The 144,179-nt window shown below is 38.0% G+C and overlaps 1 protein-coding gene across 1 annotated transcript; it reads left to right on the top strand.

Annotated features, from left to right (window-relative positions):
* The first annotated feature begins 43,281 nt into the window (after positions 1-43,281).
* Mroh2b (maestro heat like repeat family member 2B) lies at positions 43,282-116,959 on the top strand. The gene is made up of 42 exons (XM_047554729.1): positions 43,282-43,297; positions 44,482-44,543; positions 46,879-46,989; positions 47,943-48,102; positions 48,762-48,860; positions 52,285-52,439; positions 61,138-61,278; positions 61,659-61,751; positions 61,840-61,909; positions 63,536-63,649; positions 64,528-64,601; positions 69,225-69,347; positions 70,642-70,755; positions 71,497-71,653; positions 71,800-71,840; positions 72,628-72,769; positions 73,336-73,379; positions 75,959-76,066; positions 79,303-79,419; positions 85,792-85,899; positions 86,457-86,609; positions 89,582-89,608; positions 90,429-90,548; positions 90,740-90,819; positions 96,521-96,656; positions 96,753-96,848; positions 97,116-97,205; positions 97,572-97,692; positions 99,845-99,942; positions 102,372-102,524; positions 105,088-105,245; positions 106,039-106,165; positions 106,651-106,838; positions 108,603-108,743; positions 109,154-109,268; positions 109,876-110,022; positions 110,265-110,447; positions 114,169-114,324; positions 114,660-114,791; positions 115,193-115,295; positions 116,221-116,286; positions 116,830-116,959. Exons 1-42 carry the CDS (start codon positions 43,282-43,284, stop codon positions 116,934-116,936), a joined length of 4,746 nt encoding a protein of 1,581 aa, XP_047410685.1. The 3' UTR covers positions 116,937-116,959.
* Positions 116,960-144,179: the final 27,220 nt, after the last annotated feature.

Genomic DNA, 144,179 nt, shown 5'->3' with positions numbered 1-144,179 from the left:
TGCACATTATCAGAGAAAAACAATTGCTTGGACCCTAGAAGAATATAGACTTACAACCCAAAATAATAAGTGATTTAAAAAGTATAAATATTTCCAAAAAAATGGACAACATATACCACTGGAAATAAAATCATTAGAATTAACAGTCCAACAATATTTTTTGGGAGGGTGGTACCGGGAATTGAACCCAGGGCACTCAACTGAGCCACATCCCCAGCCCTATTTTGTATTTCATTTAGAGAAAGGGTCTCACTGAGTTGCTTAGAGCCTACCTTTTGCCAAGCCTGACCTTGAACTCAAGATCCTCCTGCCTTGGCCTCGCAAGCCACTGGGATTATAAGTGTGCACCACCGTATCCAGCAGCCCAACAATTTTAAATAATTAGGGTAAATATGCCAAAGGAAATAAAGGAAGAAATTAGGATCATAAGACAAAAATAGTTTAAAACTAATATTTATGAATATTAAAATATTACATTTAAAATTATATTTAAATTTTTTAAAATCACAAAAGATAGGATAAATATTTAAACAAAAACAAAGACCTAGTGAGTTCTTCTAGGAATTCTAGAAACTGCCCTAGATCAAATAGGGAAAGAGAATTTTTAAAAAAGAAACAAATGAAAAATATAAGTGCTGAGATCTACATAGTAGAAGTTGATAGAAATTCCAGATGCAGAAGAAAAGGAAAATAAAGACAAGGAGATATTTAGCAAATTTAGAAAATAACTGCTGTAGTTTCTCCAGTTAGAAGATGAATATCTTCCTATTGCAAGAACATATAGAGTACCTATGGGCAAAAATAAGGAATAAAGTCATCTTTAGCATTTTTCATAGTATAAAAAACAGTTTAATGGAATAGTCCTACACATATGGCTTTGGATCCTGTCATTTTTTAACTGACTTGCAAGCTAATGTTGAGCTAGAAGACACAGTGCAACCATTTGAGTTGCTAAAATTTTTAAATGTTTCCACAGTGTTGGGGAAGCGTTGCTGTGCTGAGTCCCCCACTTGCCCCTAGCAAACATGCATCGGTTTCAAGCCCTAGACTTTCTTGTATTTTGTCAGCTGGAGGAATATGCGTGATGCTGTCAGAGTTCCAGAACCCTACTCCAGCATAAGGGCTGGTAAGTGCTCACCTGTGCTACAGGCTATTAAATATTTCCACTATGCTCATGTCATTCCTTAAAAAAAAAAATCATCACAAAGTTCATATTGTGGCTGTAATGTGACTATTCAGGTATCCCCTTGTTGTGGAACAATTTAGGTTTAAAAGATATTTGTACTTCATAAATATCACTGTATCATGCTTATTCGGGAACTTACTATTAGTTTGCAAAGAGCGAATGCTGTTAAGGACTTAGGATTTGTTGCCTAATTCTATTTTTTTTTTATTGTAAACAAATGGGATACATGTTGTTTCTCTGTACATGGAGCCCAGGCATACCATTTGTGTAATCACAAATTTACACAGGGTAATGTTGTTTGATTCATTCTGTTATTTTTTTTCCTTCCCCCAACCCCTCCCACCACTCTTTTCCCTCTACACAGTCCTTCCTCCCTCCATTCTTGCCCCCCTCCTTAACCCTAACCCTAAACCTAACCCTAACCCTAAAGCTAACCTCTCCCACCCCCCATTATATGTCATCATCCACTTATCAGCGAGATCATTCTTCCTTTGGTTTTTGAGATTGGCTTATCTAACTTAGCATGATATTCTTCAATTTCATCCATTTGCCTGCAAATGCCATAATTTTATCATTCTTTATGGTGGAGTAATATTCCATTGTATATATATGCCACAGTTTCTTTATCCATTCATCAATTGAAGGATATCTAGGTTGGTTCCACAATCTGGCTATGGTGAATTCAGCAGCAATGAACATTGATGTGGCTGTATCTCTGTAGTATCCTGATTTTAAGACCTTTGGGTATAGGCCAAGGAGTGGGATAGCTGGGTCAAATGGTAGTTCCATTCCAAGCTTTCTGAGGAATCTCCATACTGCTTTCCAGAGTGGCTGCACTAATTTGCAGCCCCACCAGCAATGTATGAGTATACCTTTCTCCCCACATCCTCTCCAACACCTATTGTTGCTTGTCTTCTTGATAATCGCCATTCTAATTGAGGTGAGATGGAATCTTAGGGTAATTTTGATTTGCATTTCTCTTATTACTAGAGATGTTGAACATTTTTTCGTATATCTGTTTATTGCTTGTACATCTTCTGTGAAGTGTCTGTTCACTTCCTTAGTCCATTTGTTGATTTGTATTATTTTTAGTCTTCATGTTGAGTTTTTTGAGTTCTTCATATATTCTGGAAATTAGTGCTCTATCTGAAGTATGATTGGCAAAGATTTTCTCCCACTCTGTAGGCTGTCTCTTCACATTACTGATACTTTCCTTTGCTGAGAGAAAGCTTTTTAGTTTGAATCTATCCCAGTTGTTGATTCTTGCTTTTATTTCTTGTGCTATGGGAGTCCTGTTAAGGAAGTCTGATCCTAAGCCAACAAGTTGAAGATTTGGACCTACTCTTTCTTCTACAAGATGCAGGGTCTCTGGTCTGATTCCGAGGTCCTTGATCCATTGTGAGTTGAGTTTTGTGCAGGGTGAGAGATAGGGGTTTAATTTCATTCTGTTGCATATGGTTTTCCAGTTTTCCCAGCACCATTTGTTGAAGAGGCTATCTTTTCTCCATTGCATATTTTTGGCCCCTTTGTCTAGTATGAGAAAATTGTATTTATTTGGGATTGTGTCCATGTCCTCTATTCTGTACCATTGATCTACCTGTCTATTTTGGTACCAATACCATGCCGTTTTTGTTACTATTGCTTTGTAGTAGAGTTGAAGATCTGGTATTGCGATACCCCCTGCTTCACTCTTTCTACTGAGGATTGCTTTAGCTATTCTGGGTTTTTTATTCTTCCAGATGAATTTCATAATTGCTTGCTCTATTTCTGTAAGGTACATCATTGGGATTTTAATTGGAATTGCATTGAATCTGTATAGCACTTTTGGTAGTATGGCCATTTAGACAATATTAATTTTGCCTATCCAAGAACATGGGAGATCATTCCATCTTCTAAGGTTTTCTTTAATTTCTTTCTTTAGTGTTCTGTAGTTCTCATTGTAGAGGTCTTTCACCTCTTTTGTGAGATTGATTCCCAAGTATTTTAATCTTTTCGAGGCTATTGTGAATGGGGTAGTTTTCCTAACTTCTCTTTCTGAAGATTCATCACTTATGTATAAAAATGCATTGGATTTATGAGCATTGATCTTGTAACCTGCTACTTTACTGAATTCACTTATGAGATCTAAAAGTTTTCTGGTGGAATTTCCAGGTTCCTCTAAGTATATAATCATGTCATCAGCGAACAGCGATAGTTTGAGTTCTTCTTTTCCAATTTGTACTCCTTTAATTTCTTTGGTTTCTCTAATTGCTCTGGCTAGAGTTTCAAGGATGATGTTGAATAGAAGTGGTGAAAGAGGGCATCCCTGCCTTGTTCCAGTTTTTAGGGGGAATGCTTTGTTTTCACCATTTAGAATGGTATTGGCCGTGGGCTTAGTGTAGATGGCCTTTACAATGTTAAGGAATGTTCCCACTATCCCTATTTTTTCTAGTGTTTTCAGCATGAAGGGATGCTGTATTTTATCAAATGCTTTTTCTGCATCTATTGAAATAATCATGTGATTCTTAACTTTAAGTCTGTTGATATGGTGAATGATAATTATTGATTTCTGGATGTTGAACCTTGCATCCCTGGGATAAAACCCACTTGATTGTAGTGCATTATCTTTTTAATATATTTTTGTATGCAATTTGCTAAAATTTTGTTGAGAGTTTTTGCGTCGATGTTCATTAAGGATATTGGTCTGAAATTTTCTTTCCTCGATGTGTCTCTGTCTGGTTTAGGTATCAGGGTGATATTGGCTTCATAGAATGAGTTTGGGAGGGTTCCCTCCTCTTCTATTTCATGGAATACTTTGAGGAGTATTGGAATGAGCTCTTCTTTAAAGGTTTTGTAGAACTCGGCTGAGAACCCATCTGGTCCCGGACTTTTCTTTGTTGGTAGGCTTTTGATGACCTCTTCTATTTCATTGCTTGAAATTAATTTTTTTAAGTTGTGTATGTCCTCCTTGTAGAGTTGAGGTAATTCCTATGTCTCTAGAAACTTGTTGATGTCTTCGAGGTTTTCTGTTTTGTTGGAGTATAGATTTTCAAAATAGCTTCTAATTATGTTTTGTATTTCAATCATGTCTGTTGTGATATTTCCTTGTTCATTCCGAATTTTAGTAATTTGAGTTTTCTCCCTCTTTCTCTTTGTTAGTGTGGCTAAGGGTTTATCAATTTTGTTTATATTTTCAAGGAACCAACTCTTTATTTTGTTAATTTTTCCGATTCTTTTGTTTCAATTTCGTTGATTTCGGCTCTGATTTTAACTATTTCCTGTCTTCTACTACTTTTGGTGTTGGTCTGTTCTTCTTTTTCTAGGGCTTTGAGCTGTAGTGTAGTGGTTTATTTGTTGATTTCTACTTCTTTTTTTGAATGCGCCCCATGAAATAAATCTTCCTCTAAGTACTGCTTTCATAGTGTCCCAGAGATTTTGATATGATGTGTCTTTGTTCTCGTTTACTTCCAAGAATGTTTTTTATTTCCCTCTTGATGTCTTCTGTTATCCATTCATCATATAATACTGTATTGTTTAATCTCCAGGTATTGCAAAAGTTTCTGTTTTTTATTCTTTCATTTATTTCTAATTTCAATCCATTATGATCTGATAGAGTACAAGGTAGTATCTCTATCTTCTTGTATTTGCTGACAGTAGCTTTGTGTCATAAAATATGGTCTATTTTAGAGGAGGATCCATGTGCTGCTGAGAAGAAAGTGTATTCGTTCTTTGTTGGATGGTATATTCTATATATGTCGGTTAAGTCTAAATTGTTGATTGTGTTATTGAGATCTATGGTTTCTTTATTCAATTCTTGTTTGGAAGATCTATCCAGTGGTGAGAGAGGTGTGTTAAAATTGCCTAGTGTTATTGTGTTGTGGTCTATTTGATTTCTGGGATTGAGAAGGATTTGTTTGACGTACATGGATGAGCCACTGTTCGGAATCATAGATATTTATGATTGTTATGTCTTGCTGATTTATGCTTCCCTTAAGCAGTATGTAGTGTCCTTTATCCCTTCTGATTAGCTTTGGCTTGAAGTCCACATTATCTGAAATGAGGATGGATACTCCAGTTTTTTTGCTGTGTCCGTGTGCATGGTATGTTTTTTTCCCATCCTTTCACCTTTAGTCTATGGGTATCTCTTTCTATGAGATGAGTCTCTTGTAGGCAGCATATTATTGGATCTTTCTTTTTAATCCAATCTGCCAGTCTATGTCTTCTGATTGATGAGTTCAGGCCATTAACATTCAGGGTTATTATTGTGATATGATTTGTATTCTCAGTCATTTGACTCATTTTTGTTTTTTGACATGATTCGGTTCCTCCTTTTATTTGGCTATTCCTTTAGGCTAGTTCCTCCCTTTGCTGATTTGCATCGTTGTTTTTCATCTGTTCCTCATGGAAAATTTTGCTGAGAATGTTCTGTAATGCTGGCTTTCTTTTTGTAAATTCTTTTAGCTTTTGTTTATCATGGAAGGATTTTATTTCATCATCAAATCTGAAAGTAAGTTTTGCTGGGTATAAGATTCTTGGTTGGCATCCGTTTTCTTTCAGGGCTTGAAAAATGTTGTTCCAGGCCCTTCTAACTTTTAGGGTCTGGATTGAAAAATCTGCTGACATTCTTATTGGTTTCCCCCTGAATGTAATTTGATTCTTTTCTCTCGCGGCCTTTAAAATTCTGTCTTTATTTTGTATGTTAGGTATTTTCATAATAATGTGCCTTGGTGTGGGTCTGTTGTAATTTTGTGTATTTGGACTCCTAGAAGCCTCTTGTACTTGGTTTTCCATTTCATTCTTCAGATTTGGGAAATTTTCTGATATTATTTCATTGAATAGATTGTTCATTCCTTTGGTTTGTTTCTCTAAGCCTTCCTCAATCCCAATAATTCTCAAATTTGGTCTTTTCATAATATCCCGTAATTCTTGTAGATTCTGTTCATGATTTCTTACCATCTTCTCTGGTCAACTTTGTTTTCAAGATTAGACATTTTGTTTCAATGTCTGAGGTTCTGTCTTCCAGGTGTTCTATCCTATTTGTTATGCTTTCTATGGAGTTTTTAATTTGGTTTATTGTTTCCTTCATTTCAAGGATTTGTTTGGTTTTTTTTCAATATCTCTAACTCTTTATTGAAATGATCTCTTGTTTCCTGTATTTGCTCTTTTAACTGTTGATTGGTGCAATCATTTAATGCCTGCATTTGCTCTTTCATCTCCTCCTTCAATGCCTGCATTTGCTCTTTCATCTCCTCATTTGCTTCTCTGATTGTTTTAATTATGTACATTCTGAACTCCCTTTCTAACATTTCTTCTGCTGTGCTGTCATTGGGTTTTATTGATATAGTATCTAGGTTTGTTTGGGACATTTTTTTCCGTTGTTTTCTCATATTGGTCAGATGTCAGTGGAACTCTGATATATTGCAGATTTCCTCTATTGGCTTATAGTGTCCCTGTAGATTTCCAGTGTATCACTTCTCAGTCTTCAGTAGCCTGAATTCTTGGAGGAACTTGATAATGCAGTGCTTCTGAAGAAAGCTGCCCCTAGCCCACTACTGGTTCCAGGGCTTGGAGCTGGCTCTGTGCGGAAAGGCTCTCACTGGGCTGTGTGCTCCGAGAAGCTGGCCGTGGAAGGTGCCTGCCGCCGGAGATAGCAGGGCTGCTTGGGGAAGTCCCTGGCTGCCCTGCCCTGGTCCCAGAGGCTGCCTGCAGGCCGGAGCTCACTGCTGGGTCCGGGACTTGGAGCTGGTTCTGTGCAGAAAGCCTCTCACTGGGCTGCCTGCTCCTAGAAGCTGGCTGTGGAAGGAGCCCGCCGCCTGAGGGAGCAGGGCTGCCTGGGGAAGACTCCAGCTGCCCTATCCTGCTCTGAGAAGCCGCCCCTGTCCGGACCCGCCGCCTGGGCCGAGCTTCACCTGGTGGGCGAGACTCACCCCGTGGCTCTATGTTAGTCCGAGTCTCTCAATGCCTCACCCTCTTGAATCCTGGGTTCTGGAGCGATAGGAGATGTAGTCACCCTCTAGTCAGCCATCCTGGATCGCCCCATGGAAGGAGCCTGCCGCTGGAGGGAGCAGGGCTGCTTGGAGAAGTCTCTGGCTACTCTGCCCTGGTCCCAGTGGTTGCCTGCAGGCCAGAGCTCGCTGCTGGCTCTGGGACTTGGAGCTGGGTCTGTGCAGAAAGGCTCTCACTGGGCAGCCTGCTCCAAGAAACTGGTCCTGAAAGGAGCCCACCACCGGAGCAGAGCTGCTTGGGTAAGTCCCCTATTACTTTTTAAATATGGTATTTGGTTGACTTAAAATCTATACAGCAAAGAAACTTTCAAGACCAAAAGGATCCTAAAAGTGAAAGGGTAATTCAGAATAAGGGGTTTTTGTGGCAGTTAAAAAAATATGTACAGCACTTAAATATTTTATTGTACTCTGTGTGTGTGTGTGTCTGTGTGTGAAACCCAGGACCTCAAGCATGCCAGACAATTGCCCTTCTACTTAGCTATACCTTCACACTTGAACATTTAAAAAAAAAAAACACTTTCTCATTATATATCGTCTCATTTGATATGCAAAACAATTCTGTAGAAGTGGTAGGACAGATATCACCACCAATACCTTGTTCAAAACAAATTAAGAATTTATATAACTAAACTAAAATGAGTCTTCTGAGTCCATTCTGTTCCAGAGCTTTCACTTTGGTATAATATTACATAAGGACATTGGTTAATACTGAGCCTTTTCAGATAAATTCTGCTGAAGACTTATTCTCATCCTTGTTCTTAACTTCGACGTTACAAAAATGGCCACTTAGGAGCTAATGCTGACTGTAATCAGATAATGGCCGCACTGCCCTCAAAAACAGGTGACCTCTTCCATTCACATAAATGCACTCCAGTTTCTGATGAGTTTCAACAAAATGTCATGAATTATTTTCATTTCTAATATAACAAGGTTATTAAAACATTTCTATTCAGCTTGTAGAAAATAAACACTGACGTGCTCTTTGAAATATGTGATAAACTGTCCTAATGACCCTAATAGATGACATGGCATGTATTTCAGGAATTTTATTTCACTTTTGATGGAACTTTCATTTGACCTCAACCTTCTGTGCTGACTCACCTACACAAATTTGCATCTTTTCATGACCAAAACCCATATTCCTCAGCATTGAAAGTATTTCTCCTAAAAACTGACGGTTTTAAATTGACAATTCTACCATGACAAAACATTTGTTTCCATCCAGATCTGTAATGTCAATTTGGCTTCAAACACATCACATCATGCATTGCCAGTATGTGGCACCCTTGTTAGTTTAGAATTCAATCTGCTGAAAGCTCAGAAATCACTGTAGTGTGTCTGGAATTCATATTTATTTTTAGCTTTATGACTTTCATTAGAAATCACAAATATCTTAACCCAGCTTAGACTTGTGTGCATGCCCAGAGAGTTTCAGTGAACATGTTTTGAAAACTATTCCTGAGGAGGTATGGCAGCAGTAAAGTGTGTTCATCTGTATCTCTCCTGCACAATGAAAAGAGTCCTTGTGGGTATTTGATTCAAGTCACCAAACAATAGCAGATGAGGCTTTCTCTAAAGATAGGTATTATAAAATGACTGTGTTAAAGACACTATATCCCCTAAAACAAGATGGACAGAAATTTAGAAGAAAAAACAAATAATTGCAGAGGAAGAGATCTAGCCATTGTTAAATCCTGACTTGATTCTAAGTGCAATCATACAAATCAGGTATTGTACATCAAAAGCAGGTAGTGATACTATCCCCATTTTTGACATGATAAAACTGAGCAAATAGGTAGAGAAAAAGTTGTGATTCCAGGTTTCCCAAACCATTGATCCTTCCAGCCTTGTGTGTGATGGTGCACATGTTGAATGAGAGTTGATTTTCTCCCAGTGGTGTACTGTATTAACGCTCCCAATTCTTCACTGTTTCCTGTACATACACCCTTTACAGTGTAATTTTATAAAGGCTTCTGTGGGGAGAGAGTAAACCCCCGTCGAACTCTCGTCTGAGCCACGTGACTTGCTTTGGCCAATGGGATACTAATAAACATGATGCAAACAGGGCTTGGAAAACATAAGCATGGTTGAATTTGGCCTCTTCCAGATCCCTCAGCACCATTAGACAAGCTAATCCACAGGGAAGAATGAGCAGAACAAATCCACCCAGCCTGGATCTGGCTAGCGCAGCAAGTTTAGACACAAGAAAAGGTGGCCAAGAACACCAGCACCACCCAGCCACACCCATCTGGTTCAGTCGCCCTCTGTCAGCCCCCAGATCTGTGAAAATAAGTGTCATTGTTTCAATCCCCTGAGTTCCCAGATGAATTGTTATACAGTCGTTTAACAGTTTTGTGGCAACAGCTAGACTAATACACATATTCAACATGCCAGAAGGATTTAGGTTGTAGTACGTGGATTTTTTGATTCTTCAGGTTTAAAACCCTGCAAAAGTTTGAGAATAGCTTTTATGCACAATGAAAGAAAAACTTTCACACAAAGTATTCCCTAAGAGTTCTTGAAATATCCAAATGTCAGCCATAATAAAAGGGGATGTGTAAAAATTTCAACTTCTGAAAAATCACTCTTGAAAACAACTGATATAAAAAGTTCAACTCGTTGTTACATTTTATTGCTACAGTTTTATGTGGAGTTTCTTCCCCAAGGAATTTACTTAGTTCTTATTTACATAAGATAAAAAATGACAATGTGAGTCTAAGCAGCTGGGTTGTAAGTACATCTTCCTGGGTCATTGTTGTCACTGTCCTGGCAATTGGGACATTGCTTCTATTTCACACATTCTATGGTGTCCAGGGTCCACTTCTTATGATATTCCTTCTGGCTATACATCAAACTTTTACCTGTGCTTTGGGACTAAAAAACTCAACTCCAATTTTATCTCTTTAATAAAGTTTACTACAAACTTTTTTCTTTTTTTTTTTTCTTTTCTTTTTTCTTTTTTTTTTTTTTTGTCCACATTCAGGTTTATTTTTCTCCCAATTCTTTTTTTTTAACATTTTATTTTATTTTATTTTTATTGTAAACAAATGGGATACATGTTCTTTCTGTTTGTACATGGCGTAAGGCATACCATTTGTGTAATCATAAATTTACATAGGGTAATGTTGTTTGATTCATTCTGTTATTTTTTTCCCTTCCCCCCCATCCCTCCCACCACTCTTTTCCCTCTATACAGTCCTTCCTTCCTCCATTCTTGCCCCCCTCCTTAACCCTAACTCTAACCCTAATACTAACCCTTCCTCCCCCATTATGTGTCATCATCCACTTATTAGCGATATCATTTGTCCTTTGGTTTTTTGAGATTGGCTTATCTCACTTAGCATGATATTCTCCAATTTCATCCATTTGCCTGCAAATGCCATAATTTAATCATTCTTTATGGCGGAGTAATATTCCATTGTATAAATATACCACAGTTTCTTTATCCATTCATCAATTGAAGGACATCTAGGTTGGTTACACAATCTGGCTATTGTGAACTGAGCAGCAATGAACATTGATGTGGCTGTATCTCTGTAATATGCTGATTTTAAGTCCTTTGGGTATAGACCAAGGAGTGGGATAGCTGGGTCAAATGGTGTTTCCATTCCAAGTTTTCTAAGAAGTCTCCACACTGCTTTCCAGAGTGGCTGCACTAATTTGCAATCCCACCAGCAATGTATGAGTGTACCTTTCTCCCCACATCCTCACCAACACCTGTTGTTGCTTGTATTCTTGATAATTGCCAGTCTAATTGGGGTGAGATGGAATCTTAGGGTGGTTTTGATTTGCATTTCTCTTATTACTAGAGATGTTGAACATTTTTCCATATGTTTGTTGATTGCTTGTATATCTTCTTCTGTGAAGTATCTATTCATTCCCTTAGCCCATTTGTCGACTGGATTATTTGCATTCTTGGTGTAGAGTTTTTTGAGTTCTTTATAGATTCTGGAGATTAGTGCTCTATCTGAAGTATGAGTGGCAAAGATTTTCTCCCACTCTGTAGGCTCTTTCTTCACACTGCTGATAGTTTCCTTTGCTGAGAGAAAGCTTTTAAGTTTGAATCTATCCCAATTATTGATTCTTGCTTTCATTTCTTGTGCTATGGGAGTCCTGTTGAGGAAGTCTGGTCCTAAGCCGAAATGTTGAAGCTCTGGACCTACTTTTTCTTCTATAAGATGCAAGGTCTCTGGTCTGATTCCGAGGTCCTTAATCCATTTTGAGTTTAGTTTCGTGCATGGTGAGAGATATGGGTTTAATTTCATTCTGTTGCATATGGATTTCCAATTCTCCCAGCACCATTTGTTGAAGAGGCTATCTTTTCTCCATTGCATATTTTTGGCCCCTTTGTCTAGTATGAGAAAATTGTATTTATTTGGGATTGTGTCCGTGTCCTCTATTCTGTACCATTGATCCACCTTTCTATCATGGTACCAATACCATGCCGTTTTTGTTACTATTGCTTTATAGTAGAGTTGAAGATCTGGTATTGCGATACTCCCTGCTTCACTCTTTCTGCCAAGGATTGCTTTAGCTATTCTGGATTTTTTATTCTTCCAGATGAATTACATAATTGCTTGCTCTATTTCTGTAAGGTACATCATTGGGATTTTAATTGGAATTGCATTGAATCTGTATAGCACTTTTGGTAGTATGGCCATTTAGACAATATTAATTTTGCCTATCCAAGAACATGGGAGATCTTTCCATCTTCTAAGGTTTTCTTTAATTTCTTTCTTTAGTGTTCTGTAGCTCTCATTGTAGAGGTCTTTCACCTCTTTTGTGAGATTGATTCCCAAGTATTTTATTTTTTTCGATGCTGTTGTGAATGGGGTAGTTTTCCTAACTTCTCTTTCTGAAGATTCATCACTTATGTATAAAAATGCATTAGATTTATATGCATTGATCTTGTAACCTGCTACTTTACTGAATTCACTTATGAGATCTAAAAGTTTTCTGGTGCAATTTCCTGGTTCCTCTAAGTATATAATCATATCATCAGCAAATAGGGATAGTTTGAGTTCTTCTTTTCCTATTCATATCCCTTTAATTTCCTTGGTCTGTCTAATTGCTCTGGCTAGACTTTCAAGGACGATATTGAAAAGAAGTGGTGAAAGAGGGCATCCCTGCCTTGTTCCAGTTTTTAGGGGGAATGCTTTCAGTTTTTCACCATTTAGAATGATATTAGCCATGGGCTTAGCATCGATGGCCTTTACAATGTTAAGGAATGTTCCCACTATCCCTATTTTTTCTAGTGTTTTGAGCATGAAAGGGTGCTGTATTTTATCAAATGCTTTTTCTGCATCTATTGAAATAATCATGTGGTTCTTGACTTTAAGTCTATTGATTTCTGGATGTTGAACCAACCTTGCATCCCTGGGATGAAACCCACTTGATCATGGTGCACTATCTTTTTAATATATTTTTGTATGCAATTTGCTAAAATTTTGTTGAGAATTTTTGCGTCGATGTTCATTAAGGATATTGGTCTGAAATTTTCATTCCTGGATGTGTCTCTGTCTGGTTTAGGTATCAGGGTAATATTGGCTTCATAGAATGAGTTTGGGAGGGTTCCCTCCTCTTCTATTTTATGGAATACTTTGAGAAGTATTGGAATGAGCTCTTCTTTAAAAGTTTTGTAGAACTCGGCTGAAAACCCATCTGGTCCTGGACTTTTCTTTGTTGGTAGGCTTTTGATGACTTCTTCTATTTCATTACTTGAAATTGGTCTATTTGAATTGTGTATGTCCTCCTCGTTCAGTTTAGGCAATTCATATGTCTCTAGAAACCTGTTGATGTCTTCAAAATTTTCTGTTTTGTTGGAGTATAAATTTTCAAAATACCTTCTAATTATGTTTTGTATTTCAATCATGTCTGTTGTGATATTTCCTTGTTCATTCCAAATTTTAGTGATTTGAGTTTTCTCTCGTCTTCTCTTCGTTAGTGTGGCTAAAGGTTTATCAATTTTGTTTATTTTTTCGAAGAACCAACTATTTTGTCAATTTTTTGTATTGTTTCTTTTGTTTCAATTTTGTTGATTTCAGCTCTGAGTTTAACTATTTCCTGTCTTCTACTACTTTTGGTGTTGGTCTGTTCTTCTTTTTCTAGGGCTTTGAGCTGTAGTGTTAGGTCGTTTATTTGTTGAGTTTTACTTCTTTTATTAAATGCGCTCCATGAAATAAATTTTCCTCTAAGTACTGCTTTCATAGTGTCCCAGAGATTTTGATAGGATGTTTCTTTGTGCTCATTTACCTCTAAGAATTTTTTAATTTCCTTCCTAATATCTTCTGTTATCCATTCATCATATAATAGCATATTGTTTAATCTCCAGGTGTTGGAGTAGTTTCTGTTTTTTACTCTTTCATTTATTTCTAACTTCAATCCATTATGATCTGATAGAATACAAGGTAGTGTCTCTATCTTCTTGTATTTGCTAACATTAACTTTGTGGCATAATATATGGTCTATTTTAGAGAAGGATCCATGTGCTGCTGAGAAGAAAGTGTATTCGCTCTTGGTTGGATGGTATATTCTATAAATGTTTGTTAAGTCTAAATTATTGATTGTGTTATTGAGATCTATGGTTTCTTTGTTCAATTTTTATTTGGAAGATCTGTTCAGTGGTGAGAGAGGCATGTTAAAATCACCTACTATTATTGTGTTATTGTCTATTTGGTTTCTGAAATTGAGAAGGATTTGTTTGACATACATGGATGAGCCACTGTTTCGGGCATTTATGTTTATGATTGTTATATCTTGCTGATTTATGCTTCCCTTAAGTAGTATGAAATGTCCTTCTTTATCCCTTCTGACTAGTTTTGGCTTGAAGTCCACTTTATCTGAAATGAGGGTGGATACTCCAGCTTTTTTGCTGTGTCCATCTGCATGGTATGTTTTCCCCCATCCTTTTACCTTTAGTCTATGGGTATCTCTTTCTATGAGGTGAGTCTTTGCAGGCAACATATTGTTGGATCTTTCTTTTTAATCCAATCTGCCAGTCTATGTCTTTTGATTGATGAATTCAGGCCACTAACATTCAGGTTATTATTGAGATTTGATTTGTATTCCCGGTCATTTGGTTCATTTTTTAAGTTTTATTTATTTATTTATTTATTTTGACACAACTTGGTTCCTCCTTTATTTGACAGTTCCTTTAGGATAATTCCTCCCTTTGCTGATTTGCTTCTTTGTTTTTTATCTCTTCCTCATGGAATATTTTGCTGAGCATGTTCTGTAATGCTGGCTTTCTTTTTGTAAATTCTTTTAGCTTTTGTTTATCATGAATGATTTTATTTCATCGTCAAATTTGAAGGTAAGTTTTGCTGAGTATAAGATTCTTGGTTGGCATCCATTTTCTTTCAGAGCTTGAAAAATGTTGTTCCAGGCCCTTCTAGCTTTTAGGGTCTGGATTGAAAAAATCTGCTGATATCCATATTGGTTTCCCCCTGAATGTAATTTGGTTCTTTTCTCTCACAGCCTTTAAAATTCTGTCTTTATTTTGTATGTTAGGTATTTTCATTATAATGTGCCTTGGTGTGGGTCTGTTGTAATTTTGTGTATTTGGAGTCCTATAAGCCTCTTGAACTTGATTTTCCATTTCATTCTTCAGATTTGGGAAATTTTCTGATATTATTTCATTGAATAGATTGTTCATTCCTTTGGTTTGTTTCTCTAAGCCTTCCTCAATCCCAATAATTCTCAAATTTGGCCTTTTCATGATATTCCATAGCTCTTGGAGATTCTGGTCATGATTTCTTACCATCTTCTCTGTTTGTTCAACTTTGTTTTCAAGGTTAAATATTTTGTCTTCAATATCTGAGGTTCTGTCTTCCAGGTGTTCTATCCTATTGGTTATGCTTTCTATGGAGTTCTTAATTTGGTTTATTGTTTCCTTCATTTCAAGGATTTCTGTTTGGTTTTTTTTCAATATCTCTAACTCTTTATTGAAATGATCTTTTGCTTCCTGTATTTGCTCTTTTAACTGTCGATTGGTGCGATCATTCAATGCCTGCATTTGCTCTTTCATCTCATCGTTTGCTTCCCTGATCATTTTAATTATGTACATTCTGAACTCCCTTTCTGTCATTTCTTCTGCCATGCTGTCGTTGGATTTTATTGATGTAACATCTAGATTTGTTTGGGGCATTTTCTTCCCTTGTTTTCTCATATTGTTCAGGAATCAGTGGGTCATTAAGATATTGCAGATTTCCTCTATTGACTAATAATGTCCCTGAAGATTGCTAGTATATCCCCTCTTATCCTTCAGTAGCCTGAAGTCTTGGAGGAAGTTGATATGTGGTGCTCCACCAGGAAGCTGCCTCTCTAGGGGTCGTGACCCTCAGGTGGGGTATGTTCCCTGATAGTGGGCAGAGGTGCCTCCACTTGTTGACCAATGGTCATCCAAAGGGGAACTAGGCTGCAGGCTGAGGCAAGGCCTGTTTGTGCCTGTGTCTCTGGTTTTACCGTCCTTGTGGGAAAACCTCACCCAGCAGGTAAGACTCACCCAGTGGGGAGGTCTCGCTGGTCAGTTCCCCTCCTATAGGTTCCCTTCAATCTATAACTACCACCTGGGCTGGTCTGCCTTCCTCTGCAACGTTCCCAGGGGCCCAGCCCTAACTCCTGGACCTGGGAGCCTCACCCTTCGCAGACGAGTCTCCTTAGGCTGCCTCTCCTCAGAGAATCTGCCCGCAGTCCTGGAAACTTCTCTCCACCCCCTAGGCGTGTCTTTGTGCGGCCCTTCCACCAAGAAGCCACCTAGGTCCTGGGACCCTCCTCTGCACCTAATCGCCTGGCTATGCGGCCCCTCCTCTGAGCCGCCACCTGGAGCCCCGTACAATAGCTCCGAGACCCAGAGACCTGCCACACACCTCTTCCTCCGGGCAGCCACCCGGTGTTCCGACGCAGTCACTAGGAGTCCAAGCAACTCACTTCGCATCTCCTCCTCCCGCCAACCACCCGTAGCCCTAGGCAGTCACTCCGAGTCCAAGTGACCCGCCCTGTTCTTCCTCCTCCTCAGGGTAGTCCCCCGGGTGTTCAGGAGCAGTTGCTCGGAGACCAAGCAACCCACAGCGCTCCTCCTCCAGGCAGGCCACCGGTGTTCAGGAGCGGTCGCTCTGAGTCCGAGCAACTCACCATTCGCCTCCTCCTCTGGCAACCGCCTGTAGCTCTGATGCAGTCACTCCTAGACCAAGCCACCCGCCACGTTCCTCCTGTTCCTCCGGGCAACCCCCCAGTGTTCAGAAGCGATTGCTCTGAGTCCAAACAGCTCGCCACGCAGCTCCTCCTCAGGCAGCCGCCCGGAGCCCCAGTGGTTGCTCTGAGTCCAAGCGCTGTGCTGAGCAGCCTCCTCTACAATGATCCCAGTTGTCCTTGTTTACTGCTCCAGTGGGGGAGGGGTGTCTCGCCGAGCAACTCTACTTCACAAAGTTCCCTGCGTTCCGGGGCTACCGCCCCATCCAGGACACCTCTCCAACGGAAGACACTCACCCTGCGGCTTTGAGTTGGTCCCAAGTCTCTCACTATCACTTTTGAATCCTGCGTCCTGGAGCAACATGAAATGCAGCTGCCCTCTAGTCCGCCATCTTGAATCCCCCAAACTTTTTTCTTAATGACTTGCCACTAGCCTAAGATAATCTGCCCCATGGTTCTCCCATGGCAATTTGTGCCATTTTTTTATAGCATCTTAATACTTTTCAGTTGAAATCTGAGACGTGTTTGTGCTTTCTGACATACCTGCTGCACTACAGGTCACACACCAAGTGGCTTTCAGAAACCAGTATGTATGAGGAGGGAAGAAAGCTGATCAATGGCAATCTTGCATGGTAAATGTTCTAGCAAACTGAAACAGCTCTCACGTCTGAAGGGAGAAATCTAAATTTAAGTCCACCTGATCTTTGCCCACAGGATCAGAATTGACAAGTGATGTAATTTTTAAAGAGATTTGAGGATCCACACTTTTAATGTAAATTTTACCAATTTTATCCAAAAATTCCATTTTAAAATATTGCTGTGGTACACTTCATTATCGTTCTGAATTCTTGTCTCTGTCCCTGTAGTAGAATTACACACCCGGGTCAGAGTACAGTTTCCTAGTCTACTAAAAAGGGCTTGTCTATGTGTTGCACTCATGTCTTATCAGGGCTTTAAATGCTAACTTTCTTATGTGCATATGTGAATATACCGCAGTGAATCTCACCATCATGTGTATCCACAAGACACCAATTCTCAAAAAATCTTTAAGAAAACAGCAGAAAAAAATCATCAGAGTAGAAGGAAGGGAACAGGGGAAGGGAGATAGGGAGGGGAAGGGGAAGTACTAGGAACTAAATCAGAGCAAATTATATTCCTTGCTTTTATAATTATGTCAAAATGAATCCTATCATCATTTATAACTAAAAAGAGTCAATTTTTAAAAATGAAAAATGGAAACATAGGAAGAAAAAAAAAAAAAACAATCCTCCTTGCCCCTTCCCCCAAAACAGTGCCTCTTGTAGCTTCTGATCCCAAAATGAGAGACACGTAGACGAGTCCTGAACCCACATTTGTGAGCAAAGTCACCCCAGCTGGCCTGCAAACACATGAGCATGAAAACTAACTGTTTGTTACAAGTCACTGAGAGTTCTGGGGGTTTATATCCCAGGACCACATGCTGGACCAAAGTACCAAAGGACATCCTTTTTGCAAGAGGGAACCGGAACCGTGTGGGCTGTGCCAGCATTCCTCATCTCAGGATGCACATTACCAACACATCCTTCACTTTTCCTTGGGAACTACAGGCAAAAAGTGGGAAGAACTGGGTTGGTCAAAGGACACTGGAGAACAGTCCTGCATGAAGGGCATTCACAGTGAGTGCATTCCTATGTAATTTCCTGTCCCCATCACTGCAATACTGAACAATTCATCCATCTCAGTTAAAAAAAAAAAAACAAACAAACTGGTTTTTGACTTAATAATAACTGCATTTTATGTCAAATATCTCTTTAAAAAAAAAAGTAGGTATCTCTTGCCCAGAGTTATTATAGGCAGGTCATTCTAAAAAGGATGATGAATTATCACTAGAATAGCTTCAGTTTCTGGACACTGTTCCATATATAATCCCTACAAAATGATCACCTTTAGGGACTTTGAAAATGCTCCTCTCCACCACCGGTTAACTGTGTTGAGTATTCTGAGACAAACAGGAGCAATCTCATTTAGCAACAAGTTGACAATTTAAAGCTGTCAAGTTATGGAACTAGCCTAGGTGTCCATCAACAGATGAGTGGATAAAGGAAGTGGGTATATATATATGCAATGGAGTGTCATTTGCAAGAAAATGGGTAGAATTTAAGAGCTTGATGTTAAGTGAAATATGCCAAACTCAGAAAGTCATGGGTCATATGTTTCTCTTATATGTGGAAGATAGAGAAAAAAAAAGGGGGTGAGGACTATCTCATCAAATTAGAAGGAAGTTCAGTAGAGTAAAGGAGGAGAACCAGGGCAGGGGAAGAGAAAATGGAAAGGGGAGTTCCTCGGGAACGGAACTGATAAATTACATTACGTTCATGTAGGAATATGTCACAATGGATCTGAATGATGTATAATTATAGGGCAGCAATAAAAATTAATTAAGAAAAACAAAGTTGGCTGCAATCCTGAACCCAGACAATTAAAAATGTTATGCATAAAGTAGTTTATTTCTCTCTCTAGAGATGTCCTGGTTGGTGCATCGATTAGACAATGTTAGGGGCAGAATCTTTTATCATATTTTCAACCAGTCCTCAGAGATGGTCAGGAATAACTCACTACAATTTCCACGTTCCCGTCCACAGGATTGTGCCAGAAAGCAGAGGTCAGCTTCCTTTCTTTCTAAAGATACAACCCGGAATCTGTACACAGCAGAGCTACTCACTCCGACTGGCCAGAGTGTGACTCCTTGGTGTTAAAGACTGGAAAATGTAGCTTTTACGAAAACTTTGCTACCCTGCTAAACCTTCAGTTTCTATAAACAGAGAGACGATGTAATTAACATGAAGGCAATTCACAGCCTCTGCGACATGCTCATAGAGAGGAAACATTTTGACAAGTTTTTAAACATTGATTCTGCTATGGTCAGAGCATGTCCATTCATAAGTAAATCTGTCCCTGTGTCTTCTTTGATAAAAAAATAAACTCCCTATTCCCTCCTTACTTCCACCAAATAGATATTAAAGAAGGAAAAAGATAAATTTAAAACAGTAGACCATAATTGTAGTCTAATTGAAATGGCCAGAAGATTGAATCTAATCGTCTTTTCCTTCCTTACCAAAAGATTGCCACTGGGAAAACTTAACTTGAAGTGGAAAATTATAGTTGGCCAGGTGAACTGTACTTTATTCGTGAAGTGGTTTGGGGTCATCTGTTTACTGAAGGACAGCCACGGTCAAAGCATTTTGTAAGCACAGGGAATTCAAATCCATAGCAAAATGTGCCTGGCCCTTGTTGTCATGACACTACTCACACAATCACAAAACAGCAACATGGTCACAAGTGCAAGCAAGTGCACCCACGTTGTGCCCAGTGCCTGGGAGCCACAGGGTGATGGGCACAGGAAGACAAGCAGCTCTGAGGGAACGCAGGCCTCTCCTTTGTACTCGAGCACACAACGCAGCTCTATTTTTGTGTGTCTCTTATGCTGAGAGGAGACTGAAGGGACTCACAAAGATCACGCCACCCAGAAAGGAAACACACTAGCTTCCGGGATCCCCTCAGTTAGGCCTCTTAGGAGTGACTTATCAATATAGCAATTAATTTTTAATTCTAATTTTCTACCAAGATAATGAGTATTGTGTATGAAACCTTGTGTTTGTCCCAGATCACGCACTCTCTGCTTGCCTCATAAAAGTCTGGTTGAGCTGTCAAAATGAGACTCATCTTCCTTCAAAGCATCCCAACAGTCAGTGCAGTGGAAATTGAGGAGGATGCTGGAAAGTACCACTGCGAGGCCCGGGTGCCGGCTCTGAATAAAAGGAGCGGTTTCCTGTGATAGCAGTGTGAGGCACGAAGTAGAGTAGCACCTCTGTGTCGTAGATTAGCCAGGATTTTTTTCCAGATAACTGTGGTTTCTAGTTTGAGCATCTCTGGTTGCATACACTAACATTTTCATGCGTTATTGTTATTTTGTGACTCTCACTATTACAACGTCCTGCTCAGTGGCCCCTGCCTCCTGCACTGGTTGTCCCCCTCTGCTCTGATGCCTCTTCCAAGACACCCACATTTACCAGGGTGACATTAGGTCACCTTTCATCTTGGCCATTAAGCCCACAGATGCACCCTGTGACAGCTGTCCTCCTCAGTGTGCACCAAGATACCAAAACTTTTAAACACCCAATAGTTCCATCTTCTAATACACGCTGAGTACCTGCTGACTTCAATAAGAAAAGAGGGAAAAGAGGGAAGTTTCCCGAAGTCAGGAAACTTTGGACAAGCTGTCAGGCCTGTGGGAGGCTTTGGTCTGCTCAACAGTAAATGTAGTTTAAAATGACTGAGTTTATCACGTGGGTTTTGATGAAAGAAAGTACAGAAAATGTTTCAAAGAGGAGAACGTACACTAAACAAGCTAAAACGTGAGGATCAGCGTTTGCCTGAACACAATGGATGGGGATGTGTGAAAGGCCCTGAAGATCTTGTTCCTGAGTGAAAGTCCTCGTGACTTCACTCTTCCCCAAATCTCAACATAATTCAGCATTTGTGCTTACAATTTTTCCTTTAGATTGGGGCTTAGGTCTCCAAAATCTCCATAAAAACCAGATCTAGGGCTGGGGTGCAGCTCAGTGGTAGAGCGCTTGCCTAGAATGTGTGAGGCACTGGGTTCAATCCTCAGCACCACATAAAAATAAATAAACAAAAATAACGATATTAAAAAACAGATCTAGTGTTAGTAACAACTAAGCCTTGAGGGCTGATGCAGAAGGAAGTTTGCTTGATTATTGTTGGGATGGGATACAACATGGGCAAATTTGGAACAAGCTGAGAAAAATCAAGTTTGACTGAACTGCTGTGTGTCTGGATAAGGCATACGGAGGACAGAAATCAGGATTAGTCCCAAAAGAGAATGTCACTTCAAGTACTCTAAAGAAATTCTGCTTAACCACTTGACTCAAATCTAGACCCCAAGGACCTAGCCTGGTGGTGAAGATCAATCAGCTCACTTTCAAAGTCCCTTTGATCACACCCTCTGACTTTTGTTTTCCTCCTTGGTGAAATGTGAACAGTAACCCATTACAGATGGGTAGGAGGATTAGACATCCAAATAATGAAATGAACTAAGACAGTGTCTGAAATACAGTGTGCACCCAATAAGTGGGTTCCATGGAAGTTTATTGTATAAAGTTTTTATTAGGGATGCAAAATGAAGGGAAGTCACAGACAGGGATTACATCATTTAATTCTGCCCCTGGTCCAATCATTCCACCCTTCTTTCTTCTGCCTAGAAATTTCATGTAGTTTCTATAATCAAAGAAAGAAATACAAAACAGAGGCAAGGGACCCTAAGAATTTGTCAGGGTTGGGGGGTTAAAATTCAGAAGGCAATGAATCCTGCAAGCATGGAAGAACACAGGACCTTCAGGGCTGTGCTTGATGGAAGGACTCAGACAAAGAAGAGTGAATGCTGCAGAAGATTCATGGACAACAAATAAAAGAGATAAAAACAGGATGACTCAACCATGAACTGCTCCCAACCTCTCCATGAATGAGAAGTACTTAAGAAGGAAAAGTTAAAAGAAGCAAGGTTAGCAAGATAGATGAGGATAGAAAGCAAGCACCTAGCCCTGCTGATGGAGATCAAAGCTTCCACCGGAGTTCATTTGCATTCCAGTGTACTGAGAGAAATTGAAGCTGTAGTCCTAAAACGATCCTTAATACTTAATCAATTCTTGGGAGACACACAAAACAAATACTAGAGAGGAAAGAAAATGTTCTGATTTTTCAAAAGCGAGGAGGAAAGTTAATGCTGAAAACTGTAATTTGATACTACCGAGAATTGTGAAGGAGAATTGGTAAATATAAGTTTAATAAACACTTGGAAAGGAAAGAGAATCTAAACGTCCCTCAGAAGCCCTCTGAGCATCCTTATTGACACAATCCTTACACTCATTAGGAGTACCATAAACAGCTTGATTTTACTTCAGTGAGCCTTTGAGGAAATCTCCCACAACGCTATAGTCAAGAGAGAATTATAAGATGGATATGCACAGGAAGGAAAAGTTATAGACTGATTGTATATCAATCCTCAAATAGGTAGTTCATCAATGTCACCAGGAAGGAATACTAGATCTAGGGCTCATCTTTAGATTTCAATTCCTGCTTGATTTTCCTTGCTTCTATCTGCCCCATCTCAAGAGCTGATTCCCCAAATTCTCCCTATAAGTAGCCTCAAACCAACCACCTTTCCCAAGATAATCTTGATGAAATGGACTATACACCAAAAAAACCCTATAAATTGCTAGCGTTTGATCCTCGAGCCACAATTCCTTGGCAGGGTGGGGAGGGGGAATTGTTTTATGGACACTCCAGTCCCTCAAAGTCTTCAAAACCAATTAGAACCAGGATCAAATGAGCCAGAGTGGATTACGTTGACCCAGGCGTGAGCCTACGTGACCCTGTATTGACCCATTAGCTGTCATCCGGCCCTTTTCTTTCTAGTAGCTGAGTTTTGCCCTCCAGGCGGGTGCTGCAGGAGGCAGCCAAATTCCCCCTGTGTTCCTCTGAGACAGGTTTTGCTCCTTACACACTTGCTCCTCCTCCCTGCTGACAAGGATCTCCCACGTCCTCCATAGATAGGACTTTTCCCTTATCTGTCTGTCATTTTGAAATCCAGGATCTTCCTTTCTTACTTTCTTGGTTCCCCTAAAAACATTTATTCTCCCATTCAATAAACACAGCTATGGATTCCTGATATTCTCTCCCTACTGGTTGACCTAGTCTACCAGTTCCTAAATATTCCTGTGACAGGGAACACTCCCTAAGTTATAAACTTTTTTAATTGTTCAAGAATGCTTATTTTTCATCTATTCATTTGACAAACACTAATTGAGCACCTACTGTATGCTTAAAATTTATGTAGAAGGTAGAGATAAACAAAAAAATGTAAATTTATTTTCTTCAATGAAGATATGTGTGTATGTGTGTATCAGTTGAGCTTTTTATAAAATTAGGAGGTATAATCAATAAGAAGATAAATGTCAAAATGCAATAGAATGATAAGCCAAATCAACAAGACTAAATATAACAGAGCAATATATTTTTTCTATTTTTTGGATATTTTTATGGGATAGTATGGAATTTTTCATCAACCAATTAAGGTATAAAATTATACACACACACACACATATTTCTGTGCAATATGTCTGTCTTCATATTTCTGTCTTCATATGCATCCATGGTGAAATAAGTAATTTATCTATCACCTTACATCCTTGTCATTTTTTGTAGTGAAAACTTAAAATCCACTATATGAGCAATTTTCAATTATGTAATTCATCACTACTAACTCTATTCAGCATGTTGTGCATTAGGTCTCCAAAATTTATTCACTTAACAAAAACTTAGTGCCCTTTAATTACATCTCCTCATCCCCCCAACACCAACCCTTGCAACCACCATTTTTAAATAAAATTTTCATCTTAATTAACAAGCAATAATTACACATATTTATGATGTACTGTGTGATATTTCGATACATACATGCAATGTGTAATGTTCAAATCAGGGTAATTAATATTTTGATATTTTTCATTTCTTTGTTTGCAGCTTTCAAACTTCAATCTTCTAGTTCTTCACCAAATATATAATAGATTGCCCAAAACTATAGTTACTCTACTTCATAGACTTGTAACTAGTAATGTGATTGAATCAGAAATCAAAAACCTTCTAACAAAGAAAATCTGACAGGCTGGTTTGGTACCTCCACCCACAGGGGACTGCATAATGCCTGGGTGTGTAAGGTCCATTCTGGAGCCTGGGTCTGCTGGAACAGGCCTGTATCCTCGCCTATGGAACCTGGGTCCATAGGATCCTCCTGGCAGTGGGGTGGGCCTGGAATGTGCAGTCCCTGGGGCTGACCTGGCATTGGAGCAGGCCTAGAAACTTGGTCCACAAATACTGGCCTAGACCTCGGTGGACTGAATGCCAGTCTAGCACTGAGTTTCACTGGGATAGACCTGGTGCTTTGGTCCACAGCAGTCATGAGGAGTCAGTTTACTCTCCTTTCCCTCAGCAGAGGGTATCTCTCTCTGCACTGTGCTGTCAGGGCTTGAGGAAAGGATTATATAGGTGAAGTGTAACTTTCCTTCCTGCACTCTTTAATGAGTTTTTCATAGTTCTAAACTACACCTACATGCTGTTATCTCTCACCTGGATTTCTTAGCTCTTTTAAAGGTATTTATTTACATGGATAGTTTTTCTTTTTATTTTTAAAATGTTTTTATTAGTGCATTATACTTATGCATAATATTGGGGTTCCTTTCAACAATCATACATAGGTATAAATTACTCCACTTCAGACCCCAGTGTTTCCTCTTTCCACTTCTCTCCCTCTCCTTATTCCCCATCCTCTACTCTACTGATCTTCCTTCTCCTCTGACAGGGGATTAATATCCAGAATACACAAAGAACTCGGAAAACTTAATACCAAAATATAAAAAGAAAAATAATCCAATCAACAAATGGGCAAAAGAACTAAACAGATACTTCTCAAAATAAGAAATACAATTGGAGAATATATTTAAAAATGTTCAACATCCCTAGCAATTAAGTCAATGCAAATCAAAACTAAATTGAAATTTTGTCTCACTCCAGTGAGAATGGCAAGCATCATGAATATATATAATAACAAATGCAGGCAAGGATGTGGATGAAAAGGTATACTCATATGTTGTTGGTGGGACTACAAATGTAGTGCAACCACTTTGGAAAGCAATTTGGGGATTCCTCAAAAAAACTAGGCTTCATGAGCCACCATATGACCCAGCTATGCCATTCCTTGGTATTTATCCAAGATAAGTAAAATCAGCATACCATAGTGATATATACACATCAATGTTTATAGCAACACAATTCACAATAACCAAATTATGGAACCAGCCCACATGCCCATCAACAGATGAATGGATAATGTGGTATATATTCACAATAAGGTTTTACTCAGTCATAAAGAAGAATGACATTATGGTGTTTGCTACTAAATGAATGGAACTGGAGAACATGCTAAGTGAAATAAGCCAGACTCAGTAAGTCAAGGGTCAAGTTTTTTCTTTGTTATGCTGAAGTTAGAGCAAAATAAGGAAAAAAGGAAAGGGAGTGCTCTTGAAAATAGAAGGGAGATCAATGGAGCAAAGGAAGGGGATTGATGGGGAATGAGAAGGGTTAGAAAAAGGGAACTATGGAATGAAACCGACCATATCAGTCTGCGTACATATGTGAATGTCCTACAGTGGATTTCTCCTTTATGTGTGTCTATAAAGCATCAATTAAAAAAAAGAAAACTATAGGTAGTTTTTCAATTAATGTTTCTGTAAGGGGATGAGTACTGGATAGTCTGTTCTACGATACTGCTGACCTCCCATGGCTACATGTTTTTAAAAATCTAACTTGACCTCTCCTTCACTTAATATACATTGAGGAAGATCTGGCATGCTGGCAGTTCATATTTACAAAGGTCTGTTAGTTGACTTCAGTGTTGAAATCTGGAAGCCACATCACTAAAGGAATTATTAAGAGATCATTGGGAGACTTTTTGCCCAAAAAATATAAAATGTCTGAATGGCAGAACGATTCTGGAAAATCTTTTCAAATATTTTAAGGACTGCCAAATGGAAGAGAAAATGGAAAGTTCCTAATACAAAGAACAGAACTGTGACCAAAGACAGGATTTCTAAAACCAAAGAAATTGGCTCCTGAGGTTGGATTTTTCAGTTCTTTTAGTTTTGTCAGAATGGACGAGTTTGCCTGTGTAAAAGTGGCAATGTCCTTGTCCTAGAAGCTTGTCATCAGAGGTTAAGTCATCACCTGCTAAGGAACAGGAGACTTCAGGGGAAGAAAAGGGAGTCTACAGTAGACTCCCTAATCTAATACCACAATCTAATACCCTTCCAAATTTTAAGGTTTAGCCTTCTCTTTTTTTTTAATTTTTTAAATTTTTTGTTTGTTCTAATTAGTTGTATATGACAGTAGAATGCATTTATACATTTTGATAGATCATACATAAATGGAGTATAATTTCTCCTTTTCCCGATTGTACATATTGTAGGATCACATCGGTCATGCAGCCATATATGTACATGAGGTAATTGTACCTTAGTTTTCATGTCAAGGGAATAAAAGATATTCGCCAATCATTAGAAAGATATTCAGAAAAGCCTGATGGCCTCCCCGCAGTGGAGACAGCTGTACCCAGCAGCAGAGTCAGCACAAATTGGGACAAAACAGCCCTTGTGAGAACTGCTAACTCAGTAGATGAAATAAAGCTGTCTAAATCTGAGTGTACATATGGTATTCATTTAATAAATTGTGAAAGTGACATTTCTTCACAGGCAAGGAAAATATTTAAGTGCCAACTTCAAACCACAAATCTGTCTAAACACTATTACTTATGATACTTTGCCAATTTATAATGCAAGTGTGGTGCATACACACTTTTTAAAGGAATTTCCCCTTAGATTGATAACTAAGGAAGTTTCATAGCTAAATTGTGCAGTGTTGATGTCAACCCTTTTTTCTATTCTTTCCTGTTTTTGCTCTATTATGCTTATTTTATTCCACCAAAATGTACAAATATAGTCCAAATAGCACAAGGAAATTATTTCAATTTTATTGACAATTTAGTTAAGAGATAGATCTACTTCACTTTTTAGATATAAATCAAATTAATAAAATCCCAATTTATATGCATATGTTAAAAGATCTTTAAGAGACATATTAACTAATTCTAATGAATAGCTAAATTGGATCTTATTCAAACTCTAAAAATCATAATGATGCTAGAAAATTGAGCTGACTGGGTATTTGATGATATTAAGAAAGTCCTGTTAATTATTGAAGTGTAATAATGATATGTTTGCTTATTCTTTAGTCTTTTGACTGTACAGAAATTTTAGGAAAAAAATCTAAAATATTTGTGAATAAAATTAATTATGTCTTGGATTGTTTTAAAATGACCCATTAAAGAGGGACACAAAAGGAAGTATAGATAAAAGACGATAAGCAATGATTTGATAATTATTAAAATTAGCAATGGAAACATCCATGCATATTCATAACATATTTATCTTTACTTTTGTATATGTTTGGTATTTTTCATATTTTAAAAAATTAAATATCAATCATACATTTTTCTCCCAAAATCTCTCTTCAACCACCAGCAATCAAATTTTCACATTTCACTTCATTTTCTCTCAAACTTCCATGTCTTCTCAAGCAATTCGGCTCTTACCTCACACTTAAAATCCTCAACAGAAAAACAAGCCTCACAGCAACTGATCCCAGTCTTGAAGAACACCCTGAAGATGATCAATTATGCTTAAAGTCTATCCCTAGATATCTTGTTTCTCATGCTAAGACACGTCTTTAATCAGTTAATCTAAAGGGGGTTATTCTTGTATATCACTACACTAGAATTTACTAAACAAAGAAAATGTGTTACCATAAATTTTATCAAAACAACATCAAAATTCACATGTGTGTGTATATGTAGATCTCTGACTACATGTGTGAACAAAAGGGACAAAAGCCTAAAGGAAGACTGAGATCGAAATTGGATAATTCTTCAAAATGAAGTAAACTTAAAACATAGGATAATGATATGAAGCATGGTTTCTCTCTGACTTTATCTTTTATACCCTAAAACTAAATAATATATCATCTTGCCATTGCTCTAATTCACTAATCATAATCTATATCAAACCAATGCCAAACAAACAGAAGTCATCACTCATAGGAAACAAGTGGCTTCATCTGGCTCCCATAGAAATCTCGTTATGGCTCCAGATTTAGGCTTCTGACAATCTTGCATATCCTTAGTGTTGGGAACATGAAAGGATGATTACTCTGACAGACACTCTGGACCACCTATTCAATCTATTTACAACCCCCTTTCTTCCTTGCTCTCTCAATTGAGAAGCATTGAAGATTAAATACATGACTTCCCTGCCTACATTGCAATGATCAGCAGCTATGAACCCAAGTCCCTACCAGTGAAGATGTGAATGGAAAAGGGTATGGGTGTCCTTTCTACAAGCCGAAAATGTAAATTCTCACATGGAAAAAGTTCTGTATGCTTCTATCGCCTTCCTGTGTGAAATGCAAACATAAGGTCTGGATGCATAGTGACCACCTTTCAACTAAGAGTTGAAATTGTGCTAATGATAGAAAAGCATAAGAGAAAGAAACTAGACTCATAACACACTTCACCTCAGCCTAACTGTCTCCAAGTGGGCTTTACATAAGGAAAAGGAAATTTTGTATGTTTAAGTCACTGTCAAGTGTTTTCCTGAGTTTGTTTTTGTTTGTTGATTTGATTTGGGTTTATTGGTTGCTTTTTTCCCCCTTTATTCTCTTGTCTTAAGGGAAAGATATTCTTAGTTTATACACTAATATTCCTGATTTAAGAAGAGGTAGTAGCAGATCACAAGGCATGAACAAGATAAAACATGTAAGAATCTTGTCAGACTTCTGACTCTGATAAAGATGAAATGACAGGGGCTAGGTCTCCCTTTCCACCTCAAACAAATAAAGAAAAAGCAGGCACCATATAATGTTAGAAAGACAGTTTTCAGGCATTGAATATCAAGTGGTAAAAAAACCAAACTAGACATGTGTAGATGACAGATTTAATAGATAAGAAAATTAATATTAATATTAATATGTGTAATGTGTAAAGCTGCTCTCCGCCCATCAGGTACAGTCATTTTCCCCGCCTCCCAACCACTTGTCAATCTGTGAACATCCTAGCTAGCTATTGGTTCATCAGTCAGCTTGCAAGTATCCTTCTCCGATATTGGTCCCCTGTTAGCCTGGTGTAGCTTCCCCGCCATCTTTTCCATTCTTCTTCTGTCTGTCCTACTCACTTTTCTCTATCATCCTGGCTTTCCACTCTCTCTAGCACATGCCCTTTCTTTTCCTTTCTCTTTTCCTCTCATTTTCTCTCTTACCCTGCAGGAAGACACTCTGTTTGCTTAATAAACTCCCTTATGTGATTTCCTGTGTCCGGCGTGGTTCTGTGGAAATTTCCTTACAATATGAGTAATAATAACAGAAGATTAAAACTGCTAGAGGAAAAAATGAAGCAACTGAATAGAGACAGGATAGATAGATGGATGGACAGATAGACAGAGAGATAGATAGATAGATGCCTAATCTAAAAATGAAAACTAGTGTCTAATTTTAAAACACGAGCTGTACATTAGTTTAGGAAATGCAGAAGAAAATATTAGTGAACTTGAAGACAGAGCAATAGAAATTATCCAAAATAAAACACACAAAAAATTCTTTAAAGGGAGAGAGGGGAAAAAAATGACAACACATCAGAGAACTGAAAATCAGCATCAGGGGGCCTAATAAATGTGTGACTGGAATCCTGGAGGAAGGGGTGGAAGCAAGAGAGTGGAGGGGGCAGAAAAGAATATTTGAAGAAATATTGAGCAAACCTTGTTAAAGTTTTCAGAAAATTAAAAATCAATATAGTGGAGCAACTCAATGAGCTCAAAACACAAGAAGCACAAAGAAATTTATACCAAGTCCCAATGTAATTAAATCACTTAAAATAAGTGGTAAGAATAGACCCTTACAAAGGAGTTAGAGGAAAAACTCCATGTGACATACAGAAAAACAAAGATAAGAAAAGCAACAGAATTCTCATTGGAAATATTGTCTTCCAGAGGACAACAGGGCAATATATTTTAAACACACAGAGAAAAAAAAATACCAACCTCCAGCAAAAGCATCTTTCAAAGTACACGAAATTAATAACATTTTAGGTACAAAAGCTGAAATTTCATGACTAGCACAACTGTATTACAAAAAAAAATGTTGTTTCTGACAAAAAAAACTGATTCCAAATGGAAATGCAAATCTACAAAGGAATGAAGATCACCAGGAGTGATAAAGATATCAGTAAATATAAAACCTTTTCATTTCCTTATTCTAGTCAACAGATAATTGATTAAAGCAAAAACAAAAATATATTTGGAGGTTAGTATGCATAGAAATACAACGTATTACAATAACACAATGACCAAAAATGGAAAATAAAAATGTAACATTGTAACATTTTATACTATATCTAAAGTGATATCATATTATTTGAAGGTAGACTGTGACCAAGGCTCACGTGTTGAGTAGGCTTGCTGCACTGAACCCTAATCCTAATCCCAGACTGGGAGAGGCTCTGGTCTGATGTTGGCAAAGGAAGGTACAGTGAGCTTCAAGGCTCTGGTCTGATGTTGGCAAAGGAAGGTACAGTGAGCTTCAAATGACTGCTCTCCCACTATGAAGAGAAAGATAGTGCACTTATGCTCTAAAGACTAAAGAAACGTACTACAAACATCTTTAGCTAATAATTCAACAAAGGAGATGTAAAGGGGATAATAAAACAATTTTTTAAAGGTTGAAAAGAAAAAAGAAAATGAGACAAATACAAAAAAAAAATAGTACAAAAGATTTAAGGTTGATTGCAACCCAAACATATAATAATCATCACATTAAATGTAAATGACTTCAACATCTCAACCAAATGGCCAAGAGCATTGGATTGGAAATGTTCTATCTATAAGAGAGACACTGTAATGCAAAGATGTAAGTAGGAAATAAATAGAAGAAAAGAGTTACACCTTGCTAACATAATCAAAACAGAGTTGAGGTGTCACGTTAGTACCAGACAAAGTAGAATTGAGAGCAAATAGTGTTACTAACCATGCATGGTAATTTCATAACAAGAGGTCAATTTATCCAAAGGATATGATAATTTTAAGTGTTTGTGTACCTATAACAAAATTTCAAAACATATGAAGTAAAAAATAATAGAAATACAAGGAGACATATACAAATCCATAACTACAAAAATTTAAACCCTCTCTTTCAATAATTGCTAGAAAAGTATACATAAAATCATTAAAGATGTAGAAGATGTGGAAACATCAAACAATTTGACTAAAATGATACTTTCAGAAATACAACACTCAGCAACAGCAGCATATACAATCTTTGATTAAGATAGACTTACACTCTGGACTGTAAAATAAGCACTGATACATTAAAATAATTATGAATAGAGAAAGAATGTTTTCTGATCACAATGGAATTAAATTAGAAATAACCAATGAAAGATATCCAGGAGATTCCCATATATTTGAAAATTTAGTAACATACTTCAACCAGCCCATAAGTCAAAGAAGAAATCAAAAGAAGAAAATTAGGTAGTATTTGAAACTAAGTGAAAATAAAATATAATTTATCCAGTTTGGTAGAATGTAGCTAAAGCACTGTGCAGATGGAAATTTATATATAAGAAAAAAAAAAGGTCTAAAATTGGTGACTTTAACTCCCACTTTAAGAAACCAGGAAAAAAGAACAAATTCAACCCAAAATATTCAGAAGAAAGGAAAGTTAAAAATAAAGATCAGAGCAAAAAATCAGTGAAAGAGAAAACATAAAAATAAATCAATGAAATTAAACTGTTTCTTTTAGATTAATTAAAATGATAAACTATACAGATTCAATGCAATTCCAATTAAAATCCCAATGATGTACCTTACAGAAATAGAGCAAGCAATTATGAAATTCATCTGGAAGAATAAAAAACCCAGAATAGCTAAAGCAATCCTTGGCAGAAAGAGTGAAGTAGGGGGTATCACAATACCAGATCTTCAACTCTACTACAAAGCAATAGTAACAAAAACGGCATGGTATTGGTACCAAAATAGAAAGGTGGATCAATGGTACAAAATAGAGGACACGGACACAAACCCAAATAAATACAATTTTCTCATACTAGACAAAGGGGCCAAAAATATGCAATGGAGAAAAGATAGCCTCTTCAACAAATGGTGCTGGGAGAATTGGAAATCCATAAGCAACAGAATGAAACTAAACCCATATCTCTCACCATGCACGAAACTAAACTCAAAATGGATTAAGGATCTCGGAATCAGACCAGAGACCTTGCATCTTATAGAAGAAAAAGTAGGTCCAGAACTTCAACATGTCGGCTTAGGACCAGACTTCCTCAACAGGACTCCCATAGCACAAGAAATAAAAGCAAGAATTAATAACTGGGATAGACTCAAACTAAAAAGCTTTCTCTCAGCAAAGGAAACTATCAGCAATGCAAAGAAAGAGCCTACAGAGTGGGAGAAAATCTTTGCCAATCATACTTCAGATAGAGCGCTAATCTCCAGAATCTATAAAGAACTCAAAAAACTCTACACCAAGAATGTAAATAATCCAACTGACAAATGGGCTAAGGAAATGAATAGACACTTCACAGAAGAAGATATACAAGCAATCAACAAACATATGGAAAAATGTTCAACATCTCTAGTAATAAGAGAAATGCAAATCAAAACCACCCTAAGATTCCATCTCACCCCAATTAGAATGGCAATTATCAAGAATACAAGCAACAACAGGTGTTGGCGAGGATGTGGGGAGAAAGGTACACTCTTACATTGCTGGTGGGGCTGCAAATTAGTGCAGCCACTCTGGAAAGCAGTGTGGAGACTCCTTAGAAAACTTGGAATGGAAACACCATTTGACCCAGCTATCCCACTCCTTGGCCTATACCCAAAGGACTTAAAATCAGCACATTACAGAGATACAGCTACATCAATGTTCATAGCTGCTCAGTTCACAATAGCCAGATTGTGGAACCAACCTAGATGTCCTTCAATTGATGAATGGATAAAGAAAATGTGGTATATATATACAATGGAATATTACTCAGCCATAAAGAACGATAAAATTATGGCATTTGCAGGCAAATGGATGAAACTGGAGAATATCATGCTAAGTGAGATAAGCCAATCTCAAAAAACCAAAGGAAGAATGATATCGCTAATAAGTGGATGATGACACATAATGGGGGGTGGGAAGGGTTAGTGTTGGGGTTGGAGTTGGGTTTAGGGAGGGGGGCAGGAATGGAGGAAGGAAGGACTGTATAGATGGAGGGGAAGGGTGGGAGGGGAGGGGGGGAAGGGAAAAAATGGCAGAATGAATCAAATAACATTACCCTATGTAAATTTATGATTACACAAATGGTATGCCTTTACGCCATGTACAGACAGAGAAACAACATGTATCCCATTTGTTTACAATAAAAAAAAAGAAAAAAAATGATAAACTAACCAAATGATCTAGAATAAAAGGCAGCAAAAGTTATTGATATTATGAGGTAAAATCACTACAGACTCAACAAACATTTTAAAATAATAACATTATAAACACCTTTATGCCAAAAAAGTCAACAACTCTGATGGGATGAATCACTTCCTTGAAAGAAACAAAACAAAGTCTCTTGCAAATGGGATACTATGAATAAATAGCACTTTATGTATTAAGTAATTGAATTTCTTCTTTAAAAATCTGTCTCTCTCTCTCACTCACACACACACTGTCTCTCTCTCTCTCACACACACTCTCTCTCTCTCTCTCTCTCTCTCTCTCTGTCTCTCTCTCACACACACACACACACACACACGCCCTCACATGCACATGTTCAGGCACATTTAAGGCAGAATTTATACCAAATGGAAATAAACTCTTCCAGAAAATTGAGGGGTTTAGTCTAGAAATGCAAGATTGGTTTAATGTTCAAAAGTCAGTCGATATAATTCACAATGTTACAAACTGAAAAGAGAAACAACATAATCTCCTCAATAGTTGCTCAAAAAAAAAAAAAAATTGAGAAATCCAATATCCAAACCCTCAAAAAACTAGGAACATAAAGAGAACTTTCTTACCCAGATTAAAAAAAAAAATACCCATGAAAACAGTACAACTGATATCCTACCCAAAGACAAAAGATGGAATGCTTTCCCCACCAGATCTGAAATAAGTAATATGGATGGCTTTTACAAGGGTCCCCAAAGGCCAGTGAGTTAGTCTTGATCCCCAGTGTGTGCTGCTACTCAGAGGTGTGGGAAACTTGAAGAGGTGGGGTGAGTGGGAAGCAGTTAGGTCATAGGGGTGTGCCCTTGAAGGGGTCTGGGATCCTGGATCCTTTTCTCTCTCTGCTTCACAGAAGCCAGGGTGAACAGGCATCCTCCACTACCCTTCTCCTGCTCTGATGTACTGTGCTGCCACAAGCCCAACACAACAGAACAAGCAAACGTGTGCTGAACCTCTGTAACCATGGGCCAAAATAAACCTTTTCCTTTATTATTTCAGGCTTTTTGTCACAGTTACAGAAAGCTAACTAACACAGAATACAAGTTTTTCCTCTTGGTATTTCTATTTAACTTTGTACTCAAATTCTGATTAATGCAATAAAAGAGGACAAAGAAAAACAAGGGATCCCTCTTGGAAAGAAAAAAGGTGAAAAAATGTTCATTCATGAAATTATCAACTACATGAATTTGTCAAGGCTACAGAATATAACATCAATATTTTAAAATCAGTTTATGGTATATCCATAGACTTGCAATAACAATTGCAATTGAAATTTTTAAAAGTATTTTTGTAAAAACATAAAAATTCTAAACTATTTCAGGATAAACTTAACAAAACCTATGTAAAGTCTGTATATTAAAATCTACAGAACACTGCTGAGAAAAATTATAGGAAAACTAGATAAATATAGTACTCTACATTCAGGACAACATGCTTGTAGATTGGAAGATTCAATATTATTAGTATGTTAATTCTTTCCAAACTGATCTATAGATATAATGCAATCCCAATCAAAAGCTCAGTATGCTTTTCTTTTCTTTGTTTCCCACCCCCTGTGGTACAAAATGGCCAATTGATTCTAAAATTAATGTGGAAATGCAAAGACCATAGAGAAGACAGAACAACTTTGAAAAAGAATAAAGTTTCAGGAGTTACACTAAGTTCATTTCAAGATTTATAAAGCTACAGTTATTGAGGCAGTGAGCTGTTGGTTTAAAGATAGAAATAGATCAATGAAAAAGAAAAATCCAGAAATAGGTCCAAGATATATATAATTGATTTTTTTACAGAACTGTATAAACAATTCAATGAAGAACAGAACATCTTTTCAGCAAATAGTTCTGAAACAACCAGATACTTACATGAGAAAGAAAAAAAAAAAAAAAACTCTCCTAATTAGAATAAGATGTACTCTGTTTGTTCAAATATGTCAAAATATATTCTACTATCCTGTATAATTGAAAAGAACAAATAAAAATAATCTCAATCCATACCTTGTTTGTATTAAAATAAATAAACAAACATAGCATGTACCTAAATGTAAAACCTAAAATTATAAAGCCTGTAAAAGAAAACAGGAAAAAATCTTTGGGGAATCAAGGATTTCTTAGAAGAAAGAATAAATCAGAATTCATGAAAGTTAGAAAGAAAAGACAAGCCATAAACCAAAAGCATTTGTAAAACCATATCTGTTAAGAAATTTTGTATCCAGAATACATAAGAAACTCTTAAAATACAAGACAATGAGCCCAATAAAAATGGGCAATGATTCAAACAAATATTTCACACAAAAAGATATGCAAAAAAAAAATAATAAATAAACAGGTGAAAAAGTACTGATACTATTAGCCATTAGGGAAGGGCAAATTAAAGTCACCATGAGATATCACTTCAGAGGCACATAAATGACTGAAATTAACCCTCCTGAAAGTATCAAGTATTGACAAAAATCTGGAAAAATGGAAATTCTCATGCGTTTTTTAGTAGGAATCTAAAATGAAACCACCACTTTTGGAAATACTTTGTTAGTTTCTGAAAAATTAAACATATGTTTGCAATAAGATCTAGCCAATCCATTAATTGATAATAATTCAAAGAGAAAAGAAAATATATGAACCCAGAAAGACTTGTACCCAAATGTTCACAGCAGCTTCATTTGTAATAGCCCAAAGTTGGAAACAACCTTCATGTTCACCAACAGGTCAACAGACAAAAGAATCCATAGCATATTCATATAATAGAAAATCCAGTGATAAAAGGAATGAACTATGATGCCTTTACTCTATGTACAAACAGAGAAACAACATGTATCCCATTTGTTTACAATAAAAATAAATAAATAAATAAATAAAGGAATGAACTATGAATACACATGAATAAAACTCAAAATAATTGTGCTAAACATACAAAACCAAAAAGGGACATCTCTTGTTGACAAATTTACCTACAATTCTAGAAATTATGGTTTCCTGGGGACCAGTGTATAGAGAGGAACAGGAGGTTTGGATTACAAATGAGCACAGGGTTAACTTTGGAGTGATGAATATGTTTATGATCTTAATTATGGTGGTAGTTTCATGGGTGTGGGGCTTTCCATAAGGAAAATGTGGTATGTATACACAATGGAGCATTACTTAGCCATAGAGAAGAATGACTTTATGGTATTTGCCAGCAAATGGATGGAACTAGAGACTTTTAAGCTAAGTTGAAATAAATCAGTCCCAAAAAGTTAAAAGTCAAATATTTTCTCTTTAGAAAGCTAATCCAAAAGAAGGGGGCTGGATTAAAAAAAAGAATAGAAGAACAATCAGTGCAATGTATGAAGAGGAATGAAGGGAAGGGAGAAGACATGGGATAGGAAAAGACAGTAGAATGAATCTGACTTAACATTCCTACGTACATATATGAATAACCACAGAGAATCTCACCATCGTGCATAACTACACAACACTAATTTTTTAAAAATCTATAATTAAATAGTAGAAAGATCAGTAGATGAGAGGGGAAAGTGAAAGTACTGGGGAGTAAAGTAGAACAAATTTTATTCCATGCTTTAATAATGTCAAAATGAATCCTATTGTCATGTGTAAAAAGAACCAATGAAGGGCTGGCGATATAGTTCAGTTGGTAGAGTATTTACCTCGAAAGCACAAGGCCGTGAATTCAATCCCCAGCATCATGGAAAAAAAAAAAAAAGAACCAATAAGAAATTTTTCAAATTTCAAACCTGTAATTTATTGCCTGCTTATTAGAATAAACACACACAACTCTTAAAATTTGTTCTGGTGTACAACCATAGAAATGAAATTATGTACCCCATTTGTGTACAATGAATCAAAATGCAGTCTGTAAAAAATAAATAAATAATAATTTTTTAAAAAATTTGTTCTGATTAGTTATACAGCAGAATGAACTTCCACTCCATTGTACACACCCCTTTTTTACAAAGAATATTTGCAGTGTACGTGTAGTTTGAGCAGAATACTACCAAAAGAAGGCCCATAAACTTTTCATATCATGTGTCATTTTACTAATTTGTGATAATTCTCCCCTCTAAAGTGATCCTTTTGGTCTGCTTTCTATGATTACAAATGCTGGTGACAGCAAAGGACTCTCACAAGTTATTTGCCCTTGTACCTGACAACTGCTAGAGAATTGAGTGAGGTTTGTGAAGACAATGGTTCTCTTTTTTAAGATATTTCAGGAAGCTCCCTTGAGTTAATTTGGTTTTTGATTACATGCTTTTAGTTGCAAACAACAAAGGAAACAATCAGAATATTTGCTTTTGTAAACTAATATGATGTTGAGAAGCAATGAGGAATTAAAGACCATTATTTCACAAAATACAATACAAAAGAGAAATGCCTATGAAGTAATTAATAATTGAGTAATTTGCAATCACTTAGGTTGATTAAATCATGAATATGATTATTTCACAGTCAAAAGAACACTTTTTCTTAACATCAGAAACAATAAGCTTAAGACTTCAATAAGCAGAATGCTGTTGGATTGATATGGTCTCAGTCTGTTTTTCAGTTGTTATAAGTATGAAAGCAAGAGCGGCTTCAGCAAAATAGCAGATAACAATAACAATGCTGACTTGATGCAATTGCATCTTTTCTTTGCATTATTAATTTAATCTACACACTAATCCATTTTATCAATGATTCAACTGAGGCTCAGGTAGATTAAGTAACTTCCTTGTAAATGTCTTTAATATTTATTAATGGATGTATCTACTTTCCTGCTTTAGTAAGCACAACATGCTGAATTGGACCCCTACTTTATCTTCTTGAGCTTCTGTCCTCATCTTTGTGCATCAGAGAAGTAGATGAAGAGTTCTATACACCAACACAACTTTCAGCCAGTAAAGTTACATTGCATTTCACAATCCTGCATCCACATTATGGTTTTGAGTTTTGCCTCTTTTCCAACAAAAATCCCTATCCATATTTGAATGTTATTGGTAACTAGGAAATATATTATTTAAAATTTTATCTGACTGTTCACTATCTCCTTCTTGATTAAAATGTTTTGAACACTTTCACTTAATAAATAATTTTTATAAAACTCACTGAACATTTCTAGGAATCTCAAAGTCTTCAAGGGCAAAATGAGTATACCCATACTTTTTATGTCTTATCTACAAGCCATTGAAACAACCAAAATCCTGAATTAGTGTTTGTCATCCTACAAAAGTAATCAAAAGCAACAGAGACAGTTTTGTTTCTTTTCAAATAAATGACTTTTTTTTTTTCCTAAATAAAAGAAAATCACTGAAAGGCAATGAAACTCTTTTTAATTCTTAAAAATATGTTACTGGTGACTTCTAAAATTTTTCTTCTAAAATTTATTTACTTGGGAAGTTACAAAACCCAAGTCATTCATTATGGAAAGTTGAGATAATGAAAGTATTCAAATAATTTAGTTGTCATTTAAGATGAGCTCCTCAGTCAAAAGATGGTGTTTCATTTCTCACCAACATAACCCTGGAGGGGGACTTGGCAAGAGGTGACTGACAGTAAAATATAATCCTAAAAGCTCTCACCAAGGTCAAATGAGCCCCACAGAGCAGAAATCCAATATCCAGAAGGCCAAGTCACTAGACAAGGTCTTCTGAAGTAAAGGTCCCCATATTACAAAGATGGACGGGTTTCTTCTCCCTCAGCCTATAGGTCATGAAGTTAGATATACCTACTATGAGAGGCTCTGAGAAATAATCTGCCTCTAATATGCTTCTTCATCTGCAGGAACTTGAATTATCTATCACTTGAGAGTGATAACATCAAATTAATAATCCACGAGTTGCAGAGAGAATAAATTCTTAAGGTCTTTCTGAATACATAAGATAGAGGATACCTTTAAAGTCATGTTCTTGATTTTTAAATGCAGCATACTTAAATGACATACATAAAAGTAACTGTTACTTGCATGTTTCAGATTATTAATTTATGGTTAATATCTCTTGAGGCTTTTAAATCAAGAAACTAATGGAAGCTCGGTCACTGATATGGACTCTGAGCTGTATTTACCTCTCTTACCTCACTGTCCACAGAAATGATCACCTTGCCTCAGTACCTAGGGAGTTCTGCAGTCTCCTCTCCCTGTGTGGTTGGCTTCTGCTGCTATTGGTGCAGGAAGAAGGAGATTTTAGGCTGACTCTCTACCAGCAAGACTATAACTTCCTTTTCCACTAAAGGTTCTAATACAAAACTTCATTTATAATGTCATTGCTTTGGAATTAGAAACAACATTATTAATGGTTTGAAATTAAAAGAAAGTGAAAATAAAGTTGCTTGACACAGGAAGTGGTCCTTAGGCCAGCTAACCTGATATCCTCATTTCTCACAATTGAAACATGGTTGATTTTCCCAGAATAATAAATACAACTAAGACTGAGGCGGGAGGATCGTGATTTCAAAACCAGTCTCAGCAAGAGTGAGGCACTAAGCAACTCAGTGAGACCCTGTTTCTGAATAAAATACAAAATAGGGCTGGGGATGTGGCTCAGTGGTTGAGTGCCCCTGAGGTCAATCCCCAGTACCAAAATAAGGAAATAAAAACAATTAGTATGAAACAGAATCAAGATAGGATTCAAGTCTCTGAAATCCAAGTCTCCTGCTGCTTCTTTTCCTTCTATTTCTTACATTAATTCTGCTCTGAATGGAGGAAAATTATTTTGAATATATATTTTATCACAAGAGCTGAATACTATATATTTGCAATAAAAACAATCAAACAAGTCTAAATATTGGAAAATTTGAATAGAAAAAAATCAAGAAAATGATGTTATTTAGTCATGCTGAAGAAGAAAAAATTAACTAGAGACTCCTAAGTCTTCTACTTAGGAAAGGAGGCAGATAAGTTTCTCTGAGTGCTGTGAAGAGGACTCATTTCTGTTTCCAAGGACCAATTCCAGTTTCACCCTATGCTTGGTGGACAATTCCTTCATGTTCGGTTTGCTCTTCTATGGTAACACTCTCAACCCTGGCTCACTGTTCAGTTTGTTGTGTTGATGGACTGGCTTCTCCCCTCAGACTGTGGGCTCTCTGACTGAGGTATTCAAGAGTCTCTACTGTGGGCTTCTTACCTAACAAGGAGTCAAGTAATGGTTGAATCCAACTAAACTGAAACATACTGAAAATTATTCTTATATTGTTTGTTGTTGTTTACTGTAAGTTTAAAAGTAAAGAAGGAGAAAAGCAAAAACCAAAAACAACAGGACAGAAAAGACAGACCTGGTGACAGGAAAGCAGAAGAGACAGGAGAGAGAGCAGAGGGAAGAAGTAGGAAAGGATGAAAAGAAAAAAAAAAAAAAGAGGAAAATGGGAGGTCACTAACATCGAAGGCATATTTGCCTCTATATCACACTGTTATGTAATATTTCTTGTCCTTTTGTATACCAAGATACAAGTTATTGGGTTTAACCTCCTGAAACTGATGAAAAAGTAAAGCACAAGTTAATTTCACTTAATTTAATTTTTATAATATCTTAAACCTCATTGAAAGAACAAAAGGATTGATGTCAAAGTTTAAATTAATTGTGCACTACAGTTAAAAGTTTTTACCTTAAAACCACAAAATATAAATTTCTATGGTTTCCATGATTGTATAGGTATATTCACCCCTAGCTTTATATTTTACCTTAACTAGTTTTTTCACATTCTTGTCTGGTAATGCTTCATTTGGGAACACAGTACTCCTTGGATTAAGGGGAAACATTTGACAAATTGTATTGAAAGGAAGGAGTTATCACATGTCCAAGGAGATGCCCTGGTTCCTCAGTAGGCTGAATTTAGGCTCCTTCAAAATAAAAAATCTGGAAACAGTTCTGAATTAGTTAGCAGGTGCCATCCAAATAGATTTGAGAATCACTGCTTAGCAAGTTCCCATAGCCTCAAAGAAATCAAATCTACTTTGTGTAAGTCTGGAATAAAGAAGAAATGATGGGAAGACACAAAAAAGAGACCCCCAAAAATGAAATAAAATGAAAGCAAATTAGCTGTTTTGAGGATTTGTTTTTTAATCTATCTGAATTTGCTTTATCTTTAAAGATTTTAGTGAAAGGATGTGTTTTGGTTGTCCTGATGAATAAATTACAAAGTTAATATAAATCAGTCATCACCTGGTTTTGCCAATTTCTAAAGAAATCAAAAAATATTTATGTAAGGGATGCATAAAATCATTGCATTCACAAAAATATAAAAAAAAGAAGAAAACAATTATAACAGTAACCTAAATAGTTAATTTCTTAATTTGGGTGCATATTGTCCTTTATGATTTTAAAAGCACATAATTTCTAATGTCATTTTTCCTTATGAGGCATTATAAGCTTCAGGCTGCCACTAGTCACCCCACTACCTCTGACTCACCAGTTCTCAGCCCCTTCTTCAACGGTGAGTGAGTCAAGAGGAACAGCTGCTCTTCTTGTTAATCACAAAGAACACCGTCAGTTAACTGCTCAGTTTTCACTCATCCACTCATGGGTGACTGGGCCAGGATCTTGGCCAGGGCTTCTCAGACTTCAGTGAACCTAAGACTCACCAAGGGTACTCATTAAAAATACAGAACCCTGACCCCTCATTCTAACTTACCAGGTCTGAGGTGGGGCATGAGAATTGACATTTTAAGTAAAGATACCAGATGAATCCTATAACAAGGCAGTTGTTGACCACAGCTTGAGAAAAAGTGATACTGACTTTGGAAGCAGAGAAAGTTTTTAACCGCTGGCCTGCTGACCTACTGACCTAAATATTTGCCTATGAGTGGTGATTGGGAGCCAAAACTTGATCTTTGAAATAAGGTGTGTTAATGAAGGGAAGATAGAGAAGAAGCCACGAAGAATCATCATGTGCCCCTCTCCTTGTCCCTTTCACCTTGGCCTATGGATTGTTAGTACCTCTTTCCCGTTCTCTCATATGCCATTTTTTCACACAGGCTGCACATATACCAGAGATTGTGATCCTATAGAGTTAGAGTTAAGGGGCATTAGGACCAGATTTAAGTCAGTGCTAGTAAAGTTGAAAGCATTATGACCAAAAAGTCTGGATTAAAAATTATTTAAAGTCAAATAGAGATAATGGAGTCAAAGAAAAACCTTGATCAAGACAGGAGAAAGCAGTGGGAAGGGAAACAGAGAAGGCTTGGCTATGCCACTGTGTCAGTTGGACATTCCATTCAACTGCCCCTGACAGTCCACTGGGCATGCCCAGTTTGTGTGACTGACTTTCACCAAATAGAATAATCAGCAAGCTCACCTCAAGGCTTTACCAACATCAGGCCAGTAAAGTGACCACTGAAAACCATTCCCAAATTTGATCAATGGACCCAAGTTTAGGGAGAGGAACTCCTTTGATCTCTAACAATGGTTTGAATCCTAGCCTCTAATTTCTTCCTTCTCAAATACTCTGGTCTCCACCAAAGGGACAATATTCGGTGAGATGCAGCCATTTTGTTGGTCAGCAGGAGCTCAAAAGCAAGAAAATGCCATAGTGGTAGAGTACAGCATCAACCTCCTCAACAGCAAACCCATCGCTGGAAGTTCCCAGATCACTGTGCCAATCAAGTGAAGGGACTTTCATTTAGGGAACCTTATGTGAACTTTATGTGAGAAACTTGCCAACCTGCTTCTTTGATTTTTTTCAGCCTTACTATTTCTGATACTTAGGTGCTGTCTCTTAGAAAGCCTAAAATAGCCAAGACATAACTCACGGCATGGAGGAATCCACAGGTAAGCACCATCAGGTCCTGGGGAGTTGGGACTCTGCTGTGTACTGTATATGTCTTGTGCACACTTTGGGTCTGGCAGAAAGTGTGTCATTGTGGGAGGTATGTATGCCTCAAAGATTTTATGAAATGTTTTGCCAAAGTAAGTTTATTTCCTGTTACTCTCCCTTTATATCAAAATAATAAAAACCATGCTAATTGTGTAGGACCAAAGATAGACTGGAAGCCTGGGACATAACTGTTTTACTTGTTGTAAAAATTTTGAGCCTACTTGAGAAGAATGTGGCTACAAATCAAAGAAAGGCAGTTTCATGTTTAATTTTAAATATTAGAGGAATACTGTAGAACTGTCTTCCTCCTATTTGCAATTATGGCTGTCTTTCTGCTTTGCCAAAGATGCTGTATTGTTTGATTTGAAGATTCATAAGAAATCTCCAACCCCAAAATCATCCCTCCTACCAACCTTCCATGTTGAACCTAAAATTGCTCAATTCTTTTGATTCCAAATTTGTATTTGAGTACTCTAGAGTGCTTTGTAAAATATATATATGTGTGTATATAAACATATACATGTATAGAAATATATACAATATATATTATAATAAATAATATATTTATTTATTTATTTATTCCTGGAAGGTGCAAATCAAAACATGTAGATCTTTATCAGAAAAGATAAAGGTCTCAGCAGCATGGGACCAGAAAAAGGACCTGGCAGGCACAGTGGGGTAGATAGAAGGGAAGAGGGTGTTATGGAGGTAAAATGGACAGAAGAGGTGTTGAGAGAGAAAGAAGGGAAATGAAGACCTGTATTTGACCACTGCCTTCTAAGGCTCAAGTCAAGAGAAGTGGATTCAGCTCACTGAATCTTACAGCTGAGCTTGGTTACAGAGTAGACATAGGGTGATGGCCACTTGACTAAAGGGATAAATAGGAATCCAGCATCTTTTATGTCCCTCTCCACATGGAACTCAGGTTTCAAAACTATTATGGAACATCTGATAACTTCAAAAATCTGATAATTTCAAATGCATCAGGGTGTGAACTATGAATAACATACAACTTCTGTCAAGGAAGAGAGAAAGGATGACATGAGGACAGAGAACAAACTAACTTTCTGTGACTACTGTAAAGTAACGAACAGCATTTCAATACACATTTTAATTCTTCTTTTTCTGTGCATTTTAGAGATTTTTGGTGATATTAATCTCACTCTTGGGATGCTGAACAAAGAGGATAATATTAGTAAGGTAGGACAATTAGGGAACAATATCTTTCACCATGTTTAATACTGTTGTTGCAACATTTCATATTTATTCTTCTTTACCTCAACTTCCTCATTTTATCTACCTGGCTTCTGACATGGTCTTCCAAAAATGTAGCTGTAAACTGGGCATGGTAGTGCATGCCTATGATCCCAGTAGCTCCGGAGGCTGAGGCAGGAGAATCCTGAGTTCAAAGCCAGCCTCAGCAAAAGTGAGGTGCTTAAGCAACTCAGTGAGACCCTGTCTCTAAATAAAATACAAAACAGAGCTGGGGATGTGGCTCACTGGTTGAGTGCCCCTAAGTTCAATCCCTAGTACCAAAAAAATAAAAATAAAATAAAATAAAGCAGTTTTAATGTAAGTCATTAAAAAGCTGAAACAATTATATTTACCATTTCAAGAATCATGGCACTTAGCAATCATTTAACATTTCAAGAATCCATTCACTTCTAGAAACTAGCAAATGACGCCCTTGTTCATAACCTTATACAGGTAGATATGGAAAAAGGGGAATATCAAATTTGCAACCATGTGGGTTAAAGTCTCCTCTTTCATAATTTTAGGGCTCCTAAAATAATCCACAAAGAGCTCCCATACTCTAATGATTTCCAAACTGGAAATTTTTCCTAAGAATTGAAGGCTATTCAGACTTCAACAACTAAAACAGCAGTTCTACCCTTCAAAGGACACTTATGTAGGAAGTGAAGGGCTAGTTATTTTCAACACAATGGTGCATGTTATATAATAATTACTCCTCACAACAACTTTATAAATATTGCTATTTCCATATGACAACCAAGAAAAATAAGACAGAAAAGTTACATCACTTGCCCAGGGAAGACCAAAACACAAGCCCATGTCACACCACCAAAATGCTCCTAATGACTCTCAGTATTGCTCCCTGTGGAGGGCAATACCTGCACCTTTATCTCTTAATTCAGCAGTTCTCAACCCTGACTGTTTATTAGAATCCATTAGAGAATTTTAGGAAAATACCAAGAGCCAGACCTCACCACCAGGGATTTTGATTTGATCAATCTGTGATGAGTCTAGACACTTAAAGCTCACAGAGCTTATGCTGACATTTAGGTATGGCTGAAAATCATTATATTAATCTCTTGATAGGAATTAATTTTCCCATAGACCACTGTTTCTCAAACATTTGGGAGCATTTGGGAAATGGTCTCTGAACCCCATATTGAAGACGAAGTTCTAGAAAAGGCATCAGAGAATAGCAAATGCTTGCAATTTATTTTAATGTTGTGTCAAGTTAAGGAATTGAAATAGCCAGCACAACCAATAGGTTAAGGTGCCAGCTAAGAATTAATTAGGTTCCAAGTGTAGCATTACCTCTAACACTAACCACAGTTAAGCTCTCCGTGACTCAATTTCCTCATTCATAAAAGGGTATATTAATGGCATCTAACACAAAGGCTCAGTGTGATCAGTCAGGAGAGGTTCCAGATAAAGGATCAGGTCCAGTTCCAGGAACACAGTGAAAGTCGCACAAGTGTAGACCTTGCCAAGAGAACAAGGCCTGCAGAAAACAGAAAACATGTGGAGCAAGGTGGTAAGACAATCTCTGAAAGCACTTACAGGGAAGAAAGCCAAGACAAAGTAAGGCCGGTTCTCAAGTCTTCCAAGGTTCAGCCCTTGGGAGTCGTGCAAAGGAAGCTGTTTCATACCTCAGACATGGGTGCAGCCCTGGAGGTGTGTGACTGATAACTGTTGGAGATCTCAGCACACCAGCCTCTCCTTCATCTTCCAGAGGACATGTAAGCCACCTGAGAGATTTAGAGGACACAAGCATCTGGTTAAGCCACATAATTCCTGAAGCTGCAGCTCCATCCAAAAAGGATTTAACCTTCTCTCAGCAAAGGCATGAATAAAACACAGACCTACAACTCTCCCTTTCGGTCCAGTTTCACAGCATAGCAGCCTTTCTGGGAAATGCAGTGTGCTTCCTAGTACACTCCCTGAAATTGAGAGCAGCAATTAGGGTGACAGGCATTTCCATCCCTCTGAGACCTCTACAACAATGACTTTCAAAAGACTTGGATATATCAGGCAACCTATCCCTGCCTTCAGTTAGATCTTACTATAGGAATGCAACAAGTTCAAATCGATTTTAGAATTAGTTTTGTTCTACATATAAACTTTTGACTCATAAAGATGCATATTATGTTTGGGAAGCCTGAATTAAGATATTTAAGATCCACTGTGTAGTAAAAATATATTGCCTACTTGAATGGTGTTATTTATTTGAATTTCATACAATTCCTTTATTTTTACAATCTGAATACCTCTTACATGTTCACAGGAAGACATTTACAGTCATCTCACATCTGTTATTCAGAATACTGACATCTTGGATGATGCGATTGTCCAACGGTTGATTTATTACACTTCTAAGGACATGAGAGATGAAAATGTAAGTTTGGTTCCTAGTGGAATCAGCAAAGGGCTAGCAACAGGGTCTTCAAGTCTCCCAAGTGCATCTGTGTGGATGTGCAGAATCTTTTTCTACATCTCTGCCAGAACTGCAGATGACTTTTACTTCTTTATCATGGACACTTGAATATACTTCCAGAGCCCATTATTCATCCTTTCACAGTTGAAGAAACTGAGGGAAATCTGAGAAAGATGTTAGAGGTAACATCATCCAGTCTCCATTTAGATGAGGAATTTTATGCTAACATATTTTTTCAAAGTAGCACAACTATTTGTTGACTGAACAAGTAACTAGAAACCAGTTTTCTTGGTCCCCTTATGACTTTTTATCTCTTTATCTGCCTCCTTATCTTGGACTGTCTGATCTTTTCTTGATTTCAACCCATTAATTCATTACACTCTACATCGTGAGCTCCCTAATGCTTTTATGAATACATATTTTAGTATCTTGTCCTGATCTTTTTATTTTCCTCAGCAGGAGGGTTGATCAAATTTACCTAGCTCACCATCAACAGAAGCAGAATATTTCCAATATCAAAGACAATTAGGTCAGAAGATAATTAAAGCAACACTCTCAACTCCTAACCCATTTCCTTTCACCGTTATTTTTGGTCTTTCAACCACAGTAATTCTTATTATTTAAGCATAAAACATAAATCCTGTGTTCACAGTACATGACCAATTAGCAAGAAAACATCCACTGACTCCCCATCTACAAGGACCCTATTAAAACCATTTTTTAAATACATTAAGATGACATCTACTTTCCCAACAAGTGACATCTATCTGAGAGTATTTTACCATAGATTTGTAATTAATAGCCTGTTCTCCCTCTATCCCAGATTTATGGGAAATCACAATGTTATGTAGACTGTTTTCCTCTGCAGACTTTGATCTTCCTCTAGTTGTTATTATTTTTCTTTTCCTTCTCAGATTCCCAGAGAAATCAGAATGTTAGCTGGTGAGGTGCTGGTGTCTCTGGCTGCACATGATTTCAATTCTGTGATGTACGAAGTCCAGAGTAACTTCAGGATTCTAGAGCTCCCAAATGAATTTGTCGTGCTCTCCCTAGCTGAACTGGCAACCAGATACGGTATAATCACACTTTGCCTAGGAGTCGACTACCTCTAACCAATTATCTAAAACCCAAATGAGAGAAAACGGCAGAAAGGAGAGCATCTCTACCTACTGTAGAGAATGACAGGAACATACGGGTGGCTATTTATGAATGTAGGTGAGCCTGCCCACCCGCCATTAGTCCAGAATTCAGTGAATTTGACCTGACTCCCATCCTCAACGTCCCCTTCATCTGGCTCTGCTTTTGCAGAAACACATTTTCCAAAAGGCATATTCTGCAAACCAATGAACATTTGTATGAAGTAAAAGTTTCCCTTTCTATATGACTTTATTTAACAGACATTACTGAGTACCTGCTACATTTGCTTGGCCTTGGGAGTACAGGCAAGGTTGGGTGGGAGATACTGGTATTAATAAAACAACTATCCAAATAAGCAATAGCTACTGAACAACATTTACAAGTAGTTGTAAAACCAGTACCTTCTTTCAAGGTTCTAACTACAGTGTGGCATTCAGGTGGGGAAGGAGGGATGGAGGAGAACATCTCCCTCCTGAACCCCACCTACCTCCTCCTTGCAGTTTTGGCATGCTTGCTGCTGATTGCAAGGAGAAGTCACAGAGCCCCCACGAGAGAAAACGAGTAATACCTTTCTCCTCTCACCCGCTTCCCTGCAGTGTCCCAAAGTATTCCCTTCATGATGATGACCTTGCTCACCATGCAGACTATGCTCAGGTTGGCCGAGGATGAAAATATGAAGCAAACTTTCTGTATTGGTGGGTACACCTGTGATTTCCTCTTTGCTTAAGACAAATTACAACCTGCCTTACGAACTGAACAAAAGTCTTCTCTTTCCTTTTACTCTATTGTCTTATACTAAGGGGTGCCTTTTATTGAGTGCCTCCCACGGAGAAGGCCCTCTGCAGGCAGTTCCCTCACTCAGTCCTCACAACAATCCTGCAAAGTAAGCCCATCATCCCATCGTGTAGATGAGAACCTTAAGATCATGAAAATCAATCAGCTTTCCCGAGGCAGCGACACGGTTGCACAGGGGGCATTCAACCTGGGTCCACATGACCACCCAGACTCATCTGTATACTGTTCTGCACAACCTCCTCTTCTCCTAGCATCCTTCTTCAATAGGACCACACTTTCTCCACAATAATTATGAGAGTTTATCAGATCTCGGCAGTAAGTTAATTTGTGAATGATTAAAATCTAATAACAATAAGTAAACAAAGTAACCAAAATACAAGCAATCACATAATTGAAGAAAAATGAACAGGCAAACTCTGGTCATAAAGCCCCCTCTACCTAAAACTGAAATACATCTATAGTAATCAAGAGCCTACAAAAAAAGAACATATGCTCGAATTCCTGGGAGAAAATATCTGTAGTGCAGAGGGAGGCTTCTTGAATGAGTCTGGAAACCTAGATTCTTGTTTCTGTGCTGTCACTGAGCCACAGCAGCTGACACCTCCCTTCTCTCAGCCCCAGTTCTGCTTCTGAAAACATCAGAAAAAGTGATTGTTAGGATCCCTTCCACTTCTCACATACTGTAACATTACTATTTTATAATACCTAGCAGCCTGTGCTCTCAGAAATGTCTTTACCTGTCAACCAAGCCCCTTCTATCCCACTGTACTACTCTCCTCTTGATCTGTCCTCAATTAAGGTGATATTTTTATCTGATATATATTGAGTATTTATTGCCCTGGGTATAATTTTATTATTATTGTTTCATTTAACCTTCACAGCAAATCCATTAGGTAGGTGACACTTTTTTCTCCATTTTACAGATGATAAAATTGAGACTTAAGATAAATAACTGTACTGTCATATAAATAGCACGTGGCAGAGCTGAGCAAATCAACCATAAGAGCCTGATTCAAGAATTTAAGCAACTCTCCTAGATTTCTTTATACTAGATTCCACTTTCTATTACTTTTATTATCCCTACTATAGTCACAGCTAACACTATGTTCCTGCAAATAAACTTTGGAGCCTCTACCTCCAGTATTAACAACAAATAATGTAAGAGGAAAATCATTATGGCAATTAAGAGAATTCTGTCTTTGCACTATAAATGTACCTAAGTGCTCTTTGATGTTACAGCAACTCTGCCTGAATACCACTAAAGAAATGGCATAAAATTTAATAACCATTCATCCATTTATCCATCCATTTGTCCACATTGAGGCATTCGCTCAGTCAGCAATTAAGCAGATATTTCACTGCCTGCTTCAAATACCGTGACCCAACAGGATGCCATGTTTTCTGTCTTGTTTCTCACAGGCCAGTGGTCTCTCCCTCCCTCCCTCTCTCTCTCTCACACCCCCTACACACACGCATGCGCACACACACACACATTGATGATAAAATGTAGCCAGAAATTCTTGAAAGGAGTTTCAAAGGAATATGAATGAATTCATAACTGGTCAGCTCTCAAGCATAGGGCTTTGTCCAAAGTATTCTTTGCACGTAAGAGTATCCTCAAGGAAGTAAACTATGAATTTTTTGTGTGTTCTGATGAAATGGGTAGCATGAGGGCTCAAGGAAAAATATAAGTTGATGTATTGATGCAAATGGAATAGTGGATCAAATGATATTTTTGTAAGTCCAAGGTGACATTTTTATTTCATTGAAGAAAACACAGAAAATCATACAAACCAGCTATGTACAGGTTATCCATGTGACCACCATTCATGTCAAGAAGTGGGACACACTCATGTTTCCTCCTACATCCTAACTTCTAGCACAAGTAGTTTTATCTGCTTATGAGACTCATATTATACTGATAACTATAATCCATTTTCTATATTCTCTTACATGTCTATAATATAATTTGCTCTTCCATTCTACCTATTGGCAGAAATTTTGACCATACATGCTTTTACAAGATTTTTTTGGTATATATATTTTATTTTATATGTATAAAATGACTGTATCTGCAGACTAGAATTGATGGGTCACATTCACCTTTGATAGATAGTGCCAAAGAGTTTTCCAAAGTGTTTACACCAGTTCCACTCTTACCAGCAGTATGCAAGAATACCAGCTACATTTTAGTCCTATCAGGACTTGGCTTTATATTAAATATTATCCACTCTGGATGGTGTGTTGTCAAGTCTCATAGTAGTTTTAATTTGTATTTTACTAACTTGACTGAACTCTTTTTATATGTTCATTTATTGTTGTTGTAAGATTGAATATTAAACTATTACATATTTACTAATCATCAGTACTCTCTTCACAAGTTATAGTGCTTCCCTTTCTTATATTCTTCGCAGTCAGTGGTTATATTTTTATATTATTTTATTTGCATTTGTACTTTCTTTTTAATTTTTTATTTGTTTTAATTAGTTATACATGACAGTAGAATACATTTTGATACATCATACATAATGGAGTAAAATTTCTCCTTCTGTCTATACATTATATAGAATACCACCAGTTGTATAGCTATGTATGTATATTGGGTAATAATGTTTGATCCATTCTACTATCCTTCCTACCTCCAAAGCCCCTCCCTCCCTTCACTCCCCTCTACCTAACCCAAAGTAACTCTATTCTTCCCTAACCCTGCCCCCCATTGTGAATTAGCATCCACATATCAGAAAAATAAATAGTTTTTTGCGGGGAGGATTAGCTTATTTCGCTTAGCATGATATTCTCCAACTCCATCCATTTACTGGCCATAATTTCATTTTCCACATCAATGTTTATAGCAGTTCAATTCACAATAGCTAAACTATGGAACCAACCTAGGTGCCCTTCAATAGATGAATGGATCAAAAAATGTGGTATATATATATATATATATGTATATATATATATATATATGATGTGTATATATATATATGATGTGTATATATATATATATATGATGTGTATATATATATATATATATATATGATGTGTATATATAGGATGGATTATACTCAGTTTTAAAGAAGAATGAAATTATTGTATTTGTACTGTCTTAAGTTGGTTGCAAAAAGTTCCCTTAGGTTGAAGTGGATTCCCTTTTTTTTCTATCTGTTGTCTTGAGTTCTGGGCTCTGTATTACACATCCCCATTTGGCATACAAAAGCTCTTTGACTTATGATGGGGTTATGTCCTGATAAACTAAAGTGGAAAATACAGGTCGGAAATGCATTGAATATGCCTAATCTATGTGGATGCACTTTTTTAATGCAGCCCTTGAGAAATTCAGCAAGGCCATTTACAAGTATGTCAACCATTGGAAAGATTTCCCCTATCCCAGATTGGACGCCAACCGACTATCTGACAAAATCTTCATGCTGTTCCGGTACATAATGGAGAAATGGGCCCCCATGGCCTCCCACATGCAAGTGAGTGGCGCCTCTGCAGGCCTCTGCCAGACCTCCCTCTGTGCTGGTCACAACCAGGTCTAGGTTTAAATCCTACCCTATTCAGGTTTCTCTGTGGTGATATATAAAAGGTTAAATACTTGGCTACCTTCTCTAGTTCAGTTTCTTTTCTAAACTTTAACTTATTAAGACATTTATTTTTTTTAACATCCTAGGGTAATTGAATCATTATCAAGCATAGAGCTCTTTGAAACTCCTCTCTCCTTGTGACATGGTAATTGAGCCTGTTCTTTCTGACACTACTGGTTGTATTTTTTGAGGTTTATCAGATCTCTCAATGTTTCCATCTATTTCAAATCACTATTTAGTCATTCTTTCATCTAATATTTATTGGATCCCCATGGCATGCCAGATACTATTCCAGAACTGAGGACATAGCAAGGATTAAACAGACCTAAACCACACTCTTGTGAAACTGATATTTCAAAGTATAAAAAGAACAAGTGAGTAAAATAGCGAGAATGTGAGCTAGTTCACATCTTATATATCATAACCTATATTTGAGCTGAGTTACACACTGGGAAAACAACAGGCTGCAGAAATTTCCAGCACCTATGAACATCACGATTAAATAAAATAACATTTAAAGAATGTACTAGGCTGTGTCAAAATACCACAATGTCCTATTAGAGAATAGATTATGAAGTGCGTTCACATATATAATCCCATCCTTATCTTGCTTAATTGCTGTGACTTTTAAGTAACATAAATTAGATTGAATTTAGTTTCCTTTATTGGCATATTATAAAAGGTTTGATACTGAGCTATATTCTCAAGCTCAGTTTCTTTCCTACACTTTAAGTTATGAGAGCATTTTTTAATTACTTTTTTTACAGACTGAATTTTGATTTGTTGTACACAAGTGGGGTACATCTTCCCGTTTCTAAGGTTGTGCACAATGTAGATTCATACCACTCATGTAATCATACATGTACATAGGGTAATGATATCTGTCTCATTTCATTTCTCATATACTCCTCCCTCTCATTTCCCTCTACATAATCTAAAGTTTCTCCATTCTTCTCTCACCCCCATCCCCCCACCCCCATAATCTATCATCATCCACTTATCAGGGAATACATTCAGCCTTTGGTTTTTTGGGATTGGCTTATTTCACGTACCATGATATTCTCCAATTCCATCCATTTATCTGCAAATGCCATAATATTATTATTCTTTATGACTGAATAATATTCTATTGTGTATATATACCACAGTTTCTTTATCCATTCGTCTGTTGAAGGGCATCTAGGTTTGTTCCACAATTCAGCTATTGTGAATTGAACTGCTATAAACATTGATGTGGTTGCGTTACTGTAGTATGCTAATTTTAAGTCCTTTGGGTATAAACCGAGGAGTGGGATAACTGGGTCAAAAGGGGGTAAATTCCTAGTTTTCTGAGGATTCTCCACACTGCTTCCAGAGTGGCTGCTCCAGTTTGCAACTCCACCGGTAATGTATTGGTGTACCTTTTTCCCCACATCCATGCAACATCTATTACTGTTTGTGTTCTTGATAGTAGCCATTCTAATTGGAGTAAGATGAAATCTTAGAGTTGTTTTAATTTGCATTTCTCTAATTACTAGAGATGTTGAACATTTTTTCATAAATTTATTAACCATCTGTATATCTTCTTCTGTAAAGTGTCTGTCCAGTTCCTTGGTCCATTTATTGATGGGGTTCTTTGTATTTTTGGTGTAAAGTTTTGTAAATTCTTTCCAAATATTGGAGATTAGTGCTCTTATCTGAAGAGTGTGTGCAAAAGATTTTCTCCCACTCTTTTCGCATTATTGATTGTATCCTTTGCTGAGTAAAAGCTGCATTGGTTAAATCATTAGCAAGCATGGAACTTTAAAAATATTCTTAAAATTAAAATTTTCTTAAAGGCATCTAGAATGGCTACCCTTTGCTTTTCCTAGGAAGAGCCAGGCAAATGAAGAAGAGGGTACACAAAGTGGTACAGAAGCACAGAGGGAAGACACTTCCCTCCGCTGGTGAAGCGTAGCATTGGAACTGAGCCTGGCAGCCTGTGAGGTTGCCCACCACAGGGAAGGTGCATTCCCTGAAGAAGGAACCAAACCCACCAACGTAAAGTCTACAGATGGGAAAACATGCCCGCTTCAGTGAGGGCAGTGTAGAAAGGGAGCTGGAGGGAGGACAGGAGATAGAAAAAGCAGAAAAAAATGAAACCAGAAAGGCAGTTCAATCACACTATGAAAAGATTGGCATGTGACATAGGACTGGGGACTCTTTTCAAGAAATGGGAAACATTTAAGCTTTTAAATCAAGTATTTGGAATGCTAGAAAATAAATCATTGTAATGTCAGTGTAAAAGGTGGATCCAGAATAGAGAAGGCTTAAGGCAAGGTCATAAATGATAAGAGGATCAATTAATGTAGTGTCCATGGTCTTGATCAATGAAGTCAGATGCTGAAGAAGAGACTCAACAAGAATCAGCATGAATTGAATGCTTCTTGTGGAGAAAATGGAGAACACCTAGTGCGTTTCCTAGATTTCTGATTTAAGTGATCTGGTGGCCATGACTTTAGATAAGGAAATGGGAGGAGGAACAAATTTTGGACAGTACAACATGGATTACTGTAGACATTTTGACTCAAATGTCTGTGGTTCATTCAAGTGGAGATATTAGTAAGTACAGGGATATTCAGGATTGGAGTTCAGAAGAAAAACAAAAACTGGTTGCGGAGATATTAGTATCATTGTTATAGATAGAACCATTCAGGGAGAGCATGTAGAGTAGAAAGTGCCAAGAAATAGACTTCTGGGGGAAAGCAAAGGAAGGACTCATGACAGGAAATTGAGAATTATACTAGGAGTAGGAGAACAAAGTAGGTCAACATTTTAAAAACTAAGAAGAAATTTTTAAGAAGAATAAAGATCTATAGAGTCCATTGTTATGGTGCTCAATCAAGAAAAGGCTTGAAAAGTATCTGTTGCTTAGAAATGTTTGGTGAAAGAACCACCACCTAACAATAAAATTTTTTTGTATTGGGGATTGAACCCAGGAGCACTTAACCACTGAATCTCATCCCTAGCCCATTTTATTTTTTTATTTTTTTTATTTTATTTTTGAGACAGGATCTCACTAAGTTACTTAGGGCCTCACTAAGTTGCTGAAGTTGACTTTAAACTTGTGATTCTCCTGCCTCATCTCCTAATCGCAGGAATTACAGGCATATACCACCACACCTAGCTTGATACTCTCTTGAATAGAATAAATGGTTGTTGTTATTAGCTAAGTCTTGAAATGGTCTGCTTTAAAATAAAATTTATCCAATGCAAAAAAAAAATCATCATGTAATATTAGCTAGAAAAAGTAGACTATAGAACTATATAGTTAAGAATTGTGTTTCACAATGAAACTTCTGAGAAAGAAATCAGGAAGTCAATATCACTCAGAGTAGCTTAAAAATAATAATAATAAAGTACCTAGGAGTAAACCTAACCAAGGAAGTGAAAACTTCTACAGTGAAAAATGACAAAACACTGAAGAAAGAAATAAAAACAGGCATTAGAAGATGGAAAGACTTCCCATGTTCATGGATTAAGAGAAATAACATTGCTACAGTGGCCATACTACCAAAACAATCTACAGATTCAATGCAATTCCCATTAAAATATCAATATCATTTTTCACAAAACTAGAAAAAAATAATTCTAAAGTTTATTTGGAACCACAACAGATCCCAAATAGCCAAAGCAATCCTTAGCAAAAAGAGCAATGCTGAAAGCATCACAATTCCTGGATTTCAAAATATACTGCAGAGTTATAGTAACAAAAACGGCATGGATTGACATAAAAATCAGCACAGCCAATGGAATAAAATAGACTCACACAAATACAGCAATATGATTCTTGACAAAGATGTCCAAAACTTGTGTTGGAGAAAAGATAGCCTCTTCAACAAAAGGTGCTCAGGAAAGTGAATTTTCATCCATAGAAAATTGAAGCTAGATCCCCATCTCTTACCGAGCACAAAAATGAATGAAAATGGGTCAAAGACAATGTAAGATCTGAAACTGCAAGGCCACTAGAGGAAAGCTTAGGGAAAGATACACTCACAGGCAACAATTTCCTGACTCAAACTCAAGAAATAGTTAAGGAAATAAAGGCAAGAATTGAAAAAAGCAATTACATCACATTTAAAAGGTTCTGCACAGCAAAGGAAACAATCAACAGAGTAAAGAGACAATCTACAGAGTAGGAGAGAACCTTTACTCATTATATATCTGATAGTTAATATCCACAATATACAAAGGACACAAAAAATTAACATTAAAAGAATGACTAGTCCAATTAAAAGCAGGCAAATTTCTGAACAGACACTTCTCAAAAGAAGTACAAATAGACAATAAATATATGGAAAAACTGCTTAACATCTTTAGCCATCACATCAGTGAAATGCAAATCAAAACTACGTTGAGGGGGCTGGGGAGATAGCTCAGTTGTTAGAGTGCTTGCCTTGCAAGCACAAGGCCCTGGGTTCGATCTCCGGTTCCGCCAAAAAAAAAAAAAAACACTACATTGAGAGTCCACCTCACCCCAGTCAGAATAGCTATCATTCAAAAAAAAAAAAAAACTGGAAAGGACATGGAGAAAAGGAATCCTTAGTCACTTTTGATGCAAATTCGCATAACCGCTATAGATAAAATGTATGGCAATTTCTCAAAATACTAAAACTAGAACTACCATACAATTCAGCTATACCACTCTTGGGTATATACCCCAAAAATGAAACCAGCATACAAAAGAGATACCTGCATACCTATCTTGTTTTATGTAGTTTAATTAAAAATTCCTTACACCATTTTTTGAAATAATTTTTATTATAAATATGAATTCCTGTTACTTGTACATGACACTGTTTACAATAATAAAGTTTCATACTCGGCCTACGTGCTCACTAAAGATGAATGGATTTTTTAAAATGTGGTATACATATATGATGGAATGTTGCTCAGTCCTAAAGAATGAAATCATTTCATTTGCAGGAAATGGATGGAACTGGAGGTCATCCTGATCATGTTAAATGAAATAAACCAGATACAGAAAGACAAGTAGCATGTTTTCTCTATATGTGGAAAATTTTTTTAAAAAAAGAAGAAAGAAAGAAAAGATGACCTGAAAGTAGAAGAGGAACTATCAAGGAAGGGAGATGAGAAGATTGGAGAGAGTGGGGAGGGAAGAGGGAGTTGTAGGGAAGCTAGACATGATTAAAATGCCATATGTGTATGTATGGAAGTGTCCCAGTGAAAACCATTGGTATGTACAAGTAATAGGAATTCATATTTATAATAAAAATTGTTTTAAAAAATGGTGTAAGTTATTTTTAATTAAAATATATAAAAAAGGAAAGAATAGGTAAAATAAACAAAAAGTCTATTAAACCAGACAAAGACACATCAAGGAATGAAAACTTCAGACCAATATCCCTGATGAACATAGATGCAAAGATTCCTAATGAAATACTAGCAGATCACATACAAAACCGCATTAAAATGATAGTGCGCCATGATCTAGTGGTATCATCCCAGGGATGCAAGATTGGTTCAACACATGGAAATAAAAATGTAATTCATCACATAAATAAGTTTAAAGAATCACATGATATCTCAATAGATGCAAAAAAAGCATTTGACAAAGTACAGCATCCATTCATGTTTAAAACACTAGAAAAAAATAGAGATACAAGAAATATACCTAAATACTGTATAAGCTACATAAGAAATCCAGGGCCAACATTATTCTAAACAAAGAAAAACTGAAAGCATTCCCTCTAAACACAGGAAGAAGACAAGGATGTCCACTTTCACCACTTCTATTCAACATAGACTTTGAAACCCTAGACAGAGCAATTAGTTAAAAGAAAAAAAAAAATTGGGCTGGGGAGATAGCTCAGTCAGTAGAGTACTTGCCTTGCAAGCACAAGGCCCTGGGTTCGATCCCCAGCACCGCAAAAAAAAAAAAAAAAAAAAAAAAAAAAAATTAAAGGGATAAAAACAAGAACTCAAATTCTCTCTATTTGCTGATGACATGATTCTGTATTTAGAAGACACCCCCCCCCAGAAAAAACACCAGAAAACTTCAAAAACTCAAATGAATTCAGCAAAGTAGTAGTATAAAAAATGACACTCAGAAATCAACTGTGTTCCTATACTCCAACAACAAATCATCTGAAACAGAAATTAGGAAAACCATCCCATTCACAATAGCCTCAAAAAAACAAGATACTTAACCAATCAATCAATCTATCAAAAGAGGTGAAGGACCTCTATAATGAAAACTACAGAAAACTAAAGAAAGAGATTTAGGAAGACCTTAGAAGATGGAAAGACAAATCCATGTTCTTGGATAGGCAGAATTAGTATTGTCAAAATGACTATATACCAAAAGCACTATACAGATTCAATGCAATCCCATCAAAATTCCAGTGACACTCTTCACTGGAAATAGAAAAAGTGATCATGAAATTCATCTGGAAAAATAAGAGGCCCAGAATAGACAAAGCAATCCTTAGGGAGAAAAGTGGAGCAGAAGATATCAGAATACCAGACCTCAAATTGTTCTACAGAATTATAATAACAAAAACAGCTTAGTACAGGCACCAAACAAGCAAGAAGACCAATGGAACAGAATAGAAGGCACAAAGAAAAACCCACAAAAATAGTTACTTCATACTAGACAAAGGTGTCGAAAAACATCAGTTGGAGAAAAGATAGCCTCCTCAACAAATGGTGCTGGGAAAAATGAAAATCCATATGTAGTAGAATGAAATTTAACCCCTATCTCTCACCTTGCATGAAATTCAACTCAGAGTGAATCAAAGACTTAGAAATTAGACCAGAAACTGCACATACTAGAAGAAAAAGTAGGCCCAACTCCCCACCATGTTGACTCAGGAACTGACTTCCTCAATGACTCCTAAATCTCAAGAAGTAAAATTAATAATCAATAAATGGGAATTCATCAAACTACAAAGCTTCTTCACAGCAAAAGAATCAATCAAGAACATGAAAAGAAAGCCTACAGAATGGGAGAAAATCTTTGCCATCCACACCTCAAATAGAGCATTAATCTCTAAGTTATGTAAAGATATCAAAAAACAACACCAAAAACACAAATGACCCAATCAATAAATGGGTTAAGGAACTGAGCAGACACTTCACAGAAGAAGAAATATAAGTGGTCAACAAATATATGAAAAAATGTTCAACATCTCTAACAATTAGAGAAATGCAAACTAAAACTACACTGATATTCCATATCACTCCAATCAGAATGGCAATTATCAAGAATACAAACAACAAATGCTGATGAGGATGTGGGGGGAAAGGTACACTCATACATTGCTGGTAGAAATACAAATTGGTGCAACCAGTACGGAAAGTGGTATGGAGATTCCTCATAAAACTTGGAATGGAACCACCATTTGACTCAGCTATTCTAATCCTTAGTATATATCCAAAGGACTTAAAATCAGCATACTACAGCGACACAGCCACATCAATGTTGATAGCAGTTCAATTCATAATAGCTAAACTATGGAACCAACCTAGGTGCCATTCAACAGATGAATGAATCAAGAAAATGTGGCATTTACATGCAATGGAATATTACTCAACCATTAAGAAGAATGACTTTATGACATTGGCCAGTAAACAAATGGATCTGGAGACTATCATGCTAAGTGAAATAAGTCAGTCCCACAAAGCCAAAGGTCAAATGTTTGCAATAATATGTGGAAGCTAACCCACAATAAGTGGGGAGAAGGGATGAATAGATACTCAGTAGATTACACAAAGGGAAATGAAGGGAAGGGAGGGAGAATGGAAAAGGAAAGACAGTGAAATGAATCCATAATAATTTTCCTATGTACATATATGAATTCAAAATAGTGAATTCCACCATCATGTGCATCCACAAGAATAGGGTCCTAATTATTAGAATAAGATATATTCCATGCTTATATAATTTTATCAAAATGAATTCTACTGTTATGTATGACTAAAAAGAACCAATAAAATTTTTAAAAATCTAAAAATAAAACACAGTGTCATCTATGGGTTTTTGTGGCTACTCTTTTCTTTTTCCTAATATTCATGATATCTAAATTTTTATGATCAAAATTTATTACATTTCTAGGTTGTACTCGGGAACTTGTTCATTTTCATAGTCGACTGGAGAGGAAATCATAGTGAATTGAGGAGTGAATGGGAGTTGGGAAGTGAAGATAGGACAGATACCTGACTCCTTCAAAAAGTTTTATTCCAAGAAAGGGAGAGAGAGAATTGGGTGGGGCTAAACGTACTGGGTCAAGGAGATGTGGAGTTACTAAATCTTTCTTAAAGGAGGGCAATTTTCAATTCATTAATATATAAAAGAAAATGACTATTAGAGATGAAAGAAATAGGGAAAGAAGGGCAAGTGTTATAATGAGTATCAATACAGATACAGATGTAGATATAAATACTGCCCTGCCTAAGCAATGACCTGCAACAGAGCATTTTTAAGAGATTTTTACAGAAACTCTTCTTGCCCGAAAGCACCCTGTAAAGATATGTGGGGTCCTCCCAATGCCCTGGAAACATAGAAAGCATAACCATGTGTTAGAAATGGTGTATTTTGCTGCTTCTACAGACTTTGGCCATAGTTAAGGTCCATGGCCCCACCGTGAGCCTGCTGCTTCACCGGGAAGACTTCAGTGAATTTGCCCTAAACCAGGTACACTGGCTCCTGAACCAGTATAAAGACCAAGAGATTGATTTCCACATCACCCAGGTAAGAGCCGCACCCTAAAGCAACTGAATCACAACAGATCTGAGGACCCTGCAACCCTCCTGAGGACCCTGAGTCTCAAGGGACCTATGGAACTTAAATAGCTGTTTGGCAGCTGAATTTAAATACCCCTTGGCAAATGGGAGGCAGAGGCAGGTTGTCTTAGCTAGTGATGGAAACTCCAGGAAGGGATTGGGAAACGTCATTCCGAGATGCTGAGGCACTGCACCACACGAAGGGAGCCCCAGTCATTGAAGAAAACGTGTAGCCATGGGAAGGTCATGAGTTTGCCCTGCTCACAAATTTTAACTATTTGCATCCCATGTCCTGGACCACCACATCGTTGGTGGCCTCCGCCTAACCTGCGAGCCCTTCCATTTTAGAGTCTCAAACAGATACTGACTGCAGCAGTCCTGTATGACATTGTCCTTCCCAAAACCTTGAGAAAATCCATCTTTGTCAATATGCTCCACCAGGTAAGAGGGTCATGCTGTCAACTCTGTTTGATTTTAGCTGGTTTTCTACTTTTCACTTCTGGCACCTAATTTTTTCCTCCCCATTCAGTTCTGCAGAGTTCCAGAACATTCAGCAAAGGAAAATGAAATTGAAGCTTCAAGCTGTTTCCTCATTCTAGGTAGGATCCTGCATCCTGAGGGTGTTAATAAAAAAGTCCCCAGGTGACCAAAACAACAATGGTAAGATGGTGTGCAAACTATCACTTTAGTTATCGCCACACTAACACACACAAAATGCTTCTTCAGCTCACAACATTCTGTGCCTGCCCCTCTCTCCACAAGTCTCCAGGAGGGGCAGCAAATCAGAGCAGTGTGCCCAGGACTGGGGGATTCTGGGGAAATAGAATTTTCAGCTCTCAATCCAGAAAAGTCCCAGGAAAACTAGGATGAGTGAGTCACCCCGTTTTTGGAAAATGTGTCATTTTAATAATAATTTCTAATGCCATTTGGGGGATATACAAATTCAAAGCACTATATATGGATTTTACATCCAGCATCCTTTCTAAGTTCTCTCATTAATTCTAATGATTTCACTGAACATTCTGTAGGATTTAGCATATAGACAACAATAATTGTATAATGTTAAGCAAATAATCCTTCCATTCCAATTTTTATTTATCTTTTGTTTATGCTGGGTATGAAACCAGGGACTTACACATACTACGAACATGCTCTACCACTGAGAGACACCCCCAGGCTCACCTCTTTTTAATTTTATTTTTTAAATTTTATTTATTTTTACTGTTACAAACTGCATTTTGATTCATTGTATAAAAGTGAGGTACAACTTTTTGTTTCTATGGTTGTACACGATGTAGATTCACACCATTCATGTAATCATACATGTACATAGGTGATGATGTCTGTCTCAGTCCTCTATCTTTCTAAGTCACTCCTTTTTATCCTTGGTCGTCCCTTTGTATTCAAGCCTCTTTAGCCCTCAATACCCCCGCCTTCCCTCCTCTCTTCTCTCCTCTCTCCTTTATCTTCTTGCCCTGTGGCACACCATCACAATCCCTTCATCACCTGGTTGAAATGATTGACACAGGAGACATCAAGGTCCCAGGCTCAGGATGCAAAACTGCACCAGCACAGCTCCTAGGGATGCACCCATCTGATGCCTCCCACACTTCTATTCTCCAGTCAAACTGTCACCACACCTACTTCATTGCATAATTTCTATCATGCTCTACTTCTCTTGACTAGCCCCTCTGTTTCTATACTTTCCTTATTGGCCTAATTAACTAATTCACTTTATCTCTGACAATTTCTGAAACAAACTGTCCTCCAGCCAGGCATTTCCTTAGTTTTGTCTGTGGAAAGCCTGTAACCCTCTAGCTTCACAGCTGGTAAAGCATCACTCCAGTCTCTGCCTCATCTTCATACCTCCATCTTACGAACCTGTGTCTCTTCTCCTTTACTTATAAGGACACCAGTCATGTTGAAACAGGACCCACTCCAACGACCCTCTCTTAACTTGATTATATCTGCAAAGATCCTAATTTCCAAATAAGGCTACATCCACAGGTGTGAAGAGAAGTGAGCCTACTAGATACAGAAAGTTTTCTTAATAGCCAAACTGCTTAATTAATTCTGCAATACTGATGATGACATCATAAGACCAAATTACCAATTGAAGAGTGACTTTGACAATCCTCATGATGAAATTCCCTTCTTCCCATGCAGAAGCATTTACCTGAGATGAAAATGAGTTCTTATGACCCCAGTATTTCTTAAACCTGCAGCCCATTCCAATCCAGCAGAACTGATGGAATTTTTTGATGAACAAATAAGAAGTAACAAAGAAGTTATTCGAATAGGAGTATTGACTTTGTTAAAATCAGTCATCAGTGCTGAGGGTAAGCATTAGGGACAATACAAAGTGGTTTATTTCATATCAAGAAGCAACCCGAAGCCTATGCATTCCCTAATTCGATCCTAAGTTATCTGCAAAACATCACATGCACATGATACTCTGTCTTCTCAGTCTTGTGCATTCTATTGCTTTTAAACAAGCATTTTCAGTTGCCTCTTTTATTTCATGATACTTATACATTCTGTTGAAATAGATGAGTAGAATTTTTGAGAATCAAATTTAAAATTTAGAAGATCCAGCAAGTGGGTTAAGTGAATCAATGACAAACAGCAGGTAGGCAAGAGGCAAGAGGTACTAGATATTGGTACATTTAAAATAGAGAGTAATTTAATGAATTACCACAATCCATTAATTCCAAAAATAACATTCAATATTTTCATAATATCAAATGAATCTTTCATTTAAAAAATCTTAAATTAACCACTATTTTTTCTTTTTTGGTGTAATATAAAATAATGCATCATAAAATTGATATCTTCAATTCCATAAAATGAGAATTCATTTTTGCACAACATAATGTAGGATTTTTTTAAAAATTAGTTAGTACTATACTAAAGAATTAGCATATCAGAAAACATGACGTTGTCTTACAAAATTCAGAGCTAATCCACCAGGCATGTTGTATTGAATCCTGATGGAATCAAACATTTTAAACAAGATTAAACAAATGTAACAGGAAGTAAAGACAGACACAGACTCCTTAAAGGGTTAGGAAGAAGAGGGTAAAAAATAACTGAATAACGTAAGATGGTAAAGACAAAAGACTTTACAATTATGTGCCATAACTCTAATGGGTTTTCCTGAACTCTAAAAGCACTGTACTCCTACTGACTCTGACGTCACGATCTCTTTGTCTTCCAGAGCCCAAGTTGAGGGATCACATCACTTCAGTTGAAAGAACAGTCAAAGTTGTCATGGGTGATCTCAGTACAAAAGTAAGAGAATTAATAGAGATTTTTTTTTTTTTTTCTGGTGAAGTTTTGGAAAAACTTTATCATTCATATATTGGTTGATTAAAAAATTCAACAATATAGCCATTCTTGAAAATAGTTTGGAAGTTTAAAAAGAAAATTACTAAACATGCAATAGCTGTTCTAGGCATGTATTTCAGACATATGAAGACATGTTCATACACATTGTGCCAAGAAATTTGGCAATTTAGATGAAACAGGAAATGACCTTAAAATCACAACTCACAAGGAGGCACTGTGGAATTAAATTGACCAAATTATATTAGGTGCATGTACAAATACATAACAACAAATCCCCAAATTATAAATATATAATTAAAATGCATCAATCAATAAAATGCAACTCAGAAGTTGATGCAATAACAATGAGAAAATCTAAATAGTTTTATATGTACATTTTAAAATCACATTACATTATCAAACACCTTCGCACAAATAAAAATCTGTGCCCAAAATGATTTCAAATGCTAATTCCATTAAAGATTAAAAATAATTATTGTTAATTTTACAGAAGTTTTCAAAAAGCAGAAGAAGGCATTGCTCAAATAATTTTACAAAGTAACTATAAGACTAAAAGCAAAACAAAGCAAAAGCATTACAACAAATAGTTGTGACCCAAATAGACATATTTAGCATATGTTAAACCCAGAGAGATATAAAATCATAATACAGTTTGAACAATTACATTTCATACCAGAAATGTGAGATTAATTTAAAGAATAAAAAAAAATCAATCCATGAAATTTACTACAGCAACAGAATTCAGAAAAAAAAGTGACCATTTTATTTTATTTTTTTTTTATTTTTTTTACGTTTACATAGGGTAATAATGTTTATTTTATTTTTCCCCTCCCCCACCCCTCCCACCCCTCTTTTCCCTCTACACAGTCCTTCTTTCCTTCATTCTTACCGCTCTCCTTAGCCTAACTCTAAACCTAACCCTAAACCTAATGCTAGCCCCTCCCACCCCCCATTATATGTCCTCATCCGCTTATCAGCGAGATCATTCGTCCTTTAGTTTTTTGAGATTGGCTTATCTCACTTAGCATGATATTCTCTAATTTCGACCATTTGCCTACAAATGCCATAATTTTATCATTCTTCATTGCGGAGTAATATTCCATTGTATAAATATGCCACAGTTTCTTTATCCATTCATCAACTGAAGGGCATCTAGGTTGGTTCCACAATCTGGCTATGGTGAATTGAGCAGCAATGAACATTGATGTGGCTGTATCTCTGTAGTATGCTGATTTTAAGTCCTTTGGGTATAGACCAAGGAGTGGGATAGCTGGGTCAAATGGTGTTTCCATTCCAAGCTTTCTGAGGAATTTCCACACTGCTTTCCAGAGTGGCTGCACTAATTTGCAACCCCACCAGCAATGTATGAGTGTTCCTTTTTCACCACATCCTCGCCAACACCTATTGTTGCTTGTATTCTTGATAATCGCCATTCTAATTGGGGTGAAATGAAATCTTAGGGTAGTTTTGATTTGCATTTCCCTTATTACTAGGGATGTTGAACATTTTTTCATATATCTGGTGATTACTTGTACATCTTCTTCTGTGAAGTGTCTGTTCATTTCCTTAGCCCATTTGTTTATTGGATTATTTGTATTCTTCGTGTAGAGTTTTTTGAGTTCTTTATAGATTCTGGAAATTAGCGCTCTATCTGAGGTATGGTTGGCAAAGATATTCTCCCACTCTGTAGGCTCTCTCTTCACATTTCTGATAGTTTCCTTTGCTGAGAGAAAGCTTTTAAGTTTGAATCTATCCCAGTTGTTGATTCTTGCTTTTATTTCTTGTGCTATGGGAGTCCTGTTAAGGAAGTCTGATCCTAAGCCAACAAGTTGAAGATTTGGACCTACTTTTTCTTCTATAAGATGCAGGGTCTCTGGTCTGATTCCGAGGTCCTTGATCCATTTTGAGTTGAGTTTTGTGTAGGGTGAGAGATAGGGGTTTAATTTCATTCTATTGCATATAGTTTTCCAGTTTTCCCAGCACCATTTGTTGAAGAGGCTATCTTTTCTCCATTGCATATTGTTGGAACCTTTGTCTAGTATGAGAAAATTGTATTTATTTGGGTTTGTGTCCATGTCCTCTATTCTGTACCATTGATCTACCTGTCTATTTTGGTACCAATACCATGCCATTTTTGTTACTATTGCTTTGTAGTAGAGTTGAAGATCTGGTATTGCGATACCCCCTGCTTCGCTCTTGCTACTGAGGATTGCTTTAGCTATTCTAGGCTTTTTATTCTTCCAGATGAATTTCATAATTGCTTGCTCTATTTCTGCAAGGTACATCATTGGGATTTTAATTGGAATTGCATTGAATCTGTATAGCACTTTAGGTAGTATAGCCATTTTGACAATATTAATTCTGCCTATCCAGGAACATGGGAGATCTTTCCATTTTCTAAGGTTTTCTTGAATTTCTTTCTTTAGTGTTCTGTAGTTCTCATTGTAGAGGTCTTTCACCTCTTTTGTGAGATTGATTCCCAAGTATTTTATTTTTTTCAATGCTATTGTGAATGGGGTAGTTTTCCTAATTTCTCTTTCTGAAGATTCATCACTTATGTATAAAAATGCATTGGATTTATGAGCATTGATCTTGTAACCTGCTACTTTACTGAATTCACTTATTAGTTCTAAAAGTTTTCTGGTGGAATTTCCAGGTTCCTCTAAATATATAATCATGTCATCAGCGAACAGGGATAGTTTGAGTTCTTCTTTTCCTATTCATATCCCTTTAATTTCTTTGGTTTGTCTGATTGCTCTGGCTAGAGTCTCAAGGACGATGTTGAATAGAAGCGGTGAAAGAGGGCATCCCTGCCTTGTTCCAGTTTTTAGGGGGAACGCTTTCAGTTTTTCACCATTTAGAATGATATTAGCCATGGGCTTAGCGTAGATTGCCTTTATAATGTTTAGGAATGTTCCCACTACCCCAATTTTTTCTAGTGTTTTGAGCATGAAGGGATGCTGTATTTTATCAATAATAGAGATTTTTATTTGTTAATGGCAATTGTAGGAATGAGTGAAATTACCCTGATTTTTTAAGTATCACCTGCCAGACTGCTTTATAAAGAGATCAGTGATCAATTCCATTTTTAAAATAACTCAATTCCAAAAAGATAAACTCCATGAAGGTGGAATCCTAAAATATATACAGTTTAGGGCCTTTCAATGGACTCTTGCCCAGAACAGCACTATATCAATGCTCTTCAGATAGTTTAAAAATAAATGTTAATTATAAATAAAATGTGTTTTTCCCCTCCTCCCCAAAAAAACCCTGAACCTTGTTCTTAGCTTAGATATTCTATTTTCCAACCAGAGAGCACTGAGAGCAAGTCTTACACATTGCAGATTGCTCAATATTTCTTGATTATTTGATTAAAGTAGTAAAATCAGAAAATATAGAACTTATGCTGAGAGAAATCACAGAAATTAGCAGTTATTGTAATCTTTGTAGGAAACTCTTTGCAGAAGAAGAAAAGAAGAGGAGAAAAACTTCCTAAAGCACTTTGGACTTCAGCGGCTATTTTGTTATTTAAAATAACAAAAACTTTGCAATAAATAATAATGGAGTAAAATATGAGCATGCATAAATAAATATCATTCCATTATCTATACATAGATATTAATTTATATGTTTATATACAAACGTGTGTGTGTGTGTGTGTGTGTGTGTGTGTGTGTGTGTTCCAGTTGTGGACCAAGCCAATAGAACTATGAAAATACTTTGGAATAGAAGAAAAGAGCATGGATATGTTCAAAAGCCAGCTCCCCAGGCAATAAAAGATGTACCCTTTTTTTGCCCTACTATGCAGAGTAACTCCATGTCTTTATATTTTGACCATCAAGCAGTCCTGCTTTTCTGTTAAGAATTATTTTTACTTCCCACCCTGCAGTAAATGACTCATTCACTAATGGATTGGGTCTTAGCTTTCTGTCTTCCACAGAAGCAATCAAATAAATGAATTTAAACCAAATTGCTAACAATATTATAACACAAAATTATAATCTCTCCCTCTAATTCTGAAAGCTAGATATATTTCAAATTCACAATTTTTCAGATTTTAGAAAGACATTATTGTGGTAGAATTCCCAAATCTAAATCAGTTGGTATTTCTGCAAATACAATGTATGCACATCCACACTATACTTAGGTAAATACTACAAACAACTTTAAAACAATTTAATTTTTGCCCCTAAATGATTTTAAGAAACAAAATTCCAATTTTTAGGGTTGTTTGGATTTTAGAATTGTGAATAAGCAATTGAGGACCCGTAGTTCTACCTTCAATACTCTTCACTGAGTATATTTAAAGTGAGGTATTGTTTTAGCCCAAAGTTTCTGACATTTTACAATACGGGATGTGTCTTTGGGAGCTGGGGAGAAAGCTTTAGGTTGAAGAGAACATTTCCAGTGACTCCGTAGACTGTTTCCTACTCCATTTATTTATTGTTAATTTCATATTCTCTTTTGAAAAAATTCTTGCCTTTGAATGACTCACAAAGGTTACAAGACAAGGTACATTTCCATTCTTCCAAACAAAATATTGCTATTGCCTTGTTTCTACACTAGGTGAGGAATTCCACCCTTCTTCTCATCCAAACCATGTGTGAAAAGTGCTTCATTGAAGCTCGGGAAGGATGGCCCTTGATTGATTACGTCTTCTCCCAGTTTGCAAGATCCAACAGGAAACTGGTATGAAGGGGCTGCAGTTTGGGGTGTCACACTCAAAACTGGGCTTTAAAAAAAATGACTGGGCTCAATTAAATAACTGATTTCGAAGTTATATTTCATTGTGATCACTTTCACTGGTAATTTTTCTCTACCTCTAGTTCTCAGAATAAATAAACATCACTCCATTATCTATACACATGGTATCAACAGTGGAAGGGAGTTTAAATCACGGTTTTCTCTGAGGAGACAACCAGCATCCAAAAACTTGGGATGGGGATGGTGTGGGGAGGGGCAGAGACAGTGGATTGTTTTTAAGGAAACAAGAGATACTGATACCGAATGCACTAATGTCTTAGTACATTTGGGCAGCTAACACAAAAATACCATATACTGTGTGGCTTATGAACATTTATTCTCATAGCTCTGAACACTGAGAAGTCCAAGATTCTGTGTCTGGTGAGGGCTGGCTTTCTCACAGATGGTGCCTTATTCCTGTGTCCACACATAATAGACAGCTATCTAGCCCACTGAGGTCCCTTTCGAATGACCACCAATTTCAAAAATCACCTTCCAAAGGCCACTCCTCCTAATACCATCACCATGAGAGTTAGGATTTCAGCATATGAATTTTGGGGAAATTCAAATATTGAGACCATAATAACTGGGCTCAGCTCTCTGTAGATGAAAAATATGTGAAAGTCAAGGCAAAGTGATGCACAGTTGTAATCCCAGCAGCTCAGGAAGCTGAGGCAGGAGGATGACAAGTTCAAAACCAGCCCTCAGCAACTTAAGCGAGGCTCTAAGCAACTTAACGAGACCCCACCTCAAAATAAAAATTGAAAAGGACTGGTTGGGGATGTGGCTCAGTGGTTAAGCACCCTGGGGTTCAATCTCTGGTACAAAAAAAAAAAAAAAAGTGTAAAATCTGAGCAATCTTAGGAAGAAGTTACAACTGAAATTGCAATCCACTACATTAGGAAGCACTGCTTTGAATTTTTTTTTTTTTTTTTTTTTTTTTTTTTTTTTTTTTACCTAGAGAACATGAAAAAGGCCTGAAAGACATAGAGAAACAGAATATCTTCTGCTCAAAGTTCCTCACAGTTTTTGCTTTTCTATTTTATCCAGGGGTGTATTCCCAACCCATTCCTCCAAGGGGCCCTTTCAAATAGGGATTAGATGTTGGAGACCAATATTAGCAGGTTTTAGAGCTCTTTAAGTGACAGTATCCTCCATTCCAGAGTCCGAGAACACATCCAAATAAGGTTAGAGGGACCAACATGAGAGCTTTGTGTCATCTATTTCATCTTTCTTAAAGGAAAAAACAGTGAAAGCTAATTCTCAAGAGGAAGAAAAGGGGGAGAAATGTGTTCAAGAAACAAGCCTCAAGGTCCTAAAAACCCTGGACCCACTAGCCTTTGGAATGCCGCAGGTAAGGCTGAAAATAATAATTGTAGGAAACCAAGGGACCAAGATTCAATCTGAGCAAAGAGACTATATAACAGACCAGCCACAACCCACAGAAATAGCAGCAGCGTCATGACAGTAGGAATGAAATGCAGAAGGGCATGAGCGATCTTACAATGAAAGGGACTTAACCTGGTGATAAAATACAGATGAAGAGAACAGAGTCCAAGTTGACACCACGGTCTCCATTATGGCAAGGGAGAGTTCCTGGGTGGGGACACAGGACATGAAACAGTATTTATACAAACTAGAGGAATTCCAGACCTTCAGAGCAGGAAGATAGAGCCTGAAACACAAAGAATAAGAGCAGCCCTTTCCCTATTCTCTCCCAGTTGTTCTCAATTGGAGAAGTCTAGGGAAATATGTAGGGCAATTTCAGTTGTCACTCTGACAAGTGGAATAGTAGCTCTTGGTGAAGGGGGCCTCGCAGACTTCCTGCGGTACCTGCATCCATCTCTAACAATGAGGAACAGTCCTGCCCCAAATTCCAAAAACAGCCCAGGAAGAACCCTTAACCAACATTTACTACAACTAGCACCTGAAAATGAAAGAGATTTTACCTGATTTATTTCATTTTGATCTGATATGAACTGTAAAATTATATCCAATGAAAGTTTCTGAATCAGAGGGAGACCTCAGTCAAGTTTAGGAAAAAGTCACAGAAAAGAACAAGTAATCCTTGCATCTTGCCTTGTGCGTTCCACAGGTGCTATGGCCAAGAATCCTGACTTTTGTCGTGCCTGAAGAATATACAGGAACCCTGGACTACCTGTTCAACATCATCAGAATTCTGATCATGGCAGAAGAGAGGAAGAAGCATAATGTGAAGGAGTCAACGGCGCTTGTTCTCTCTACAGGAGCTGGTTCGTACATTCAGAAACAAAGTCAGGTTTTGCTGTCAGGAAAGACTCATTTCCAGAAAGACTTCTGTGCCCTGATCTTACACCCAACCCCAGTCTGAATTTCTCTAGCCCCTAAAGTGATAATGAAAATTGCTTTCTCTTTCTAGTGAATCTTCCTTCACCACAACAGCTACTGGCCAGACTTCTGGTGAGTGAGTTATGTAAAGACCCAATGTAGGATGGATTTAAGCTGATATGGATAATTCAGTTCAAAATATAATGCTAATAAAAGTTGCATAAAAGTTGGGCATGGTGGCGTGTACCTATGATTCCCGCTACTCAGGAGGTTGAGGAAGGAGGATCACAAGCTCAAGGCCAGACATGGCAACATAGTGAGGCCCTTTCCCAAAAAGCAAAGCAACAACAAAAAAAATTACATAGATATTCCAAAAGAAGCACTAAAATGGTCTCGATAATGAATTTTCTGCTATACTAATGACATGAATATTTACTACTGACAAGATTGTCTCCTCACTTGGAAATGTTTTTCAAACTTTATGACTTTATAATATACATAAACTGAATCTCATCCAGAGGTACCATCAAACAAATTCCATACCTGTTGTATGGACTTCCCTTCTCTTTTTGGCCATATGTGTATTATTTACTCAAGTACAATTCCATATGCATTTATTTAATAAATAGATATATCTGAGTATGGATCCTTTCCATTTATCTATTTTATTTTATTTTATTTTTTGGTGGTGGTTTCCGTGTATCTTTTCACCTTTATCATCAAGGGGGAAAAAGACTGGGAGAAGGATTGTCTAAATATTATCTTTGCTCTAGAACAAGTAAGGACTATGATGATTTGTTAAGTGATTATCCAATTTAGGAATCAAGGGAATCTAGAACAATTAACAAAAAAGGAAAAGGTAGGTGAACCTTTAAAATACCTCTAAAATTCATGAGTACTTCTCTCTTCCATCCTTCAGGTAATATCTGTGCTTGCAAGTCTGGGTTCATTACGTGGGGCTGGTGCAGTAGGACTTTTGAAGATACTGCCTGAGATAATTCACCCAAAATTGATAGACCTGTGGAAAACACGCTTACCTGAGCTCCTGAAGCCTCTGGAAGGTACATGGATAGAGTCAGGTCTTTACCAAGGAGGTGAGAACACAAAGAAATGGTGTATCACTTCCCTGTGTAAAGTCATTGTTGCTCATTTTAGGCAATTACAACTATGAGCTTGGCATGCAAGTTAGACAGCGATCTATTTTTCTTGACTCCTTGTGTTTTGTTTCTCTACCAATGCTCACACTGTGAGAAGACTTGGTGGGGTACCTGCTTTGCAGGAAGGTTTACTTTTGCTTTGATCTTTTTCTTGTATCTACACGCTCTTTTGGTATTCTTCTAAAAAGTCTTTATTCATCCATATTCAAGTATCAAAATACAGTCATTTCAGTAATTACTGCTGAAATTAGCAAAAAAAAAAGTAAAAGAAAAAACCACCCTAGAATTTTTTAAACAAATTAAATACCCTCTCTCCACCTAACTCATACTTTAAAGTTGCCAAAATAGTAAATTTCATCTCAGAGTAGGATGAAAGCTTGAAATCCATTTCCAGCATCAACTGGGGGCCTGGTAGGGGAGAACTGGAGTCGTGTTTCGTTTGCAGTTATTGCATCAATTTTTATTTCCAGGAAATAATGCTGGTGTCGTGCTGTGGGAACTCATGCTGCTTCAGGTAAGGTTGGCTTCTAGATGAATTGTTGAAGATGGATGAGGAAGTAAACTGTAGCTACCTCTCTTTTTTATTGGTTCTGTTTAATTATGCATGACAGTAGAATCCATTTTTATATAATTTTAAAAGCATGGAATATATCTTGTTCTAATTCAGGCCCTAATAACTCCCCTTCCCCTGTCCTCCTCCGACCCCCATTCCCATCCTTCTATTGCTCTTTCTGCCATTTACCCACAGTTATTTCTTTAATTAATTTCTTGTGGATGTGCACAATGGTGAGATCCACTGTGGTATGTTCATATATGTACACAGGAAAACTATAGCTACTCCTTTTAACAATTAGATTAACAACAAAAGAAATTGATTCCAGAGGGCAGTGAACGACATTTCCTTCATGAGGGAAAGAAACTGGAATGGTAGACGAGATCTATTAAGGAAAATGCTCTTTAAGTCACCAGAACGTAAACAATGGTTTTTAGTCTTTAATTAGGTTACAAGAGACAGTTTTTTGAAATCTTCTCTTATAATACTTTTCTGTCCTTCAGTCTTGAATTTTCAAGGTTTTTCCCTCTCCTTCCAATTGACATAAATACAGATTCACCTAAATTCTATCTGTATGCTTTTAAATAAAACATTTTATTTCTTCGTCTATCTGCTTCTTGCTAACTTTTTTCCAGATTTCTAAAATCAAAGGCCCTTTTCCAGAAAAGAATCTCCTCTCTCACACTTAAACTCTTTGACATTTACAACTAAACAGTGCCACAGGAAATGTCAAACCCCAGAAATGGTGAATTACAGACAGGAGTAGACAGGAGATCTCAATTTCAGGAACCTAAAGGAGGTCAAGGGGCATATGGACAGAGAGCTTTTATTTAATTTTTTTATAATTCAAAATGCTTTATTTTTGAAAACTCTAAAAGAAAAACCATTTATTATGTAAATATGAAATTCTCTTGCTTTTAGCAGATTTTCCCCTTTGAGATGACTTTTTACTGACAAATTATAATTACACATAATAGTGGAATTCATTACATCATATCTGTACATGCACATAACATACTTTGATCAATCTCATTCCCCAATACCTTGCTTTTCCCATTCCTCTTCCCTCCCCCAATCCATTCGCTCTACTCTACTGAATCCCTTCTATCATTGTTATTATCATTATTATTTTAGTGCATTACAATACATATAAGCAGGATTCAGTGTGATAGATTTATACATGGATACTCCATGATTTGGTAGATTTCATTCCCTAGTACTTCACTGTACTCTACTCCCTCCCTCTTTCTTCTTCCTCTTTTCTGTTCTTCTCAGGGAACTTTTAGCATAGCAGGTTTTCAGTTCATAAGCCATATGCATAAGCATTTCTATGGCTTCTCCAAAATGTGGTTTTCAGTGACCTCCTCACAGCATCCCCTCTACCCCATTCCACCACCTCTTCTGGAATCAGAGTTACTGAAGTGGCACCAGAGGACCATCGTGTTTCAAAGCCTCTCACTAGCAATTCTCATTCAGTCTAAGGTCTGCAATGACTGCTCTACTCAGCTAGTCCTCTTCTGAAATCCACCTCTCCTCCTGTATTCTTCCCCTCTGTTTCCCCTCCTTCTCTCAAGTTTCCTACCCTACTTTCCCCCCGAGTGCTGTTTTAAAACAACTGTTTTCATGAGGAAAGAAATTTCTTTCTCTGGCAGGGAGCCTTTGGAGCCATTCATTGTCTTCTTCCTATCTCGAGTATACTTCTAGTCTTATTTTTCCAAAACTGTGTGCCTGGACCTTCTTCCCCTAATCTTCTAAGTCTGTTTAATTTCTTTTCTTTAAGGGACTCATTGGATGCTCTCCTATTTAAAAAAATGCATACAAGTCTTTTCCCTGGCTTTGACATTGTGTCCTTTTCTAAGCTTAAAATGGGAAAATATAGGAGAAATAATACACTGTAGAAATTACATGGAATTTGTCCTCCAAAAGACAAAAACAAACAAACAAACAAAAAAAAAAAAGCCTCTTTATATGTTGTTGAATGAAACACCAAGGGTTCAGAGGACCAGTTGTGACCCTGGCTCAAACAATTGGTAAAATCAGAATTATTTACTTTTACTTACCAGTGGGGATGTTGGCACAGATGTGTCTGTACATTTAATTGGTTCTTAAATGCATTTAATTTCTTATTCTAAAGATCTCCTTCATGTTTTTTTTTTAATTTCTAATATGTAATAAGCCAAACTCACATTGACAAAATGGAGTTTTTCCAAATTTATCAAAACTTGAAAAGCATTAGCTTCAATTTAAATTTCAGATTGAATTAGTTTCTACTTTGAGTCATTCAGCAATTTTTGTTGAAAGGAAAAAGAAGGAAGGCACTAAGGTAGAGTTATTTCCACATTTTGTGTATTTTATTCTTAAAGGGAATTCAGAAAATTGTTTTTAAAATAAAGAGGAAAAGTTCTCAAGTCACTAGTTCTTTGGTGGGAAAAGGTCCCATTTAATACCTCTTCATACTTTTGAAAGATAAGGAACAAAAAAGTACCAAGAAAGCACATCAAACCATCACACTCATCTCTCACTTCCACTTCCTACAACAGTTGCTCAAAGAATCTTTATGGAAAATCAGTGACAAGGCCTGGACCATCCAACTGAGTCAGGATTTCAACCAGCAAATGGACAGTTACAGCAACACCTCCATTGAGAAGGTGGGTTTTTCAGCTGAGGGACCTTAGCAGTTTACCTTATGATCCACAATGCTTCTCAAGCTCCATCTTGTTTTTACTGCAACCAAAATGAGGGAGGAATGGTTAGAAAAAGTAGTTCCCTCCTTTTAAGGCCATTAACTTCTTTTCACCTCAATTTTGGCTGAAATCTACTCATATGGTCACACCTAGCTGCAAGGAAGACCAGGACAAGATAGATATGTGTCTAAGACTCAGGGGTACTCTTTTAGAAGAGAAAAAAAAAAAAGAGTCGCACTCTCTGCCACATCGGTGGCTTAATGTCGTTTATGTATTGGTTTCCATTATGCCAGTCTGTGAGGCTTGCTGCCAAAAATGATCCACTACATTAATAAAAGCTTAGGAGTAAGAAAATGCTTAAGAGCCTCTTCTTCTATTCCACTGTCTCCAAATGACCTCTCCATAACCCTCTGCCTTATAGCCTTCCATTCAATTTTTTTATTTTATTGTTGCATTATAATTATGCATAATGGTGGGATTCATTGTGATATATTTGTACATGCACATAACATAATTTGGTCAATTTTATTGCCCACTGTCTCCCCCTTCCCTCTTTTCCTCCCTCCCCCTGATCCTCTACTGCTATCCCTCCATTCTCATGAGGTCCCTTTTTGTCTTTCTAGCTTTCACATGTGAGAGAAAACATTTGACCCTTGACTTCCTCAGTCTGGCTTATTTCACTTAGCATGATGTTCTCCAGCTCCATCCATTTTCCTGCCAATGACATAATTTCATTCTTCTTTATGGTACCCTTCTATTTTAAGGGCATTTGGAATCCAGTGTCTGCTTCTTGCTCCAGATGTAGTTGAAGAGAAACTGTTTAATTTCTCTGGATCCTCAGCATATTCATCTTTAAAATAGAAACAGTGCCCACCTCTGAGGGTTGTAGTGTCATGGGGGTTCAGTAGATAACATATAGAAAGTCCCTGGTGAAGTGCCTAGAACAAGATATGTGCTTAGTATAAAAGCTGATCATGGTCATTATTATGTTAAATCAATCATAAATTTATTTTCCTGTAAGAACAGTTCTTAAATTTCTTCAGTTATAATAATATTTTTCCTATAAATTATTCATTATTAAACTTCAACTCTCCTATGTAATTTTTAGAGTATTATATTATTTTAGAAAACACTCAAATTGAACTAGCTTGTTGTGGGATGTGTTTTCCAAATTATTTTTGAAATTCCCTTCACTGACCAACTCTCTGATTTGGTACAGAGTATTGATTCTCCAAATTGGTCTACCAAGTCTGCAGATACACATTAAAATGATTTTATAAGCATTGTTTCATCCTCTTGTCACAGATTTGCCCTGTGCACCTAAGGCCAAATATTCATCCAATAATTTCCAGACTTATCACTCCAGGATAATGGTGGTGCTGGTAGGCAGAACAGTTTTGGCAATGGGATGTCTAGATAGCCTTCAACCCTATACTGAATAAGAGTGAAGTAAGAGTATACCAGTCAGCTTTTGCTGCCTAAGGAGATACTCTTAATGGCTTAAGATGACAGCCACCCATTCAGTTCACAATTTTGCAGTTTAACAGTTTGAGAGGAGTTAGGCAAGGCTCAGTCTTCTCATCTCAATTAGGCTCAGGGAGGTTGCCAGGCAGGTGCTGGTCTCAATTAGGACAACTGATTCTCTTCCTTGTGGTCTCTCATTCTCCAACAGGCCAGGTGAGACTTGTCTTCATGGCATTGGCAACAAACTATGCAGAGCCTCTTGAAATATAGGTTCAGGAGTGACACAGAGTCATTTTTGTCACATTCTGTTGGCAAGTCACAATATCCACAAAAGGATCAGAAAAACAAAATCCTTTCATGATGGAGGGAGTTGTAATGCCCATAGTAAAAGGACATGGATAGAGGTTGAACAGAAACATAGTAGCTATTTTTGAAGTCTACCACCTTTTCTTCCAATGCTGGGTTCCAGGTTTCTTAGATTCATCACTAAATCCCAATGCGGGAATATATTTTATGTTTGACCAAAACCAGCAGAGAAGCGCTTTTTCTCTTCATCACATCAGTGTTTTTCCATACCACAAGACTTTTCCAGGCTCTTTTCAGTCCGTCCCCCAAGATGGAGTTAAACAGACCCTAAAAACTCTGCCCTACCTGGGCGAGATGGCACACACCTGTAATCCCAGCAATTTGGGAGACTGAGGAAGGAGAATTCCAAGTTTGAGATCAACCTCAGCAATTTAGCAAGTCCTTGTCTAAAAATAAAGAAAAAAAATGAAATAAAAAGGACTTGGGATGTAGTTCAAAGGTAAAGCACCCCTGGGTTAAATCCCCAGTATCAAAAAACAAACAAACAAAAAAAAACTTTGCCCCTGTCTAATGTTTACCTCTGTGTGTACAGTTTTCCTCATTCTAATTCTATTATCATAGGAGGGCATTTTTCCTGAGTAACCAGGAATGGAGTGGGTGGTGCCTAGACAGAGTCTTATATCATCTGGTAGTTGAAATTGCAGCAACAGCTCCACCAGTTTTAACACTATGTCCCCACCCCATTCCAGGTCAGACTGTTCTATACAACTTCTACTAGATGCATTAATTTCCCTCCATCTGTTTCTACTAACCTCTCTCCCTGTTCCATAGATTCCCCTCTGATTAATGATGACCATAATAGCTATAATCCTGCAAGTATTACAGAGTCCTTGAAGAACACCAGCAATTGGTCAGTTTTCTCTCCTGCACTTGACAAGATGGAGAGTCTAAACAAAGAGATGCTCATTTGATATAATATAGCCATAAGTGATTTGAAAATTTGAAAACAAATCAAAACCAACTTCAAAATAACCCTTCTATCACTGAGCATGTTTATTCAGTGAGCATATGTGAAGTGCTTTTTCACCACCAGGAACTGCACACTGGGAAGAATGCACAAGACACTCGGTTACCAAGAACCCAAATCTGAGCGTAGAACCAAAGAATATTAAAAAATTATGATAGGAAGTGAAAGGCAATTATAATGGCGGTGCCCAAGGTGTAGAGAAGCCAGAAGAACATTGTGGAGGACAGACCTGGGATAAGGAAACACCTTTTCAAGAAGAGATAGCATGAGGGGTACATGGCTGTAAAGCAGTGTTAAGTCACCCCAATTTCTTTCCCTCAGATAACAATTTCGATTCCTTCCATTTTTCATCAACTTGGTTTTCTAACTTTTACAATCCTGTTGCTCACCTTTTGTTTTTCAGAAATTCCTCTGGAAAGCCTTGGGAACCACCTTAGCATCCTGTCAAGATATGGACTTTGTAAGCTCACAGATTAAGGACTTTCTGGTTGCTCCCAGCCAACTGGGGGACCAAAGACAGGTGGGACCCCTTACTTTCAATTTCCTCTTACAGTGATGACTGCTAATCCTATCCACAAAACCTGGGACGGCTCTGGTGATAATGTCTCAACCAGAATTATCCATGAATACTTTCAAAGAGTCCAATAGAATTTGGGGGGGGGGGAATGAAGTTTCCCTATTTACTTATCAATACTTCATTTCTTTAGCCACATTTGTGGAAGTATTGAAAACTCAATTTCAAACATCCTTACTTAACAAGAGCATCTCTGATATCTATTTTGATGTTGGCTTAATCATTTACAGCATGGTCACAATCATCGAAAGCATTGTGTGCCCAACTTGACAGTAACCTTATAGACTATTGGTTTTTGATTTAGAGGGAATGTGAGTGCAACCCAGAGAGTTTTACTAAGTAATTTTACTTATTCCCTACCTAACCTCAGCTAGGGAACATATGTACTTGTGAAGGAAGGAGAGGACTGTATGAAAAAGAAACAAACAAACAAAAAAAAAAACTCCCCAGGCTAACAACAGACCACTAGAATAAAAATCTTGCTGGGTGTTGTATGATATCTCTCCTCAACAATTATAAGATGTCTGGGGTCTTTCTCCCACATTCAATAGGAGAAACCACTAGACTTAAATGAGCTTTTAAAACTGCCTCCATATTACCATTATTTCTTTTTTCCTTGTCAGATATTATCATTTATTGCTCTGGCACAATTTCTAACACCATTTTTCCCATGTCAGTTGCCCTTGTTAGCTCTGCTTTAACTGTAGGAAACAAAGTAAGTTGTTTTAGATGTAAGCATGCAATTAGGCTCTCATTCAAGGTCAGAGTGTCGCAAGAACTTTACAAGACCAATTGTGACATCCATCTGAGCTTCTCAGATACATTGTTCACTTAACTTCAAGATCCCTCTGGAGTGTCCCTCACTCAAGTTGCTTAGGAAATGACATCAGATAAAAAAGTGTTAACACATGACTTTCTCTATCTCACTAAACCCAACTGGCTTTCTAAAAAAAAAATAAATCAAACACATTTTTATTTCCTTTTTATTGGTGCCTTATAGTTTTACGTAATAGTTGGGTTTGTCTTGACATGATACAAAGGCATGAAATTTAACTTGCTCCATTTCAGTCCCCAGTGCCTCCTCCTTTCCTCCTCTCTTCTCCACCCCATTCCCCTTCTTCTGCTCTACTGGCCTTTCTTCTGTTTATTTATCTATTTATTTTAAAATTGGTGTTTTATAGATGTACATGAAGGTGCAATTCACTATGGTATATTTATACATGCATGTAGCATAATTTTGTCAAATCATTCTGCATTTCCTCCCCTTTTTTGTCCCTCTTCCTTCCCTCCACTACACTGATCTTCCCTCTCTCCTTATAATATCCAGTCCCACCTCCCAACATTTTCTTTCTTTATTTTGCTCTAGCTTCTGCATATAAAACATTCAACCCTTAATTTCCTGAGTCTGGTTTGTTTCACTTAGCATGATGTTCTACATTTTCATCTATTTACTGGCAAATGCCCTAATTTCATTGTTCTTTATGGCTGAGTAAAACTTCATCATGTATATATACCACATTTCCTTAATCTATTAATCTATTAAAGGGCACCTAGACTGGTTCCATAACTTGGCTACTGTGAGATGTGCTGCTATAAACATTGATGTGGCTGTATCATTATAATATCAGGATATTAGTTCTTTGGGGTAAATACCAAGGAGAGAGAGAACTGGGTCATATGGTGGTTCCATTCCTAATTTCTTGAGGAATCATCTCCATACTGCTTTCCAGAGTGATGGTACTAATTTGCAGTCCCACCAACAATGTATGCTTATACTTTTTTCCCCCATCCTTACCAGCATTTATTATTATTTGTATTATTGATTATTCTATTTTTAACGAAGTTAGATGAAATCTCAATGTATTTTTTATTTGCATTTCATTGATTGCTGGGGAAGTTGAACATCATTTTAAATATATTTGTCAGTCATATATGTTTCTACTTTTGAGAAACATCAAAAGTAGAATTATGAGTTACACCATTTATGAGTTACACTTTTTTCATGTTGAACTTTTTGAGTTCTTTATATATTCTGGATATTAATTCTCTGTCAGAGGAGTAGCTGGCAAAGATTTTCTCCCATTCTACAGATTCTCTCTTTATGCTCTTAATCTTCTCCTCCACTGTGAAGAAGCTTTCTAACTTGATGTCATCCCATTTATTTCTTCTTGGTTTGGTTTCATGAGCTTTAAGAAGGGGTCTTGTTGAAGAAGCTAGGTGCTGCACCAATATGTTAAAGTGTTGATCCTATGTTTTCTTCTAGCACCCACCTGGCTTTTGCTCACCTAAGCATGACCCTGTCAATCACATAATGTCAGAGCTCCAATTCTGGCATCAGAATAGATGGATTCAAATCTTGGCTCTGCAACATGCTATCTGTATGACTCATGTTCCTCCAACATATATTGGAGAAAGCAGAACCCCTCTCAAAGTTCACATTCAAGTACTGTACTTGATGAAAAGTTGTGGGTGAGGGGATGTTTTGAGATTGAAATTGTGTCTTCAAGGAACTGGGCAGAGAAGCCTGAATTAGAAGTTGTGGGAAATTCTGTGTCAATTTGCGGGCCCAGATAGGATTGAAACCAAAAAATTACACTGACTTTCTCAGAGCTATTACTGGTATCCCAGTCACACCAACAGATGAGGTGCAGGGTAAATGGGAGAGTCAGTTAATCCAGGACTTGGGTTTTGCCAAAAAGAAGGACAGGGGGACATCTCTCACAGAATAAAAAATATTGGAGAAAGAGACATGAAGTTAGGAAGATGAGTTGGAAGAGGGAAAAAAAAAAAAAAAACACTGAGTATTCAAAATATCTCTGTATGCTGACAACATGATCCTATATTTAGAAAACCAAAAAAATTCCACCAGAAGATGTTTAGAGATCATGAATGAATTCAGCAAAGTAGCAGGATACAAGATCAACACCCATAAATCAACCACATTCCATACTCCAATGATGAATCTGCCAAAAAATAAATTTACTATCCCACTCAAAAAATACTTTGAAATCAAGCTAACAAAGAGGTAAAGGACCTCCACAACAAAAAGTATAGAACACTAAAGTAAGAAACTGAAGAACTTGGAAGATGGAAAGATCTCCCATGTTCTTGGATAAACAGAATTAATACTGTTAAAATGGCCATGCTACCAAAAGCTTTATTCAGATTCAAAGCAATTCCCATCAAAATTCTAATGACTTTCCACACAGAACTAGAAAAAGTAGTTCTGAAATCCATTTGGAAAAATAGACTCGGAATAGCCAAAGCAATTTATATCAAGAAGAGTGAAGCAGGAAGCATCACTACACCAAACCTCAAATTATACTACAGAGCTATAGTAACAAAAATAGCCTGGTACTGGCACCAAAACAGACATGAAGACCAAAGGTACAGAATAGAGGACAGAGCCAAACCCACATAAATACAGTTATCTCATACTAGACAAAGGTGCTAATAACATACACTGGGAAAAACACAGCCTTTTTTAACAAATGGCGCTGGGAAAACTGGAATTCCATAGGTATTAGAAGGAAATTTAACCCCTCTTTCTCACCCTGCACAAAACTCAATTCAAAGTGAATCAAAGACCTAGGAATTAGACCAGTAACCCTGCAACTGCTACAAGAAAATATAGGCTCAACATTCCAACATGTCAGCACAGTAGCTGACTTCCTTAGCAAGACTCCTAAAGCACAATAAATAAAATAAAAAATCAGTAAGTGGGATGATTTCAAATTGGGCTTCTTCACAGCAAAGGAAACAAAACCATGCCTACAGAATGGGCAAAAATCTTTGCCAGCTGTTCCTCTGATAGGGCATTAATATCCAGAATATACAAAGAACTCAAGGAAAAAAAAAAAGAACTTAGACCAAAAAAACAAATAAATTGATCCATAAAAGGGCAAAAGAACTAAATAGACATTTCTCAAAAAGAAGAAATACAAAGGGTCAATATATTGAAAAAATGTTCAATAGCAACCAGGGCAATGCAAATTAAAACTACACTGAGATTTCATCTCACTCCAGTCAGAATAGTCATTATCAAGAATAAAAATAACAATAAATATTGGCAAGTATGTGGAGGAAAAGATACACTCATACATTGTTGGTGGGATTGCAAATTAGTACCACCACGCTGGAAAGCAATACAGAGATTCTTCAAGAAATTTGGAATGGAACCTCCTCCATTTGACCCAGTTATCCCACTCCTCAGTATATACCCAAAAGACTTAAAGTCCGCATACTATAGTGTTTCTGCCACATCAATGTTTATACCAGCTCACTTCACAATAGCTAAGCTGTGGAACCAAACTAGGTGTCCTTCAATAGGTGAGTGGATAAAGGAAATGTGTTATAAATACACAATGTAGTTTTTCTCAGTCATGAAGAAAAATGATATTATGTATTTACTAGTAAATGGATGGAACCGGAGACCGTCATGCTAAGTGAAATAAGCCAGTCCCAAAAAGTCAAGGGTCGAATGTTTTCTAGTATATGCAGAGACTAATTCAAACTAAGGGGGATATAAAAAATAGAAGAAAGATGGGTAAAGTAGATGAAGGGGGTCGAAGGGGAGAAAAGAGGTATGGGATAAGGAAAGAACATTGGAATATATCTGACCTAACTTTCCTATGTACATATATGAATAGACAACAGTGAATTTCACCATCATGTATAGCCACAAGAAACTAATTAAAAAAAAAACAAACTCTTCTTATAAAACAAAAAACCTACTTTCCATGAACATTCATATATATGGATATAACCAAAATAAAAGTGATCAGCTATCAAGACAGTGGGGCGAAGGGTCAATGTCCACCATTCATTTGTTACCTGATTAAATATTCACAAATACTATATAATACAAATATCATTACTGCAATTTTAAAGATACAAAAATATTATAAGCAGGTTAGTCAACTTTCCCCAAATTTCAACATCTTATAAGGAAGACCAGGCATATTAGTCTGAGCTTCTTTAACTTAAAATTCATGTTCTTTCTTATGTATCATATTGTCGTCAATAAAAAGGTAAATAATTTGTTTTATATATTTTCTATGTTTTCAAAAAAAACCAATGAGAATTGTGGGGTGAGGGTACAAATAAGATCAAAGATAGAGAGGTTTATATCTTAGACTGTGACCAAGGAACAAAAGGAAGTCAGTCCACAGGACTGCAGAGGATTCCCAACACCTTCTACGGGGCCCCTGTGGCCTGGTGTTTGAGGATAAGAACAGCCGCTTGAGACCTTGTTGACAACGATCCAATCTACAGGATCTTGTTGCAACCCAACTGGGGTTATATAACCGAATGAAACATAACAGCACTCATGAACACGTTGCAGTGGAATGAGACACAGCAGGATTCATGCCCAAATTGTCACAAAGGCACAATGGTGAAATCAGCCTTAGACTAGAGCGGTGGGAGGGGCCAGCATGGGCAGCAGGGAACATGACCTTAGAGTGCCCTACAGAAGCTCCCAGATCTGGAGAATTTCACTGTGTAAGATGTATGGACATTTCAGCAGCAGAGTGATCCTTTAAAAATGTCAGTCAACATAGTTTAGTAATAACCTACTGTATATTTCAAAAGAGCTAAAAAAAAATTAGGTTTTAAATGTTGGGGTGATAAATATAATAATTAGCCTGATTTTATAACTCCACAAAGTATACATGTATCAAAATATATTGTACCTAAGACAAATATATGCACTAATTATTTGTTAATTTAAAAGACTTTAAAACTTAAAAGAATAGATACATTTTTTAAGTCAGTCAATTCAAACCTCCATTGGCTTGCCTTCTAAGGTTACAAGTCCAAAATCTTGAAAAGATTAAGAGTCACCAAAAAAGCCCTCTGTCTGCCCCATCTTATACTGATTTCCTCCATGACTGTTCAGTCTGCCCTCTTCAGTGGACCTCAGGGCCTTTGCACCTACTTTCTGTTTGGAGCTCTCCTTCTCAAGTAGTTTGGTAACTCACCCTCTCACTTATTTCGGGTTCTCCTTAAGCCACCCTGTTCAGGGGCACATCTCTGACTACCCTATTTACATTGCAAACTGTCCCCAACCCTCACTAGCCATTACCTTTTCCTGCTTTTCTTATGTCCCTAGCACTTTCCACCATCTGACATGCTATATATTTACATTTTACTGAGTCTGTGTGTTTGCTTCACTTCCCTGTTGCATCTCTGTCCTTTCCCTTGGGTCTACACTCCACAGGGACAGAGTTTGGTGCACATGATGGGCAGGTACTGAACAGATATCTCTTGAAGGAATGCCTAATTAACCTCACAAACTCATGCCCTTTCTGATTTTAGGGAATAACATCTATTTTAGGATACTGTGCTGAGGACCACTTGGATATTGTTTTAAAAGTTCTTAAGACATTCCAAGATCAGGAAAAGTTTTTCATGAATCGATGTAAGGTAAGTAGAACATTCATCTCTAACACTTTTGGTCTCTACAAGAGAAAACAACACTGATTTCTTCAATGAATATCCTTTTTCCGTATTACCCTTACTCCTATCCCCAGGTCCTTATCCTACACCAAAACCGAGTAGACCCCGCCCTGCAGGGTGGTGAGCTACCTAACAGGCCTACTCCATTCCCCTGTCACTAACGCTGGCCTGGAAGTCCGTGTGGGCCTACGTTTGTCCTGCTTCCAGCCTGCCAGGCCTCCAGCACAGCTCCCATTATGTGTCCTCTGCTTCCCCTGAAGGAGCAGCAGAACAATTCAATAATTAACAAATCCTCTCTCGGTGACCTCTGCTATGGTCCCATAGCCCCACAACAGTCCCGCCTGTTTACATTTGTACAAGCAAAAGTATATCAGTTTTAGACTCATTTTAATCATCTCAGTCCAAATTCTTAGCTCTGAAAGTAGCCCAGAGGGTTAGGAAAAAATATAAGAGAAAAAGAAACTCCTTAAGTCACCTTTTTTTTAATTTTCTTTTCTCAAATGTCTCCCTTTTCTGGTCTGCAGTATATTTTTTCTGGGAAAAAGAAACTGACCAAGACGGATGTCATAGCGATCTACGGAGCCGTGGCTCTCCACGCTCCCAAGCAGCAGCTTCTCAGCAGGCTGAATCAAGACTTCCTGGCCCAGATCCTGTTTCTGTATGGTCAGTGTTCTCAGGTAACACTCATCCCCATGCTGCCGCAGATTCCAGGGCAGGGCTTCCCCCAAAAAAAGAAAGTGAGATCAGTTATTCAGTTATGTTTGGGAGAGGAAAATATATGCAAACAGAAAAAAATTGTTATGAAGTAGGGTCAAGTAACTTGTTGGCTTCCCAAGGCCTTATGCAGTTTATGTCCTACCACTTTGGTGATGTCTCTCCAGGTCAGCTGTGTCCGTGGTGAGCTCAGTCTTGTTTGAACTTATCACTACTGTACCACTGTAGGGCTGCTGGCTTATAACTTCCCTGTAATAACCCCAATGGTAGTTGTTTAACCTTTCATATGATACTATTCATAAATCACCCAGAATAGTGTATCAAAAGTGCCACAGGTATATTCTTTTTTTTTAATTTTGTTTTGTTTTGTTGGTACCAGAGTTTGAACCCAGGGCTCTTAACCACGCCACATCCTCAGCCCATGTGTATTCTTTTTTTTTTTTTTTTTCTCAGTACTGGGAATTGAACCCAGGAGGACTTCATCACTGAACCATATTCCAAGACCTTTTTATATTTTATTTAGAGACAGAGTCTTACTAAGTCATTTAGGGCCTCACTAAGGTTGCTGAGGCTAGCTTTGAACTCGAAATCCTCCTGCCTCAGCCTCCTGAGCCACAGGAGTGTGCCACAGCACCAGCCACACAGGTATTCTTCAGTGAATAAAGTATATTATTCATCAAGCTACTAGGTTCATGTACTATTTTCCCTCTCCCCATTCATCCCAGCCACACTGACCCTTCTTGATGCCTTTCAAACATGACAAGAATGTTCCAGTCTCGGAGCCTCTGAACTGAGATGGAATTCATCTGATCATTCCTGCCCCCGCGCCCCATAAAGCAAACTTTCTTTGTTTCTTTAATAAACTGCTTTATGCAAATTGTCAATTCAGAACTCTTTTGCTGACCCATATCAGGTTGGCTACCAAAGAATCACCTAGGGATGAAGTTTTAAATATAAACTCCCAGAGTCGTTTTTTCAGGGAGGTTGATTAAATAGATCCCAGAAGGAGTCTGGAAATCTGTAGGCTTAAAAGGCTTATGAGTGGCTCTGATCTACAGGCAGGTGTGGGGAGTGCTCATTGATCATGTGCACATCTGCTTCCCCCATTAGCTGCCAGCACCTTGACGTTACAGTCTCTATCTAATCCTCCTTCATCCCCTTTTCTGCCTCTCCACAAGCCACATTTGATCCATATGTGCTTTGATTTTTTTTTACTCACAAGCGTAACTGATAAGAATAGACTTGTGGGGAGTTCATAAAACGTGGACACCAGCATAAGTCAGTGGAAGGATGTGGGGCGCTGACCTCCACACTTCAGTTGCATGAGAATTGCCTGGAGATCCTGGAGATATGGAGCCCAGTAAGCCAGTCTTCAAGGATGGATCACTGAATCTGTATTTTCAACACCCTCCTCCAGAGCTGAGTCCAATGCCCCCAAATCTGATAAGCAATGATGAGAAACATCATAAAAGATGTTTTATGCTACATTAATTATTAGCCAATCATTGAGAAAACTTATTACAAAAATAAAATAGGAATGGAGATAAAGGTGAGTGTATTTATAGAGTACAATAACTTCTGCTGTCATGCAAAATATGAACAAGATAACAGGAAAAACTGGGATTATGGGGAAAGTGGAATTGAGGAACAATATTCATTTGTTCACGCATTTTTTGTGCATTATAGCTGTACACATTGATGGGATTTGTTGTCACATATTCACACATGTACACAATGGACAATATAATTTGGTCAATATCACTCCCAAGCATTGACCCCCTCCCTCCCTGCCTCCCGCCCCTTGGTTCCTTTCCTATGCTGATCTCCCTTTGATTTTTAGGAGATCCACCCCACCTTTGTTTCCTTTTTCCTCTCTAGCTTCCACATATGAGAGGAAAATATATGCCCCTTAAGCTTCTGAGTCTGACTTATTTCACTTAGCATGATGGTCTCTAGTTCCATCCATTTTCTTTCAAATGCCATAATTTCATTTTTATTGCTGAATAAAACTCCATTGTGTATATACCACATTTTCTTTATCTGTTTGCCCATTAATGAACCCCTAGGCTGGTTCCATAGTTCAGCTATTGCGAACTATGCAGCCGTAAACGTGGGTAGGCATGTATCACTGTAGTAAGAGGACTTTAATTCTTCAGGGCAAATCCCGAGAAGTGGCATAACTTGGTCATATGGTGGTTCCATGCCTCCTTTTCTCAGGAGCTAGAGGCGTATTTTTAAATATGACAGGAATCTACTTTAAATTTTTTTTTATTTTAGAATACAAAAAAAAATGGCACTTTACCTTGAAACACCTGAAGTCAGTTGCAAATGTTGACTTATGAAATAAGGGAGGCTTGTCTGAAGTGCAATGGAGTCATCACACCAGATTTGGATGGGAGAGGCTCTTAGTACCCAGAAAACTGAAATAGCTGGTAGAGGTCCACACAGTGGGCACCTCTGGGCTTTGGGTTCAGTCCAGCTGTGCGCCTTTCCTCTTACCGATGCAACTGCACATGAGCAAAGACAAAATTGGCACATGCTAAAAGTATTCCTAATCTGTCAACACAAGCCTCGCGGTAGGTCTGAGTATACTCCCAATTCTAGATTTAGCTGCCCTGCAACTTTTCATCTTCGAACTCCTCACTGAACTTTCCTCCAAAAGGCTTCATTTACCCTTTGTCCCAATCACATTCAGTTAGGGCCTCTTTAAAATGATTGCGAAGCCTGAAACCCAAAACTTGGAGTCTTCGTCCTGCCTTTTTCAGCTTACTCTTGACTAACCTGCCAGTGTGCAAGGTCTCACTTCAAAACTCTGGTAGGAGTGAACAGCTCCCACACCTGCCTTAGCAAGACTCCACTTGCTGCTGTCTTTCAGGATGGCGGGTAGTTCCTTTGGGGCTGGGGGTGTCTCTGACTGCTGCTTTTAATTTTTCAGGTTCTGGGCATGGCTGTGATGAATAAGGTATGAGATGCTTGAGAGATGATAGCTCAATCAATCAAGCTCCCTGGAAGTATGCCAAGTGTTGACGTCCTCTTAATTCCAGTGGAAAGGATCCCAATACATAACTAATTCATCCAGTTCTCTAGCCAGGATCCTTAAGCTTAATCCAGAACTGGACAAAGGTGCTGTATTCTGGTTTGAGGTTGTTTGGAAGTTGACCTGTAAACCAAAGCAGTGTTTTTCAAACTTTAGATTGTGACCTACCAGTGGACCAAAAATTCAAATTAATAGTTCACAACAGCAAAAAAAAATTTTAATAGAATAAAGTAAAAGATAAAGTAGAATATCTTGCATATAACAATAACAAGTATTATTCAACTTTTCAGTTATATATGTTATATTTTATACAAGTAAGTTCTAGGTAGAATGTAAATGCTTTTCTGCTGTGGTTCATGATCAAAAAACATCTGAAAACACTGCTCTAGAGAAACTTCAATCTATGGAGAAGATAGTGACCTTTGTTTCTTTTTTAAATATTTTTTTTAGTTATAGATGGGCACAATGCCTTTATTTTATTCATTTATTTTTATGTGGTGCTGAGAATTGAATCCAGTGCCTCACATGTACTAGGCCAGTGTTCCACGACTGAGTTACAACCACAGCCCCTGACCTTTGTTTCTTAATTCCCTGCAACTTGGATCGCAGTTTGGGATAGAGATGCCAAAGGGAACAAAGATTCTTGCTCCTGTCTGGGCACTTACTTCAACCCTGAGTCCCATGTTCACAGATCCAGCTGTGGTACCTAAGACCTCAGCTTACACCCTGACTTGTTTTGCTTTAGGACATAGATCTGCAAATGAGTTTCATAAGAAGCATCATTGAGATTGGCATTGCTGTCCAAGATGCTGAGGATAAGCAGTTCCAGTTTTCCTACAAAGAGTTGCTGATCGGTTACATGCTGGTGAGAGTGCAGAGAAAGAAGGAGGGAAGCATCTGAGTATTCCATTTAAAAATGGCTGAAACTCACCAGTGCCATGTCCCAGGTTTTTGCTGTCTTTCTGCCCCAGAGCACCCAAGGGCCCAAGGTTGGTGCTGCCTCTGGGAACTCCCCACGCATTTCTGAAACCTTTCGCTTCCTTGTTTGTGTTTCAGGACTTCATCAGGGATGAGCCCCTGGACTCCTTAGCTAGCCCCATTCGGTGGAAAGCCTTAATTGCCATCAGGTACCTAAGGTAGAGAATGTTTTGTTATTCTCATGGAAAAAGTATTTCCTTCTCCCCAACACCCCCAATCCTGACCAACTGACTTACCTCTCAGTGTCAACTCCAGCACCCTCCCCAAAGTGAAGATGATTCATTAAGGGGGCTTTAAAATAGAAGCCTTTTCTCCTTCCAGAGCATTGCCATGCCAGCAGAGAGATTGATCATTTAATGAATGACAAGGTCAAAGAGTTACTCAGAGAATCGGATTTATTGTTATATGAGACTGAAATTTCTGTGCAAAAGGAAACTTCTGTTCCTACATCTTGGCCTGCAGACAAATTTTAAACTTCCCATTAAAATCTTATGAAAGGCTTAATCACATTCTAGTTGGTTAGCAGCAATAAACCTGAAGAAGAAAATAATTTTAATCAAGTTTTTAAAGACATATTTCCCACTGTAGTAAAAGAAATTCAAGTTTATTGTTAAAATTTGGAAGCTATAGAAAAAAAACTTCTGAATAGTAAAGATAGCTCATAATCCCCCTGCTATCAACATTTTGACATGCTTCCTTCAAGTCTTTATTTCTAGTCTTCCATTTTCATTACTTAATTGAGATACTACTCTGCATATGGTTTTTCATCCTGCTTTTTCTCACTTCATGTTATGTAGTCTCATGACATTATCCATTCTTCTCAAGCAACATTTTTTATTTTAAAATTTTTGTTTGTGGTAAAATAAACATAAAATGTTTCATCTTAATCATTCTTAGGGGAACAGTGTGATGGTGTTAAGTACATTCACATTGTTGTGCCATCAATCTTAAGAGCTCCTTTTATCTTATAAAACTTAAACTCTATATTCATTGAACAATTGTTCCTCATTTTCTCCCCACCTCAGTCACTGGAAACCACTAGTATTCTGTCTCTGGGAATCTGTCTACTCTAGATACATCATATAAGCGAAATCATATAATATTTGTCATATGACTGGCTTATTTCATTTAGCACAATGTCTTCAAGATTTATCCATGGTGTAGTACACATCAGAATTTCATTTCCTTTTTAATGCCTATATATATATATATATATATATATATATATATATATATCTCATATTTGTCATATATATATGATATTAACACATATCTTTATCCATTCATCTTTTGATGAGTACTTGGGTTGCTTCCATCTTTTACCTAAAGTGAATAATGCTGTTATGAACATGGGTCTACACATTTCTCTTCAAGATGCTACTTTCATTTCTTTTGGGCATATAAACAGGATTAGAATAGCTGGATCACATGGTAATTCTATTTTCAATATTTTGCAGAACCACCCTAGAGTTTTCCATGGCAGTGGCATTATTTTATATTCCCACCAATCAGGTTCAAGAGTTCAAGTTTTTCCACATCTTTATTAACACTTGATATTTTCTGGTATCTTTAATAGTTGCCATCCTTTGAATGGATAAAGAAAAGGTATATATACACCATGGAATATTACTCAGTCATAAAGAAGAATGAAATTACGGCATTTGCCGGTAAATGGAACTGGAGAACATCATGCTAAGTGACATAAGCCAATCCCAAAAAACCAAAAGTCGAATGTTCTCTCCAATTTGTGAATGCTAACCCAAACAAGGGAGGTTGGGAGGGGAATAATAGAAATCCATTGGATTAGACAAAGAGAAACGAAGTGAAGGGAGAGGGTAAGAAATGGGAAAGACAGTAGAATTTATCGGTCATAACTTTCCCAGCCTTGTCTTTGTATACACAACCAGGGTAACTCCACATCATGTGCAACCACAAGAGTGGGAACCTAAATAGAATAGGTTATACTCTATGTGTGTATAGTATGCCAAAGCACATTCTACTGTCATATATAACTAAAAAGAACAATTTTTTTAAATAGTTGCCATCCTAATGGTTATAGGTAGTAATTGATTGTGATTTGGGACTGCATTTCCCTAATGATTTGTGATACTGAGCATCATTTCATATACTTTTTGGCCATTTGTATATCTTCTTTAGAGGAATGTCTATCCGTTTCCTTTGCTCATTTTTTTTAAATCAAATTGTTTTGTTATTATGGAGTTACTGGAGTTCTTTATAAATTCTGGAAATTAACCCTTTATCAGATATATGGCTTGCAAATGTTTTGTCCCATTACATAGGTTAAATTTTCACTCTGTTTGTGTCTTTTGGTGCCAAAAGTTTTTACCTTTGATGTAGTCTAAAAAGCATCTGCACCACAATAAAGCAATCAACAGCATGAAAAGGCAACCTGTGGACTGGGAAAAAATATTTGCAAACCATATATCTGATAAGGATTTAATTTCCAAAATTCAAAAAGAACTCACGCAACTCAATAGCAATGTAAAAAGACGGATTAAAAAAAAAAAAAAAAAAAAAACTTAACAGACATTTCTCCAAAGAAGACATAAAAATGTCCAAGAGTTATATATGAACAAGTTCAGTACCACTAATCATCAGGGAAATGCTAATCAAAACCTCTAAATCATCTCACACCCATTAGGATAGCTATTATTAAAAAGATAAGAAGTAACAGTGTTGATAAGGATATGGAGAAAAGGGAACCCTTCTACACTGTTGGTGAAAGTCTATATTGGTATAGCCATTAGGGAAAACAGTATAGAAGTTAGTTAAGAAATTAAAAATAGAATAGCCATCCCTCTTCTGAGTATAACCCCAAAGGAAATGAAATCACCACCTTGTAAAGATATATGATTCCCATATTCATTGCAGCATTATTCTTTATAACCATGATATAAAGACACTGTAAGTGTCCACTGACAGATGAATTGGTAAAACAAACTGTGGGGAGTATATGCAATAGAATATTATTTAGTCTTTAAAATGAGGATATTTTGCCATCTGTCACAATACGAATGAGTCTGGAGGACATTGTGCTTAGTGAAATAAGCCAGATGTGAAAAGAATGATATTGCATGGTCTCACTTAAATGTAGAATCTAAAGAAAAAGTCAAATATCCAGAGATAAAACAATGATTAACATGGGCAGGTGGAGGCGAAGGAAATGGGGAGATGTAGATAAAAGAATACAAAGTAGCAAATATGTAGGATGAATGAGTCCAAGGATATAATGTGCAACATTAACAAATAAATTAAGAATAGCACACTATTGTACTAAGTATCTTCACTTGTAAGACTGTAACTGCACTTACCATAGGGCAGGAAAGGGTGACCATATGCAATGATAGATGTGTCAGTTTCTCTCCAGTAACTGTTTTACTGTAGATCTCATATAGCACCATGTTGTTTACCTTAAAAAATGTGCAATAAGTGATATTTAAAGACAAAAAGGTTGTCCTTTCCCCCATTGAATGGTCTTGGTATCCTTGTCAAAAATCATTTAAACATATATATGAGGGTTTATTTGGGGGCTGTGTATTCTATTCATTGATCTATATGTCTGTCTTTATGCCAGTACCATACTATTTTGATTACTGTGGCTTTATAATAAGTTTTGCAATCTGTAAGTGTAAGAATTCAAGATTGTGTTGTTTACTTGGGGTCCCTTCAGATACCATATTAGTTTTAGAATGGATTTTTCTATTTCTGCAAAAACTGTTTTGGTTTAGATAGTAATTACAATTAAATCTAAGATCTAACCCTCTTAACAATATTAAATCTTCTAGTTCATGAACACAAGATGGTTTTCCCCTTATTTGTGTCTTCTTTGATTTCTTAGAAAAATGTGTTGTGGTTTTCCTTGGTTAAGTTTATTCCTGACAAGTTTATTCTTTTTGATGCTCTTGTAAATGGAATTGCTAATTTCCTTTTTGTATAATTCATCATTAAGGTATAGAAATGAACTGTTTTTCACGTTGATTTTGTTTACTACAACTTTGTGAACTTGTTTATTAGTTCTAATCTTTAGGATATTCTACACATATGATCAAGGTACCATGAACAGAACATTTTATTTCTTCCTTTTCAATCTGAATGCCTTTTACTTCTTTTTTGTGACTGCTCTGCTCTGCTCTATTATGTTAAATAGAAGTGAAAAAATAACATCTTTGTCTTGGTTCTAATCTTCGAGGGAAATTCTTCAGTCTTTCACCATTCAGTGTGATGTTGACCACAGACATTTGATATGTGGCATTTATTATGGTGAAGTAATAAACACCATTTTAATGTCTACCTAATAGTTTATTGTATAACTATGCCTCATCTTATTCAATTTCCCATTAATATATTTCATTATTTCTTATTCTTAAAAACTTAAATATTTTGATGAACACCTTTGTGCAAAAACTATGACTGGAACATCTAAGTATAATAGTTGACAATTTTTTCAATAAATACCATTGAGTGACATCCATGTCAATCAGTCATTGAATTAGAATCTAAAAATAAATGAAAAATAAAACAGCTCCGCCCTGAAGGAGTTTTTGCCTGCTGGGGAAATAGATGCAAAAATCACCCACATAATTCCTCCGAATTGTGAAAAGAGGCAAGACAAAGGAAAACCCAAATTACATGTCAACAAAGAGAGGGAGATTTGTAGAAATCTCAAACAAGTGAATCTTGAAGATGAATTAAGAATAAACTAGACTCTAGAGCAGTGTTGTCAAGTGGAAATATAATGCAAGTTACTATATGACATTTAAAATTGTCGGGTAAAAACATTTTAGAAAGTAACAAGTTAAAAAAAATTTTAAAAGAAAGTAACAAGTTTATTTTAATAATATATTTTTCATTTAATCCAATATATTTAGCATATTATTATTATATATTTTGTTTATATAATATTTATATTATGTAATATATATTCAGTATCTATCATTGTAATATACTGAATACCTTGGATTAAATGTTTTTTAAAATCTACATTGTTCTTCTCTCTAAATCTTCAAAATCCAGTGTACTTCAGGCTAACATCACATTAATTCAGACTAGCCACTACTCAGAGGTGTCCAGTGGCCACATGTGGCTCATGGCTACACTCCCTTAGAGCAGCTACAGAACCTGAAAACTAATCTCCAAGGCAAAGAGCAAATCAGTGGCTGTCTGGGGCCAAGGTGGAGGAAACGATGTACTGAAAAGGGACATAAAGAAAACCTGGGAACAACAGAAATGTTCTGTATAAATTATGGTATTGTTTTCATGGGTATAGCTCTCTGTAAAATCCATTAAATCACACACCCCGAATAGACGCAGCTTGCTTACATTACCTCAGTGATGATTTTTTTAAAACACAGTCAGTCAGCAAAGACAAGAATCTAAATGGAGCTTTCCTGGTTAGTACTGAAGCTCCCTGCTCTCCAAGAGAACTTCCTCACACAGCCCTGACAGCATCGTCATTTTTAATTTCTTTGCTAATTTGATAACTGATGAGTGGTATCTTCTTGTCTTAATTTACGTTTATTTAATAACCAATGAGTCTTTATGTTTATTGTACGTTTCCATGTTCCCAAATCGTGTCAGGTTGTGTTTTTCACCCTCACGATGTCTATAGTAAACAGAGAGAAGGAAAAGAAGGCAAGACGATTCCAGTTCATTTGTTCACTTAACACCAATGCAGTCGGAGGCTATGAAACTGGCCTCTCCCCGCTCCCATTGCCAGCTCCTTGGACATCCCAGCCTTTCAGAAAAAGTGGCACCTGGGCCTGACAGCTCTTGCCAACCTCCTGGGTAGGTTCTGCTTGTCGCGGTAATATCCATTCCTCCACGTGGTTCTCATTGCAGTAAACTGAAACCTCAGCTCTCAATAAATGACCACCTGAATATTCTTGATGAGACCATTCGGAAGCTGCTTCCCCTTCCACCTCTAGAAATACTCAAAAACGAGGGCGAGACGGACAAGGACAAGGAGCACATTAACGTAGGTGGCAGTGAGGCCTGAGTAGAACGAAAATCTCAAGTAGGACTTGACCTCCTCACCGCAGCCTGAGACTCATACACGCACATTTGATTTCAGTTTCTTTACGAACGATCCATGGATGCTCTGGGAAAACTTCTGAGGACCATGATATGGGATAATGTGGAGGCAGAAAACTGTCACGAAATGTTTAATGTGAGTAGGACCACCGCTCACGCTGATTCCCCTGCCCCCGATCTGTCCCCCAGTGTGTCACCCAAACTACCTCATCTTCACAGGAGACTCCAGCCCGACCCATTTCCCCACCGTGGAGGGTCAATCCGCTTAAGAATTTTTTGTGGGGATATGGGAGCCTTGTTGCAGAAGAGGCAGAATGAAAGGGACAGCGAGGGAGAGGGAGAGAATGAGATTGAATGAATATGAAGAATACTAAGGAAAGGACATTTATTCTTTGACCAACAGCTTCTCCGAATGTGGCTTGTTTCACAGAAAGAGTGGGAAAGAGAAAGAGCCTTCCAGATCACAGCAAAAGTGCTGACAAATGATATCGAGGCAAGTAATCCCCTAGAAACAAATAGATTTCATGCTTGCGAATCGCAGGGATTTCTGAGGCCTCTTGAATCCAGAGCTCCTGCCTGATGGGTCTGGGGTCCCAGAGCAGAAGGCTTTCCAGAGGACCACCGAGAGTGTCTCCTGACTCCAGAGTGAGGGCAGCACCACAGAGGTAGGCTGTCCAGCTGTCTCCTGCTCAGCTCACTCGGCTCTTCCTCTCCAGGTGCCTCCTAGGAGAAAGTTTATGATTCAATTTGATTCTAAAGACTTGCAGTGAGAAAATAAGGGACTTGAGATTCAATGTGGGGACACCTGGGGCCATAATCGGGCTGCCCCATCACACGGGGTGCTTCCTTTGTCTTGCAGCCACCAGAGAACTTCAAAATCGGTTCACTTCTCGGGCTCCTGGCTCCTCACTCTTGTGACACCCTGCCCACCATCCGCCAGGCAGCTGTGAGTTCCATGATTGGCCTGTTCTGTACAAAAGGTGAGGGAAAGGTGGGAAACCTACAGACAGGGAGATGCTGATAACCTTCATTCTCACTCTTCCTCCTTGAGCATCTGTCTTTCTCCTTCCTGTGACTGTCTCCTCCCATTTCCCCCACCTCCATTTCTCAGTCCAAACACCTTAATCAGATCACAGAGTCTGTCTGTCTGCTGAGTTTGAGAGAAGTCATATCTTCCTTCAGTGGGTCAGGGTTTTGTTTGTTTGTTTGTTTGTTTGTGGTTGTTTGTTTTGCATTTTATTTTTTTAAGATAACACTGAAGCACTACAAAGATTCCTAAAAGTAGGTAAAATGTTTTGGAAGTCTCCTACTTAAATCACTGAGCCCTTCATCATATTAGCGATGCCTTCTCTAATGCAATTCTCTTCAGGAGAAGCTTGCACTATTATGATGGCGCTAAGTAACTTTCAAATTTCTCTAAGAGAGAACTCTGTGAGATCTGTGAGCCTACAGATCAGCATTTCTTCTTGCTCTGCAGCTATATGAGAATAGCTGTCAATATCAGAAAATATTGAAGGAATTTCAAAACTTCTGTCTCAGAATGAAACCAATAATCCCAGCCTTCTGTTGAAGGCTAAATCTGCAGGTATTTCACCAGGGACAACTCTGCATGGTGTATACTCAGTTCCATGGAGACCAGGTGTCCCTGGAAACACTTGATTCAAGTTTAGTGCCATCCCATGCCCATATTCACTAGTTGGTTTTGAATTTTTTAAAAAAAGTCATACGTTTTCAAAATTTTAGAGTGCTTTTCCATGTGTTAAGCACTGTTCTGATGCTGGTGACACAGAGATATTACAATTCCAAGAGTCACATAAGAAAAGTACTTAGGGACTGGCGGGGAGGGCCATCGCTCAGTGGCAGAGCACTTGCCTAGCATGCACAAGGCCCTGAGTTTGATCCCCAGCGCCATGAAAGGAAAGAAACTGTATTAAAGCCAAATGGTGGGATTTAGATGGGGATAGATATGGTTAGCAGTCAGTTCAAAAGAAAAAAAAAAAAAAAACTATTCATCAGAGTTGGAGTAGATCCGAAAGTTCCTTAGGATATGGGAAGATAATCTGTTAGGGATATATGCTTTGTACTCCACCGGGAAAAAAATAAGAAAGTGACCACTAAAGCACTACTTCAGTAAGTGAACATGCCAAGAAAGGACCTCACAGGAAGAAGGGAATTTGTATTCTGTTATTGTGCTACCTATTCTTTATTTTCCTGAAACACAAAACTCAGGTCCTCAAACTCTCTTTGTTGCTAAAAAATCCCATACTTATTAATTAACCTAACTCTTTTTCCTTAGTTAACTAAATAAGCATGGCAGAGAGAAGGGACATGCACTATTAAGCACCTACTAAGTACAAATAACTATTGTGGTGCTAAATTAAATCCCTGTGAATACTCATGGATGTTACTCCATCAGTTCAAAGATAAGAAGATTGCCAGTTACTTGGACCACTGAAAGTGTAGCTGGGCTTTGAGCTCAGGTGTATCTGACTCTTAAGTCTATGTCTGTTCCATTGGGCTAGGCTGCCCCCCATGGAGTGGTTCAAGTGTCAGTCTCCATAATTAATATGCGTTCAAATTCAAGCAGAGGATCATTGTTATTTAGGTCTGCATTTGTAAATTGATAGCAACAATCACTTAGGCAGTTACTGAGGTAAACTTCTTATTATAATTGTTATCTTTGATTCTCCTCCAGGGTAGCTCACTGAAGAATGGAACTCCAAAAGAAATGGCAATATAGCAGAGTTGTTACAGCCTGAACATTTGCTTCAGACAGTCCAGGGTTCAAATTCTGACTCTGCAATTGTTACTCACTGGGTGACCTTAGGCAAATGACTTCCACTCTCTCTTCCCCAGTTTTCTTATCTGCAAGATAGGGACAAGAACAAAAGAGTCCACCTCAGATGATCTTTCTGAGAGATAAACCATTGCATGCAGAACATATAACTTGGTGCCTACATGTAGAAACTACTCAGGATATGTTTGCTCTTAAGTCCACCCTCTCATCAGACAACCCCATGTGTGTTCATTAAAGGAATCCAGCAGTGAATTAGTACCACATCAGAGCATCGCCAGCTTCTTCAACCTTTGCAGGTCTTTGAACCCATATATTTTCCCCTTTGTTCACTTCAGGCATTCGAATGGAAGTGGAGAAACTGCAGGGTTTGCAGCAAGGACTGGAATGTGAGGACCTGCAGGTCCAGATCAAGATTTCTTCTAAAATAGCTAAGGTAACAAATACGGAGGATCAGCCAAGGCATGCAAAGGGATTCCGGACCAATTTCCAAATGCGTAAACTGTAAACTGCCCCTTGTGAAGGGAGGCAACGGTTCAGACCTTCCAGTTAATGAAGGATCTGTTGTCCTGTCATTTATTGACTTTGGGTACACGTGCCTACTCAACAGCTGCTACTGATCATGTCACACTATGAGAAATTTCATAATCTAAAGAGGCTTCCCCAGGGTGGAATACAGCAGTGTGGAGTGGAAGGAACAAGGGCTTTGCGGTCCATTGGATGCACTCTGTGCTCTGTTTGATACGGAGAGTTTACTCTTTCTGGGCACAGTAGCACATGCCTATAACCCCTGTGACTCAGGAAGTTGAAGCAGGAGGATCTCAAGTTCAAAGCCAGCCTCAGCACCCTAGTGTGGCCGTAAGCAACTCTGTGAAACCCTGTCTCTAAATAAAATATAAAAAAGGGCTGGGGGTACAGCTCAGTGTTAAGTGCCTCTGGGTTCAATCCCTGGTACCAATAAAAAAAATTTTTTTTTTTTACTCTTCATCTTCAAACTAACAAACAGAAAGAAAGAAAAAAAGATAGCTTACTTTGCAGTTCTAGTGAGAATTTGTCAATCAAGTCACCGTTCATTCAGTCTTGCGCTCATTCACCTACTATCTCCTGAGCACCTTGCATATGCTAGGCTGTATTCTAGGCTGTAAGGGTAAAAGAAGACAAAATTCCTCCCTTCATCAAGATTGCATCCCAGTAAATTGAGTCTGAAAAAATAAATATAATTTCAGATCATGACAATTGAGAAAAATAAAGGGAAGTGAGGTAATAGGGAACAGGGAGAAGTGAACCTCTAGAGAAATCCTCTCTGAAGGAGAGAAACATGGAGATACCTAGGAAATAGCCCATTGTGAAGGACACAGCTAAGGACACAGCAAGTGCAAAGGCCCTGAGGTGGAGAAAGAGGTGAGTAGTGAAATCTAAGAGATAGCTAAGGGCTGTTGAGGAACTTTCTAGGCCCTATTAAGGACATTGGTTTTTACCCCTGTTGAAATCAAAAGCCAATAGAGGATTTCAAGCAGTAAAGTCAAGGCTGCTACATGCATTTGTGCCTGGTGTGAAATGTGCAGACTTCACAGATTTATATGTGTACCTCAGAAATGTTTTCCACAGATGACAATAAATCAGTATATTATGATAATACACATAGAGAGGGAAGTGAAATAAGCTCAAGGATAGGATACAGTCTCCTGATTTGCAAAGGTCTCTCTGGGCTCATGGTGGTTCTAAGAAAAGATCCTACTTTTTTTATTTCTGAAAAGTCACATTGGTTGCTTTGGGGAAACTAGAATGTAGTCTGGTAAGAACAAAATTAGTGAAGTCAGTCTGGAGGAACCAAGAGTTCTAGTGTTTTATGACGTAGCTTGAGGCAAGGTGGCAGCAGAAGAGATAATGACTGAAGACAAAAAGGAAGGAGAAGTTAGGTGGGTCACATGGCACAGAAGCAGTGGAGAAGTCCTTTGAGCTTGGAACCACGGTCACTCAGGAAACGGCTGCCATGAGCAACTATTCACAGGAAGGAGCTCAGTTCATCTCAACAGACCATCACCAGACCATGACATGCAGCGGGGTGTCCACTGTGAACAGACATGCTCTCGTGTCTGCAAAGCATTACCACCTTGATTTGCTAACAACCCAGAAAACACTCCTGGAACTCATTGGCCCTGCCACTCTGCCTGCCTACCCCCCTTTATACATCAACCCACATACACAAGTATACACACGCGTATTTATACACTCACATTCACACGTTGTTGTCCACCATTCTATGGAGTTCTCGGTCTTAGAGACCAACATTGCAAAGTTTTTATTTTCTTGAACTTATATTTACTGTTCTTAATACTGAAGCATGAAAGACCACAAAACAGGGCCCAGATTAATCCATACCCCAGAGAGATACTGTCAGCCACCTGAGTACTCAGCTTTGTACTCAGGATATGTAGGTAGGTTTTTCCCAAATGTTCAAGGCTTAGTTTTTCTTGAACAGACTTCAGACATATTTCTATGATGCATGAAATGTATGTGAAAGTACTTTAGAATATGAAAATCACTGTATAAACATGCATTGTTTTCCCCTCATGCAGTATGCTATCGCTTTAGGTTTGCATAGGAAATTTCCTTACCAAATTTGAGAGTCAATAAACATGAAATGATAAAAAGGCAAGCCCAGAGAAAATTTGCTTAGCAATAAAAGGTCATGCCTATAACTTATCTGAGTGTTTTCTCTAGTTTCAATGGCCTCAGTCATGTGCCATTTGGAAATCCCAGTGGTTGCTAATATCCTTAAGTAAATAACAGCAGCGTGCTCTTAAGTGTCCATACGTAAAATGAGGTGTTTGGTGACATGAGTCTTTCTGGGTACATTCTCAGATTGCCTGTAGATTCATTCCAAATGAAGAAATCCAGATGTTCTTGGAGGAGACCCTTGATGGTCTGGAAAGCCTGGATCCCTCATGTACAAAGGCCTGCGGCATATGGATGATCATCACCCTGAGGGAGCACGGAGCGGCACTGGAAGATCAGGTGAGCTGACCACTGACTGTGTAACTGAGCAGAACTCTGCTACTTTTGAAACGCCAAACAGGTGACTGCTCCTCAGCCTGTCCTGTGATGGGCAGCAGGCAAGAGTCCATGCCAGCTTCAGGAGGCCTCAGCATGGAGTCCCGTGGACTCCATGGCCTCTCTGGTCTTTGATCCTAAAAACTTTTAAAACTGCCCCATTCTGACCAGAGGATGTGGCTCTGAACCAACACCGTTCAGCTTATGGAAAACTGTGTTGTTAGATCCAGGCGATGACAACGGCCAGGGAGATACCCATGAACTTTTCTCCTCACTGCGACTCCTCCACTTCTCATTCACACACCACAGGGTGCACTGTCTGGTAAGCAAGGCTGCCGGTGGGTTGGGGAAAAACCCTCAATCCTTCCCCCCAGCTGAAGAGTTAAAGAGAATGAACAGAATTTAAATTCAAGAAGCTTGATTAAGGGCTATAAATAGAGATTCGTCTGTCCTGTCTCCTGAAGTCAGACACAGAATACAAACTATTCAAAGATTAATCAGTAAGAAAGGAACTTTTAACTAAATGAAGACATCTCAAGGGAAAAGGGAGAAAGAAATCTTTGTCCCCGTATGCCAGAGTCAACCACACTCAATTTAAAAATTTTCCAAAGCATGGCTTTTGTGAAACTGCATTAGAAATTACCCCTGTGCCAACGACTTTCTAATAAGTCACTTTAAAAGAATAAACATTTAGTTGGTACTGGGCACTGTAGCCCACACTGGTAACCCCAGCAACTCATGAGGCTAGGGCTGAAGAATTGCAAGTTTGAGGCTAGCTTTAGCAACTCAGTAAGATCCTGTCTCAAAATAAAAAATAAAAATACCTGAGGATATGGATCAGTGGTTGATAGCCCCTGGGTTCAATCCCCAGTAGCAACCCCTCCATGGGGTTTTCTACTATGCTAGTAGACATGGGAGAGTACAGGTTGAAAAATATGAAACACCTGTGTGTTTGTGCTTAGCATAAGGAGTTGTTCAAAGAATGGCTACAGACTTCCAACAGGGAATTAAATCCTCTTCAAGTATCACTGAAGTGGGACTCTATCATGATCATGTTTAAGGGATATTCATGATTAAGGGGTAAGGACAAAATGTGATGTTTAAAATAAATTTCTAATTTAAATGTCTATGCAAAATAAGAGAGAGAAATTTCTAAGAGAAGAAAAGTTACTTGAGCTAGACACATGTTCTTGTCCACATCAAGAAATCCAAATGTATAATATCTTTCCCTACTGTCCACAGATAAACATCAAAATTCAGAAAAGTGAGGGCCGGGGAAATAGCTCAGTTGGTAGAGTGCTTGCCTTGCAAGCATAAGGCCCTGGGTTCAATCCCCAGCACTGCAAAAAAAAAAAAAAAAAAAATTCAGAAAAGTGGCCTTCAGTGTCCTCTGGGCACTGTCAAGTCATCCCCCGTTCATGCCACATCCTTCTCTCAGTTCTCTGAACGGTATCATTGTCTCTTTCCAGAAATCTTGCTGGCATTTTCTTATGTTCATGCTTTCCTACTATTTTCATTATGGACTTTCTTTTTTAGAGCAGTTGTAGGTTCACAGAAAAACTGAGCAGAGTGTTGCCATATCCCTGCTTCCCCACACATGCTCAGTCTCCCCACCATCAGCAGCCCGCTCCAGAGTGGTACATTTTTTACCCTCCATGAACCTACATTGGTTCATCAATATCACCTTAAAGTCTGTAGAGTTTGCATTGACTCTAATGTTTAAGGTACTGTATTCTAGGTCTTGCACATCTCATGGATTTTGACAAGTATTTAACGACATGTACCTACCATGGTAGCATCACATGGAATACTTTTTCTACCCTTAAAGTCCTCTGTGCTTTGTCCATTTTCATGTTTTCCTATTTTACATCTCTACCTGTTTTTCTGACAAGGATGTCCTCCTCCACCAACTCCACCCCACCCTTTGAAATGACTACAGTTCCTTTAAGACTCAGACCAAAGTCTCCTCCAGCATGACTCAGTTGCTTAGCTTTCCATATCATTTCTGTGCACCTTTTATATACGATGTGCCTTATGTCCCCTGGAGCACATTCCTCTGGGTAACCAGCTGATGTCCTCCACTAGACCACTTGCTCTTTTAGCAGGGGGCTGCATCTCTTTTCACTTCTGGTGTACCACCCACAGTGCCCAGCACAGCATCTGGCGTAATATACTCTTTCATTGACTATTTTCTAAACTGAACTAAGAATAAACATCCAATTCACCAGCAATCTTCTTACGTGAGAAATAAGCCATGCCTAGAACCAGTGCTTGCTTTAAACATTATTTATCATTCATCCACCACCCACCCATAATGTGCTGATGGTACCTTCTTTGGGCCATTCATGTAGAAAAAAATAGGTGATTTTTTTGTTTGTTTGTTTTTAGTTGTAGATGAACACAATACCTTTATTTATTTTTATGTTGTGCTGAGGATTGAACCCAGTGCCTCACATGTGTTAGGCAAGCACTCTACCACCGAGCTACAACCCCAGCCCTGACATAACGTTTTATTTGACTTCTTTAGCTACTGGAGATCCTGGGCACAATGTACCACCACATGCCTGTCCTCAGACAAAAGGAGGAAAGTTTTCAGCTTATGCTCGAAGCCATCTCCCAGATTGCCAGCTTTCACATGGATGCTGTTGTCGTCAACCTATTACATAAGGCTCTGCCCTTTGACAGGTAGATGCTAATTGAACTGGTCCTTTCTCCCAGGAGAAACCTCCCTGCAAGGCATTGGGGAAGGGTTTATTGTTTGAGGGAAAGATAGCAAAGATTGAAAAAGAAGGCTGAACAATTTAAAACTTGGTATTTGAATCACAAGTAATGTTTTTCCAAATGTTTTATCCTATTTCTTTATTTGTTGCTTTTTATTTATTTCCAAGTGTTATTTATGAGATTTTTTTTTTAAATTACACACACACACACACACACACACACACACACTGTATCTCATGAAAATCAAGTGAGGATCAGTAGAAAAAATGAACCAGAGGGTAGAAGGAGGGCAGGAGGGAGGGAGTTAAGTGCTGGGGAATGATATTGGCCAAATTTTATTGTTATAGTGTGTGCATGTATGAATATGTAACAATAAATCCCATCATTATGTACAACTATAATGCACCAATAAAAAATATGGAAAGAAAATAATTATAGATAGATAATTCAAATATATATATATGCATCATAGAAATAAATGATATTAGAAAATGAATATTACTCCCCTTTCTTGTTGCCTAGGATGCAGCTATGTGAGAGGTTTCCATATTGATAGACATTAACAAACCTTGGTCGCCCAAGGCCAGAATTTTGGATTAGTAAATAAAACATCTTACTTATCCCCTGTCATGCAGCATGTCAATCTGCTCTTGAAATTGTGATTAGGAATATTATGGTTTTAGAGTGAGTCTGATGAAAGAGCTCACAGTGCAAGGACTTGTGTCTTATCTGTCAACCTCCTTCCTTGACACCCTAGGGACACAAAGACATTGTGGAAGGCCTTAGCTGAAAACCCGGCCTCCACTGGTAAAGTCATTCGAGTCTTAATAGAGAAACTGGAGATGGGATTAGAAGATGACATTGCTGGGAGAGAAGCAATTTCAGTGAGTTCGACCTTGCCTCACCTGCTGGAACTGTTCCCTACTCCACGATCTTTCGTCATACTTCTCTTCTCATATGCTAACTTTAACTCTACTCTAGTTCACATTTAGACAAATATGGCAGTAATTTTGTCAGTGACCGATCATTTGGAGACGCACCTTTCTCATCTGCCCCAAAGCAAATGTATGTATCTGTGTTTCCAAATTAGTCCTCAAGATAACCAAAGCACCTTTTGGTTTTTGAAAAACTCCAATGCTGAAAACATTTCATTGTCTATGCCTGGTACCTCCTGATAGACATGATGTTCTCAGGGCCACCCCAAGAGAGAAACATTTACAGACAAATAAGCCCCCCTTTTCTCTTTATCATGAACATCGTCGACTTAGAAAACAATCACTTGGGGAGAAAACAAACTTGAAGATCAGCCCCCAGAGAAGATGGCCTTGGAGAAGAGAATACCATTTGACTGAGTGCTTTGTCCCCTCAGGTGGCCTGTGCGCTCTATGAAGTGGTCTCAGTGGGAACGCCTGTCACCGGTTTGTACCCAGAGCTATTCACTCTCCTCCTGAAGCTGGTCAGCTGCACTCTGGGCCAAAAGATGCCCACCTCTACCTTGAGCCACAGGAGGCGCGTGATGCAGCCAGGGGAACGGCAGCAGGTCCCAGACCCCTGCAGGTAAATGGCCTGGCAGGGAGAATGTTCCAGGGCCGCCTTCCATAGGCAGATTCCCAAGAGGGGCTGTGGAAGCCAGGATCTGTGCCTGTTATCAGGGCATCCAACGTTTGTAAGAAGTGAGGTCCTACTCTCTCGAGGCCGTGATGGCAGGCCCTGCAGTTCCTTTTCCCTGACCCAGTACCCACTGTGGCTGCCCAGAACGGGCACATGGGAAACAACAGGCTATGCCTTCTTTCCTAAAGGCCCACTCTGTTCCCTTGGGTTTCCTTTGTCAAGCTCTTTCCAGGAAAACTGGAATTCTTTGACATTAAGACCACTAGAGAAAGAAGGAAAATACAAATGGGTACCATATCTTATCAAATCTAAGACTTCAGCCATTGAAAACAGCAACATTATTGTGCGTACCATTGAGAAAGAAGAAAATGATTATCAACTAAGCCATAAGTCAATACTTTCTTATGTTATGTACATTATTTTGTTCTTACATACACTTATTTTCCTCCAAATTGATTGCTTTTCTATAATGGTATGAAAAGTTTTCATTTCCCTTTTCCCAAGTGTTGCTGTTCAAAAAGCAAAATCTTAACTATACACCAATCTTCATCTCTTCAGTGTCTTACATGCTGATTTAGTTTCATATGTAAATATTTATATCCGTTTAGTGTTCCTCAGGAATGTATACATTAATACATATGCAGATAAATACAAGCTTTTTTATCCTCATTTTATCATTTGACAATACAACTCTGAATGTTTCACACAGCTATTTCTTAGTCAAGGTCATTTGCAAGGGCAAGTTGGTTTCTGAAGAAATCTCATTTGATGGATGAAGGATCTTTTGAGGGATTCTTATTATTAGTTTTTCCTCTATATTCTGATCCACTGGACTTCTTTTTAAAAAGCTTGCAGAAGGAGGTATGAAGTCCCCCCTTTCTGGTCTTGCCAGGATTTTGATCTCTGAAAGGTGTTTGTTCACTTTCTTTTTCTTCCTCTGGACAGAATCGGATGGTGTCTTCTAAATGCAACTCTTCCAGATAGGTCTGTTTTTCTCTTTGGGTCTTCTGGTGGGGGAAGATGTGAGGTGTGCCACAGGGGACTTTGGTGCCAGCTGTGCAGCTGCCACTTATATTTTTAAATTTTTGTTTCATACTTATCAAAAGAGCTCTTCAAGGATTATTAGGTATAAGATTTTCATCCTATGTAACATCACTGTTTCCTTTACCTTTTGCCTGACTTTTCATCCCAACGTCAAATTATAGTACAACCTTCATAAAGGCGTTTTAAACGGCACAAAGACTCAATAAGCGCAGTTGCACTAACACATGCAACTTCACTAAAATGAAAACAATATGAAGAGTCACACCTGAGTGTAAGCATGTACATGAGAGGTCAGTAACCACATCACAACCACTGTCTGGCCAACAGCAGCGGTGTACCACACCATCCAGTGCAAGATGCATCCCCATCTCACAGGGCTACGTTAGAATCCGTGAATAGGGTTATTTTTTCACTTTCCATTCTTAGGGTGTTGTGTTTTTGTTTTTTTCTCATGGAAGGTTGACAAGATCTTGTGGCAGCATTTACTAGCTCACATCATCTGGATGTCTCCTTTGATCCCAAGAATAAAGTACGGTTTTTCTCTTGTACGACAGCCATAAATCCAGGGTTATCAGGGCACTGTGGGGAGCAGGAGAGTGAACGTGGGATTCCGCAGTCCCCTGTTAGGCGCTGACTGACTCTGGTGATGCACACTGTCTCCTTCAGGCTCTCAACGACAACTCTGAAATGCTTACAAGCGCAAGCCACAAAAGAAGGCCTTGCAAGAGAATCCGATGAGGGGGACAATTTATGGACCCTCCTTAGCAGTCCTGAGAGCCATCACATAGGTGTATGTGCACTGGCCAGGTAATGTACAGATAGTCTAGAACCAGACACAAAGAAGAAAACCCAAAGCAAAGAATAAAAGTGTGATACAGGCAACCTCACTGAGAACAATGGGCTCACACAGGATTTATCGTCAAAGGAGAACATCAGGGAAGAGTGAGCAAAGGGGGGTAGCGAGAGATGGTAGGATCGGCCCCAAACTCACCCCTCCTCTCAAAACAGTAGCGTGGGGGGTGGGGATTCAAATGAACAGCTTCAGATAAATGACATTTAAACTGGATCGTTGAATAGGCATTTTAAAATTTAAGGCTTGGTGGTCTTTCATCAAGCATTCTTTTTTAGATCATTTGCATGAGGAACAAATGGGCTAAGAGTTCCTCCATTGCTGAGAGAAAAATAACAAAGATTCTTCTAAAATTTGCATTTTCCAGGAGCATGCTGGTGTGGCAGCGTGGAGTCATACTGGACATCATGGAACAACTCTTCCCGTCTCTTACCTCCTCCTCAGAGAACTACCGGATAACTGGCACAGCTTTCTTCTCCGAGGCAAGGGAGAGCATCCAACAGAGCATGCTCAGTGGGCCCCTGGGGGTATTTCTCTCAGTAAGAGCTGAAACCATAGAAGAGGGACCATCAAGGAAAACTTTAGTGGCAGAGGAAACAGCACCTGACAAAGACACCTAAGCAGGGACCAAAAGAGGAAGAACACTCCCTTAAACATATCCTGCCCTCTGTCTGCAGAAATAAACTTTCCAGGACAGAGAAGGGAGGGAATCAAACCTGGGAGGGGCAAAACTAAAAGTAGCCAGCAATCATAACATTACCGATCCTACCAACTCTGGCATAAAGACCCTTCCAATCAATCCAGAGGAAAAGCAGCATCAGTAATCCCTGTTTTCCCTGCCCAGTTTTTGCACTGAGATTGGAAATATCCTCTTATCCAGGTATTCTGGTTCTCATGACCACATAACCTTGGCCTATGGGCTGTCATATCTAGGGCTTATCCTCTACAAAACTTGCTAGCTCACCCAAAAGCTTCCTTCTCTACTACACAGCCGTGAGGCCCTTTCTTTGATTGTAGTTATGATACATTGGCACTCTCCTGGAGGGAGGTCACACCCTTAACTAAAGGGAAGGAGTGTATTGATTTCAGCTCATGAAGGAGCCAAGTCTTTGGAAGCTTGGGAATCTACGAGATGTGCTGATTTTGATGGATCAGAGTGCCTGGGATTCCAATTCCACTCTGAGGCAAATGGCCATCCGAGGGCTGGGTAACACAGCATCTGGGGCTCCTTATAAGGTAAGAGGTGCTCACAGGGAAAATACTTCACTTAAGCCACTTTTAAATAATCATTTACTAGACCACACCTGGTAGTTGCTTATAAATTAATCAAAATCCCAATACATTACTGAAGTGATGGCTCTTGTATTAAAGTACATGTGACCCTAACAGAATTTCAATCTCCTTGCCTGGGAACTTATACAGTATTCCAGATACACTTAGAAGAGTTTATGAGATTAAGAGACTTTATTTCAAAATAGGTGAAGAAGCATAAGCAGATAATGTTAGAATCTATCATCAGAGGCCTGTATCACCTGGCTCGTACTGAAGTCGTCTGTGAAAGCTTGAAGGCTCTCAAAAAGGTCCTGGAGCTGCTTACAGACAGAGACGTTAGCTTCTACTTCAAGGAAATAGTGCTGCAAACAAGAACCTTCTTTGAAGATGTAAGTGAGCTTGTTCAGGAATTTTTCTTCCCCAAAGTGAGTACACAGAAAAAGCATTCAGGTCCTGCTTGTAGAAGATGTCAGTGTTCTATCAGTATTCCTCGGCCAGCCCAGAGGACACCTGCAAACAGTTCTCATATAGGAAAATGACTTCCTTTGTCTCTCTCTGCCTGAGGGTACTCCATGGCCTAGGAATCATGACTGATGTAAGCCGGGGGAGGTAGAATTGTTGGGGGGAAGAAAACCCTAGAAAGGGTCCTCCAAAAATGGGAAACAACAAACTGTAGATTCACTTCCCAACTTTCTTAAAAGGAAGGATTGAGCACCACTTGCTCAGGTAAGTAAAGCACTCATTAATACTCGCTTTCTGTGCCCTCCTTTCTTCCCTATCTCATTCCCACTACCTAGGCTTGCTTCCTGGACTCACCTCCCAAATAAATTACTTGAGCCTAAATGCTCATTTCAAAGCCGGCTTTGTGGGAAACGCAATGTAGGACTAGGCCTTGAATAAAGATGATGTTGCTCTGGTACTCTCTTTCCCACTTCCAAAATGTAAAGTCTCATTTTATTCAGGAGTCAGTAAGCTACAGTCCATGAACCAAATCCAGGTCACAGCCTGCTTTTGTCAATAAAGTTTTATTGGAACACAGTCACACTCATTGGTTACATGTGGTTTGTGGCTGCCTTTGCACTCCACCAGCAGAGTTGATTAGCTATTAAAAAGACCACATGGCAGGACTGGGGATGTAGCTCAGTTGGTAGAGTGTTTGCTTCACAAACACAAGAGCCTGGTTCAATTCCCAGCACTGCAAAAATAAAGTCATTATTGGGCTGGGGTTGTAGCTCAGTGGTAGAGCACTTGCCCAGGATGTGTGAGGCACTGGGTTCCATCCTCAGCACCCCATAAAAATAAGTAAATAAAATAAAGGTACAAGAAAGATCACACGGCCCACAAAAATCCAAATGATTTACTCTTTGGCCCTTTCTCGAGAAAAAGTTTGCCAATGCCCAATCTAGTTCACAGCCCTAACTTCCAAGAGGATGAATCAGCAATTTCCTCAGAGGGGAAGGTCACTTTTTTACACCTTCCAGGAAACCATAGTTCATTATTTATTTTTGGCTCATTCACACCATCAATGTAAAAATCATATATTTGCATAACAAATGAGATCAATTATTTTGTGATCTATACCTGCTTCCTCGTGCTCTATTGTCAGAGGAAATGGCAAACTGCTGGTTGCCTCCTGCAGTGCATATTCATTAACATTAAGACTTTATTAAATTACTTATTTACCTTCCAGTCTCCAGACTGAAAAGTCTTCATTTCCTTCATTATTCATCATAACCTAATTTTTCTGCTCATTAAATATTTTATAAGCCTGTGTCTGAGTTGGATCTCTAAATGAGGCCTGAGAAGTATTGAATACCATTTGAAGAAAAATTACCTTTCAAGTCCAACCTTTTCCTATTTATTTGCTTCAATTTTTTTAAATCCTTCTCTTTCCTCCTGATTCTCCAGCAATTTATTAACCATGCATCTGTAGATTCTAATCTGCAAAATATGCCCACAGTCGATCATTCTTAAGTTTTTCATTTTTGCAATTTCCCTGATTTATGTGCTAACTTAAATCTAACCTTTGAAAAGAGCTTTTTCTGTTTCTTTTTCTCCCCCAGCCAGTTTCTATAATTTACCAATATCACTTTTAATTGCCAAATTGTCCTCAAAAGTGCTTATTGGGCTCCCATCCAGTTTAGTATCTTCTCTAAAAGTAGCAATTGTTCTTTTTTTCATTCCACAGATAACTGATGGCTATCTTTAACAAAGGACTGAAGTTACCCAGAGGCCTACCTATGGGGTTTCCTGGGTTGTTGCTGTTGAACTAATAATAATACTTTCCTTGAATCTGAGCCTACAGTAAATCACAAGTCTTTCCTAAAAGCTTTGTGGTCATGATAAAGTTTCTCAGTGCTATTGCAGGAGAAAATAAATCTAAATATTTTGTCAGGGATGGGGGTATTACCAGGAATTGAAATCAGGGACACTCAAGCACTGAGCCACATCCCCAGTCCCACTTTGTATTTTATTTAGAGACAGGGTGTCACTGAGTTGCTTAGCACTTCGCTTTTGCTGAGGCTGGCTTTGAACTCTTGATCCTCCTGCCTCAACCTCCTGAGTCACTGGGATTACAGGCATGCACCACTGTGCCCTGCAAAATCTAAATTTTTCCTGGTTATTAGATTGGATCTTTCTCATTCCTAATAGCCATCAATTCCATCATACTTGCAAAAAAGTGAAGTTTGACAAAACTTAGGTCTCAGTAAGGACGAGCTATGTATTCTCTAGTAGTGTTATCTTTCTGCTGTGACGCGTTTCTCCTGTATTTTTCTACAGATTAAGCATAGAATTCTGTAATCCCTTAGTGCATTATCTCTCTCTCTCTCTCTAAGTATATCATACTTCCTTGTGTTCTCAAAACATGGTGATGCTTCAATGAAATGGTGAAACCAAACACGCGGTCGCTGCCCCGTGCTCCGGTCCCTTCTTGCTACCATTTCCCGCACATCACCCTGTGTCATCACAGGATCCACTCTCTGTGAATCCATTTTTTTTTTTTTTTTAACACAAAACTAAAGACATTGGATGTGACTGATAGTTCCTACTGTCTCTCCTGGCACTTCTTTCTTCTGCTTTCTCATCATTCTCTGTCTTTACTGATGTTGGAAAATTTTGAAGTTGGGTTTGTTTGTTTATTCGTTTCCCTTTTTTTAAGTAAATACCTTTCTACCTTTTTGGTACTTTGTTTTTGGTTTTCTCCATTTTTCTAAACAGAGATGTTTTAAAAACACTCTTTGACCTTATTCCTAATATGTTTCTACTTTCAAGTCCATTACACAGGTGCATTTGTTTAGTTATTCTGGTCTTTCCCCAACAAGTCATTTTTGTTTTTCTGGGTGATCTATATCAACTTCCTTTTTATGTTTATTGTTTATCTAAATAATATTCTGCTACTCAGGACTACTTTTCCTTTCATCCTTCTGTGTTCATATGAGTATTTTAAAGGATGTTTCTAGGCCTGGGGGAAAAAAATCTGGAAAACTCACCTAACTTCATTTTCTTTCATTGCTGGAACAGATGAAATGATAGGAGGTTGTCCTCCTTCATCATCTTACCCTGTTTTTTGAAATCATTGCCTATCATCCTGGACAAAAAGCAGGAAAGTTTCCTAACTTCACACACTCAACAGTAGGTTCAGGAACTTGTTTGTTTAACTGAGACCCAAGGCCCAAATTCCTGAGTATTTGGCACCTTGGAGAAGAGTTCTGGACCTGGGGAAATTTAGATTAGAGCTTGCATAGCCCCGGGATAATGATGTGCTCAGACTAACTGATGTAAAATGCATGAGCAGGAATCCTCTTGGCCCTCTGCAGACAGCGCTCCTGTTTAATCATTCCTGTGACCACACTTCCCCTCTAGCTACTCAAAGACAAAAATTGGGCCTCAAGTTTTATAGCATCACCTAAACTCCAGGCCCTTGTTTTCTCAGACTCATGCATGATGAGGAGAAAAAGAAGAGAGTTCTGAGAACACACAGGGATGGAGGCAGGAGTGAGCCAGTGCCTGGGTCCCAGCCTTCCTTTGCTGAAGTGGGGCAGACTGGGGAAGGGACCAGGGGGATGCTAGAGGGAAAGGCCTGCAAGAAGATAACATTTGTTACCACAGGAGCAAGATGAGGTGAGACTGACTTCCATCTTGTTATTTGAGGATCTGGCATCCCTAACAGGAAGAAGGTGGAAGATTTTTTTCGCTGAAGAAATAAAAAAGAGCATGATTTCATTCCTTCTCCACCTCTGGGACCCCAATCCCAAGATTGGAGCTGTAAGTGTCCCTCCACAGACTCCCATACCTCCTCCTCTCCCCAGGGCTGAGAAGCATCAGTAAACCTGATCTAGCTGGACTAGAAGCCAGATCTGAAGTCACTCTCCCCCCGCAAACTGAAACTGAAAACCACTTCTCTAAACCTGGGTACATTCTTGTGATGTCTTCCCAAGTTTCCTCTTCCATCGTTGAAACTGGGAAAATACCAGGAATGGTGTACACCCTCCAAACCATATTAACTTACACTGTTCCTTTGCAAACGCTAGTCAGCACTCCTTCCCTATGGAAGGAGGGTCCCGGTCTTGTGGACTGTGACACAGAACACTGTTTTCCAGGCTTGCCGTGATGTCTTGGTCATCTGCATCCCCTTCCTGGGCCTGCAGGAACTCTATGGGGTATTAGACCACCTCCTTGATCAGGATCTACTAAGGGCCAGAGATTTCTATAGACAATTCTGTGTGAAACTGGTGAGTGTACAGTAGATGCTGCCTTGAAAATGGCAAGGCAAGAGTCTGGAGATGAATCCCAGAAGGGAAAACGACATAGCAAGGACTCTCTGGCCAGAGCCAGGACTGTCCTGGAAGGATCACAGTGATCCCCACACTGCTTCCCGCTCAAGTCCTGAGTAGGACCTGTTCTCCTAGGTTCATGAAGCTCATATCCGTTGATCAATTCCTAAACCCCAGTACCTTCCTGATAAAAAGGAGATTAAAATATTCATAATACAATTTTCAGTCCATTAACAAATCAATGACTCGCTGTGGGAGTGTTCACTAGCCTTTAAGGTTCCCTTCTGAAGACCTACAAGATGCAGAATGTCATAAATTCCTTTTCTAGTTGCCCTTTTTGTAACACACATCTCGTCTAGGCAAAGAAAAACCAGGAAATTCTGTGGATCCTTCACACACACTCATTCACCTTCTTCACCAGCAACTGGGAGATGATCAGGAGTGCAGCAGTCAAGCTCACAGGTGAGCCCACCTCCACACTCCCCCCTCAGGTGTGCTGTTCTTTCCCACCTAGTTTTTGCCTGGACTAAAAGTTACCCCAGCATAAACATTGTTATTACTGGTATGACAATTTTTAAGAAAGGCTAAGAATAAATTCATTTTATGTCTTGCAACAACCTCCTTTAAAGGAATTTGCTTTTTCTTGCAAATGAAAACTTATCACCTCTTCTGGCTTGCCAATGCTCAGCTCTCCTCCCATCAGACTCTTCTCCCTCCTGAGACCTCCATGTTCCTTCCATCCTAAGCATTGCTCTTTCTTTTCCCCAAGTCTTTGCTCCAAGCCTGCCACCTCTGCCTAACTACTATTTTTCACTTCATTCCTTAATATGACCCATACTCCAGATTCTGAGCTCAATTCAAATGGAAATCTTGGGCAGCAACATGATACACATGGAAAGCATGCTGACATTGATAATGGGGACCAGTAGACATCTGTGGGTCACCTCTTTGTCAATCTATAAAAAGGAAAATAATTGAATCCCGGAAGATCTTTCTAATATGAAATTCTAAGTTTCATCTTGAAACCTGTTCCAACTAACCAGCGCACAGAGGACAGGCCTACTGGCTTTGCCACCTCATATTACAAAGTCATTGAATACAGGAACCATATCTTAAACAAGTTTGAAACCCAAAGCCTGCCCCTGCTCCACCCAGGGCCATTATGTGAGTTTTCCCAGTACTCTTTGGATGAATGACCACTTTCAGACATAGTTCTCAAAACTCAATAGAGATTCCACTCACATCATCCTGGGGGGTCTCACAGAAAGTTATTTAATTTGCTCATTCACTAACTAGATCAATTTACCTTCTGACTAGGTGTGGAGTCTGACATGATCTACTCCTCCCCTATAATGAAATCAGTAACTCTTTTTCCTGTTGACTTTAGATGCCATTGTTCTCAACTTGACCAACCAATATGTGGAATTATTAGAGAGAGAACAATTGACCACACGTGAGTACCATCCCTAGTTTCTGCTTAACACATTGTTTACATTCTTAGGGATAAAGAAACTTTTATTTCTCCAAGTTCCATGTAAACTTAGAAATAAAAAATCTGAGTACGTAATTATTGTCTCTGAGTTTCTCTAAACACTGGAATTTGCATGGTGCATAAAACCACCTCCAGCTCCACCCCTTTGCAGACAACATTCCCACAGACTGTGACAGCTAAAGGTTGTGTCTCCCTTACTGACCACAAGGTCAGGGTCGTGTGTTTGTTTGTGTGCTTGGGTTGCCCAGGGCCTTGCTCATGCTAAGTATATGCTCTAACTCTGAGCTACACCCTCAGTCCCTCTCCCCTATTTCAATGTTAAAATAGTTCCTCAACTTGTAGCTTCAAATTCTGCCTTTTCGAGTAAAACATGAGTGTGAGAATCTGAGTTGCTCACAGGTCCGACCCTCAGTGCTGGGTAAAGTGGACCTTGCTTTGAGTTGCTCTTACTGCTGGGCTCCAATTCTCCACCTTGGCTTAAATTTGCTCTTCTTTCCATTTCAGGGCTCCAAGAACTTCGACAAGACCACTGTATCAGTGTCCAGAGAGCAGCGGAAGCTGCCTTGCAGACCCTCCTGAGAAGGTGTAAAGAGACAAGCATCCCTTTGTAAACCATCCAGAAATAAACTGCTAGGCTTTTTCTAAAACTGACTCCTGTCTTCATTCCATGACTTCACACACTTGGAGTATCTTGAGAAAAGAGGTAGTACCTGGGATGGAAACCTTGAAATGGTGGTATATTCCATACTTTCCAGAATCTCCCTGTGGGCTTTCACTAGTAAAAGTAAATCCCATGAAATCCCTTCAGGGATAACCTATGATTTGACTGGTGACTTTGCACAGATCAGCCCTCTATCTTGAGAAGTTTAAATCCCAGCAGATATCAAAAAGTGACAAAACTTGACAAAGTCACACTATCAGGGAAAGGAGGGCTACTCTTACTTTCCACACATAGACCTTTCCCTTCTTATCTTTGTCAGCTTTGAATGACTACCCACACTACTTCTAAAACATACTCTTACGATGAGCTTTAACCTGCCTATTGTCTCCCAGGTTGTAATTTATTCATCAAGACTATGCCAAGTACTTTTCTTCAAAGGACCTTTCTGACATTCTATTAAATCTCACAGTTTCCTTTCCATTTTTAACCTAGAGCAACAGTCTCTCTGTGTGCGTAGGCACACATATTGCCTGTGTGTATCAACTTTCTTCTTAGTATCTGCTTTTTAATCCTTTACCCTTTTCCATAATACATAAAGAAAAGACTACACATATGAAATTAGATACATAAAAGAAGTTTCTGTTAGAAACTTCTACTCATTTAACACCACCATAATAATCATTTATTAGCAACATTATTAATATATTCCTCACTAACACCCTTGTAAATTCCAATTACTTATATTCTAATCTCTTCATCCCCAAACTTTTTGGGGAAACATTTTTTTAAACCTATAAAACCCTGAGAACAAAGGAGTCTTTGGGGTTAGAAATATTGAGCCAATTCATGCATTTACAAATATTTATTAGTGTGCTAGGATTGTGGCTTAGTATTAGAGCACTTGCCTAGCATGTGTGAGGCACTGGGTTCAAATCCAAGCACCACATATAAATAAATCAGTAAAGGTCCATCAACAACTGAAAAAATATTTTTAAAGAATTATTTGGTGCATACGATTTTATAAGGTATTATTATACTCACTGGGACTATAATGATGAGAAAAAATAGAGAAACTGTACACTCATGCAGATTTTATTCTATGAAATTGATGTATATTTTCTAGTCCCCAGTGAATCTTGCCCATTATGTAATCCCTTCTCACAATGAATAGGATTGATCTCTGCAACCAAAACAATATTTTAGCAACAATGGAATGTGACTTCCAAAACAAGTCATTAAAGATTTTGTGCCCTCTTAAATCATTCACCCTGCAGGGAGCCAGCTGACCTGTCAAGAGAACACTCAAGCAGACCTACAGAAATGTCCATGTGGCAAAGAACTAATCTTCCTGTGAATAAGCAACACTAAATCGTGAGGCATGAAAGTGCACTGCCTCCAGAATGGATTCATGAGCCCCAGCTAAAGCCCTCAGGTGATTGAAACCCCAGCTTGCCCCTTAACTGCAACCTGTTTGTAAAAAAAAAAATACAGAATACCCAGAAAAATCCAAATTTCAGATATGCTTTGAATATTTTTTCTGTAGAAGTATGTTCCCTATATACTACACTAAAAAATTATTTGCTATTTATCTGAATTTTTAATTTAGCTGAACATTTTATCTTTTTTGTGCTAATTCTTGCAAACCTAGTACAATCAAAGGAGAGTTCTGCACCAGAATCACTAAGTTTAGCAATTCTGAAACTCCTGAACCTCAAAACTCTCTGAGACAATACATCTTTGGTGTTTTCCAGAAAAACAAATAACCCAATCAATAATTGGACAAAGGGACTGAATAGACACTTCTCAGAAGAAATGGTCAATAAATATATAAAAAAATGTTCAACTTCTTTAGCAATTAAAGAAATGCAGCTTAAAACTACACTGAGATTTCATCTCACTCCAGTCAGAATGGCCATTATCAAGAAAACAAGTAACAATAAATGTTGGTGAGGATGTGGGGGAAAAGATACACTCACACATCGTTGGTGGGACTGCAAAGCAGTATGGAGATTCCTCAAGAAACTAGGAGTGGAACCACCATTTGATCCAGCTAGCCCACTCCTCAGTATATATCCAAAAGATTTAAAATCAGCATACTACAGTGACACGATGACATCAATGTATAGCAGCACAATGCACAATAATAGCTAAGCTATGAAGTAAATGTAGGTGCCCTTCGACACATGAATGGATAAAGAAAATAAGCTTATATACAGTATGAAGTATTACTTGGCCATGAAGAAGAATGACTTTTTGACATTGGTCAGTAAATGAATGGATCTGGAAACTACTATGCTAAGTGAAATAAGCCAATGCCAAAAGACAATAGGTCAAATGTTTTCCTGAAATGTGAAAGCTAACCCACAATAAGGGGCAGGAGAAGTGGAAGAACAGAGATTCAGTAGATTAGACAAAGGAGAATGAAGGGAAGAGAGGAGGATAAGAAAAAGAAAAACAGTGGAATGAATCTGACCTAATTTTCTTATGTACATATATGAAAACATCACGGTGAATCTCACAATCATGTCCTTCCTCCACAATTATGGGTCCTAGTTAGAATAAGATATATTCCATTCCTGTACAATTATATCAAAATGGATATCTACTGTCACGTGTAACTAAAAAGAACCAAGAAAAAATAAATCTTTGGTGTTTTAAAGCAAATTTTGAAGTGTTTTGCTATATACCAACAGATAACTATTACCCAGAGGGGCCATGTTCCCACCAAAATTGTATGTTAATTTCTTTATATAATTACATTTGCAATGTCTGAGTGATGGCATTCATCAAATTCTTAATGGAATCAAAAGCTATTCCCAAGCATAAAATATATGAAACAGAACAAGAAAAGGAAAACAAAAGATATGGGTTTAATTGACTTCTTTGGGCAGGTCATTACAAGTCAATGATTCTCAAAATAGCACTATTCAATAAAAGTTTATGAATGATGAATATCATTTTTCTTTCTGTACTAACATATGGTAGTCACTAGTCACATGAAACAACTGAGCACTTGAAATGTAATTAGTATATCCAAGAAATTAAAATTTTAATTTTACTTAGTCTTCATTAATTTTAATTAAATGGCTATTTATAACTAGCAATTATGTCATTGCACAGGAAAGCTTAAGAAAGTAGGACAAAAAGTATTATGAGAACTTGGTTTGAGTGACTCCAGAATTAAAGGTAGTCCTCAACAGAAGTATAAATTCATTGACAAGAATTTTGATACTTTTTTACATATATATACCACCACTGCCCACCCGTCTTTGCACCAAGTAAAAACCTTTTTTTATAGATTGACTGATGGAAATTAGGTAGAATGGTCACATGAAATACACATTGCCATTGAACTTTAACTATCTAAACCTAATATCTAGGATTCATGCTGGCAGGAATTTCCAGGATCTTTTTACATCCTGGTTCCACCATTTACTAGCTATGGGACTTGAGAAAGTCACCTAACCTCTTATTATTTTAATTTCCACATCTTCCAAATTAAGATAATTTTCTACCTCAAGGTGCTACTCAGGGGATTAAATGAGTAACATGCCTTAGTCCATTTAGGTGGCTATAATGAAATATCTTGGACTGGGTAATAAAACACCAGAATTTATTGCTCACTATTCTGGGGTCTGGAAAGTCCAAGATCAGGGTACCAGAAGATTCAGCATCTATCTGGTAAGGGCTCCTTCTTCATATGTGGTGACTTCTTGTGCATCCTTACATGGCAGGAGGGGCAAACAAGTTCCTTAAGACTTCTTTTAAAAATGCACTAATCCTGCTCAAGAAGGTAGAGTCCTCATGATCTAGGCACCTCACAAAGGCCTCACCTCTGAATACTATATTACCTTGAAAGTTAGGTTTCAACAAGGCAGGCATTTGAGGGAAACACAAACATTTGGACCACAGCACATTAGGTGTTCAGAAGCCTGACAGAGAATCACTGATCAATTAAGGCTAACTACACAATATAAATATCATTAATATTAACACATTTATCATTAGAATCATAAATATTTACATAAACTCAGTGGTTGGTACTTAAAGCCAGCTCATTACTCTACCCCTGGGTGGCCATGTTCCTGACTCTATGAATACTGCTGAGAGGTTGCCAGTGAGGTGACCCTTCTAACTGAGGAGCATTTAATTCTTCTGGTTCTTCTGCTTAGGTTACTTCATAGTCTGTGTGAGACACCACCAAAGTGTTCTTACTTACTCTTATAATACAGAGCATGAACAGAGTTGGGCTTTGTGACTGGAGAAATTTAGGTCTCCTTTTCCTCCTGACAACTATTCCTATTAATCCCTCCCAGCTACTACTCTTCCCCTGAGAAGTTACCACCAGTCCTCCATGATGCCTCCCTTCCCAGTCAGTCCTCTGGTTCATCCCAAGCGTTTAAACACAGGCATGTTACCCAAGTGAGGAAGATTCCTTAAGGGTCCCAGAAAATAGTCACAGAAGAAAAGCTTGTTCAAGTTCTTTTGAAGAGATTAGAAATTCCTTTTAGTTTCACTCCAGAGCTTGCCTCACAATTATTTGCAAACATAATCATTTTTCCATCCGTATTTATTATGGGACAGAGATACTGTAATGTTCATAGGCTGCCTAATGGGCTAGCACTGCTTTGAAGGGCTATGAGTCATGTTATTTTGCAACTCTGTACTCTGCCCTTTAACCCAACGGTGAGGGTCAGTGTTCTGCTGGTAAATTAGGGACATTTAGTTTGGCTGACCCTGCTGTGAAGGCAGTTTTGTCAGGAAAGAGGAGAACAAGATTACAGATGGGAAGAAATAAACAGGTTTCTGGCAAAAGAGGCCAGAGGAATTGCTTAACCAGAACTGCCATTGTACTGCCATAATTTCAAAGGACAAAATACAGAAACAGCCATTTCTTATAGAACTCTTAACAGATTCTGAAATATAGCAAAGATCTTCTAATAGTGATTTTTCATAACTTGATTTAGTCTCCAACCTTACCATTAGCCTTCAAATGACCTGAGTGTAGAATTAGAGAATGCATGGTCAATCAGACATGGTAGGAGACTCGGAGCTAGTCAGGAGCCTCTGAAAGACAGCAACTTTCTGACAAATAATGTTATATGTTTGCAACTTGGGAATTATCGTTTCATGGACTTTCTTTTTCTTATTTCTTGAAGATATTCCTTACACTGACATAGTAGAAAACATGACAGAATCAAGGGGAACATGAGGAAGGGACTATAGAATTCATTACAAAAATGTGAAGGGAACAATCTGTTTGTCTCTAGGTATATAAAATCACCAAGTCATGACCTAAAAAATGGCATTTGTTCCTGCCTCTACTGTCAAACTTTATTTATCCAAAAAATACTCTTACTTATTTGTATTCCTTCTGGACAAACTGTCCTGGATTTTATTTATTGAATTATGTGGTTATCCTGAAGGCAAGATAAATTTGGAGAATATAATTTTCCAAATATATGTGACTCATACTTCTTTTTCAGTTTGAGAGCCATTGAAAAACACAAGATAAAAAAGCCTTTTATAGGGAGGAGGGAGAAGGAGACATAAAGGGGAGATACTGGGGAATGAGAGTAATTAAATTATGTTGTATGCATGTATGAATATGTCACAATGAATCCCACCATTATATGTCATTATAATGCACCAATAAAATCACAAAAAAAGAAAATCCTCCTTCTGCATTTCCTCCAAATATTCTCAGAGGCAAGTCCTGAAGATTAAATTGACTATTGCCCTAACCCCTCTCTCAACAGCAAAGTGTTCAAAAAGTGGCTCTGTCTTGGAGATGGAGAACCTGGGAAACAACTATGCCTATAGGACAGAGTTTAACCAGAACTTTCTGAATTTTGCAGAAATAGGGGAGTTATAAATGATCTTTTCCCTGATCCCAGTGGAATCATGAGGAAACCATCATTTCACATTCAACCTAAGAGGTTGTGTTCAGGGTTAGAATCATGAAAACATGCCACATGTGTTTGGTTGGGGCAGATAGGCCATGTGGGAAGGGCTGGTGGAATGGCCGATTTCTAGTCTGTTTCATTCTGTAGAGGACAAAATTAAGTCCCATCTGAAGACAGCAGGAAACTTTTATTAAGAAGTAAGTATGGGGCTGGGGTTGTGGCTCAGTGGAAGAGTGCTTGCCTAGCACCTGAGAGGCACTGGGTTCAATCCTTAGCGTGACATAAAAATAAATAAATAAATAAATAAACAAAGGCATGACGTCCAACTACAAAAAAAAATTTTTTTAAAGAAAGAAATAAGGATGATTCATGGGAAATGCAAAACAAAACCACAGTGAGATATCACCTTACTCCAGTAAGAATGGCTATTTCCACAAAGACTAACAAGTGCTGGCAAGGATATTAAGAAGAGAACCCAACAGTGTTGTTGGAAATGTAAACTAGTACAGCCATTAAGGAGGTTCCTCAAAAACTAAAAATAGACCTACCATATGATTCAGCAATCCTACTACTAGGTATATTTCCAAAGACAATGGAATCTGTATGTTAAAAAGATATCTGTTCTCCATGTTTACTGTAGCACTGTTCATAATCGCCATGAAAATGGAAACCCCCTAAGTGTCCATCCACAGATGACTGGATAAAGAAAATGTGACACATACACATAATTGAATGCTATTCAGCCAAAAAAATGAAATTCTATTATTTGCAGCAACATGGATAAAACTGGAGATCATTATGTTAAGTGAAACAAGGCAGTCACACAAAGGTAAGTATGCATGATCTCACTCATATGTGGAAACTAAAAAAGTTGATCTCACTGAAACTAAGAGTAAGATGGTGGTTACCAGAGGCCATAGAAAGTAGGTGGTAGGGAGGGATAAGGCAAGGTTGATCCATGGGTATTAAGTTACAGTCAGACACGGCAAGAAGTTTCGGTGTGCTATTGCTCAGTAGGGTGACTATAGATAAGAGTAACAATATGTGTTCCAAAAAGTTAGAAGAAAGGATTTTGAAAGTTTTCACCAAAAAGAAATTATAAATGATGGAGAAGATAGGTATGTTTAACACAATGTTTTAATCAATTATTTTGCTGCTGTGTCCAAAACACCTAACAAGAACAATCAGAGAAGGAAAAGTTTACTTGACCCCTGGTTTCAGAGGTCTCAGTCGATAAAGGGCTGACTCCATAGCTCTGAACCTGAGGTGAAGAACATTAAGGCAGAAGTGTGTGGAGAAGGAAAGCAGTTGAGACATGGCAATCAGGAAACAGAGAGCTCTGCTCACCAGGGACAAAATATATCCCCCAAAGGCACACCCCAGTGACGCCCCTCCTCCAGCCACACCCTCCTTAAAGTTACTGCCCAGTTAATACACATCAGTGGATAAATTAATGCACTGATTGGGCTAAAGTTCTCATAAACCAGTCACTTTCACCTCTAAATGTTCTTGTATTGTCTCACAAATGAACTTTTGGGGGACACCTCACATCCAAATGCTAACATTTCATTTATGTGCATCATCAGAACATTACGTGGTACCCCATTAATATGTACAAGTTTTTATCTTATGTATTAGATTCTAAATACGTTTTTTTAAAAAGAGATAAGAATGATTAAATAGCAAAGAGCCAAATGGCAAATGACAAATTGATTTGCACTTTATCTGAAAGACAATGAGTAGGTCATTTGGATTCTGGACCAATGTAGTAAAATGATAAAATCAGTCCTTTAGGATGTGATTAACAGAGTAGATAAACTGGAAAATCAGGTGGTAGGCTTTGACAAAGGATAATGCCTGGCAGATATAAAGGGGTGAATAAAAATAGTCTGAGGTTTTAAGTCTAGATGACCAAAAGATGGGCAAGAGTGTTGAGAGCTAAACCTATTCCAGATGAAGATGATGAGTTTAGAGTTTTAACTCTTGTCTCCAACTACAGGGAATTGTCACTAATCTTGTTTATTTTCTCGTTTCTTTTTAAATAAAACATATGTCATACAAAGATTAGATAAGTATGTACAAATAATAACTTAATAATTGAAATTACTTCAACTGCTGCATATGTACTGGTAACTCCTTGAATGGTACCCCCACCCAGATCACTCCTTAAACCCAGGTCTGCCTTCCCATCTTCCTGTCTCAAGGTCTATCAATCCAGTGACTTTCAAACTCTGAACTTACATATCCTGTTCTGTATTCAGTAGACCAGTCATATCATCTCTAAACTCAGTTTTCCAATCAAGAGCCCAAGAGTAGGCCACAGTCCTTCTTTTCTCATCCCACCAAGTGCATTCAGGTCATTAAGATCTTCCTCTTCAACTCTTCACACCTTCTCTCTCTTTATTTTGGGTGTTTCTTGTTACTTGCAAAGATAACTGCAGAATCCTCCTGTTTGGGCTCAGTGTACCTTTTTTTCCAATGTTCTTTCCTCTAAGTCATTTCTCCAAGTGTTACCTGATTGATATCTTGTCCTTTAAAACAAAATTCTAAAAGTGACATCACCTCTAGCAGTTTTCCACTCATCCAAGATAAAGTGCTAACTTCTGAGTTTGGCCTGATGTACCCACTCCACTGAACCCATCCCCACCCTTATTTCTCACCATTCCCACAGCTGGCATTTGTGACCTGCACTCCAGAGCACTGAACTACCTAGCATTCCCCAAATGACTGGAAAATGCTCTAAGCCTACATATCTCTCATTGCTATAACCTGAAAGAATTCAAGTAGATTGATAGTTTAAAAAAAAAAAGACATTAGGTAAAGAAATCCCTTGATGACCTAAAAAAGTGAGTACTAACAACAAAAGGAAAGAAAAAGAAAAACAAGGAGGAAAAAGCACACATGGAGAAAGAGGAAGAAGAGGGAAATTGAAGGAGGAAGAAAAAAATATATCTTACACCAACACTGAAGATCCTTTTACACCTCTTCCACAACTGTAAGTCTAATTAAGAGCAGACTTGAGATAACAATAACCTGGTAAAAGTAAGCCCCTTCCTCCCAAAGACAGGAGATTATTCCAAAAGCTGCAAAGACATAGCAAAAATAAATACCTTCAGCAATATTGCATTCTACACTCCCAAGTAGTCCATGTTTGGAATTGGATAAGAAGCCTCCTGTAGGTGATATTTAAGAAACATCTGCTTTTGGCCCTGATGGAGTAATATGTACTAGATAGACATTCCCATCACAAACAGCTAAAAACATGAAATCAGTAGTTTTCAGATATTTGAAAATAATCAGTGAAGGATTTCAAGCACTAAAAGAGAAATAAATTAGGTGAGACTTAGACTTCCCCTGCTCCGTATATGGCCTGGTAGCAATTTCCAGAGCCCTGTATAGGTAGGTGGAACTCAAAGTCAATTGGTTTCACTGAATTGAAAAACAAAAAATGCCTGAGAGAAAGGAACATCACAGAGAGGAAATGAGAGTTCTAGAGATCAGCAGAGTAGGACCTTTGCTGACATGTGCTAAATACTGGGCTGTGTATGAGTGAGGGAAAGAAGCATCAGAAACTAGTACATCTAGCAATTACTAGAGATGATTCACTCAATTCCTGGAGTAACCTGTGTATTACAGCAAATTTTAGTACTTTCTAAAGAAATATGACTACACCCCACAATCAAACAATGTAAAAGTCATCATGCTTGACATCAAATTAAAAATTACAAAACACACAAAATATAAAAATACTGTTAGCCAGAAGAAATTTTGTTAGTGATTGAAACGTACCCAGAACAACAAAGATACTGGAATTAAAAGGAAAGGACCTTAAAACAGTTATTATAAATGATCTTCACATGTTCAAGACAATGAGTACAGGTAGAGAATATAAGAGCAACCCAAAAGGCTCTAGAAGTCTTCTGGCAGAGTTTTTGTTTGTTTGTTTGTTTGTTTGTTTTGTGCCTTCTAAATATGGGATCATGTCATCATCAAATAGAGATAATTCAGCTTCTTCTGTTCCTATTTGTATCCTTTTGATTTCCTTCTCTTGCCTGATTACTCTAGGTAGAGTTTCAAGGACTATGTTGAATAGGAGTGGTAAAATGGACATCCTTATCTTGTTCCTGATTTTGGAGGAAATGCTTTCAGTTTTTTCTCTATTCAGTATGATATTGACCTTAGGCTTGTGACATATAGTTGATGAGCGAACTTAGAAAAGTGTCATTGCTTGCCTATATTCCAATAATGAATCTGCTGAAAAAGAAATAAGGAAAACTATTCTATTCATAATAACCTCAATAAAATAAAATACTTGGTAATAAAACTAACCCAGGGGTGAAAGATCTGTAGGATGAAAATTACACAACACTAAAGAAAGAAATTGAAGAAGACCTTAGAAGATGGAAAGATCTCTCATGTTCTTGGATAGGAAGAATTAATATTGTCAAAATGGCCATACCACCAAGTGTTATACAGATTCAATGCAGTCCCCATCAAAATTCCAATGACATTCTACACAGAAATGGGAAAAAAAGTTCTAAAATTCATTTGATTTATTTGGAAGATTAAAAGACCCTGAATAAACAAAATAATACTGAGCAAGAAAAGCAATGTTGGAGGCATCACAATACCAGACTATAAATTATACTATAGAACTACAGTAACAACAACTGCATGGTATTGGCACCAAAACAGACATGAAGACCAATAGAATGAACACAGAGAAAAACCTAAATAGATACAGTCATCTGAAACTCAACTAAGTTTCCACATTTGTGTTAGAGAAAAGCTAGCCTTTTAAACAACTAGATATCCATATGTAGACTGAAATTTGATCACTGTCTCTCACCCTGCAAAAGTCAATTCAAAGTGAACCAAAGACCTAGGAATTAGACCAGAAACTTTGCAACTACTAGAAGAAAAGGTAGGTCAACAGGCACTGACTTCCTTCACAAAAGTCCTAAAAAGTAAGAAATAAAACCAAGAATCAATAAGTAGGACAGCATCAAATTTAAAAACTTCTGCACAGTAAAGGAAAAGGAGTGTGGAGAACCTGCAGTATGGAGATCTTTCCCAACTACTCCTTTGAGAGGAGATTAATATCCAGAATATATAAAGAATTCAAAAAGTTTAACGCCAAAAAAAAAAAAAAACATAATAACCCAGTCAATAAATGGGCAAATAAACTAGGTAGACACTTGTCAAAGGAAGCAATGCAAAAGGCCAACAAATCTAACAGTCAGGGAAATGTAAATCAAAACTACATTGAGATTTTATCTCACTCCAGTCAAAATGGCAACGTCAAGAATGTAAATAATTATAAACATTGGTGAGAGTGTGAGAATAAACGTACAATCATTTATTGTTGGTGAGACTGTAAATTTGTACAACCACTCTTGAAAGCAATATGAAAAATCATCAAAAAACTAGGAATGGAACCACCATATGACTCAACTATCCTACTCCGTGATACATACTCAAAAGAACTATAATCAGAATACTATAGTAATACAGTCACATCGATTTTTGCAGCAGCACAATTCACAATAGCCAAGCTATGGAACAGATGGATGTATAGAGAAAACATGGTACATATACACAATATTTACACAGTTACAAAGAAAAAAGAAATTATGGCATTTGCTGGTAAATGGTTGGAACGATATACCATCATGCTAAGAGAAACAAGCCAAAATCAGAAAGTCAAGGGTCAAATGTTTTCTCTCATATGTGGAAGCTAAACCGAAATAATGGGGGGAAGTATTGGGGGTGTATCCCATGAAAATAGAAAAGAAATCAGTAGCTTAGATGAAGGTAATGGAGGGGAAAGAAGGAGGTACAGGAAAAGAGAGGAACAGTAGAATAAAACTGACCAAACTAGCCTGTATACATGTATGAATATAACACAGTGAATTTCACCTTTGTTTATATCCATAACGCACTAATATTAAAAAAAAAAACTATCAATAAATAAAAGAAGGACCAGCAGAGTAGAGTAGAGGAAAGAGAACAGGGGAGGAAGGAAGGAAGGGAAAGGAAAAGTATTGGGAACTGAATTGGAGCAAATTATATTCCATGTTTGTATAATTATGTCAAAATGAATCCCAACAGTAGGTGTAACTATGATGCACTAATAGAAAGACCCAAGTGGAACTTCTTAGTGATGAAATAAAACTCTGGAATCTGAAATAAAAATATATTCAATGGAATTAACTGCAGAAGGCCTAGGGATGTAGCTCAATGGATAGCAGCTGCCTAACCTGTGAAAGGCCCTGGGATCAATTCACAGGGCTGAAAAATGTTGTAATTAAGTGAAGAAGAAAAGATCAGTGCAACCAATGAATAGAGATGTTTTAAAACATACCAAGAAAAACACAAAGGGAAAAAATAAATGACCAATGGGACAATATTGAAAGACCTAACACACATATAATTCAACTCCAGAAAAGGGTAGAAATATACAGATTAGAAAAATATTTCATGAAAAGAAGTATATATCCATGAAATTCTACATAAGTTTTAAGAAAAAGAAACAAAGAAAACCACAACAAGACACATGATAATCAAATTGCTTTTTAAAAATTTGCCTTTAAAAAAGCCAACAAAGAAAAAAAAAATATTAGAAGTAGCCCAGGAATAAATACATTTTATACAATGGGAAAAAATAAGAATTAAAGAATACTTCTCAGAAATTATGGAAGACAAAAGACACAAATGACATTTTTAAAGTACTTAAAGAAAAAATGGACACTAAACAACTTTCCAAATGAAGGCAAAAACAAAACAAAACACTTCTTCAGACAAGCAGAGACGTCATTCATATTCAGCAAATTTGTAATACAACAATGTCAATGAGGGGCTGAGGAGTAGTTAGCTCAGTCGGTAAAGTGCTTGCCTTACAAGCACAGGGCCCTGGGTTCGATCCCCAGCACCAAAAAAAAAAAAAAAAAAAAAAAAAAAAAAGGTCAAAGAAATTTCTTCAGTTAAAATAAAAGTGATATAAATGGAATATTTGATCTGCACAAAGAAATTAAGAGAACTAGAAATGGTAAGTATATGAATAAGTTTAAAAGTCTTTTTATCTTGTTTATTCAAAAGAAGTCAAAAAATAGTAATGTGGATTTGTTAAAAAAAAAAGTTGAATCTTTGACAACAATAGTACAGATGGTGAAAGAAGTATATTATTGAATTTTCTTAATAAATTAAAATGATTCAATTTTGTTTGAAGATCAACATTTGGATTAAAAATGTATAACATATACTTTAGAACAAATACAAGCAAGATTCAGCTACACAGTCAATAACAACATTAAAATAACGATACAGAACTGGGGTTGTGGCTCAGTAGTAGCACGCTCACCCAGCATGCGTGAGTCCCTGGGTTCAATCCTCAGCACCACATGAAAATAAAATAAAGGGATGCCAAGGTCAGACGCCATTGAGCAGAGCTAGCCAGCCCGCCTGACCCCCATCCTGGAGCCGGACGCCATCGCTGAGCCTGCCTGCCTGCCTGCCCGCCTACTGCTGACGGACACTGCACTTGCCTCTGTGCTGACTCAGTGCATCCTCGCTGGGGCTTCCCAGCTTCTTCATTGGCTGGTGCAGGCATTTTGAATTATTCCGGAGGGCGTGGCCATCAGCATCAGAAGGTACAGGAGGCTAGAGGCCCTTTGACAGGACTCAGGATTCAAGAAGAGGAGGTATTGAGAGACTCGGGACCAACTCAGAGAAGCTGGGTGAGTCTCTCCCACTGGGCGAGGCTCCCTGGACGGGTCAGTAGTCCTGGAATGCAGGGAACTTCGTGGAGTACAGTTGCCCAGTGAGACTCCACTGCTGGAGCCATGAACCTAGACAACTGGGGGCACTGTAGAGGACCGCCCAGCAAGAAGCTTCGGTGCAGAGCGAGGGTCCCAGACCTGGGCAGTAGGTCCAGTCCCCAAGGAACTTTGTAGAGGAGGGCTTCTCAGAGAGAGAGTCCCTCTCAGGGCCAGGACCCCCAGACCATTGTAGTTCCAGGCCCCAGGGAACATTGCAGAGTAGGACTGCCCAGTCCAGGTGGTAGTTCTGGACTGAAGGGAACTTCTCAGAGGAGAGCTGCCCAGTGAGACATCCCCACTGGGTGAGTCTTCCCCGTTGGGAGAGGCTTTCCCACCAGGGTGGTAGAACCAGAGACACAGGACCAGACCAGCCATGCCCCAGCCTGCAGTCTAGTCCCCCTTTTGACTGACCACTGGTCAACAAGTGGAGGCAACTCTTCCCACCAGCAGGAAATATACCCCACCTGAAGGTCACCACCCCTAGAGGGGCAGCTTCCTTGTGTATCACTGCATTTTCAAGTTCCTCCAAGACTTCAGGCTACTGAAGGCTAGGAGGCAAGATATTGGAAATCTACAGGGACACTATAAGTCAATAGAGTTTCACTACTAGAGGGGTAGATACCTGACCAATATGAGAAAACAAGGGAAGAAAATGTCCCAAACAAACCTAGATGCTACATCAATAAAATCCAATGACAGCATGACAGAAGAAATGTCAGAAAGGGAGTTCAGAATGTACATAATTAAAATGATCAGGGAAGCAAACGATGAAATGAAAGAGCAAATGCAGGCTTTGAATGAACGCACCAATCAACAGTTAAAAGAGCAAATGCAGGAAGCAAAAGATCATTTCAATAAAGAGTTAGAAGTACTGAAAAAAAAAAAACAGACAAATCCTTGAAATGAAGGAAATAATAAACCAAATTAAAAACTCCATAGAAAGCATAACCAATAGGATAGAAAACCTGGAAGACAGAACCTCAGACATTGAAGACAAAATATTTAATCTTGAAAACAAACCTGACCAAACAGAGAAGATGGTAAGAAATCATGAACAGAATCTACAAGAATTATGAGATATCATGAAAAGGCCAAATTTTAAAATTATTGGGATTGAAGAAGGCTTAAGGAAACAAACAAAAGGAATGAACAATCTCTTCAATGAAATAATATCAGAAAATTTCCCACATCTGAAGAATGAAATGGAATATCAAGTACAAGAGGCTTATTGGACTCCAAATATACAAAATTACAACAGACCCACACCAAGGCACGTTATAATGAAAATGCTTATCATTCAAAATAAAGACAGAATTTTAAAGACTGCAAGAGAAAAGAATCAAATTACATTCAGGGGGAAACCAATACAAATATCAGCAGATTTTTCAACCCAGACCCTAAAAGCTAGAAGGGCCTGGAACAACATTTTTCAAGTTCTGAAAGAAAATGGATGCCAACCAAGAATCTTATACCCATAAAAATTTACCTTCAGATTTGACAATGAAATAAAATCCTTCCACGATAAACAAAAGCTAAAAGAATTTACAAAAAGAAAGCCGGCATTACAGAACATTCTCAGCAAAATATTCCATGAGGAAGAGATGAAATACAATGATATAAATCAGCAAAGGGAGGAGGTACTCTAAAGGAATAGCCAAATAAAGGAGAAACCAAGTCATGTCAAAAAACAAAAATGAGCCAAATGACCGGGAACACAAATCATATCACAATAATAACGCTGAATGTTAATGGCCTGAACTCATCAATCAAAAGACATAGAATGGCAGATTGGATTAAAAAGAAAGATTCAACAATATGCTGCCTTCAAGAGACTCACCTCATAGAAAGAGATACCCACAGACTAAAGGTAAAAGGATGGAAAAAAACATACCATGCACATGGACTCAGCAAAAAAGCTGGAGTATCCATCCTCATTTCAAATAATGTGGACTTCAAGCCAAAACTAGTCAGAAGGGATAAAGAAGGACATTATATACTGCTTAAGGGAAGCATAAATCAGCAAGACATAACAATCATAAATATCTATGCCCCGAACATTGGCTCATCCATGTACATCAAACAAATCCTTCTCAATTCCAGAAATCAAATAGACCACAACACAATAATACTAGGTGATTTTAACACACCTCTCTCACCACTGGATAGATCTTCCAAACAAGAATTGAATAAAGAAAACATAAATCTCAATAACACAATCAATAATTTAGACGTAACGGACTTACATAGAATATACCATCCAACAAAGAACAAATACACTTTCTTCTCAGCAGCAAATGGATCCTTCTCTAAAATAGATGATATTCTATACCACAAAGCTGATGTTAGCAAATATAAGAAGATAGAGATACTACCTTGTATTCTATCAGATCATAATGGAAAGAAATTAGAAATAAAAGACAGAATAAAAAACAGAAACTATTCCAACACCTGGAGATTAAATACTATGCTATTTATGATGAATGGATAACAGAAGACATCAGGAGGGAAATAAAAAAATTCTTAGAGGTAAACGAAAACAAAGATACATGATATCAAAATCTCTGGGACACTACGAAAGCAGTACTTAGAGAAAATTTATTTCATGGAGCACATTCAATAAAAGAAGAAAAAAATCAACAAATAAATGATCTAACACTACAGCTCAAAGAAAGAAGAACAGAGCAACACCAAAAATAGTAGAAGACAGGAAATAGTTAAACTCAGAGCTGAAATCAACGAAATTGAAACAAAAGAAACAGTCAAAAAAATTGACAAAATAAATACTTGGTTCTTTGAAAAAATAAACAAAATTGATAAGCCCTTAGCCACATTAACAAAGAGAAGGAGAGAGAAAACTCAAATTACTAAAATTCGGAATGAACAAGGAAATATCACAACAGACACAAGTGAAATACAAAACATAACTAGAAGCTATTTTGAAAATCTATACTCCAACAAAATAAAAAATCTTGAAGACATGGACAGATATCTAGAGACATATGAATTACCCAAACTGAACCAGGAGGACATACACAATTTAAATAAATCAATTTCAAGCAATGAAATATTTTAAGAAGTCATCAAAAGCCTACCAACAAAGAAAAGTCTGGGACCAGATTGGTTCTCAGCTGAGTTCTACAAAACCTTTAAAGAAGAGCTCATTCCAATACTCCTCAAAGTATTCCATGAAATAGAAGAGGAGGGAACCCTCCCAAACTCATTCTATGAAGCCAATATCATCCCGATACCTAAACCAGACACAAACACATTGAGGAAAGAAAATTTCAGACCAATATCCTTAATGAACATTGATGCAAAAAGCCTCAACAAAATTTTAGCAAATGCATACAAAAATATATTAAAAAGATACTACACCCTGATCAAGTGGGTTTTATCCCAGGGATGCAAGGTTGGTTCAACACTCGGAAATCAATAAATATCATTCACCATATCAACAGACTTAAAGTCAAGAATCACATGATTATTTCTATAGATGCAGAAAAAGCATTTGATAAAATACTGCATCCCTTCGTGCTCAAAACACTGGAAAAAATAGGGATAGTGGGAACATTCTTTAACATTTTAAAAGCCATCTATGCTAAGCCCATGGCCAATATTATTCTAAATGGTGAAAAACTGAAAGCATTCCCCCTAAAATACTGGAACAAGGCAGGGATGCCCTCTTTCACCACTTCTTTTCAATATCGTCCTTGAAACTCTAGCCAGAGCAATTAGTCAGACCAAAGAAATTAAAGGGATATGAATAGGAAAAGAAGAACTCACACTATCCCTATTTGCTGATGACATGATTATATATTTAGAGGAACCTGGAAATTCCACCAGAAAACTTTTAGAACTCATAAGTGAATTCAGTAAAGTAGCAGGTTATAAGATTAATGCCCATAAATCGAATGCATTTTTATACATAAGTGATGAACCTTCAGAAAGAGAAGTTAGGAAAACTACCCCATTCACAATAGCGTCAAAAAAAATAAATACTTGGGAATCGATCTCACAAAAGAGGTCTTTCACCTCTTTTGTGAACTACAATGAGAACTACAGAACACTAAAGAAAGAAATTAAAGAAAACCTAAGAAGATGGAAAGATCTCCCATGTTCTTGGATAGGCAGAATTAATATTGTCAAAATGGCGATACTACCAAAAGTGCTATACAGATTCAATGCAATTCCAATTAAAATCCCAATGATGTACCTCACAGAAATAGAGCAAGCAATCATGAGATTCATCTGGAAGAATAAGAAACCCAGAGTAGCTAAAGAAATCCTTAGCAGAAAGAGCGAAGCAGGGGGTATTGCAATACCAGAACTTCATCTATACTACAAAGCAATAGTAACAAAAACGGCATGGTATTGGTACCAAAATAGACAGGTAGATCAATGGTACAAAATAGAGGACATCCACACAAACCTAAATAAATACAATTTTCTCATACTAGACAAAGGTGCCAAAAATATGCAATGGAGAAAAGATAATCTCTTCAACAAATGGTGCTGGGGAAACTGGAAATCCATATGCAGCAGAATGAAACTAAACCCCTATCTCTCATCCTGCACAAAACTCAACTCAAAATGGATCAAGGACCTCGGAATCAGACTAGAGACCCTGCATGTTATAGAAGAAAAAGTAGGTCCAAATCTTCAACATGTCGGCTTAGGATCAGACTTCCTTAACAGGACAAGAAATAAAAGCAAGAATCAACAACTGGGATAGATTCAAACTAAATAGCTTTCTCTCAGCAAAGGAAACTATCAGCAATGTGAAGAAAGAGCCTACAGAGTGGGAGGAAATCTTTGCCACTCATACTTCAGATAGAGCACTAATCTCCAGAATATATAAAGAACTCAAAAAACTCTACACCAAGAATACAAATAACCCAATCGACAAATGGGCTAAGGAAATGAATAGACACTTCACAGAAGGAGATGTACAAGCAATCAACAGATATATAAAAAAATGTTCAACATCTCTAGTAATAAGAGAAATGCAAATCAAAACTACCCTAAGATTCCATCTCACCCCAATTAGAATGGCAATTATCAAGAATACAAGCAACAACAGGTGTTGGCGAGGATGTGGGGGAAAAGGTACACTCATCCGTTGCTGGTGGGGTTGCAAATTAGTGCAGCTGCTCTGGAAAGCAGTGTGGAGATTTCTTAGAAAACTTGGAATGGAACCACTATTTGACCCAGTTATCCCTCTCCTTGGCCTATACCCAAAGGACTTAAAATCAGCATACTACAGAGATACAGCCACATCGATGTTCATAGCTGCTCAATTCACAATAGCCAGATTGTGGAACCAACCTAGATGTCCTTCAATTGATGAATGGATAAAGAAACTGTGGTATATATACACACAATGGAATATTACTCAGCCATGAAGAAGAATAAAATTATGGCATTTGCAGGCAAATGGATGAAATTGGAGAATGTCATGCTAAATGAGATAAGCTAATCTCAAAAAACCAAAGGACAAATGATCTCGCTGATAGTGGATGATGACACATAATGGGGGGGTTGAAGGGGGGCTAGAATGGAGGAAGAAAGGACTGTATAGAGGGAAAAGAGGGGTGGGAAGAGTGGGAGGAAGGAAAAAATTAACAGAATGAATCAAAAACTATTACCCTATGTAATTGAATGGTTACACAAATGGTATGCCTCTACTTCATGTACAGAGAAACAAGATGTGTCCCATTTGTTTACAATAAAAATAAATTTTAAAGATAAATAAAAATAAAATAAAATAAAGGTATTGTGTCCACCTACGACTAAAACAAAATATCTTTTAAAAATAAAATAATGTTATAATTTTTAAACAAAAGCTTAATCCAGAAAAGAGATAAAAGTTACAAAAACAAATGAAGCAAATAGAAAATTAATAGCAACATGGTAGATTTAGACCCAACCATGTCAGTTATATTCAACAGTTTCTAATCAAAAAAAAAAAAGGTAGGGGGACAAGATGGCGGACTAGAGGGCGACTGCATTTCATGTTGCTCCAGGACTCAAGATTCAAAAGAGGAGATAGTGACTTGGGACCAACTCAAAGCCTCCGGGTGAGTTTCTCCCATAGGGGAGGCGTCCCGGATGGGGCAGTAGCCCCGGAACGCAGAGAACTTTGTGAAGTAGAGTGACTCGGCGAGACGCCCCTCCCCCGCCGGAGCGGTAAACACGGACAGCGAAGCGGAGCGAAAAAGGACGGATTGAAGTTTCCAGGACCGCGGGCAGATTCTCTAACCTAAGGAGACTCGTCTGCGAAGGGTGAGGCTCCCAAGCCCAGGAGGGAGGTCCGGGCCCCTGGGAACGTTGCCTGAGAAGGCTGCCCTGCCCAGGCGGCAAGACACACCTCCCCCGCTGGAGCAGTGAACTCGGAAAGCAGGGAACTTTGCAAAGGAGGTTGTGCGACACGCCGCTTGGTTTTGAAGCGATCTGCCAGGGCTCCAGCGGCTGCCAGAGAAAGAGTGGGGCGGCGAGTTGTTTGGATCCAGCAACCGCCTGAGCAAGGGGGAGGGGGCTGCCCAGAGGAGGTGGAGGTGCGCAGTGAGTGGCTTGGTCTCCAAGCGCCCACACAGAGCACCGCGTGGCGGCCTGGAGGAAGAGACGAGCGACGGGTCACTGGGGCTTGGAACATATGTACGAGGCTCCAAGTGACTGGTCAGAGGGCGGGTCGCATAGCCAGGCGATTAGGTGCATAGCAAGGTCCGGTCCAGGGACCTAGGCACCTTTTCTTGAATGAACTACACAGAGACAAGCTGAGGGGTGAAGTGAAGGTTCCAGGACTTCGGGCAGCTTCTCTAAGAAGGGACAACCTAAGGAGACTCGTCTACGAAGGGTGAGGCTCCCAGGCCCAGGAGAGCTACACAGAGACCAGCTGAGGGGTGGAGCGAAGGTTCCAGGACTTCGGGCAACTTCTCTGAGGAGGGACCACCTAAGGAGACTCATCTGCAAAGGGCAGGGCTCCCAAGCCCAGGAGGTAGGTCCAGGCCCCTGGAAACGTTGCTTGGGAAGGCTGCCCTGCCCAGGCGGTAGTTGTGGACTGAGGGGAACCTCTAGGACGGGAACGGACTAGCGAGACCTCCCCACCGGGTGGGTCTTCCCCGCCGAGTGAGGTTTTCCCACAAAGACGGTAAAACCAGAGACACAGGACCAAACAGGCATTGCCTCAGCCCGCAGTCTAGTTCCCCTTTGGATGACCATTGGTCAACAAGTAGAGGCACCTCTGCCCTCTAGCAGGGAATATACCCCACCTGAAGACCACCACCCCTAGAGAGGCAGCTACCTAGGGGAACACCGAAGTATCAACTTCCTCTAAGACTTCAGGCTACTGAAGGATAAGAGGGGATACACTAGCAATCTTCAGGGACATTATAAGTCAATAGAGGAAATCTGCAACATCTCTGCAGTCCACTGATACCTGAACAATATGAGAAAACAAGGGAAGAAAATGCCTCAAACAAATCTGGATGTTATATCAATAAAATCCAATGACAGCATGGCAGAAGAAATGTCAGAAAGGGAGTTCAGAATGTACATAATCAACATGATAAGGGAAGCAAACGATGAAATGAAAGAGCAAATGCAGGCATTGAATGAACGCACCAATAGACAGTTAAAAGAGCAAATACAGGAAGCAAAAGACCATTTCAATAAAGAGTTAGAGATATTGAAAAAAAAACAAACAGAAATCCTTGAAATGAAGGAAACAATAAACCAAATTAAGAACTCCATAGAAAGCACAACCAATAGGATAGAACACCTGGAAGACAGAACCTCAGATATTGAAGACAAAATATTTAACCTCGAAAACAAAGTCGAACAAACAGAGAAGATGGTAAGAAATCATGAACAGAATCTCCAAGAACTATGGGATATCATGAAAAGGCCAAATTTGAGAATTATTGGGATTGAGGAAGGCTTAGAGAAACAAACCAAAGGAATGAACAACCTATTCAATGAGATAATTTCAGAAAATTTCCCAAATCTGAAGAACGAAATGGAAAATCAAGTTCAAGAGGCTTACAGGACTCCAAATACACAAAATTACAACAGACCCACACCAAGGCACATTATAATGAAAATACCTAACATACAAAATAAAGACAGAATCTTAAAGGCTGTGAGAGAAAAGAACCAAATTACATTCAGGGAGAAGCCAATACGGATATCAGCAGATTTTTCAATCCAAACCCTAAAAGCTAGAAGGGCCTGGAATAACATTTTTCAAGCCCTGAAAGAAAATGGATGCCAACCAAGAATCTTATACCCAGCAAAACTTACCTTCAGATTTGACGACAAAATAAAATCCTTCCATGATAAACAAAAGCTAAAAGAATATACAAAAAGAAAGCCAGCATTACAGAACATTCTCAGCAAAATATTCCATGAAGAAGATATGAAAAACAAAGAAGCAAATCAGCAAAGGGAGGAGATATCCTAAAGGAACTCTCAAATAAAGAGGAACCAAGTTGTGTCAAAAATAAGCAAATAAATGAATAAAATGAGTCAAATGACCGGGAATACAAATCATATCTCAATAATAACCCTGAATATTAACGGCCTGAATTCATCAATCAAAAGACATCGACTGGCAGATTGGATTAAAAAGAAAGATCCAACAATATGTTGCCTGCAAGAGACTCATCTCTTAGAAAGAGATACCCATAGACTAAAGGTGAAAGGATGGGAAAAAACTTACCATGCACATGGACCCAGCAAAAAAGCTGGAGTATCCATCCTCATTTCAGATAAAGTGGACTTCAAGCCAAAGTTAATCAGAAGGGATAAAGAAGGACATTTCATAATGCTTAAGGGAACCATAAATCAGCAAGACATAACAATCATAAATATCTATGCCCCAAACAGTGGCTCACCCATGTATGTCAAACAAATCCTTCTCAATCTCAGAAACCAAATAGACCACAATACAATAATACTAGGTGATTTTAACACACCTCTCTCACCACTGGACAGATCTTCCAAACAAAAATTGAACAAAGAAACCATAGATCTCAATAACACAATCAATAATTTAGACTTAACAGACATTTATAGAATATACCATCCAACGAAGAGTGAATACACTTTCTTCTCAGCAGCACATGGATCCTTCTCTAAAATAGACCATATATTATGCCACAAAGCTAATGTTAGCAAATACAAGAAGATAGAGACACTTCCTTGTATTTTATCAGACCATAATGGATTGAAACTAGAAATAAATGAAAGAGCAAAAAACAGAAATTACTCCAACACCTGGAGATTAAACAATATGCTATTATATGAGGAATGGATAACAGAAGATATTAGGAAGGAAATTAAAAAATTCTTAGAGGTAAACGAGAACAAAGAAACATCATATCAAAATCTCTGGGACACTATGAAAGCGGTACTTAGAGGAAGATTTATTTCATGGAGCGCATTTAATAAAAGAAGTAAAACTCAAAAAATAAATGACCTAACACTACAGCTCAAAGCCCTAGAAAAAGAAGAACAGACCAACACCAAAAGTAGTAGAAGACAGGAAATAGTTAAACTCAGAGCTGAAATCAACGAAATTGAAACGAAAGAAACAATACAAAAAATTGACAAAATAAATAGTTGGTTCTTCGAAAAAATAAACAAAATTGATAAACCTTTAGCCACACTAACAAAGAGAAGACGAGGGAAAACCCAAATCACCAAAATTCGGAATGAACAAGGAAATATCACAACAGACACGACTGAAATACAAAACATAATTAGAAGCTATTTTGAAAATCTATATTCCAACAAAATAGAAAATTTCGAAGATATCAACAAGTTTCTAGAGACCTATGAATTGCCTAAACTAAACGAGGAGGACATACACAATTTAAATAGACCAATTTCAAGTAATGAAATAGAAGAAGTCATCAAAAGCCTACCAACAAAGAAAAGTCCAGGACCTGATGGTTTCTCAGCCGAGTTCTACAAAACCTTTAAAGAAGAGCTCATTCCAATACTTTTCAAAGTATTCCATAAAATAGAAGAGGAGGGAACCCTCCCAAACTCATTCTACGAAGCCAATATCACCCTGATACCTAAACCAGACAGAGACACATCGAGGAAAGAAAATTTCAGACCAATATCCTTAATGAACATCGACGCAAAAATTCTCAACAAAATTTTAGCAAATCGCATACAAAAATGTATTAAAAAGATAGTGCATCATGATCAAGTGGGTTTCATCCCAGGGATGCAAGGTTGGTTCAACATCAGGAAATCAATAAATGTAATTCACCATATCAACAGACTTAAAGTCAAGAATCACATGATTATTTCAATAGATGCAGAAAAAGCATTTGATAAAATACAGCACCCCTTCATGCTCAAAACACTAGAAAAAATAGGGATAGTGGGAACGTTCCTTAACATTGTAAAGGCCATCTATGCTAAGCCCATGGCTAATATTATTCTTAATGGTGAAAAACTGAAAGCATTCCCCCTAAAATCTGGAACAAGGCAGGGATGCCCTCTCTCACCACTCCTATTCAATATCGTCCTTGAAACTCTAGCCAGAGCAATTAGACAGACCAAAGAAATTAAAGGGATACGAATTGGAAAAGAAGAACTCAAACTATCCCTATTTGCTGATGATATGATTATATACTTAGAGGAACCAGGAAATTCCACCAGAAAACTCTTAGAACTCATAAGTGAATTCAGTAAAGTAGCAGGATACAAGATCAATGCTCATAAATCCAATGCATTTTTATACATAAGTGATGAATCTTCAGAAAGAGAAGTTAGGAAAACTACTCCATTCACAATAGCCTCGAAAAAAATAAAATACTTGGGAATCAATCTCACAAAAGAGGTGAAAGACCTCTACAATGAGAACTACAGAACACTAAAGAAAGAAATTAAGGAACACCTTAGAAGATGGAAAGATCTCCCATGTTCCTGGATAGGCAGAATTAATATTGTCAAAATGGCCATACTACCAAAAGTGCTATACAGATTCAATGCAATTCCAATTAAAATCCCAACGATGTACCTTACAGAAGTAGAACAAGCAATCATGAAATTCATCTGGAAGAATAAGAAACCCAGAATTGCTAAAGCAATCCTTCGCAGGAAAAATGAAGCAGGGGGTATTGCAATACCTGAACTTCAACTGTACTACAAAGCAATAGTAACAAAAACGGCATGGTATTGGTACCAAAATAGACAGGTAGATCAATGGTACAGAATAGAGGACACGGACACAAACCCAAACAAATATAATTTCCTCATACTAGACAAAGGGGCCAAAAATATGCAATGGAGAAAAGATAATCTCTTCAATAAATGGTGCTGGGAAAATTGGAAATCCATATGCAACAAAATGAAAATAAACCCATATCTCTCACCGTGCACAAAACTAAACTCAAAATGGATTAAGGACCTCGGAATCATACCAGAGACCCTGCATCTTATAGAAGAAAAAGTAGGTCCAGATCTTCAACATGTCGGCTTAGGACCAGACTTTCTCAACAGGACTCCCATAGCACAAGAAATAAAAGCAAGAATCAACAACTGGGATAGATTCAAACTAAAAAGCTTTCTCTCAGCAAAGGAAACTATCAGCAATGTGAAGAAAGAGCCTACAGAGTGGGAGAAAATCTTTGCCAATCATACTTCAGATAGAGCGCTAATCTCCAGAATCTATAAAGAACTCAAAAAACTCAACACCAAGACTACAAATAATCCAATCGACAAATGGTCGATTTGGAAATGAACAGGAAATGAACAGACACTTCACAGAAGAAGACCTACAAACAATCAACAAACATATGGAAAAATGTTCAACATCTCTAGTAATAAAAGAAATGCAAATCAAAACCACCCTAAGATTCCATCTCACCCCAATCAGAATGGCGATTATCAAGAACACAAGCAACAACAGGTGTTGGCGAGGATGTGGGGAAAAAGGTACACTCATACATTGCTGGTGGGGTTGCAAATTAGTGCAACCACTCTGGAAGGCAGTATGGAGATTCCTTAAAAAACTTGGAATGGAACTTCCATTTGACCCAGCTATCCCACTCCTTGGCCTATACCCAAAGGACTTAAAATCAGCATACTACAGAGATACAGCCACATCAATGTTCATTACTGCTCAATTCACCATAGCCAGATTGTGGAACCAACCTAGATGCCCTTCAGTTGATAAATGGATAAAGAAACTGTGGCATATATATACAATGGAATATTACTCCGCCATAAAGAATGATAAAATTATGGCATTTGCAAGCAAACGGACGAAATTGGAGAATATCATGCTAAGTGAGATAAGCCAATCTCAAAAAACCAAAGGAAGAATGATCTCGCTGATAAGTGGATGATGATACATAATGGGGCGTGGGAGGGGTTAGTTTTAGGGTTAGAGTGAGGGTTAGGGAGGGGGGCAAGAATGGGGGAAGGAAGGACTGTATAGAGGGAAAAGAGGGATGGGAGGGGTGAGGGGAAGGGGAAAAAATAACAGAATGAATCAACCAACATCACCCTATGTAAACGTATGATTACACAAATGGTATGCCTTTATGTACAAACAGAGAAAGAACATGTATCCCATTTGTTCACAATAAAAAAAAAAAAAAAAATTAAAAAAAAAAAAAAAGGTTATCAGATTGGAGTTTTTTAAAGACCAATAATATGTCCTTAGCAAGAAATCACTTCATCTATAAGGATGTAGCTAGATTAATGATAAAGAAGAGAAAAAAAAAAAAAAAGATAAGCACTAGGTGATGGTTAATTTTATGTCTCGACTTGACTGGGCCATGGGATGCCGGGTACCTATAACTCCGCAGTGTGTACGTGAGGGTGTCTGTGAAAGAGATCACCGCTTGGGTTGGTGAACTAAATATATTGTCCTCCCCAATGCGAGCAGCAGCATCCAGTCAGTTGAGGACCCAAACAGAACAAAAGGCAAAGAAGAGCTGAACTTTCTCTCTCTTTCTGCCCAGCTCTGAATGCTGGTCTTCAACTGCCCTGCCCCTGGGACTTGGCCTCAAGTCCCTTGGCTCTCAGGCTTCAGACTCAGACTAGAATTTATACCCCTGACTTCCCTGGGACTCCCGCTCGCAGGTCGCACCTTGTGGACATTCTCAGTCTCCATAATTGTGTGAGGCAATTCTTTATGTTTATTATCTCATCATATGTTTATGTAAATAGTATATGTAGCATATATATAATAGATAAATAAATGTTACCTAAATGAATATATAGTATGAAAATATATATTGCATTTAAGTATATTTATATGAAATATCTAATGGAAAAATATTGATGTCAATGTATAGTAAAAATATATTTATGCAATAAATATTTATAGTATTTATATACTGTGATAGGATGTCATACATACCCTGTAAGATATTCTATGTCTATATCTATATGTCCCATTATTTTTTTCCCTAGAGAACCCTAATAAAGATTTGTATACTGGGA

The sequence above is a fragment of the Sciurus carolinensis genome, chromosome 6, assembly GCF_902686445.1.
Source record: "Sciurus carolinensis chromosome 6, mSciCar1.2, whole genome shotgun sequence".
NCBI lineage: Eukaryota > Metazoa > Chordata > Mammalia > Rodentia > Sciuridae > Sciurus > Sciurus carolinensis.
Note: the sequence above shows the minus strand (reverse complement) of the source record. Positions and strands in the feature narration are given on the sequence as shown.

Bases quoted from the DNA above. Each gene is read 5' to 3' on its own strand.
- Mroh2b (XM_047554729.1), top strand. The intron at 106,839-108,602 runs GTAAATGGCCTG...TGTCTCCTTCAG, and splicing joins CAGGTCCCAGACCCCTGCAG to GCTCTCAACGACAACTCTGA. The intron at 110,448-114,168 runs GTAAGTGAGCTT...TTGTTACCACAG, and splicing joins CAAGAACCTTCTTTGAAGAT to GAGCAAGATGAGGTGAGACT.